Source organism: Erinaceus europaeus, chromosome 7, assembly GCF_950295315.1.
Source record: "Erinaceus europaeus chromosome 7, mEriEur2.1, whole genome shotgun sequence".
Lineage (NCBI taxonomy): Eukaryota > Metazoa > Chordata > Mammalia > Eulipotyphla > Erinaceidae > Erinaceus > Erinaceus europaeus.
The window spans coordinates 132,794,776-132,916,671 of record NC_080168.1 but is presented as its reverse complement, the minus strand read 5'-3'; the positions used below and the strand labels follow the sequence as shown (position 1 = coordinate 132,916,671).

Here is a 121,896-nt window from a genome sequence, read left to right as displayed (position 1 = left end):
CAGTCAACAGTAAAATACAACAGTTCGTACATGGGTAACATTTCCCAGTTTTCCACATAACAGTACAACCCCCTCTAGGGTTGCCATCCTGTTCCAGGAGTCCTGTACTTTGGTGCAGTGCACCTCCTTAGTCCACTTTCTAGACGAGCAAACAGGCTAAACGTGAGGAAGTCATTTTCTCCAATTAACAGAGCTAGAAAAGTCTAGAGCTAGGAACTGAATGTAGGCCTCATGTTCCCCAGAAACCGGACTCTATAAAGACAGGCCGTCCACTTTTCCTTCTCTTAGGATTGGAATGATCCAAGGAAATATTTCATTACAGCATTCAATCGGGGTGGGGAAGCAGAGTATTTCAGCAAAGGACAACAAACGGAGGCAAGAAAATGAAGGAAGCTGAGTAGGCAGAATGAGCGGAGCAAGCGCAGACATTGGTGGAGCAAATTCCGAGGAAAATTAAAAAAAAAAACCAAAAAAACAGATGCTGGTTTGGGAAGGAAGTTTCGGTGATGGAGGTAGGAAAAAGCCCTGGGTCGCCATAGGGGCAGCCTCACAGAGGAAGCACAAGCGGCGGACCGGACAGCCCCTGAACAAGCCCCGCCCCACAATCCCGCCCCACAAACCCCGCCCCAAAGCCCCGCCCCAAAACCACGCCCCAATCGGTGCAAGGTCTTCTCTTTCGCCCCGCCCCTTGCCCGTGTAGCCCCGCCTCCAAGAGACCCAGACCCAATCGGTGCCTGGCTTTCTTTATCGCCCCGCCCCCTGACTTCCTCGCCCCTCCCCCCAAGGCCACGCGCCAATCGGAGCCGGGCCTTCCCTTCTGCCCCGCCCCGCCCCTTCGCAGCCCTTCCTCAGTCGGTGCCCGGTCGTCTCTTCCGCCCCGCCCTTTGAGGCCCCGCCCCCGCCTGCCTCACCCCGCCCCTCGCGGCCGCTCCCCAATCGGTGCGGGACCTCCTCTCTGCCCCGCCCCCTGGCCGCCTCGCCCCGCCCCCGAGCGCGTGCCGCCTCCGCCTTCCTCAGGTCTCAGGTGATGCTGCAGCCAAGATGGCGCCGGCGGCGGGGGCGGCGGCCTGAGCGCGATGCTCCGGCTCATCCGCGGCTGCGGTGGCAGCGGCGGCCTCGGGCCCATCACGGACAGGAGCGCCCAAGCGCCTGTGGTCGGGCTGGGTGAGCGCGCACTGAGAGCCGGCCGCGGGGAGAGGAGGCGGGCGAGCTGAGCGAGCGGCCGGCGCCATGGCGGGTCTCATTAAGAAGCAGGTCCTCAAGCACCTGTCCAGGTAGCGCGCCCGTAGCATCCGCGCTCCCGGCTCTCGGGACTGTCCCTGCTCACGGGCCCCCTGAGGTCCCTGGGGTGCTGTGAGGGGCCTGGGGTGCTGTGAGGGGCCTGGGGTGCTGTGAGGGTCCTGAGGTGCTCTGAGGGGCCTGGGGTGCTGTGAGGGTCCTGGGGTGCTGTGAGGGGCCTGGGTGCTGTGGGGCCTGGGGTGCTGTGAGGGGCCTGGGTGCTGTGGGGCCTGGGGTGCTGTGAGGGGCCTGGGGTGCTCTGTGGGTCCTGAGGTGCTGTGAGGGGGCCTGGGGTGATCTGTGGGTCCCTGGGGTGCTCTGAGGGTCCTGAGGTGCTCTGAGGTGCCTGGGGTGCTCTGAGGGTCCTGAGGTGCTGTGAGGGGGCCTGGGGTGCTCTGTGGGTCCCTGTGGTGCTCTGAGGGTCCTGAGGTGCTCTGAGGGGGCTGGGGTGCTCTGAGGGTCCTGGGGTGCTGTGAGGGGCCTGGGGTGATGTGAGGGGGCCTGGGGTGCTCTGAGGTCCCTGGGGTGCTGTGAGGGGGCCTGGGGTGCTGTGAGGGTCCTGAGGTGCTCTGAGGGCCCTCGGGGTGCTCTGAGGTCCCTGGGGTGCTGTGAGGGGCCTGGGGTGCTCTGTGGGTCCCTGTGGTGCTCTGAGGGTCCTGAGGTGCTCTGAGGGGGCTGGGGTGCTCTGTGGGGCCTGGGGTGCTGTGAGGGTCCTGGGGTGCTGTGAGGGGCCTGGGGTGATGTGAGGGGGCCTGGGGTGCTCTGAGGTCCCTGGGGTGCTGTGAGGGGCCTAGGGTGCTGTGAGGTGCCTGGGGTGCTCTGAGGGTCCTGAGGTGCTGTGAGAGGCCTGGGGTGCTCTGTGGGTCCCTGTGGTGCTCTGAGGGTCCTGAGGTGCTCTGATGGGCCTGGGGTGCTCTGATGGGCCTGGGGTGCTCTGTGGGTCCTGAGGTGCTCTGATGGGCCTGGGGTGCTCTGTGGGTCCCTGTGGTGCTCTGAGGGTCCTGAGGTGCTCTGAGGTGCCTGGGGTGCTCTGAGGGTCCTGAGGTGCTGTGAGGGGGCCTGGGGTGCTCTGTGGGTCCCTGTGGTGCTCTGAGGGTCCTGAGGTGCTCTGAGGGGGCTGGGGTGCTCTGTGGGGCCTGGGGTGCTGTGAGGGTCCTGGGGTGCTGTGAGGGGCCTGGGGTGATGTGAGGGGGCCTGGGGTGCTCTGTGGGTCCCTGGGGTGCTGTGAGGGGCCTAGGGTGCTGTGAGGTGCCTGGGGTGCTCTGAGGGTCCTGAGGTGCTGTGAGAGGCCTGGGGTGCTCTGTGGGTCCCTGTGGTGCTCTGAGGGTCCTGAGGTGCTCTGATGGGCCTGGGGTGCTCTGATGGGCCTGGGGTGCTCTGTGGGTCCTGAGGTGCTGTGAGGGGGCCTGGGGTGCTCTGTGGGTCCCTGTGGTGCTCTGAGGGTCCTGAGGTGCTCTGAGGTGCCTGGGGTGCTCTGAGGGTCCTGAGGTGCTGTGAGGGGGCCTGGGGTGCTGTGAGGGGCCTGGGGTGCTCTGTGGGTCCCTGGGGTGCTCTGAGGGTCCTGGGGTGCTGTGAGGGGCCTGGGGTGCTGTGAGGGTCCCTGGGGTGCTGTGAGGGGGCCTGGGGTGCTCTTAGGGGCCTGGGGTGTTCTGAGGGCTCTGGGGTGCTGTGAGGGGCCTGGGGTGCTCTGTGGGTCCCTGGGGTGCTGTGAGGGTCCTGGGGTGCTGTGAGGGGCCTGGGGTGCTGTGAGGGTCCCTGGGGTGCTGTGAGGGGCCTGGGGTGCTCTGAGGGGCCTGGGTTGTTCTGAGGGCTCTGGGGTGCTGTGAGGGGCCTGGGGTGCTGTGAGGGGCTGGTGTGCTCTGTGGGTCCCTGGGGTGCTCTGAGGGTCCTGAGGTGCTGTGAGGGGCCTGAGGTGCTGTGAGGGGCCTGGGTTGCTGTGAGGGGCCTGGGGTGCTGTGAGGGGCCTGGGGTGTTCTGAGGGCTCTGGGGTGCTGTGAGGGGCCTGGGGTGCTGTGAGGAGGCCTGGGGTGCTCTGTGGATCCCTGTGGTGCTCTGAGGGTCCTGAGGTGCTGTGAGGGGCCTGGAGTGCTCTGAGGGTCCTGGGGTGCTGTGAGGGGCCTGGGGTGCTCTGAGGGTCCTGGGCTGCTCTGAGGGTTCTGGGGTGCTCTGTGGGGTCTGGGGTGCTCTGAGGGGCCTGGAGTACTCTGAGGGTTCTGGGGTGCTCTGTGGGTCCCTGAGGTGCCTGGGGTGCTCTGAAGGTCCCTGGGGTGCTCTGAGGTGCCTGGGGTGTTCTGAGGGGCCTGGGGTGCTCTGAGGTCCCTGCGGTGCTGTGAGGGGGCCTGGGGTGCTTTGAGGGGTCCTGGTTGCTCTGAGGGGCCTGGAGTGCTCTGTGGGGTCTGGGGTGCTCTGAGGCTCCTGGGGTGCTCTGAAGGGCCCTGGGGTGCTCTGAGGGGCCTGGGGTGCTCTGAGGGCTTTGGTGTTGTGAGGGGCCTGGGGTGCTCTGTGGGTCCCTGGTGTGCTCTGTGGGTCCCTGGGGTGCTCTGAGAGTCTGGGGTGCTCTGAGAGCCTGGGGTGCTGTGAGGGGCCTGGGGTGCTCTGTGTGTCCCTGGGGTACTCTGAGGGGCCTGGGGTGCTCTGAGGGCCTGGGGTGCTCTGTGGGTCCCTGGGGTGCTCTGAGGGTCCTGGGTGCCTTGTGGGGTCTGGGGTGCTCTGAGGCCCTGGGGTACTTCTGAGGTTCCCTGAGGATCCTGGGGTGCTCTGAGGGGCTCTGGGGTGCCCTTAGGGTCCTGGGGTGTTCTGAGGGTCCTGGGTGCTCTGAGGGTCCCTGGGGTGCTCTGAGGGTCCCTGGGGTGCTCTGAGGCCCTGGGGTGTTCTGAGGGGCCTGGGGTGCTCTGAGGGGCCTGGCTTGCTCTGAGGGGCCCTGGGGTGCTCTGAGGGGCCTTTGGTGCTCTGAGGGGCCTGGGGTGCTCTGAGGGGTCCTGGGTTGCTCTGAGGTGCCCTGGGTTGCTCTGAGGGTCCCTGGGGTGCTCTGAGGCCCTGGGGTGTTCTGAGGGGCCTGGGGTGCTCTGAGGGGCCTGGGTTGCTTTGAGGGGCCCTGGGTTGCTCTGAGGGGCCCTGGGGTTCTCTGAGGGGCCTGGGGTGTTCTGAGGGGCCTGGGGTGTTCTGAGGGCTCTGGGGTGCTCTGAGGGGCCTGGGGTGCTCTGAGGGTCCTGGGGTGCTCTGAGGGTCCCTGGGGTTCTCTGAGGGGCCTGGGGTGGTCTGAGGGTCATGGGGTGCACGGGGACCGTGGGGTGCTCTGAGGGGCGTGGGGTGCTCTGCAGGTCCCTGTGGTGCTCTGAAGGTCCTGGAGTGCTCTGTGGGGTCTGGGGTGCTCTGAGGGCCCTGGGGTGCTCTGAGGCCCTGGGGTGCTTCTGAGGGTCCCTGAGGATCCTGGGTTGCTCTGAGTGGCTCTGGGGTACCCTGAGGGTCCTGGGGTGTTCTGAGGGTCCTGGGCGCTCTGTGGGTCCCTGGGGTGCTCTGAGGCCCTGGGGTGTTCTGAGGGGCCTGGGGTGCTCTGAGGGGCCTGGGTTGCTCTGAGGGCCCCTGGTGTGCTCTGAGGGGCCTGGGGTACTCTGAGGGGCCTGGGGTGCTCTGAGGACCTGGGGTTCTCTGAGGGTCCCTGGGGTGCTCTGAGGCCCTGGGGTGCTCTGAGGGGCCTGGAGTGCTCTGTGGGGTCTGGGTTGCTTTGAGGGGCCTGGGGTGCTCTGAGGGGTCCAGGGGTGCTCTGTGGGCCCTGGGGTGCTCTGTGGGTCCCTGGGGTGCTCTGAGGGCCCTTGGGTGCTCTGAGGGTCTCTGGGCTCCTGTGATGGGCCTGGGGTGCTCTGAGGTGCCTGGGGGTGCTCTGTGGGGTCTGGGAGTGCTCTGAGGGTTCTGGATTGCTCTGAGGGGTCCTGGGGTACGCAGGGGACCCTGGTGTACTCTGAGGGGCCTGGGGTCCTCTGAGGGCCTGGGGTATTTGTAGGTCCCTGGGGTTCTCTGAGGGTCCCGGCGGTGCTCTGAGGGTTCTGGGGTGCTCTGTGGGGTCTCGGGTGCTCTGAGGGGTTTGGGTTGCTCTGAGTGCCCTGGGGTGCTCTGAGGGTCTTGGGTTTCTCTGAGGGTCCTAGGGTGCTCTGAGGGCCCTGGGGTGCTCTGAGGGGCCCTGGGGTGCTATAAGGGGCCCTGGGGTGCTCTGAGGGGCCTGGGGTACTCTTGAGGGGCTCTGAGGGGCCCTGGGGTGCTCTGAGGGTCCAAGGGTGCTCTGAGGGCTCTGGGGTGCTGTGAGGTTCCTGGGGTGCTCTGAGGGTCCTGGGGTGCTCTGAGCGTCCTGGGGTGCTCTGATGGGTCCTGGCGTGCTCTGAGGGCCCTGTGGTGCTCTGTGGGGTCCTGGGGGTGCTCTGAGCATCCTGGGGTGCTCTGGTGGTCTGTGGTGCTCTGAGGAATCCTGGGGTGTTTTGAGGGCCCTGGGGTGCTCTGAAGGGTCCTGGGGTGCTCTGAGGGGCCTGGAGTGCTCTGAGGGCCCTGGGGTGCTCTGAGGGGTCCTGGGGTGCTCTGAGGTGTCCTGGGGTGCTCTGATGGGTGCTGATTTCCCTGTGGTGCTCTGTGGGGTCCTGGGGTTCTCTGAGGGTCCTGGGGTACTCTGAGGGTCCCTGGGGTGCTCTGATGGGCCTGGGGTGCTCTGAAGGTCCTCGGTCCTCTGAGGGCCCTGGGGTGCTCTGAGAGGCCTGGGGTGCTCTGAGGGTCCCTGGGGTGCCCTGAGGGTCCTGGGATGCTCTGATGGTCCTGGGGTGCTCTGAGGGTCCTGGGGTGCTCTGAGGGGCCTGGGGTGCTCTGAGGGGCCTGGGGTGCTCTGAGGGACCTTTGGTACTCGGAGGATCCTGGGGTGCTCTGAGGAGCCCTGGGGTGCTCTGAGGGGCCTTGGGGGTGCTCTGAGGGGTTTGTGGTGCTCTGAGGGGCCTGGGGTGCTCTAAGGGGCCCTGGGGTACTCCAAGGGGCCTGGGGTGCTCTGAGGGTTTGGGTTGCTCTGAGGGTTTGGGTTGCTCTGAGGGGCCCTGGGGTGCTCTGAGGGTTTGGGGTGCTCTGAGGGTCCTGGGGTGCTCAGAGCATCCTGGGTTGCTTTGATGGGTCCTGGTTGCTCTAAGGGCCCTGTGGTGCTCTGTGGGGTGCTTGGGTGCTCTGAGCATCCTGGGGTGCCCTGATGGTTCTGTGGTGCTCTGAGGGCCCTGGGGTGCTCTGAATAGTCCTGGGGGTGCTCTGAGGGGCCTGGGGTTTCTAAGGGTCCAGGGGTGCTTTGAGGGCCCTATGGTGCTCTGTGGGGTCCTGGGGTGCTCTGAGCATCCTGGGGTGCTCTGATGGTCCTGTGGTGCTCTGAGGGCCCTGGGGTACTCTGTGGGGTTCTGGGTTGCTCTGAGCATCCTGGGGTTTTCTGAGGGGCCTGGGGTGCTCTGAGGGCCCTGTGGTACTCTGTGGGGTTCTGGGTTGCTCTGAGCATCTGGGGTGCTCTGAGGGCCCTGCAGTGCTCTGAGTGGGTCCTGGGTTGCTCCTGAGGGGCCTGGGTTGCTCTGAGGGGCCTGGGGTGCTCTGAGGGATTGGGGTGCTCTGAGGGGTCCTGGGTGCTCTGATGGCTCTGAGGTCTCTGGGTTGCTCTGAGGGGCCTGGGCTTCTCTGTGGGGCCCTGGGGTGCTTTGCGGGGCCTGTGGTGCTCTGAAGGGCCCTGGGGTGCTCTGGGGTGCTCTGAGGGGCCTTTGTGCGGGGGCCTGGGGGCTTGTCCCTGGGGGCCCTGAGCATCGTGGTGTGATTGTGGTGTGATTGTGGCGCCGTTGTGGTGTCTGAGGAAGGTCCCCCCCCTCCCCACCCCTAGGAGATGAACTCTGAACCTGTGCCCCTAGGCCAAGCAGCCATGTGTCTGTCTGTCTGTCTTTCCAGGGCTGTTGGGGTGACTGCCAGTCACTTCGTGACTACAGAAGAGGCTTTGGACGCTGTTTGCACGGTTTCAAGTGTTTATCTTCTTATTTTTAATAGTTCTGTGCTTCGGTAGAGACCGATAAATGGAGAGAAGGTGGGAGGAGAGACAGACACCTGCAGCCCTAGGGGCCCTGAGAGCCTCAAACCTGGGTCCTTGAGTGCTGAGGTGTGCCCACAGATTCTCCCCACCCCTTCTCCCTCCGCCCTGAGTATGACTGAGAGCTGGCTGTGCCTCAGCACCCAGGCTGCAGCAGACCCCAAGCGAGCTTGGACCCTTTTCTCCCCTGGAGTCACTGCAGGGCAACACTTGCTGCAATGATATATTTACACAGTAGAGGCGGTTCTTCTTTTTTCTTAGACTTTTTTATTATCTGTACTTATTGGATAGAGACATCCAGAAATGGAGTGGGAAAGGGAAGGAAGAGAGGGAGAGACACCTGCAGCCCTGCTTCAACACTCACCAAGCTTTCCCCCTGCTGGTGGGGGCTGGGGGCTCGAACCCGGGTCCTTGCCTTGCAACGTGTGTGCGCGTGCCGCCACCCAGCGGTAAAGGCAATTCTTGATTCTCTAGATAGCCATGTACTGCAAGGCGTCTGTTGGGAAGCGAGATCAGTAGCTATGTGATTCTGCAAATATCCTCACTGATAACACTAAGATACAACATAGTTAAAATAAAAACGACCAACAAATCATACCAGTGTTATGAATATATATTTCTTAGTATTATCACTAGTGGGAAAGTTTCTCTTAAAACTATACATATGGTGCAGTACTGGGTTCCATATATTTGGTGGTGCCAGGGACTGAACCTGGATCCTCTGAGCCTCAGATGTGAAAGTCTGATGTGCAACCATTGTGCTAGCTCCTCAGGGTTACATATATTTGGAAGAAAGTTCCACCTCTTAATTTTTTTAAACAATCATTAATTTAATTTATTATTCATTAAATTATTTAATGATACATTGTTTTAAAATAAATTATTATTTATTTTTGTTGTCTTTATGTTTTTATTTGATAGAGACAGCCAGAAATCAAGAGGGAAATGGGAGATAGAGAAGGAGAGAGACAGAGAGATGCCCTCTTTCCCTTCTATACATAGGGACTGGAGGCTTGTAACTTGTGCACTCAACCAAGTGAGCAGCCACCTAAGCCTCCTTTATTGGAATGTAGCAGTTGTTTTGTTTTGTTTTGTTTTTACCAGAGCACTGCTCAGCTCTGGTTTATGGTGGTGAGAGGGATTGAACCTGGGACTTTGGAGCCTCAGGCATGAACTTTTCATTGCATAATTGTTATGCTGTCTCCCCCACTCACTCTTTATTTTTTTATGATTTAGGTGAAGTCTGAGATTTCAGATAGTGTCTACAGCCTTTCTCATATCTGAGAAAGAAAGTTTGGCCAGAAAATTAAGGCTTACAGAAAATAATTTGACAGTCTCTTACTCTTTTAAGATAATGCTACATAGCTAGTTCCATTATATATGTCTAGGAGAAAAACCACTTCAATCAGTGACTGCCTTAATATACTCAAACTGAAAAGAAAAAAAAAAGATATTCAAACTGGATGATTCAAAAGGAATCATGAAAATAGCAATGGTAGTGACTTACTTCATAAAGTAGACAACACCTATATATCAATCAGATTTGAGTCTTATTTAATTTTATTTTAATTTTTTACCTTGGAGCTTCTGGCATTCTCGATTTCATCACTTCCCCCAGTGCTGTAGCACTTCCCTTTGGTATGCTGGGGTCTTGGACCAGGGTGGATTGTACTTAAGGCAGGTGAGCTATCTCACAGGATCTCAGATTGAGTTTTATCTGATTTCCTTTTTTTTTAAAAAAAAAATTTTTTTTCCTTATCTTTTATTTGTTTATTGGATAGAGACAGTCAGGAATCAAGAGGGAAGGCGGAGGGAGAGAGACACAGAGAGACACCTGTAGTCCTGCTTTTTAATCTGATTTCTAATAGTACCTTGTATATGCAATCATGTGGCTGTTTCTTATTTTTTTGTGATGAATTTTTGTTGGATAGTATGCCAGCTCCCCCTGGCTTCTGCTTAACCATATGCCTATATAGGGATAGATTAAATCCCATTCAAAGCTTTGGTCTATTTACATAAATCACTTTTACATTTACATAAAGCACTCCAGGGCATTGGTGGTTCAGTGATAGGATTCTCACCTGCTCTGCCCCCTCCTTGTCACACTCTGATTTTCACCAGTCACTTTTCTCTCCACCCTCTCTATGTCACATTCTGTTTCCACCCTACTTGGCAAGTATATATAAAGACAGCATTGTGAGTTTTAGGGTACTTGAGTTTAGCTTAGCTCATCTTAGATTGTGCTGCGTCCTGCATGAATAAAGAGATACTGCCTACAGCTCAACCATGAGTCCCTGGTCGTCTGTTACCCGCCTGTGAAGCCAACCCGGCGAAAACAACATAACCCGTCGAAAACAACATATGGCGCTACGACGTGGGACTGGACCTGTGTAACTCCCAGATAAGTGAAGACTTTGCCTACCTATGCACTATGGTCTTCTCTTCTACTTATGAAGAGGTTTGCCAAAGCCTCTACTGTTTCATTATGAGACAGTTTCTCTGTCTCTGGAACATTTTACTCTGGGCCACACTTCGGTTCCCTGACCGGGAACTTTGGTTTCTTATGACCGGGATCATAGAGCTTGGGAGATGCACGGAGATTTCTCCTTGGACTTTCTGGATTCCCTCTCTCATGTTTCTTGAGGAAAAGGACTACATTTTGCTCCGGGCCACAGTTTGGTTCTTTATGACTGTGATCGTAGACCTTGGGATATGCATGGGGATTTCCCCTGGGACTTTCTGGACTTCTCGAATGTTTCCCATGGAGAAGGACTACTCTAGTTTGAGGAGCATGCTCCAATACCGTGGCAGTTCCCAAGTATGGAGACACGTGGTTAGTTCTACTCTCCTGATTGGATTCTTTCTTCGATGGGAAGACACTTTTAAAAAATGGGTGCCTGAAGCAATCCAGCAGGAACAGTCAGAAGCACCCTAAATGGAATTTCGAGGAGGAGCTTTTTTGGACTAGGTCGCCCTCTGGGGACTCTTAATCCTACATGTTGAGATCTTGATAATCTGGTTCAAGTTGCGTTTCATAAGAGAATGATTTGAATGACTGAATTTTTGTTTGACATTGACTTAAAAAAAAATGCTGGACGCAGCCATGATTTCTAGAGACATCCAGAAAACAATCCAAAAAAATTGTTTTTTCCCTCCTTTGATTTCTCTTTTACGTCTTGACATGAATCTGAAACGTTTAATCCTGAAAACTGTATGAGTTATGGGTGGGGCAGATAGTGCAATGATTATGTTAATTATTCTCATGCCTGAGGCTTTTAACTGTGGTTATTCTGTTTACCTTTCCACATTTTATTGAGTTTAAACTGTTTAAACAACCTTAAAATCATACTAGAAAGGACTTCCAATTATAATGGAGTTATCAATTATAGTAAACTTCTAATCTGCTACAAGTTTTGTTTGACAAGTAAGTGAATTTCAGCTGTCAAAGTCTTCACATGAAAAAGCATCTACTCAAATGGAATTCCTGGAAATCCATTTGGATCCTGTTCTCTGACATCACCCACAAGATGGAATGACTACAACACACCCCCGGAAACCAATGAGGTGACCTGGCACGACCTGAAGAAACAGATTCACAGACTCCAAAGCTGACTCTCTACAGAAAAGCAGAATTCTAGTGGCCGACATTCCCCATCGAGACAGACGTGCAGTGTTTCATCCTCTGGCATTTTCTTCTGTGGTCAGCTACTTTGGACTGACACCTCTATCGGACTTACTGGTACACGCTGCTGTGTTTCTCAAAGACTAACTTCATCCAATTGCCTTGAGACTTTATAGACCTTGTGCTGTCGCCTGCAGGCTCTGCCCCAGAGGCAGAAAACTCCCCCTCCTTATTAGGTTATGCCCACAGAGGCATGAAGCGCCCCAAGAGGCAAGAGATACCCACAGAGGCAGGAAACGCCCTTTGAGGCAAGAGATGCCCCCAGAGGCATGAAGCGTTCCCAGAGGCAAGAAATGCCCTTTTGCCTGCTAGGCCTTACCCTTTGAGGCAAGAAACGTTCCCCTTGGCATCACACTGGTTATTGCTGCTCGCCTATTTTGTTTTCCATGTCTTATGCCAGTTCTTTTGAAAATGCCTGTACGATATAGGTTTCTGTTTACCCCACAATCCTGATACTATGGCAAATAGTTAAAAAGAAAGGGGGAGATGTTGGATAGTATGTCAGCTCCCCCTGACTTCTGCTTAACCATATGCCTATATAGGGATAGATTTAATCCCATTCAAAGCTTGGTCTATTTACATAAATCACTTTTACATTTACATAGAGCACTCCAGGGCATTGGTGGTTCAGTGATAGGATTCTCGCCTGCTCTGCCCCCTCCTTGTCACACTCTGATTTTCACCAGTCACTTTTCTCTCCACCCTCTCTATGTCACATTCTGTTTCTACCCTACTTGGGAAGTATATATAAAGACAGCATTGTGAGTTTTAGGGTACTTGAGTTTAGCTTAGCTCGTCTTAGATTGTGCTGCGTCCTGCATGAATAAAGAGATACTGCCTACAGCTCAACCATGAGTCCCTGGTTGTCTGTTACCCGCCCATGAAGCCAGCCCGGCGAAAACAACCTAGCCCGGTAAAAACAACAAATTTTTGAAAACTGAGCTTTCAGTTATAGCATTTTTCTTTTTTCCTTTCTCTTTCTCTCTCTTTTTTTTTTTTTTTTGTCTTTTTAAATTGCCACCAGGTTTATCACTGGGGCTCATTGCCTGCACAACAAATCCATTGGTCCCAGCAGCTATTTCCACCCCCCTTGTTTGTTTTTGATAGAAGCAGAGAGAAATTGAGAGGGAAGTGGGAGAGGAAGAGGGAAAGTAAACACCTGCCTTATTTTGTGCCGGACTCTGGGTTGGGTTCCCTCCAACATTTGGAAAGCACTGTGGTCAGCACCTAAGGAGCCTCCCAGGATGGTGGAACAGTACTTTGGCAGCTCTCTTTTTGCTTTGCTCTCCTCTCTTTCTAGATAATAGAATTAAAAATTTCACCTTGGTGGGGCCCAGGTGGTGGTGCACATGGGTAAGTGCACACATTGCAGTGCACCAAGGACTCATTTCAAGTCCCTGGTCCTTGCCTGCAAGGGGGAAGCTTCACGGGTGGTAAAGCAGGGCTGCAGGGCTGTGTGTGTCTCCTTTCTTTCTTTCTTTCTTTCTTTCTTTCTTTCTTTTTTTTAATTAATTAATTAATTAATTATTTTTAAAGTACAGTCACCTCCTCAGTGTTTTATTTTATTTTATTTATTTATTCCCTTTTGTTGCCCTTGCTTTATTGTGGTAGTTATAATTGTTGTTGTTGTTGTTGTTGGATAGGACAGAGAGAAATTGAGAGAGGAGGGGAAGACAGAGGGGGAGAAAAAGATAGACACCTGCAGACCTGCTTCACCGCTTGTGAAGCGACTCCCCTGCAGGTGGGCAGTCGGGGCTCGAACCGGGATCCTTATGCCGGTGCTTGTGCTTTGCGCCACCTGCGCTTAACCTGCTGCGCTACAGCCCGACTCCCTGTGTGTCTTCTTTCTATCTCCCCCTCTCCTTTCAATTTCTCTATCCAATCATAAATAAATAATATTTAAAAAAATTCACCTTGGGTGGCCTCTGTATCCTGTATGGTGGTAACAAGATACTCACCAGTGATACTTTTTTGTTTGTTTTATTTTTAAAAAATTAAAACCTCTGTAAACCAGATGTAGGAACATGAGAAAGTGTTCTATTGGAAAAGTCTGAAATAGGAATTGTTCTTAAGAGATTAACAAATATTTTATGTAAAAGCTGACCTTTTTGAGAACTGTAACTCAGTATGTACTTGCTTCCGGTCTAATTGTTTAGTTTGTATTGCAGGCATTACTTATTAATAAAAACACGTGTGTGCTTAGAAATGATCTGAAACTGAATAGAGGTGTGTGTGAGGAGGTGGGTGCTAACCAGTGATTTTTTAAAAAGTATTTTATTTATTTATGAGAAAGATAGGAGGAGAGAGAAAGAACCAGCTATCACTCTGGCACATGTGCTGCCGGGATGTCCAAAGCTTTGAGAGTCCAAAGCTTTATCACTGTGCCACCTCCCGGATCACTAACCAGTGATATTTTAAGGTCAGTCACACAGAAACAACTTTTTTTTTTTTGCCTCCAGGGTTATTGCTGGGGCTCAGTGCTCCTAGAAGCTATTTTTTCCCTTTTGTTGCCCTGGTTATTTGTCATTGTTATTATTATTGATGCTGTCATCTTTGTTGGATGTGACAGAGAGAAATGGAGAGTGGAGGGGGAGACAGAGAGAAGGAGAGAAAGATAGACACCTGAAGACATGCTTCACCGTTTGTGATGCGACTCCCATGCAGATGGGGAGCCGGGGCTTGAACCGGGATCCTTACGCCACACTGTTGTTGTGCTTTGTGCCATGTGCACTTAACCCACTGTGCTACCACCTGGCCCCCAGGAACAACTTTTAAAAGAGAAATTACTAGGATTTTTGTTTGTTTAAACAATCAAAATTCAGCTGAGTGAGTTTGGAAGACCATAGTGGTTTCATTCTATACAAAATGAGAATAATAGGCAGAAAGGAGTTATAGCAACAAAAACCAGACTGGTTTTGTAAAGCTTACCTTCCTTTCTGAGATAGTTTCTTTCTGAGGCACATTGCCTCACTGGTATTGACCGGGTACTCTTTATTGATAGAATTATAATTCCATTTCCTCCTTTTTAAAGGCTGAATTAGTTTTTTTAAATTTTATTTATTTGATAGGACAGAGAGAAATTGGGATGGAGGAAGCGAAGGAGAGAGAGAGAGAGAGACTGAGACCTGCAGTCCTGCTTCACCACTAGTGAAGCTTTTCCCCTGTAGGTGGGGACCAGAAGCTTGAACCCAGATCTGTGTGCTCAACTAGATATACTACCACCTGGTCCCTAGATTCCATATTTTTTCTTTTCTTTGTTTCATTTTTAATTAGTAATTTAATAATGATTAACAAGGTTGTAGGATAAGAGGGGTACAATTAAATATAATTCCCACCCCCAGAGCTCCCTATTCCATCTCTTCCATTGGAAGCTTCCCTATGCTTTTTCCCTCTGGAATCATGAACCAAAGATCTTTCTGGGGAGCAGAAGGTGTGAGTTCTGGCTTCTGTAATTGCTTTTCCACTGGGCATGGGTGTTGGCAGGTGGATCCACACCGCCAGCCTGTCTCTGTCTTTCCCTAGTAGGGCAGGGCTCTGGGGAGGTGGGGTTCCAGGACACATTGGTGAGGTTGTTTGCCCAGGGAGGTCAGGATTGTGTCATGTTAGTGTCTCGTGGCTTAAAAGTGGTAAGATATAAAGCAGGACAAAATGTTTAATAGGGAGTTGGGCAGTGGCGCAGCGGGTTAAGCGCACATGGCGCAAAGCGCAAGGACCGGCTTAAGGATCCAGGTTCTAGCCTCCAGCTCCCCACCTGCAGGGGAGTCGCTTCACAGGCTGTGAAGCAGTTCTGCAGGTGTCTGTCTTTCTCTCCCCCTCTGTCTTCCCCTCCTCTCTCCATTTCTCTCTGTCCTATCCAACAATGACGACATCAATAACAATAATACCCACAACAATGTTAAACAACAAGAGCAACAAAAAGGAAAAATAAATAAATATAATTTTTTTTTTTTTAAATGGGAAGATTAGAGCAGAATGAACTAAGGGTCTTTGTATGGAAAAAAGCTAGTTGTTCTATTTTAGTTATATTCCAAGGGACCCATGACTTTAGTAGTTTTTTTCTAAGCCCGATAGCTAACATGCAGGCAGGCTAAAAGTATGATCTGGGAAGATGGTGTCAGAGTTAAAATAGAACTAGAAAGCTGGACCAGGGCAGAGGGTAGCTCCCAAATATGAGAAAAGTATATTAATGTCACTAACTCTAGACCCCATAGACCTGACCCAGAGCCCATGTCTGTTCATATTTAGCACAGGAGCCTGTGTGACCTGAGTCCCTTGTCTGTCTGAGCTCACAGTCCCTGGTCACAGCTGGGAACATTCTAGGCTGCACTCACTTCAGGATCTGTCTTCCTTGAGGGGCAGAACCAGGCTGACCAGCCTCCCTTCAGAGAGTGGGGAGTCCATATCATTGCTGCTCTATAGTGAGGGCAAGGTCCTGGAGAGGCCCACAAGAGGGCTTGTGATGACGTTCCTGATGGAAGAGACCAGTGAGACTCCATTTTCTTAATGGCATAAGATGTCATTAAGCCTCTTTTGGAGGGCCTGGGTGGTGGTGCACTTGGTTAAGTGCACATAGTACTAAGCACAAGGACCCACACAAAGATCTGGGTTCGAGCCCCTGGCTCCTCACCTGCAGAGGGATGCTTCACAAGTGGTGAAGCAGGTCTACAAGTGTCTCTCTCGCCCCCTCTCCCCCCCATCCCCCAATTTCTCTCTGTTCTATCCAATAAAATTGAAAAAATGCCTACCAGGAGCAGTGGATCCATAGTGCTGACACCAGGCCCCTGTGATAACCCTGGAGGCAAAACAACAACAACAAAGTCATGTGGGACTCCATTTAGGGCCCGCTTTCCTGTATTTAATGCCTTCATAGAATATACTTTTGTAGGCTTTTCTTTTTCTTTTTTTTTAATTTGCTTTTTCCCCCCCTTTTGTTGCCCTTGTTCTATTGTTATTGTAGTTATTACTATTGTTCTTATTGATGTTGTTGTCATTGTTGGATAGGACAGAGAGAAATGAAGAAAGGAGCAGAAGACAGGAGGAGAGAAAGACAGACACCTGCAGACCTGCTTCACTGCTTGTGAAGCGACCCCTCTGCAGGTGGGGAGCCAGGGGCCCAAACTGGGATCCTTATGCCAGTCCTTGTGCTTTGTGCCATATGTGCTTAACCCGCTGCGCTACCACCCAGCCCCTTGGAGACTTTTCTTTTAAAAAATATTTATTTATTTATAAGATAAACCAGAATATCACTCTGACATGTGGTACCAGGACTCAAACTCAGGGCTTTATGCTCACAAATCCAATGCTTAATCCACTATGGCACTACCAGTTCTGGAGCTCCTTCAAGGAGAATTTTTTTTCTTTCACAAGGAAAGTTATAAAGACAAGTTATAACTAAAGGAAGTTAGAGCACTGCCCAGCTGTGGCTAATGATGATAGGGTTGAAACTGTAACTTCTCACCCAAGTCCTCTGAACAAACACCACACCTCTCCTGGAGGATCTGCAGTATTTCACCTCACCTTCTCATCTGTTACTGGGTGTATGTTTGTGTGCATGGTCAGGGATAAAAGGGGGGGGGGCATGCACGTGAACATGGGCTATGAGGTTGGGAAGGTAGCATAAGAGAGAGGTTTTGGGTTCAATCCCCAGCACTACCGTAAGTCAGAGCTAAGCATGCTCTGATTTAAAAAGAAACACACACCCACATACACACTCACACATACTCACACACAATCTCTCTCTCTCTCTCTCTCTCTCTCTCACACACACACACACACACACACACACACACACACACACACACACACACACACACAGACCTTTGAATCAGGATCTGAGAAATGGAATAGAGAAGCTGTAACTACAGGTGCTCCGTGCACCTTGCTAGGGCATACTGTGCTGGCTGTGAGATTACTGGGGAGTAGGAATTGGCAGACTGCACTGCTCCTGGGTGGGATATTAGTATATTTAGAGCAGTGGTTTTCAACGTAGGGTGAGTTGTGTCCACGGAAGGAACTTGTAGCTGTGTCTGGAGACGGTTCTTGCAGAGGGGAGAGGCTGTGCTGCGGTAAGTAGAGCTCCAGAAGACTGGAAAACATCCTGCAATACAGATTCTGTTTAGTCACCCCTATCCCCAGACAAACAGTTGTTTGGCCCAAATGCTCAGAGTTCCAAGGTTGAGAAACTGGTTTAAAGTATACAGAGATGTCAGATGATTCAACTAGGTAGGAGACTGTGTTCGTTAAGGTTTTTGCCTGCAAACACCAGAAACCTGCTCTGTTTTACCTGGGTAAAAGTGGAAATACTACAGAAAGCTATAAGGATAGGATAGAATCAGAGGGAGGTTTGGCCAGCCAAACACCTGGCAGGGCTGAAGTAGCTTGTTCCTTCAATATCATTGGAGATGGTCTTTGAACCTTCTAGGATGAAGGTTTCTCTGCCTCCACACTTGTAGGGGCACTTTGGACAAGATCATTCTTTATTGTATTGGGCCGCCCCACACACTGTAGTGTTGAGCATCTCTGGTCTCTGCCCACTAGATGCTGGCACGCCTGTCATCCTGACAGTAAAAATGTGTCCACACATTGCCCTCAGTGCCAAGTGCTGCAGCATTACTCTTGATTGAAGATCAGTGCTTTTCCTTGTCCAACAACTTCTAATCACTGATATTTTTCTGGTATAGAGAACCATTTGGCCCAATTCTATCTACTCAATCAATTAACTATGACACAACATTATACACCAATGATATGGTCATCACAAGAGCTATTTTGGGTCAGAATTGCTGCCCTAGTGGTGACTGTAATATACAAGGAACTAAATTAGATTCACAGGGCTCATTAGCTAAGAAAATTGAGCTCCTGTCCTCGGGGTGGGGGGGTGGGGGGTGACTGCTAATAAAGAATTCCAGACAAAAAAAGGGGCATAGTTGTTAAAGGTGCCTGGATATCACTTTGGTTCCTCAGTCCACAATTCAGGAGGACTTCTTTGGAGCAGCGGGGGTATGTGAAGCCTGCACACGGGCTCTGATGAACTAAAGTGAATGAATAATGTTTTGGCTGGCTATCAGTAGCACACAGAATTTGTGTGCTTAGTGGACTAACCAACTTTGCTCCTTAAATGAAGGAGAAGGGACAAAAAGAAAGAAAATATATCTGAAGATTGTTTAGTGTTTGCATATGTATTTAAGACATTAGGAAGGGTGAGCACTAGGAGGATCTTGCAACTGGATGATGGTCTGAAAGCCTCACAATGCATGGATGGGATGGCTTAGGCTGTCTAGAGGAGTTGCTGACTGGGCAGTATGTGATAGATAGTCCGGGGAGAGAAGGAAAGAACTCTTAAAAGACTGGAGATTTTTATCTGAGTGGAAGAATACTTGAGAAAAGTGGAGAGAACTGGAAGATTGGAGTGTTGACCCCCCCCCCCCCAATGATATTGAACTGTAGGATGGGGGTGGGGGGCAGAGTGAGGAGGGACACCAGAGCATCACTCTGGTTCATGTGATGCTGGAGGTTGAACTTGGGATCACATGCTTGAGAGTCCCTTCTTCCAGATAGAGAGAGAGATGAAAGAGACCACAGCACCGTACCTTTCTTTAATATGGGTCACATATATGTTAAAGCAGCACACTGCCGTGGACTGTTTCACCAGAGCAGCTGTAGTCTTCAGTTTCTGGTAGTGCTGGGGTTGCACCTAGGACACTGGAGCCGCAGGTACTGAAGTCTTTCTGAATAACTATTAATGCATTCTCCTCAGCTCTTTTTTGTTCTCCACTGCTCAGTTCTGGCTTATGGTGGTGCTGGAGATTGAACCTGGAAGCTCAGAGCCTAAGTGTGAAAGCCACTTATATAATCATTATGCTGTCTCTCTAACCCTAATGTTGATTTTTGACAGTAGATTGCTTTTTTAAAAAAAAAAAATTTACTGAGTGAGATTTTTTAAAAAATTAAAAAAATTTTTAATTTAATTTTATATTTATTTATTTATTCCCTTTTGTTGCCATTGTTTTTTATTGTTGTAGTTATTGATGTCGTCGTTATTGGATAGGACAGAGAAAAATGGAGAGAGGAGGGGAAGACAGAGGGGGGAGAGAAAGATAGACACCTGCAGACCTGCTTCACCGCCTGTGAAGCGACTCCTCTGCAGGTGGGGAGCCAGGGCTCGAACCGGGATCCTTATGCCAGTCCTTGTGCTTTCTGAGTGAGATTTTGTACCAAGTACTGGCTTATAGTATTGTGAATATGACCTTGAACAAAACACACAAGGATTCCTTCCCTTTATGGAGTTTACATTTTAATCAGAGGAATGTGAAAGTCAACAAGTAAGGGAGATACACTATTGCAGTTGTGGTAAGTCTTTTGGCAACAATAGCACAAGGAAAGGATAAAGGTGGAGTTTGCAGCTTTCATCTGGCAGTTGAGAAGGCTGGCTGGAAGAAGTGACATTTGAGAAGAGGTGTGAAAGAAGTGGCAGGAGGGAGTCCGTTGGTAGTGCAGCGGGTTAAGCGCATGTGGTGCAAAGCACAAGGACCAGCATAAGGATCCTGGTTTGAGCCCCCGGCTCCCCACCTGCAGGAGCGTCGCTTCACAGGCGGTGAAGCAGGTCTGCAGTGTTGTTTTCGACGGGTTATGTTGTTTTCGATGGGCTAGGTTGTTTTCGCCGGGCTAGGTTGTTTTTGCCGGGCTGGCTTCATGGGCGGGTAACAGACGACCAGGGACTCATGGCTGGGTTGTACGCAGTATCTCTTTATTCATGCAGGACGCAGCACAATCTAAGACGAGCTAAGCTAAATTCAAGGTACAGTACTGTAAAACTCACAATGCTGTCTTTATATATACTTCCCAAGTAGGGTGGAAACAGGATGTGACATAGAGAGGGTGGAGAGAAAAGTGACTGGTGAAAATCAGAGTGTGACAAAGAGGGGGCAGATTAGGCAAGAATCCTATCACTGAACCACAAATGCCCTGGAGGGAGGGTGGAACTTGTTAACAGTGGTTATGTAAATAGAATGAAGTGGTTATGTAAATAGAATAGTGTTAAGCAGGGGGGATTTAAACCAAATGAAACAGAAGGGGTCTCATGCATACCAACACTGCAGGTGTCTGTCTTTCTCTCCCCATCTCTGGCTTCCCCTCCTCTCTCCATTTCTCTCTGTCCTGTCCAACATGACAACATCAATAACAACAACAACAGTAACTACAACAATAAAACAACAAGGATATCAAAAGGGAATGAATAAATAAATATTTAAAAAAGTAAAAATACTTATATAAAAAAAGAAGTGGGAAGAATGTAGGAAGATGTAGAAGCTTGCAGTTGTTTTTGAGACACTACCACGTGACAGTATAAGATGGATTGAGGATTGAAATGACAACTGCCAGACCTCTCCTGAGTGAGGTTGGAAGCCACTGGAATGCTTTGAGTAAAGTTCATTAAGCCCTGAGGGAAGTAAGTAATAGGGCAAAGGTAGAAACAGGAGCCCAGTTACAAATGTTGAATATCCAGGGCAGAAAGGTACTGACTTGGATCAGCTACTAAAATATAAAGACTTATGATTAACCCAAGGTCACAAAGATAGTATTAAACAGCTAAGTCCTTGGTTCAGTGTTGTTTTCATCTAACTGTTCTGTGCTTGTTGAAGTGGGTGTTTCCACCTAACAGCTTGCTTTCCTGTAACTACATTTTCAGTGTTTTCCTTACTGCTCTTAACAGTGTTTCATCATCTCTTGCTGCAGTGTCCCTAAGAGGCTTTTTTATGACTTGGGGACACGTTGACTAGAATCCTTTGAAGCTTGGGGAACAGTGTTTTGACTCAGCAGTTCTTTGAAGTTGGAGAAACAGATTTCTCCATTTCTTTTTACTTGCATAATTTTTTTTTTTTTTTGCAATGTTACACTTTGCCTTAGTACTGCGCTTTCCAGTCTAAACATTTCCTTAGTAAGTTGATCTCTTGGGGGCACCTAGGAGATGAGATAGCTCATTGTTAGAGCACATACCTTCCATGTTACAGCCCTCGCTCACGCCCCATGGGAGCACCATGGGCAACATCAAGGACAACAGTTGGGGCTCCAGGTAGGGGAGACAGCACAATGGTTCTATAGAGAGACTCTTATGTTCAAGACTCTGAAGCTCTGGGTTCAGTTCCCCATACCACTTTCAGCCTGAGCTAAGCAGGGTCCTGATTAACAAACAGAAGCAAAACAGTGGGTGTTCCGTGGATGCTAGAGTAGTACTTAGTTCTTTGTGTGCCTAAAATCAGGATCCAGTGCTGGATGGGGGAGGTGTCTTAGCAGCATCTATGTGCTTAAGACCCTGGGTTTATTCCCTGGCACTGTATAGAAAAGTCAGTCTCTTTATGAATTAAGTATTTCAAACTCTGCACATGACATTATGTTGGGTGGGCTATTGATATTTGACTAGTTGGAGCATAGGTGGAATGTATGTTGCAAATGCAACATGAGGGGGTCAGGCGGTGTGGCACACCTTGTTACTCACACATCAAACCAAGCAAGGACGCAGGTTCAAGCCCCTGGTCCCTACCTACAGGGGGAAAGTTTCACAAGTGATGAAGCAGGGCTGAAGTGTCTATCTCTCTCCATCTTTATCTCCCCCTTCCCTCTCAATTTCTCTCTGTATCCAGTAATAAATAAATAAATAAAATATTAAAAAAAAAGATAAGTGCAACATGCCTAGTCATTTCCATGGGTGAAATCTGAGCAGTTATATCAAGACCAAACTATTGACATTGAGAGCCAAAGCAAATATGACTAAGGATCTAGTGACTTACTGTTCCAGTCATTGGATTGTGGATGGTTTGTCTGATGACTCACTGACTTATTTTGAGATGTCCTCCAGCCACAGTGAATGCCATGTATAAATTTTGAATCTCTACATTGACCTACTTATAAGACATAATTTCATACCCAAAACTATCATTAAGGGGGACTCCAGCTTCTTTTTTGTCACTACTAGTATTGTATCAAATGTTACTTTACTCTGCTGTCTGTGCGTAAATCTTGTCTAAGTAATTTTATTTTTAAGAACAAATGTTTTGGGATAGCTTAGCAATGGCCAGAATAGTGAGTTATAAATTCAGTAGATCTGATTTAGATGTTAAAATAGCTTCCTCTTATAAATTTTGTTTCTGCTTTTGATGACTATATAATTGAGCAGTATTATAAAAAGAGGCTTCCAAAAACTGAGAGAATGAGAGTTATCTTTAAGAAAGCTTTTTTAAAAAAATATTTATTCCCTTTTGTTACCCTTTGTTGTTTTATTGTTGTAGTTATTATTGTTATCATTGTTGGATAGGACAGAGAGAAATGGAGAGAGAAGGGGGAGACAGAGAGGGGGAGAGAAAGACACCTGTAGACCTGCTTCACAGCCTGTGAAGCGACTCCCCTACAGGTGGGGAGACGGGGGCTCAAACCAGGATCCTTACTCCAGTCCTTGCACTTTGCACCACATGCACTTAACCCGCTGCACTACTGCCCGACTCCCCGCCCCTTTAAAAAAATTTATTTATTTCTTTTTGTTGTTCTTGTTTTATTGTTGTAGTTATTGTTGTTGTTATTGATGTTGTCGTCGTTAGGACAGAGAGAAATTGACAGAGGAGGGGAAGACAGAAAGGGGGAGAGAAAAATAGACACCTGCAGACCTGCTTCACCGTCTGTGAAGCGACTCCCCTACAGGTGGGGAGCCGGGGGCTTAAACTGGGATCCTTATGCCCCTTGCGCTTTGCTCCACATGTGCTTAAACCGCTGCGCTACCGCCCTACTCCCAAGAAAGCTTTTAATATATATCTGTTATGGGGAGGTGAGAAATTGTATCGTGTGGCAACAACTATAAACCATTAACCCCCCACTCTAATCAAGTGATTAAAAAAATAAACAAATCCTTCAAAAGCCTTGGATATCTGAGGCTCTGAGATCCCAGGTTCAATCCAGAGCAACACCATAAGCCAGAACTGAACAGTGCTCAGGTGTTACTGTCTCTCTGTATTTCTCTCTCAAAAGATTAAAAATTTGAGGGGGTTGGGTGGTAGTGCAGTGGGTTAAGCGCACATGGTGCAAAGTGCAAGGACCCACGTAAGGATCCCAGTTCGAGCCCCTGGTTCCCCACCTGCAGAGGAGTTGCTTCACAGGCGGTGGAGTAGGTCTGCAGGTGTCTTTCTCTCCCTCTCTCTGTCTTTCCTTTCTCTCTCCATTTCTCTGTGTCCTATCCAACAACGAAAGACATCAACAAAAACAATAATAACCACAACAAGGGCAACAAAAGGGGAGAAAAATGGCCTCTAGGAGCAGTGGATTGGTGGATTCATGGTGCAGGCACTGAGCCCCAGCAATAGCCCTGGAAGCAAAAAAAAAAAAAAAAAAAGGAAAAGAAAAGAGGTTTACAGTGTGAACTGGGCCATGTGACAGTTACTTTGACGATCTTTGTGGACTGTGTGTCTTCCTGGTCTCATTAAGCCCACAGTTCAGCCTCTGTATAGTTTTTGCCCAACATAGCTATCTCATCTTTGCGAACAGTTTTCCTTTAAAAATACGCAAGGACATACGTGTAGTAGAGCTGTACTGACTGATGCCAGTGTTAACGAGAGCAAAGCAAATCCTAAGTGGTTCACTTATCTTAGGATTTCTTCAGTATTTGTCTTTAATTAGACACTGTGAAACTCATCTGTTTTCTTGAGTGTATCACAGTTAAATGTTTTTATCATCTCCTTTCCTTCCCTTGCACTTGTCTCTGCTGTGTCCCCATCCCCTGCAGCGACCCCTGCTGGCTGTGGTGGAGATTGGTGTGTTGTGGATTTCATAACTACCCAAATGAGTCCCAGCGGAGCCCCAGACACTGGCAGCTGACTGCTTGCTTTCACCAGGACTAGGGGTCTTTTGTCTGAATGTCCCACCCACAGGTAATTCCTCTGTTCCCCATCACTTCTTTTTCTTTTGATAAATGAAGCACTTGTTATACCCCACATAGATGCTTTGAGAATATTTTCTAATTCCTACATTTTAGTCAGAGACTGATTTCATTTTCCTTATTATGCAACCACAAGAAACACCTCTTTTAGAATGTTTTCCACCCTAATATACAAGGTTTGAGAATAAATTTAAAGTTAGAACCAGCTCTTTCTAATGTTGCTAGAGAGAGTTTTATAACTTAACCGTCAGCTATTTGTAAATTATACTTAACACTTGGTCTGCTCTTCAGTGGGCAGTGCTTCAGAGTCTAATGTAGTTAATGAGGTTTGAAGCTTCTTTAGATAAAAAGAATGTTTTGATCAATTCTCTGAAGGAGTGAGAGCTTATTTTGTATACGTAGTGTTAATTGTGATCTTTTCAGAGTAATTGAAATAACTCAGGAAAAGTTGTAAAATAGGATTCATTTTTGAAGAATGTCAGTGTCCCCAGAGTTCCCACTCTTTGCTCTTTTTCCCTGTCTTCTTTCGTTATCAGGATTGACGTGGGAGGTGGTGCAGTGTTAAGTGTTGGACTCTCAAGCTTAAGGTTCAGAGTTCAACCCTTGGCATTGCACAGTGCTAAATGATATTCTTGTTCACACCCTCCCCCACTTTTCTCTCTTTTCCTCCCACTGTTTTTACATATATAAAATAAAATTTCAACAACAGAACCACTCAGTAATATCATGTATTTGCAAGACCCTTGGTACATTCCCTGTACTCCATTTAAAAAAGAAAGAAGTTAAAATATAAATAGACAAAAATTGAGGCCCCCCCAATTGAGTCAGTAACTAGGACAGCCAGCTCTCACATCCTTTCCCGCTGTATTCTTTCTCACACCTGGTTTGAATCTTGAGCAGTCTTATTGAGGGCTCTCTGGGAACAGTCCTGCTGTTTGAAGTGAAGCCTGCATTCTTGGCATGTGATAGGTTTCTTCTCTTTCATGACACACTAGTGTTTCCTAGCTTAGTTTTTAATCGTGCTCCTATATGTAATGCCATCTCACCTTGAACACAGTGTAGCTTTGCTTGAAATGTCTTCTGCTCATGTCACCAGACAAACATTGACTTTTTTCTTTTTAATTGCCACCAGGGTTATTGCAGGCTGCATGTACATCATATCCTCTGTTCTTGCTGGCCCTTTCCTTTCCTCCCTCCCTATTTCTTCTTTTTTAGTCACCAGCAGGGTTATCTGCTGGTGCTCAGTACTGGCCCTCTTAATCTATTGCTTCCGGTGGCCACTTTTTCAATTTTCTTTTCCTTTCTACTGTACTTGATAGGACAGTGAAATTGAGAGGGGAGAGGGAGAGAGGGAGAGAGAAAGATAGACACCTGCAGACCTTCTCCACTACTTGTGAAGTTTCCGTCCTACAGGTGGGGAGTGGAGGCTGAAACTTGGGCCCTTGCCCATGATACTATTTGCTCTTAACCAGGGATGCTACTGTCTGACCCCCTTCCTTTCTTCTTTTTCCTTTCTTTTTCATCTTTTTTCTGTTCTGTTCTGTTCTGTTCTTTCTTTCTTTTCTTCCTCCTCCTCCTTCTTAGCAGGTACTAGGCCCTGGATTTGTTTCCTGGCAGAGTGTATGCCAGAGTGATGCTCTAGGTTTCTCTCTGTGTCTCTTGGTCATAAACAAATACATCTTTTTTCTTTATTATTATTATTGTGTGACACTGGTACCTTATGCATGGTGGTTTTACTGCTCATGGACTGACTTTTCTTTTTCAGGGAGATGACTTACTATCGTACACGTAAGAGGTGTTGGGTGCATTCCCCAGCACTGAAAAAAAGAAAGAAAGAAAGAAAGAAAAATCTGTCCACACAGTGGAATAATAATGATTCTAACATATCTTTCCAGGTGACTAGAAGATAGTGCAGCTAGTAGAGACACACTTTATCCTGCAGAAAACTGAGCACCATGTCAGATCACTGTGCATGAGATCAAGAAAAACTTCACAGATTTCTGGGTGGTGCTTCCCCCAAAACTCCAGTGTCTGTCTTTAATTCCGTATGTGTTAAAATTTAATAAAGGAGGCCACTTTTTTAAATATTTTATTTACTTATTAGACAGAGATGGAGAAAAATTGAGAGAGAAGGGGAGACGAGAAGGAGCAAGAGAGACACCTGCAGCCTTGCTTCACCACTTGTAAAGCTTCCCCCTGCAGGTGGGACTAGGGGCTTGAGCCAGGGTCCTTGTGCTTTGCAACATATGTGCTCTACTGACCCCAAAAGCATTTATTTATCTTTTAAGAATTGAGGCATGAATGCAACTTATTTTTAAAAATATTTTATTTGGGAGTTGGGCGGTAGCGCAGCAGGTTAAGCGCACATGGCACAAAGTGCAAGGGCCGGCATAAGGATCCCAGTTAGAGCCCCTGGCTCCTCACCTGCAGGGGAGTTGCTTTACAAGTGGTGAAGCAGGTCTGCATGTGTCTTTCTCTCCCCCTCTCTGTCTTCCCCTTCTCTCTCCATTTCTCTCTGTCCTAACCAACAATGATGACAACAATAATAACTACAACAATAAAACAACAAGGGCAACAAAAGGGAATAAATAAATACTAAAAAAAAATTTTATTTATTTACCAAAGTAAAAGACTCTGGGGTGGGTGGTGGGGAGAATATCAGTCCTGGAAACGGTTGACAGAGGACCTAGTGGGGGTTGTATTGTTATGTGGAAAACTGAGCAATGTTATGCATGTACAAACTATTATATTTACTGTTGAATGTAAAACGTTAATCCCCCAATAAAGAAAATAAATTTAAAAATATTTATAATTAGATGGAGAGAGGAGACACCCACAGCACTGTTTTACTGCTAGTGGGGACAAGGGATTTGAACCCAGGTCCTTGCACATTGTAACATGTTCACTCAACCAAGTATGCCATCACCTGACTCTAATAACTTTTTAAAAACTATTTATTTATTGCCTCCAGGGTTACTGCTGGGGCTCGGTGCCTGCATCACGAATCCACTGCTCCTGGAGGCCATTTTTCCCCTTTTGTTACACTGGTTGTTTTACCATTGTTGTGGTTATTGTTATCATTGTCATTTATGTCGTTGTTGTTAGATAGGACAGACAGAAATGGAGAGAGGAGGGGAAGACAGAGAGGGGGTGAGAAAGACAGACACATGCAGACCTGCTTCACCACTTGTGAAGCAACTCCCTTAGCAGGTGGGGAGCCGGGGGCTCGAACCAGGATCCTTCCGCCAGTCCCCGCACTTTGTGCCACAGGTGCTTAATCCACTGTCTGCTGCCTGACAACCTTTAATAACTTTTAAGTTAAAATAGTGCTCCACTATGGTGTTATCTTGAGCAGTTGACTTAATCACACAGAGCATCACAGTTCGTACTGTAAAACAAGAACTTTAGAGGAACCATTCAGATGCTAAAGATTTGGAATTATTTGATATAATTTATTTTTTTTTAATTTTTTTTTAAATATTTATTTTCCCTTTTGCTGCCCTTGTTGTTTTTTATTGTTGTTGTAGCTACTATGGTTGTTGTTATTGATGTCACTATTGTATAGGACAGAGAGAAATGGAGAGAGGAGGGGAAGACAGAGGGGGAGAGAAAGACAGACACCTGCAGACCTGCTTTACCGCCTGTGAAGTGACTCCACTGCAGGTAGGGAGCCGGGGGCTCAAACCAGGATCCTTACTCTGGTTCTTGTGCTTCGCACCACATGTGCTGAACCCACTGAGCTACCGCCCGACTCCCCACAGTGCCCTTCTAACCTTAATTCTTTTTTTTTTAAATAATTTATTTCTTTATTGGGGAATTAATGTTTTACATTCAACAGTAAATACAATAGTTTGTACATGCATAACATTCCCCAGATTCCCATTTAACAATACAACCCCCACTATGTCATTCATCATCCTTCATGGACCTGTATTCTCCCCACCCACCCACCCCAGAGTCTTTTACTTTGGTGTAATACTCCAATTCCATTTCAGGTTCGACTTGTGTTTTCTTTTCTAATCTTGTTTTTCAACTTCGGCCTCAGAGTGAGATCATCCCATATTCATCCTTCAGTTTCTGACTTATTTCACTCAACATGATTTTTTCAAGGTCCATCCAAGATCGGCTGAAAACGGTGAAGTCACCATTTTTTACAGCTGAGTAGTATTCCATTGTGTATATATACCACAACTTGCTCAGCCACTCATCTGTTGTTGGACACCTGGGTTGCTTCCAGGTTTTGGCTATTACAAATTGTGCTGCCAAGAACATATGTGTACACAGATCTTTTTGGATGGATGTGTTGGGTTCCTTAGGATCTATCCCCAGGAGGGGAATTGCAGGGTCATAGGGGAGGTCCATTTCTAGCCTTCTGAGAGTTCTCCAGACTGTTCTCCACAGAGGTTGGACCAATTTACATTCCCACCAGCAGTGCAGGAGGGTTCCTTTGACCCCACACCCTCTCCAGCATTTGCTGCTGTTACCTTTTCTGATGTATGACATTCTCACAGGAGTGAAGTGATATCTCATTGTTGTCTTTATTTGCATTTCTCTGACCATCAGAGACTTGGAACATTTTTTCATGTGTTTCTCGGCCTTTTGGATCTCTTCTGTGGTGAATATCCTGTCCAAGTCCTCCGCCCATTTTTGGATGGGGTTATTTGTTGTCTTGTTGTTGAGTCTGGCAAGCTCTTTATATATGTTGGTTATTAAACTCTTATCTGATGTATGGCATGTAAAGATCTTCTCCCATTCTGTGAGGGGTCTCTTGGTTTGGGTAGTGGTTTCTTTTGCTATGAAGAAGCTTTTTAATTTGATGTAGTCCCATAGGTTTATACTTGCCTTAGTCTTCCTTGTAATTGGATTCTTTTCATTGAAAATGTCTTTAAAATTTATGCGGAAAAAAGTTCTGCCAATATTTTCCTCCAAGTATCTGATAGTTTGTGGTCTAACATCCAAGTCCTTGATCCACTTGGAATTTACTTTTGTATTTGGTGAAATACAGTGATTCAGTTTCATTCTTCTGCATGTTTCAACCCATTGTTTCCAACACCATTTGTTGAAGAGACTCTGCTTTCCCCATGTAATAGTCTGGGCCCCTTTGTCAAAGATTAGATATCCATACGTGTGGGGCCTCATTTCTGGGCTCTCAATTCTATTCCACTGGTCAGTGTGTCTGTTCATGTTCCAGTACCAAGCAGTTTTGATGACAATGGCCCTATAATACAGTTTGAGATCTGGGAGTGTGATGCCTCCAGTTCTGTTCTTTTTTCTCAAGATTGTTTTGGCAATTCTAGGTCTTTTCTTGTTCCAGATAAACATTTGTAGCATTTGTTCTATTCTCCTAAAAAATGTGCTTGGGATCTTGATGGGGATAGCATTAAATTTGTATATGGCTCTGGGTAATATATTCATTTTGATGATGTTAATTCTTCCAACCCATGAACATGGAATATCTTTCACTTCTTTGTGTCTTTTTCAATTTCTTTGAGTAGTGATTCATAATTTTCAGTATACAAGTCTTTCACTTCTTTGGTTAGGTTTACTCCTAGATATTTTATTGTTTTTGTTGCTATAGAAAAAGGAACTGATTTCTGGATTTCAATTTCTTCTTACTGTTTGCATAGAGGAATGCCACTGACTTTTGAATGTTAATTTTATAGCCTGACACATTACTGTATTGCCTGATGATTTTCAAAAGCTTCATGCTGGATTCCTTAGGTTTTCCATGTATACTATCATGTCACCTGCAAATAAGGAGAGTTTGACTTCTTCTCTTCCAATCTGTATGCCTTTAATTCCTTGCTCCTGCCTGATTGCTATGGCAAGAACTTCCAACACTATGTTGAATAGTAATGGTGATAGTGGGCAGCCCTGTCTAGTACCTGATCTGAGGGGAAATGCTTCCAGTTTTTCACCATTGAGTATGATGTTGGCTGTAGGTTTGCTATATATAGACTCCACTATCTTCAGGAATTTTCCATCTATTCCCATTTTTTGTAGTGTTTTGATCATAAAGGGATGTTGTATTTTGTCAAAGGCTTTCTCTGCATCTATTGATATGACCATGTGGTTTTTGGTCTTGCTTTTGTTGATGTGGTGGATCACATTGATTGATTTACGTATATTAAACCAACCTTGCATGCCTGGGATAAACCACACTTGGTCATGATGAACAATCTTTTTGATATACTGCTGTATCCGGTTGGCTAGAATTTTGTTCAGTATTTTCGCATCTATGTTCATCAGAGATATTGGTCTGTAGTTTTCTTTTTTGGTTGTGTCCTTGTGTGCTTTTGGTATCAGGGTGATGTTGGCTTCATAGAAGCTGGCAGGGAGTATTCCAGTGTCTTCAATCTTCTGGAAGACTTTTAAAAGTAGAGGTATTAGTTCTTCTTTGAAAGTTTTGTAGAATTCATTTGTAAAACCATCTGGTCCAGGACTTTTATTTTTGGGAAGATTTTTGATAACTGTTTCAATTTCATTAGCTGTGATGGGCCTGTTCATGTTATCCACTTCTTCTTTACTTAGTTTTGGAAGTTGGTAGGTATCTAGGAAATCATTCATTTCTTCCAGGTTCTCTAGCTTGGTGGCATATAGTTGTTCATAGAAGCCTCACATGATATGTTGAATTTCTGCAATGTCTGTTGTGATATCTCCTCTTTCATTTAGTATCTGATTTATTTGGGTCTTCTCCCTTTTTTGTTTTGTGAGTCTGGCTAAAGGCTTGTCGATTTTGTTTACTCTTTCGAAGAACCAACATTTACTTTCATTGATCTTTTGTATGGTTTTCCTATTCTCAATGTTATTCATTTCTGCCCTAACTTTAGTGATTTCTGTCCTTCTGGTTGCTTTAGGATTCCTTTGTTGTTCTTCTTTTAGGTCTTTAAGATGTACAATCAGGCTGTTTATTTGTGCCTTTTCTTGTTTCCTAATGTGTGCTTGTATAGCTATGAACTTCCCTCTTAGGACTGCTTTAGCTGTGTCCCAAATATTTTGATAGCTTGTGTCTTCATTTTCATTGAACTCTCGAAACGTTTTGATTTCTTCCTTGATTTCCTCTTTGACCCAGAAGTTGTTAAGAAGTGTACTGTTGAGCTTCCACATTTTGGGACTGTTACTAATCTTTTGTTGATTGTTAAGTGTTAGTTTAATTCCACTGTGGTCTGAGAAGATGCTTGGGATGATTTCAGTGCTCTTGAATAGGCTGATGTTGTCTTTGTGACCTAACATATGGTCTATCCTTGAGAATGATCCATGTGGATTTGAGTAAAATGTGTATTCCAGTTTCTTGGGATGAATGACTCTGAAAATGTCCAATAGTTCTAGTTTATCTATCTCTTCATTTAACTCCCCTATGTCTTTATTGATTTTCTTCCTAGATGATCTGTCAAGTTGAAATAGTGGGGTGTTGAAGTCCCCTACTATGATTGTGTTACTGTTAATCTATTGCTGTAGCTCTTTCAGTAGAAGTTTGATGTATTTAGATGGCTTCTCATTGGGTGCATAGATATTAATAATTGTTAAGTCCTCTTGATTGACTGATCCTCTGAGCATTAAGTAGTGTCCATTCCTATCTTTTTTAATCTTATCTATTTTAAAGTCTATCATGTCAGATATGAGAATAGCTGTTCCTGCCCTTTTTTGTGGGCCATTGGCTTGTATGATAGTTTTCCATCCTTTCACTTTAAGTCTGTGTTTGTCTTGTTGCGTTAGGTGAGTTTCCTGTAGACAACATATTGTTGGGTTGTGTTTTCTGATCCATCTTCCTACTCTGTGTCTTTTAATAGGTGAATTCAGGCCATTGACATTTATTGACATCAAAGATTGAAGATATTTTAACGCCATTCTTGTAGAGTTTTAGAGTGTTTTGATATATGTCCTATTTGTGGTGGTCTGGTTGTTTATAGGAGACCTTTCAGAACTTCTTTCAGGGCAGGCTTGGTGATGGTTGCTTCCTTCAACTGTTGCTTGTCTGAGAAGGTTTTGATGCTTCCATCTAGTCTGAATGACAGTCTAGCAGGATATCGTATTCTTGGCTGAAAGACTTTCTCATTGAGCACTCGATAGATATCTTGCCATTCTCTTCTGGCCTGTAGTGTTTGTATGGAGAAGTCTGCTGCTAATCTTATGCGTTTTCCTTTGTAGGTGACTCTTTGTTTTTCTCTTGCAGCCTTGAGGATCCTTTCTTTATCCTTATTCCTTTCCAATCTAAGTATGACATGTCTTGGTGTCTTTAGGTCTGGGTTAATTCTGTTTGGGACCCTCTGGGCTTCTTGAATCTTTATGTCTTTGGTGTTGTCTAGACTAGAGAAATTTTCAGCTATTATGGCCTGGAGAATGCTTTCTTCCTCTCCTTCTCTTTCTTCCTCTGGTAAGCCAATAATGCGTATATTGTTTCTTTTGAAGTCATCCCATAGGACTCTGTTGTTGTTTTCAGCATCTCTTAATCTCTTTTTGAGATCTCTTACTTCTTTATTAGTTGTCTCTAATTCATCCTCAATCTTGCTAATTCTGTCTTCAGCCTCATAGATTCTATTCTCTCTGCCCTCTACTGCTTTCTGGAGTTCATCTATTTTGTTGCCCTGCTCTGATAGTGTTTTAGCTTGTTCAGCTAGTTGCCTTCTTAGCTCAGCGATTTCAGCTTTCAGCTCTCTAATAACCATGAGATTATTAGAATTTTCTTCTATATTCTCATTTGTTGTTCCTGAATTTCTGATTACAATTTTTTCAAATTCTTTACTCACTCCTGTTATTATTTCCTTCGCTAATATTTGGATGTTGAACTCATTGTTTTGTGCTTCACCCTCTGGAGGACTTTTAGCTGGACTCTTGTCCTGGTTCGAGTCTCCAATATTTTTTCTTGTTGTTTTAACCATTTTATATATTATGTTATGAGTTCCCTTTATCAGTACTTTTCAAATTATTGATCACTATTGCCTGGATTCACTTGTGTCTAAGTAACTTAATTAAAGGTTTTACCATGGTGGAAGTTAACAGTTTTTTCAATCCCTGAGTTGGAGCTCAGTGATGTAAAAGCCTCTTTTTTTTTCTTCCCTGTAGGCTATGGGAGCCTGACGGCTTTTAAACTATCAATAGGCTTCTTAGCTTAATCACTGACTCCTGACCAAGAGATAAAGCAGGGTGTGGCAGAGATAATCCAGTGGTTATGCAAAGAGACTTTCACAGCCCCTCAGCTATGCCACCGAGGTATAGGTCTTTTCCTGAGTTTCCTGGTTAGATCTCTGTCCCCTGGTGTCCCTCCCTGTTGCTGCTCCAGATTCTGAGGGTAGTAGCAATGGAGACTCAGAGTTGCACTTGGTGAGTCTCTGGGGAGTCCTTTCCTCCCTTCAGCTGTCCCCTTGTTGGTGGAGCAGACTGGAGGTGGTGTCTCAACTGATAAACTGTTGAACTGTTAGCAGTCACTTAATCTCTCCTTAGGCCCCTCTCTCCTCTCTGTCACCAGCCACGCGTGTTTGTACTCACTGGTGATTTACTGGGTTCCTGTGGTCATTCTAGTCCTGTCTTGTTTCGGTCTGGGTGGTCTCCTTTGGTATTCCTAGTTGATCCGGGAGAGGAGAGGAGAGGAGAGTTTATGTGATATAATTTATTTTATAGTGCTGCATATTTCTCTTGTCATGAAGTTACTTCAGTATACTTAGATGTCAAATGCAGTGGTTTGGTTCCCCCATTCCATATATATATATACATATACATATATACATATATATATATATGTATATATATATATATATATATATATATATATATATATATATATATGCTCTTTAAAACTTATTTTAATGAGAGAGAGATACAGAGAGACAAGAACACTAACTAGCTCTGGCTTATGGTGGTGCAGGAAATTGAACCTGGGACTTCCAGAGCCTCAGACATGAAAGTGTTTTCACATAACCATTATGCTGTCTCAGCAATCTGAGGTTTGATTTTCCAAAAGCAACTAGCCTGCGATGAGCACAGGGTCACTGTGAAAGGAAAAACGCTCAGAACTAAAGTTCTGTGGTTTATCCTGGCTGCAGCACTGGGCCTCCCAAGGCTGACACTTGGCAGCAAGATCCTGTTGTCATCACAGGCGCTAAATCCACCGAGTGATACGCGCTGCAATCTCCCTTCTCCACCTGTGACATATAAACAACATAGCCACAGTGCCACCTGTTGCTGAACAGAAACCTTGCTGAATGTGTGGGCTTAGAAGCAACCAGTGAATGGGGAAAAAGTAAAAAGGCTCAAACACACAAAGATCTAGAAAAAAATGTTAGAGATACGACATAGAAAACTCACTATGACGGAAATTGCACCAAAGTAAAGGACTGTGGGGCAGGAGGCTTTCTGGTTCTGTGCACAGTGGTGGAGGAGGACCTAGGCTTGGGGGAGGTGGAGAGTATTCAACAGAAAACTGAGAAATGTTACACATGCATCAACTGTATTTACTGTAAACCATTAATCACTGCTCCCCCCCAAAAAAATAAACAAAAAAACCAGTGAGGTGGCTGGTTGGTGGCACAGCTGGTTAAGTGCACATTTTACCAAGCACAAGGATCCAGGTTAGCGTCCCTGCTCCCCACCTGCAGAGGGGACACATCATGAGCAGTCTATCTTTCTCTCTCCCTCTTTATTTCCCCTTCCTCTCTCAATTTCTCTCTGTTATATTCAGTAAAATAGAAAGGAAAAATGGCCACCAGGAGCAGTGGATACATAGTGCTGACACTGAGTCCTAGCCATAAACAAGGTGGCAATGAAAAATAAAAATAAAAAAACTCCAAAACAGAGCTACAGGATATGAAGAACACTTCCACTAGATTAAGGTTTACAGGGGCCCCAGTATGTAGATAGCATAATGGTTATGCAAAGAAACCCTCATGCCTGAGGCTCCAAAATCTCAGGTTCAATCTCCCGCACCACTATAAACCAGAGCTGAGCAGTCCTCTGATTTTTATATATATATACAAAATTTTATATATATATAAACAAAATTATATATATATATATATATATATATATATATATATATACACATATATATATGCTCATATACCAGACCTAGCAAGTAGACTAAATTAAGCTGATGAGAGAATGTCAAGGCTTGAAGACACAACCACCACACTTTGCACTATTGGAGAAGAAAGTTTTAGGGAAAATGGAACAATTCTCCATGACATAGCAGACTCCATCAGAAGAGCAACTGTGAGACTTATTGGGATCTCTGAGGACAATGAGAGGGAGAGAGGAGTCAAGACCTTATTCCAAGATGTCTTAGAGAAAGTTCTGTACACCTGGGCAACATTCATGCTTGAAAGTTCAATGCCTTATCCATTGCACAACCTCCCAGCTGCTATTCTTCCTTTAAACTTACAAACTGGTCCTACTTTCTGATATCTTCTCAATCAGAGATAGTCATTTTTTAAAAAAAGATTTTATTTATTTATGAGAAAGACTGGAGGAGAGAGAAAGAACCAAACATCACTCTGGCACATGTGCTGCTGGGGATTGAACTCAGGACCTCATGCTTGAGAGTCCAAAGCTTTATCACTGTGCCACCTCCCAGACTATGAGATAGTCATTCTTATTCCACATTTTATGCTATAGCATAAAAAACTGAGTTTTACAGGGAATTTAAAAACTACAGTTGCTTAGTAAAAAGATTTTTAGTAGGCCCTTAAAAAATATTTACCATACTTTCCCCACCTGCAAGGGGGAACGCTTAATGAGCAGTGAATCAGAGCTGAAAGTTTCTCCTCTTTCTATCCCCTCTCTCTCTCAATTTCTTGCTGTCCTATCACATTAGAAAAAGTAAATAAAGGGAGTCGGGCAGTAGCGCAGTGAGTTAAGTGCATGTGGCGCGAAGCACAAGGACTTGCGTAAGGATCCCGGTTCAAGCCCTGGCTCCCCGCAGGCAGTGAAGCAGGTCTTCAGGTGTCTTTCTCTCCCCTTCTGTCTTCCCTTCCTCTTTCCATTTCTCTCTGTCCTATCTAAAGACGACATCAGTAGCAACAATAATAATAACTACAACAACAATAAAAAAACAACAAGGGCAACAAAAGGGAAAATAAATATAAAAAAAGAAACACTAAATAAAAATAAAGAGAGACAATCCTTATATCATGGAAAATAATTACCCTCTTGATTTTTGTATAACACGATATACAATCCTTATATCATGGAAAATAAAAATGAAGAGAGAGGGCAAAGGAAGATAGAGAGGTAGACGGAACCTGTAGCACTGTATTACTGCCTGTGAAGTGCTCTCCACCCTAATGTTTGAGGGCCAGGGTCTTGAACTCTGGTCCTTGTTCATGGTAATGTGTGCTTAAGCAGGTGCATCACCACCTGACCCATTCATTTTTGTTTTTGTTTTTTTTTGCCTCCAGGGTTATTGCTGGGGCTCAGTGCCTGCACCATGAATCCACCAATCCACCGCTCCAGGAGACCATTTCCCCCTGTTTTGTTGCCCTTGTTGTTGTAGCCTTGGAGTGGTCATTGTTGTTGATGTCATTCATTGTTGGATAGGACAGAGAGAAATGGAGAGAGGAGAGGAAGACAGAGAGGGGGAGAGAAAGACAGACACCTGCAGACCTGCTTCACCGCCTGTGAAGCGACTCCCCTGCAGTGGGGAGGTGGGGGCTCGAACCTGGACCCTTATGCTGGTCCTTCTGCTTTGGGCCATGTGCGCTTAACCCGCTGCGCTACTGCCCGACCCCCGACCTCTTCATTTTTTTATTTTCTCATCTTATGGGGCTAGTGGTTAACAGTACCGCTGTTGACACAGGCACACCAAGACTCCAAGGCCCTTTTCATCCCCTCTTAGCCCCTCACTCCAGTGTCTTGTGCTTGGGTGCAGAGGAGTTTCATTTTTGTAAAAATGCTTGGTATATAAAGTCACAGTTTTTCTTTTTGGGGGGTTTGAAGGATAAAAAAGTATATGTGACTTCATTGCTATTATTGCTGCTCTCCTCACCTTGGATGAGGAAGCTTCCCCTTGTCTTTGTGCTCTAACATGGGCAAATAGAGTCCAGGGTTATCATGAGGTCAAGCACTGTGCGTATACCCAGCCTGAATGTGACTGCACTTGGAAGTGCTCACCATTACACTCTCTGCTGTCGTTCCCTTTGTAGTTATCTTTGAGGGGAAGAGAGAGAAGTGGAGCATCCCTCTGGCACATGCAAGGCTGGGACTCAGACTCAGTCTCATGCCGAAGAGCCTGATGCTTCACCCACTATGCCACCTCCCAGGTTGCCCAATACAGTTCAAACTGAGGAGATGTTTAAAGGACAGTTGTGGAAGGGGTACGGAGCCCCTTTATTTTTCTTTCTCTTTCTCTTTCTCTTTTTCTTTTCTTTTCTTTTTTTATTTATAAAAAGCAAACATTGACTAAACCATAGGATAAGAGGGATACAACTTCACACAATTCCCACCACCAGAACTCCGTATCCCATCCTCTCCCGATAGCTTTTCTATTCTTTATTCCTCTGGGAGTATGCACCCAGGGTCATAATGGGGTGCAGAAGGTGGACGGTCTGGCTTCTGTAATTGCTTCCCCACTGCACATGGCGTTGACAGGTCAATAGATACTCCCAGCTTGCCTCTCTTTTTCTCTAGTGGGGCGGGGGTCTGGGGAAGCAGAGCTCCAGGACATATTGGTGGAGTTGTCTGTCCAGGGAAGTCTGGTTGGCATCATGTTAGCATCTGGAAACTGATGGTTGAAAAGAGAGTTAACATACAAAGCCAAACAAATTGTTGACCAGTCGTGGACCTAAGGGTTAGAATAGTGCAGATGAAGAGTTGGGGGGGGGGTCCTCCATTTTGTAGATAGCTAATAGGCATATTTTAGTTATATTGCAAAGGGCCTGTGGCTATACTACTAGTGTTGTTTTTTTTTTTTTTTTTTTGCCTGAGCCTGAAATCTGATATGCAGGTGGATTCTAATTGTCTGGGGGAGGTGATGTCATGGATGGAAAAAGGACCAGAAAGCTGGATCTCAGGGAAGAGAGTAGCTCCCTAATGTGGGAAAGAGGTATTAATATTGTTGACTGTAAACCCCATCAATTTGATGTCATCTGGGGCCCATAATTAGCTTAGGAGCCTGTGTGACCTCTACATCCCTCTAGATCTGAGCTCACATTCTGTGGTCATGAGTAGGAACATTCCAAGCTGCCCCAATATCAGGACCTATCTTCCTCAGGTGTAGCATAGAGTATGTTGTCTAGTCTCCCTTCAGAGGATGGAACATTCTCTACCATTGTCGATCCAAGTTGAGGGAAAGGTCCTGTGGGGGCCCACAAAGGGGTCTGTTTTGTTGTTCCGGATAGGAATGACCGGTAACAATGCAGAGAGGGATTTATTTGAGTTATAGGCCCATCATGTCTGTTTGGGAATCTCAGGCCTCCCTGACTAGGGGCCCAGCTGGTGGATTGGCCTGGTAGTGACTAAAGAGTCATCATTAAAGTATGCCAGTCTCTTGCCCTTATTCAGCTTTTGCAGTCCTTGCTTTGATGAGGTTAGCTTTGGGGTGAGTGAGAGAACTGTAATAGGAAGTAGGTGAGGAGTTTATCTAAGTCTAAGTAGACACTATTTTATTATGAACTTTATACTGACTCACTACAGACTATTGTGTATTTTTGCTTTCAGGTATATATTTTGCTCTAATTTTATGGATACATGTGAACATATGCTCTGATCTATATCTAGGACCTGATCTATATCTAGGTTTTGGGGTTTTGTTAGGAAGTGAACCACCTGTAATGGAATTAAGAGAATCCTATGAAAGGAAAGGAAAGGTCTCACCAGAGTAATGAGGCTGAAGGGTTTACATTCCATGCCTGACATTTGTCTCTGAACACAGTCTGAAGTGAAGCATGCTGAGGTACTCGTTGTGTTGACAGAGAGAAATTGGGGGCGGAGGGAGAAATAGAGAGGGAGAGAGACATAGAGACACCTGCAGCCCTGCTTCACTGCCTGTGAATCTTCCCCCCTGCAGGTGGGGACCTGGATCCTGTGCAGGTCCTGTGCTTGATCCTATGTGTGCTTAACTGGGTGCACCACTGCCTGGCCCCCAATTCCTCCTTTTGCTTTCCTTTTTTTCTGATTCTCTATAGTTTGTTTTTTCCATTATCCCTTTGCTGAGGAAATTCTGGCTCTTATAAGCCTTTTGTTGTCACTAGGATGCAGTTCACATTTCCCTAGCTGGTGTTTTAAGCATTTAATGAAACAACACTCTCCAGAGGCCTGCTGTATTGTGATGCATTCCTGCGCAGTTGGAGTCAGTTTCTAAAGCTGGCCACTGCCTGGGGACTCAGAAAGAACCAGTCCTGTGCTATTGTCCTCGGGATGATGGACAGCTTCACTGCTCTGCCTCCCTTGTAGTCTATAGTAAAATGAACAGTGATGGGGGTGCTTCAACCCTGGGCTTGCCTTGTGCTTGAAAAGTTGTGGATACTCATAAATGTCAATGGCATTTAGGAGACAGTAGGAACTGGAGCTTGATTGTATGTGTGTATGTCTCTAGTACTGTAGGCTAAGTACAAGGGAGCTATGGGAAGGAGAGAACAAGACAAGCAAAATCACAGAAAAGGGAGCAAGCAGGGACTAACGCAGGCCTGTATGGCCAGAGAGATAGCTCACTAGGTAGGGATCCTGCCTTACTAGCTTCCCGGCCTGGGCTCAAGCCCTGGCACCGCGTGGGAAAAGTTCTGTGGTGTTGCGGTGTCTCTCTTCCTGTCTTTGTCTCCGTGTCTATCTGAGAAGAAGAAGGTGGCCTGGGCATGGTAAAAATCACACATGCAGGAGGCTATACCCCCCCTCCCCCATAGTAGAACCTGTCACCCGTTGCCAAGATTTGGGTTCTCAGTGCTGCTGTTAAATTGCAAGTAAGACTCTGGAATACAATAACTGATGCCATGATAGTATGCATATTCTCTTTCAGATTTACCAAAAATCTATCCCCTGACAAGATCAATCTAAGTACCCTTAAAGGAGAAGGTGAACTGAAAAATCTGGAGTTGGATGAAGAGGTCCTGCAGAATATGCTGGATCTGCCAACATGGCTTGCCATCAACAGGGTGTTTTGTAACAAAGCCTCTATCAGGGTGAGACTGCCATACCTGTACAAAGCACCTAAGCGTCTTCATTTTTTTAATTGTATCTTTTCTTTTTAAAATATGTTTATTTATTTAGGGGCCGGGTGGTAGCACAACGGGTTAAGTGCATATGGTGCGAAGCGCAAGGACCAACGAAAGGATCCTGATTCAAGCCCTCGGCTCCCCACCTGCAGGGAGGTTGCTTCACAGGCGGTGAAGCAGGTCTGCAGATGTTTGTCTTTCTCTTCCCCTCTCTGTCTTCCTCTACTTGCTCTATTTCTCTCTGTCCTATCCAACTACAACAACAGCAATACCAATGTCAACAACAAAGTCACAGCAATGGCAACAAAAATGGGAAAAATGGTCTCTAGGAACAGTGATTCCTAGTGCAGGTAGTAAGCCCCAGCGATAACCCCGGAGGCAAATATATATATATAATTGGATAGAGACAGAGAGAAATTGAGAAAGGAGAGGGAGATAGGGAGAGAGACAGAGAGACACCTACAGCCCTGCTTCACCACTCATGAAGCTTTCTCCCTGCAGGTGGGGACTGGGGGCTTGAACCCGGGTCTTTGCACACTGAAACGTGTGTACTTAACCAGGTACGCCACTTCCTGGCCCCCTTTTCTTTTAAGTCAGTTTGTTTTAGATGATTCTATAAAGAAGTATTGATATAATAGAAATGATTTTTGTTCAAATAATTGTCTATATGTATGCCATGTGAATTTTAATTTATGAGATACCATTAGTTTATAATTTTTTTCTTTCTTTTTTTTATTTATTTAAAAAAGGAGACATTAACAAAACCATAGGATAGGAGGGTACAACTCCACACAATTCCCACCACCAGATCTCTATATCCCATCCCCTCCCCTGATAGCTTTACCATTCTTTATGCTTCTGGGAGTATGGACCCAAGGTCATTGTGGCTTGTAGAAGGTGGAAGGTCTGGCTTCTGTAATTGCTTCCCCGCTGAACATGGGCGTTGACTGGTCGGTCCATACTCCCAGTCTGCCTCTCTCTTTACCTAGTAGGGTGGGTCTCTGGGGAAGCAGAGCTCCAGGACACATTGGTGGGGTCTTCTTTCCAAAAGAAGTCTGGGTTGGCATCATGTTAGCATCTGGAACCTGGTGGCTGACAAGAGAGCTAACATACAAAGCCAAACAAATTGTTGAATAATTATAGTTTATAAATTTTAATTTTTGCTAAAATTTTAAGTTTATTGACATGTAAATCAAAGCATTAATAGCTTCTGATTATCAGAATATTAAATTTGGCATGTATTCAGAGAGATTAAAAAAATATTTAATGAGAGAAGGAGAGAGGGTCTATAATATCACCGTGTGATGTGGGGACTGAATCAGGAGTAAATACCCAGTGCATCTCCATTGGCCGCCTCCCACATAGCATTTAGTATCAGATGAGCTGCTTTAACTTTATAACAAGTAAATGTGTCTTTCAGATAACCATATAAGGAATCTTATTCTGTACATTACACTCCTTATTTGGAATTGTGTCCTTTTCATTTTTTCTTTTTTTTTTTAAACTTTTAAATTTTTTTTCCTTTTTGTTGCCCGTCATTGTCATTATTACTGTTGTTACTGCTGTCATTATTATTAGATAGGACAGAGATAAATCGAGAGAGGAGGGGAAGACAGAGGGGGATTGAAAGACAGACACCTGCAGACCTACTTCACTGCCTGTGAAGTGACCTCCCCTGCAGGTGGGGAGCCGGGGCTCCAACTGGGATTCTTATGCTGGTCCTTGTGCTTTGAGCCACGTGTGCTTAACCTGCTGTGCCACCTCCTGGCTCCCTTTTCTTTTTTCTTTTCTTTTTTAAAAATTATTATTATTTATCTTCCCTTTTGTTGCCCTGGCTGTTTTTTTATTGTTGTAGTTATTGTTATTGTTGATGTCGTCATTGTTGGATAGGACAGAGAGAAATGGAGAGAGGAGGGGAAGACGGGGAGAGAAAGACAGACACCTGCAGACCTGCTTCACCGCCTGTGAAGCGACTCCCCTGCAGGTGGGGAGCCGGGGGCTCGAACTGGGACCCTTATGCCGGTCCTTGCGCTTTGCGCCACATGTGCTTAACCCGCTGCGCTACCACCTGCCCCCTCCTTTTTATTGGGGGTGGTGGTGGTTAATGGTTTACAGTGCGGGGTTATTGACATGTGGGCACAATCTTTCATCTCCCTGTGTAAGTTCTCTCACCCACAGCCTAGGGCTTTTCACATCATCCTGCACTGGGACTCCAAGCTTCTCTTCAGTCCCTTCCTTCCCCAGAGTCCTTCCTTTGTTTGATGCAAAACACCAGGCCCAGTCCACCTTTCACTTGTATTCTCCTTCCCTGTCTCTAAGTCCCGCTCTAAGTGAGCTCATATGGTATTTGCCTTCTTCTTTTTTTTTAATTATCTCACTTTACATGATGCCTTCAGGTCCATCCAAGATGACACAAAGAAGGTGTTCATCACTTTTAACAGCTAATTTTGATGATTTTAAAGTTTGCTATGTATTTTATTTCTACTTATTTAAACTGTTATTTTTACTTACTCTAGTCTTGTCTATCATTTCCAGCTCTGAAAAAGTAGACTTAGTTTGAGAATCTACACAGTCAAAATTTTGCATACTAATTTGTCACATGAAACTTGGGTTCCAAGGAAAAGATTGTGGGAAAGTTCCTATAATCCTTAGATGGTCGTCTTTAATTTATGTTCTACCCTCTAGAAACCCGAATACTGCAAAGACATGACATTTCTAGTGTTATGTCTATTAGAATAATATTTCCTTGATGTTATCTATGATCTCTAAGTGGCTTAGCTATGCTTTTGCTTTGTCTTAAATAGCTATAGAAAATTAATCAGCCCCACCTGCGGGGGAAAGCTTCATGAGTGAAGTAAGGCTACAGGTGTCTCTCTGTCTTTTTCCCTCTCTATCTCCCATTCCCATCTCAATTTCTCTCTGTCTCTATCCAGTAATAAATAATAAAGTAAATAAAAAAAATAATCAACATTCTATACTCAGACAAACTTAAATGAACAGATCACTGATTATCTTTTATTTGGAGACCTTGGTTTAAATTATAAAATTAAAATGTATTTAAGGACTAGAAAAAGGAACTTACGAATCTGAACCTGTTATTCAAAATGATGTCTAAGAAAATACAGTTGGTTGCATTTCCTTATATAAAGTGGGTTTGTGTGATTCTAAAAGATGGATTACTTGGTTTATTAGTTTTTTTTAATATTTATTTTATTTATTCCCTTTTGTTGCCCTTTTTTTATTGTTGTAGTTATTATTGTTGTTGGACAGGACAGAGAGAAATGGAGAGAGGAGGGGAAGACAGAGAGGAGGAGAGAAAGACAGACACCTGCAGACCTGCTTCACCGCCTGTGAAGTGACTCCCCTGCAGGTGGGGAGCCGGGTTCGAACCGGGATCCTTATGCCGGTTCTTGTGCTTTGCGCCACCTGCGCTTAACCCGCTGCGCTACAGCCCGGTTCCCGGTTTATTAGTTTTAATTTAAAAAGTTATCTGATATAGTTTTCTGTTACCATGTTAAGAGAGCATCTTCATTGATTACTGTTTTGCATTTTTTTTGAAGTGAATCTTTTTAAAGAAAAACATTCTTGTTTGTAGATTCCCTGGACAAAGCTGAAAACACATCCCATATGTTTGGTAAGTTCTGGATTTCCTCAGAAATAAACACATATTTCCCATGTGCTGTTAATATTAATCTTTTGTTTTACAGAAACATAACCATCTGGATTTTCCACTAGTTAGCTTTCACTTTATTTTGTAAGATACTTTGTTTTCAGGAGTTGGGCGGTAGCGCAGCAGGTTAAGTGCATGTGGCACAAAGTGCAAGGACCAGCGTAAGGATTCCGGTTCGAGCCCCTGGCTCCTCACCTGCAGAGGAGTCGCTTCACAAGCGGTGAAGCAGGTCTGCAGGTGTCTTTCTTTCTCTTCCCCTTTCTGTCTTCCCCTCCTATCTCCATTTCTCTTTGGTTTATCTAACAACGATGACAACAAAAATAACTACAACAATAAAAAAACAACTAGGGGGGTCGGGCGGTGGCGCAGTGGGTTAAGCGCATGTGGCGCAAAGCGCAGGGACCGGCTTAAGGATCCCGGTTCGAGCCCCCGGCTCCCCACCTGCAGGGGAGTCGCTTCACGGGCGGTGAAGCAGGTCTGCAGGTGTCTTTCTCTCCCCCCCTCTCTCTGTCTTCCCCGCCTCTCTCCATTTCTCTCTGTCCTATCCAACAACAAAGCAACGTCAACAATGGCAATAATAACCGCAACGAGGCTGCAACAACTAGGGCAACAAAAAGGGGGAAAAATGGCCTCCAGGAGCGGTGGATTCATGGTGCAGGCACCGAGCCCAGCTATAACCCTGGAGGGAAAAAAAACAAAACAAAAAAAACAACTAGGACAACAAAAGGGAATAAATAATTTTTTTTTAAAGGGCCTTTGATGTTTATCAGGTCTAGAATGTTGTGTTGGTGGCATCATTTAACTCTTTATTGGCATACTGTGAGATTCACATCTACTACCATTGGCTTTCTCTTTTTGTGCTCTTGCTGACGTAGTAAATTGAGCAATGTGTTCTCTAGTGCACTTTGCTGTATAAGGAAAATGGAAGAAAATTGATCTCTTGGTCAGTTATTGATTGATTCACTTCATAGACATTTGTCCATATGCTTTGTGCCTTGAGGAAATTTACATTAAAATATTTTTATTTATTTTTAATATTTTATTTATTGGTTTTAATGAGAGAGAGAGAGAGAGACACCAAAGTACTGCTCTGCTCTGGAGCATAGTGGTGCTAGGGACTGAATATGGGACATCAGAGCCTCAGGCAGGAAAGTCTTTTGCCGAATCTTTTTGCTGTCTCCTCTCCCTGTAAAGCTACTTTTTTTTAAACATTTCTTTTTTTTAAATTTTAGTTTTTATAGTTATTTATTTTCCCTTTTGTTGTCCTTGTTGTTTTTCATTGTTGTTGTTGTTATTGATGTTGTTATTGATGTTGTTGTTGTTGGATAGGACAGAGAGAAATGTAGAGAGGAGGGGAACATGGGGAGAGAAAGGTAGACACCTGCAGACCTGCTTCACCGCCTGTAAAGCTACTTGCCTACAGGTGGGGAGCCGGGGACTCGAACCAGGATCCTTATGCTGGTCCTTGCACTTTGTGCCACATGCGCTTAATCCACTGCACTACTGCCCAACTCCTTTAAAGTTACATTTTTATAGAGTACTGTCAGTGAGCAAGTGAACAAACAGTACAGTTTCCGATAACAAATGCTACATTAAAATAGGGATTAAAGAATTATTGGAGTGGGGCTAGGTGGTGGTGTGTGGGTACACCTGGTTACGCACACATGTTACATTATGCAAGGAGGGAAGCTCAGTGCTGTGGTACCTGTCTGTCTACCCAAAAATGTTGCCTTGGAGTGGTGACACCCCAGTGACCTTAGTAAATAAATAAAATGACTCTACTTGCATATTGTTTAATTTGAATCCAAAGGGGGAAAAAGACATATACACACACCCCTCAGTTCTAGAACTTCAGTGCTCCAGGCTGACTTTTTCAGATAGAAAGAAGACAGAATTTCCTTTATTGCAGTAGGGGCCAGCTTCAAATTTGGGTTGTACACATGTTAAAGCAGTACACCAAGGGACTTAAACATATCTTTATAAAATAACTAGCTGTATACATTCTGAATGTATCCTTACTAGTCCTTGGATAAAGTCATAATGGAAATGAGAACATGTGAAGAACCACGAGCACCCAATGGCCCTTCACCAATCGCAACTGTTTCTGGACAAAGGTAAGCAGTTTCTAGTGATCTAGATGACTAGCAAGGGATTCTTTCCTTCCTGTGGTCAGCTCTGTTACCTGTGGTAAGGGGACTTCAGAGCCTCTGTGTCAGTCATCTCTCCCATTAAACAGTCTACAGTTTTAGTATATAGGTTGTAAAAGTAGTAGAATTTTAGCCTCTTTTACCCATATTTCTTTGCTTAATATTAAATAATAATGATCACCCGTAGGCATAGTAGTAGTAGGAACTGGAAGTATAAGAAACTTAGCCTTTTTTTTTTTTTGCCCCCATTTCCTGTGCAGCAGTTTCTTGAGTGCCTGGGGAACATGTATTCTGGCATGGTGCAGCAGTATCTGTGTTCCCTCAGGTACTTCCTGTCATTTCTGACCTCAACAATTCTCCCTCTAGAACTATGGACCCCCCCAATTGTTTTTTTCAGATTTTATTAATGAGAAAAATAGGAATTGAGAGAGAGAAAGAGACAAACATCACTCTGGTACATGTGCTGCCAGGGGTTGAACTGGGGACCTCTTGCTTGAGAGCCCAATGCTTTATCCACTGCTCTCCTCCTAGACCACGGACACAGAATTCTTTTTTGGGTTGCTGAAGGACTCAGTTTCGTGCTTCGTAACTTCTTTCTGCTGAGACATGGACTGTAGCCTGGTCTATCCATACTCCCAGACAGACCTGTCCTGTTCATACTCTTTCCCTAGTACCTACTATGTTAGGGCTCTGGAGAGATGAGGTTTTTGGACATTTCAACATGTGGTCATCTGCAGGGAAGCCAGGGTGGGGTCATGTCAGCATCTGGGACTTCATGGCTGAAAGGTCGTATGGTATACAAATATTCAGTAAATGAAGGGCCAAAGTATAGGATCAGAGCCAGTGAGAGATAAGAAACTCAGGATGAGAGGAAGATAGGAAGATAGGATGCCTGTTTAGGTATAAACATTCCTAGGAGACCAGGACTCCAACAATCTTTGATTGAGCTATTACTATAAAGGCAAGCTTGAGAAATATTTGGGAGGATGGCATTAGAGTAGAGTGTAGGACTTGAGAACTGGATTAAGGCAGAAAGTGGCTCCTGTATTGAAATTATTTATGTGTGTGGGCTTTTTTTTTTTTTTTTTTTTTTTTGCCTCCGGGGTTATTGCTGGAGCTCAGTGCCTGCACTATGAATCCACTGCTCCTGGAGGCCTTTTTTCCCCCCATTTATGTTGCCCTTGTTGTTATTATTGTTATTGTTGTTATTGCTGTTGTTGGATAGGACAGAGAGAAATTGAGAGAGGAGGGGAAGACAGAGAGGGAGAGAGAAAGACAGACACCTGCAGACCTGCTTCACCACTTGTAAATTGAACCCTGCAGGTGGGGAGCCAGGGGGCTTGAACCGGGATCCATATGCTGGTCCTTGCACTTCATGCCATGTGCGCTTAACCCTCTGTGCTACTGCCTGGCCTATATATATATATATATATATATATATATATATATATATATATATATATATATGTAGTTAACAGTACCACATCAATCTGACCTGGGGCCCATGTCTGTTGATATTTAACAAGGAGCCTGTATGACCTCCAGGTCTCTGTCAGTTTAAGCTCACACTGTGGTCACAGCTGGGGCCATGTCCACATGTGGCGTGAGCATCTTTCCTCAAGAGGCAGAGAAGAGTGACCCAGCCTCCCTTTGGAGAGTGGGGCTCTCTTTACCAATGTTACTTTTCAGTGAGGACAAAGTTCTGAGAGGCCCATGATAGGGCAGAGAAACAACCCCCAATGGAAGTGGCCAGTGATGGCAAGACAGAAAGATCTCCTGCAGGTCTCGGCCCATAATATATATGAGGGGGCTGGAAAATTCTATGACTATGACTGCAGGTGATGAGGTGGCCTGTCACTGGCCAAAATAGCCAAACTAGGGAAGCCTCTCTCATCCAGTTTCTGTAGTCTATCCTCTATCTAATAAGCTTAAACTTTCTCCCAGTTGCTAAGGCCTTGAAGGCCATTTGTTACATAGTAACTGAATAACTATCACATATTCTGCTGGACTTGAGTCTAAGCTAGTGTATCTGTGGAGTTCAGACTTAAATTAAGAAAGAATTACATAAGTTTTCATGAGTCTATGTTAACCTCAAGGTTTTTATTGTTAGCTTGTTTGATAGTTACAATAAAGGGTATCTTAGGGACAACAACTGCCTTTTGCCTGCTGTACATTTGTGAGAATGCTTTCCATCAGTTGTCAAGGTATATACCAAAGGTTGCAGGTGGTAATCATGTTAAGATTCTGTGAGATTAAAATTGGAATAGTAAACTTTATTTACTACTTGGTATGCAGCTAGTTTAATAACTAGAGAATAGGCTGAAAGAAGTAAGGGTAGATAGTTTTATAGAGGTCCACTAAGCCCACATGACATTATATAACACCTACAACCAGGCTGCATTTTTATATTAACAAAATGTGCCTTTTAAAATAAGAATACTAATACTGCAGCCTGTGAGGTGATGCAGTGGATGTTGGGCTGTTAGGCACACGGTCCCATGATTATGGTTTGGTTCTCTCTCCCCACCTCATAAACAAACAGGTAAATAATCTTTAAAAAAAAAAGAATAAATAATTTGGTAGTTTTTGTTTTTCTGTGAGAAAATCAATACCTGCCAACACCCATGTTCAGCAGGGAAGCAATTATAAAAGCCAGACCTTCCACCTTCTGCAGCCCATAATGACCCTGGGTCCATACTCCCACAGGGATAAAGAATAGGAAAGCTATCAGGGAAGGGAATGGGATACAGAGTTTTGGTGGTGGGAATTGTGTGGAATTCTACCCCTCTTACCCTATGGTCTTGTCAGTGTTTTCCATTTTATAAATAAAAATTATAAGAAAAAATAATAAAAAAGTTTCCCCCTTGCGATTTTGTTTTGTTTTTACTCTCAATAAATGACATTTTGTTTTGCTTCATCTACTCAGTGAGTATGGCTTTGCTGAAAAAGTAGTAGAAGGGATTACCGTCTCTGTAAATTCCATTGTGATCCGAATTGGAGCAAAAGCCTTCAATGCTTCCTTTGAGCTTTCCCAGCTCCGGATCTATAGTGTGAATGAAAACTGGGAGCATGGAGATTTAAAGTCTACTCGTATTCAAGATCCACAGAGGGGAGAGGTAAAAGATTTCTTCCTTTTTGTCTAAAAAATGCTTTAGTCTCTCTGATTCTTAAGATGTTTGATATAATTGTGTTATATATGTATCTAGAGTCATAACACGACTAGATTTTTCTCTTTAATATACCTCAGATACATTGAAAATATACATGTATACTTTAAAAAATATTCCCTTTCGTTACCCTTTTTTATTGTTGTAGTTATTATTGTTACTGATGTTGGATAGGGCAGAGAGAAATGGAGAGAGGAGGGGGAGACAGGGGAGAGAAAGACAGACACCTGCAGACCTGCTTCACCACTCACAAAGCTTTCCCCCTGCAGCTGGGGACAGGGGACTTGAACCCGGATCCTTGAATATTTTTTTGTATTTATTTATTTTCCCTTTTGTTGCCCTTGTTGTTTAACATTGATGTCGTTGTTGTTGGACAGGACAGAGAGAAACGGAGAGAGGAGGGGAAGACAGAGAGGGGGAGAGAAAGATAGGCACCTGCAGACCTGCTTCACTGCTTGTGAAGTGACTCCCCTGCAGGTGGGGAGCCGGGGGCTCGAACCGGGATCCTTATGCCAGGTCCTTGCACTTTGTGCCATGTGTGCTTAGCCCGCTGCGCTACCGCCCAACTCCCGCATATTGAAAATTTACAGTAGTTTTTAATTCAAGAGGTAATGAATCCTTTTTTAAAAAATAAAAGCATGATGAATATGTCTAGAATGTATATGAAAATTAGTGGAGAAGGACTTTTATTTATCCTTTAATAAATCCTAATTTTTCCTTATTCTATTTTGCATGAACTAATACAATGAGTATCTGTGTTCTCCTTAGGTTTTGACATTTAAAGAAATAAATTGGCAAATGATTCGAATAGAAGCAGATGCTACTCAAAGTTCACATCTGGAAATTATGTGTGCTCCTGTTCGGTTGATAACAAACCAGTCAAAAATCAGAGTCACTCTTAAAAGAAGGGTAAGTTACAGGGTTCCCTTTTGATTTATGTGATAACTGTGAGAATTGGCATGAAATTTTAAGTAAATTTTAGGTGAAGTCTGTGTATCTTAAGACAAGATGGAAAATGGGCTCATGAGATAACTCCCTTGGAAGGCGCCTGCTTTGCCATGCAGGCGACACAGTCTCAAGCCCCCGGCATTCCAAGCTGCCCCAGTATCGACCCATCTTCCTCAGGTGTAGCAGAGAGTATGTTGTCCATCCTCCTCTTGGAGGATGGAACATTCTCTACCATTGTTGATCCATGTTTAAGGCAAGGTCCTATGGGGAGCCCACAAAGGGTTCTATTTTGTTGTTCATCATTAAGGTATTCCAGTCTCTTGCCCTTATTAAGCTTTTGAAGTCCTTGCTTTGCTGAGGTTTGCTTTGGAGTGAGTGAGAACTGTAATAGGAAGTAGGTGAGGAGGGTATCTAAGTCTAATTAGATACTATTTCATTAGAAACTTTTTTATTTTTTTAAAGTAAATATAAAATTGTGTTTTGTATCATTTGACATAAGTAACTGTACTTAATCAAGTTGAAAAATAATTTCCAGCATATAATTCCTTATTGTAAATTTTCTGAAGTGTGAAATGTGTTTAAATTATATAGTGTATATACATTTATTATAGTATTTGGTGATTAAAGGATCTTCACTTAGTTCTGTTAATAATTTAAAAATATTTTAAAGTACAAATACATTTTGTATTTGATTCTTGACTTAATTTTATAATTTTTTTTTTTTCCTAATAGTTAAAGGATTGCAATGTCATAGCAACAAAGTTAGTTCTGATACTGGATGATTTATTGTGGGTTTTGACGGATTCCCAGTTGAAGGCAATGGTACAATATGCAAAATCTCTCAGTGAAGCTATAGAAAAATCCACAGAACAAAGAAAGAGTATGGCTCCTGAACCCTCACAGGTATGCTGTTAAGTGAATAGGAGGAAGTTTGCTTTGTTTCTGAATGGTTTAAAAATCAGAATGGCTCATTCAGAAAGTCATTTATTGGGCACTACTAGACAGTAGCTCATGGCTGCAGAGATAGCATGCTGTTGATGCATAGAGCCTTTCTTTTTTTTTATTTTATGTTTTTATTATTTTTTATTTATTTAAGAAAGGAGACATTAACAAAATCATAGGATGGGGGGTACAACTCCACACAATTCCCCGCACCCAATCTCCATATCCCATCCCCTCCACAATAGCTTTCCCATTCTCTATCCCTCTGGGAGCATGGACCCAGGGTCATTGTGGGTAGCAGAAGGTGGAAGGTTTGGCTTCTGTACTTGGCTTCTGTACATGTCCCTGCTGAACATGGGCGTTGACTGGTTGATCCATACGCCAAGTCTGCCTCTCTCTTTCCCTAGAAGGGTGGGTCTCTGGGGAAGCTGAGCTCCAGGACGCATTGGTGGGGTCTTCAGTCCAGGGAAGCCTGGCCAGCATCCTGCTGGCATCTGGAACCTGAGTGATGAAGCTGAAGGGTTGTCTTTCCACACCTGAAGTCTCTGGACACAGTCTGAAGTGAATCATTCTGGGGTGGCACTCGTTGCATTGATTAGGTTGCAATCAGTGGATGCAGTCCAACGCTTGACGTCTCGTCACCCAATCTGGTCCCCTATGCCTACACTGAACTTCTCTGTTCCAGACTCTCAAAGCAAAAGTGTGCAATAGTACACAGTGACTCAATAAGTGCAGCAAGAAGAAAGTAGAAAGACCTAAAAATGACAACATAAAACACTTAGTATTTTCTACTTAGACCTAGATACTCTCCTCGCCTACTTCCTTTTTTTTTTTTTTTTTAAATTTTTTATTTAAGAAAGGATTAATGAACAAAAACATAAGGTAGGAGGGGTACAACTCCACACAATTCCCACCACCCAATCCCCATAACCCACCCCCTCCCATGATAGCTTTCCCATTCTCTAGCCCTCTGGGAGCATGGACCCAGGGTCGTTGAGGGTTGCAGAAGGTAGAAGGTCTGGCTTCTGTAATTGCTTCCCCGCTGAACATGGGCGTTGACTGGTTGGTCCATACTCCCAGTCTGCCTCTCTCTTTCCCTAGTAAGGTGTGTCTCTGGGGAAGCTGAGCTCCAGGACACATTGGTGGGGTCTTCAATCCAGGGAAGCCTAGCCAGCGTCCTGGTGGCATCTGGAACCTGGTGATTGAAAAGAGAGTTAACATATGAAGCCAAACAATTTGTTGAGCAATCATGGAAACCAAGCTTGGAATAGTGGAGAGGAAGTGTTAGGGAGGTACTCACTGCAAACTCTAGTGTACTTCTACTTTCAGGTATATATTTTGCAGTAGTTTATGGATACGTGTGCACATAAGCTCTCTCTCACAGAAACTGGTGTATATCTAGGTTATGGGACTTTGTTAGAAAGTGAACTACCTGAAATGAAATTAGAGTGTACTATAAAAGGAAAGGTCTCACCTGAGTAATGAAGCTGAAGGGTTGTCATTCCGCACGTGAAGTCTCTGGACACAGTCTGAGGTGAAGCATGTTGAGGTGGCAGTCGTTGCTTTGGTTAGGTTGTGATCGGCGGATGCAATATTATTTGGTTTGGATTGGGAGATGCATACAGGAAAGTGGGCCCTATCCAAGGGTTCCAGGGAAGTAGGGGCTCTATAGTGAAGATGTGAGGTTCCTGCTGTCTTAGGGTTCAAAAAGACAATCGATAGTTAATATTATCATCACATTATTTGTTAATTGGGTTAACTTTGAAAAGTCCCTTTGTTATGGTTTGCTGTACAGTATCCAGTATCTTGTATATAGCTGTGCTATTGGATGCTTCTAATCTACTTGGTCTAGGCTTTTGAGAGAGTCCGCATATCAAATACATAGCCTATATATTAAAAAGATTCAGTTTGTCTTTTGAGAAACTTTGAGACATACAATTGATTTCCCCCTCTCATATTAATTAGCTACTGATTTATATGTCTACATTTTTCTAGGAGTGTACATACACACCATTCCCACCACCAAAAGACTGTGACCCATCCCTCCCACCCACTCCCACCCCCCACTGGCCCAGGAAGCTACATGTCTACCCCTCACCACTGGGTTTTTACTTTGGTGCCCTACTTATAATTTGATCAGGTCCTGCTTTTAGTTTCCCTTTCAGATCTTCTTAGTCAGCTTCTGTTGATGAGTGGGATCATCCCATACTCATCTTTATCTTTCTGACTTAGTTCACTTAACATAATTCCTTCTAGTTCTGTCCAAGATGGGTCAGAGAAGGTGGGTTCATTGTTTTTGATAGCTGCATAGTATTCCATTGTGTATATATACCACAGCTTTCTCAGCCACTCATCTGTTGTTGGGCACCTGGGTTGCTTCCAGGTTTTAGCTATTATGAATTGTGCTGCTATGAACATAGGAGTACACACCTCTTTTTGGTTGGGTGTTATGGAGTCCTTGGGGTATAACCCCAGGAGAGGAATTACTGGGTCATATGGAAGGTCCATGTCTAGCCTTCTGAGAGTTTTCCAGACTGCTCTCCACAGAGGCTGTACCAATTTACATTCCCACCAGCAATGTAAAAGGGTTCCTCTGTCCCCACATCCTCTCCAACATTTGTTGCTGCTGTCCTTTTTGATGTATGCCATTCTTACAGGAGTGAGGTGGTATCATAGTGTTGTCTTAATTTGCATTTCTCTGACAATCAGTGACCGAGCAGTTTTTCATGTGTTTGTTAGCCTTTTGGATCTCCTCTGTGGTGAATGTTTTGTTCATTTCCTCTGCCCATTTTTGGATGGGGTCATTTGCTTTTTTGTTGCTAAGTTTGCTGAGCTCTTTATATATTTTGGTGATTAATTTCTTGTCTGATGTCTGGCATGTGAAGATCTTCTCCCATTCTGTGAGGGGTCTCTCTGTTTAATAGTTTCTTTGGATGTGCAGAAGTGTTTCAATTTGATGTAGTCCCATTGGTTTGTTTCTGCTTTAGTCTTCCTTGCAATTGGGTTTGATTCATCAAAGATGTTCTTGAGGTGTATGTGGGAAAGTGTTTTACCAATGTTTTCCTCTAAGTATTTGATTGTTTCTGGTCTGACATCTAGGTCTTTGATCCATTTGGAGTTGATTTTTGTTTCTGGTGAAATAAAGTGGTTCAGTTTCATTCTTCTGCATGTTTCAACCCAGTTTTCCCAGCACCATTTATTGAAGAGAGCCTCCTTTTTCCATTTAATCCTTTGGGCCCCCTTATCAAAGATTAGATGCCCATAGGTGTTGGGATTTACTTCTGGGCTTTCAATTCTGTTCCACTGGTCTGTGTGCCTATTTTTGTTCCAGTACCATGCTGTTTTGATGATGATGGCTTTATAATATTGTTTAAGGTCTGGGAGTGTGATGCCTCCATTTCTGTTTCTTTTCCTCAAGATGCTTTTGGCAATTCTAGGTGTTTTCAGCTTCCAGATATATGATTGTAATGTTTGTTCTATTCTCTTAAAGAAGCTTGGTGGAACTTTGATGGGTATTGCATTAAATTTGTATATGGCTCTGGGGAGAATATTCATTTTGATGATATTTATCCTTCCAATCCATGAGCATGGGATATCTTTCCATTTCTTGGTATCAGTTTCTATCTCCTTGAGTAGCGACTCATAGTTTTCAGTATACAAGTCTTTCACTTCTTTGGTCAACTTTATTCCTAGGTATTTGATTGATTTTGCTGAAACAGTAAATGGGAGTGATTTCTGGATGTCTTCTTCTTCAGATTTAGTGTTTGCATAAAGAAATGCCACTGATTTTTGTACATTGATTTTGTAGCCTGATACCTTGCTATATTGCCTAATAACTTCCAGTAATTTTCTACTGGATTCTTTAGGTCTTTCTATGTATACTATCATATCATCTGCAAATAGTGAGAGCTTGACTTCTTCCCTTCCAATCTGTATCCCTTTGATTTCTTTCTCTTGCCTGATTGCTATGGCAAGAACTTCCAATACTATGTTGAAGAGTAACGGTGACAGTGGACAGCCCTGTCTAGTCCCCGATCTGAGGGGGAATGCTTTCAGCTTCTGTCCCTTGAGTATGATGTTGGCTGTAGGTTTGCAATATATAGACTCCACTATCTTGAGGAATTTCCCATCTTTTCCCATTTTTTGTAGAGTTTTGAGCATGAATGGGTGTTGGATTTTGTCAAAGGCTTTCTCTGCATCTATTGAGATAATCATGTGGTTTTTGGCTTTGCTTTTATTGATGTGGTGAATGACATTGATTGACTTACGGATGTTGAACCAGCCTTGCATTCCTGGGATGAATCCCACTTGGTCATGATGAACAATCTTTTTGATGTGTTGTTGTATCCGGTTGGCCAAGATCTTGTTTAATATTTTGGCATCTATGTTCATCAGAGATATTGGTCTGTAGTTTTCCTTTTTTGTCTGTCCCTATCAACTTTTGGTATCAGGGTGATGTTGGCTTCATAAAAGGTGGAAGGGAGTATTCCTGTTTCTTCAATCTTATGGAATAGCTTAAGAAGTATGGGTATTAACTGTTTCCTGAAAGTTTTGTAGAATTCATTTGTGAAGCCATCTGGTCCAGGACTTTTGTTGTTGGGGAGATTCTTAATAATGGTTTCAATTTCTTTATCTGTGATTGGTGCATTTAGATTTTGTAGTTCTTCTTGGTTCAGTTTTGGAAGTGCATAGGTTTCTAGGAATTGTTCCATTTCTTCCAGATTCTCTAGCTTGGTGGTATATAGTTCTTTATAGAAGTTTCGCAGGATTCTCTGGATTTCTGTGGTGTCAGTTGTGATATCTCCTGCATCCTTTACAATTCTATTAATTTGAGTCTTCTCTCTTTTTTGTTTGGTGAGTCTGGCTAGGAGTTTGTCAATTTTGTTTAATCTTTCAAAGAGCCAACATTTGGCTTCATTGATCTTTTGTATGGTTCTTTTATTTTCGATGTTGTTTATTTCTGCTCTAACTTTAGTGATTTCTGTCCTTCTGGTTGCTTTAGGGTTCCTTTGTTCCTCTTCCTCTAAGTCCTTGAGGTGTGCAGTAAGGTCGTTCATTTGGGCTTCGTCTTGGTATTTAATATGTGATTGTATGGCTATAAGTTTCCCTCTCAGTACTGCTTTAGCTGTGTCCCAAATATTTTGATAGGTTGTGTCTTCATTTTCATTAGTTTCCAGGAACATTTGAATTTCCTGTTTGAGTGAGTCTCTGACCCAGTGGTTCTTAAGGAGCATGTTGTTTAGTTTCCAAATTCTATGTCTTTTAATAATTTTCTATTTGTTGTTAAATGTTAGTTTTACTCTACTGTGGTCTGAGAAGATACTTGGGATGATTTCAATGCTCTTGAATTTATTGATGCTGTCTTTGTGGCCTATCATGTGGTCTATCCTTGAGTATGTGTTATGTGGATTTGAAAAGAAGGTGTATTCCAGTTTTTTGGGGTGGAGGAGTCTGAAAATGTCCAAGAGGTCTAGTCTGTCAATCTCTTCTTTCAATTCTCTTGTATCTTTATTGGTTCTCTGCTTTGTTGATCTGTCTAAGTGTGAGAGTGGGGTATTGAAGTCTCCCACTATTATTGTATTACTATTAATGTATTTTTGAAATTCTTTCAGTAGATGGTTAATGTATTTAGATGGTCCCTCGTTGGGTGCATAGATGTTAATAATTGTTAAGTCTTCTTGGCTGATTGATCCTCTAATCATTATGTAATGTCCTTGCCTATCTTTTATTACTTTATTTAATTTAAAATCTATCGTATCTGAGATGAGAATGGCTGTTCCTGCCCCTTTTTGTGGACCGTTAGCCTGTATGATAGTTTTCCATCCTTTCACTTTAAGTCTGTGTTTATCTTGTTGTGACAGATGGGTTTCTTACAAGCAGCATATGGTTGGGTTATGTTTTCTGATCCATCCTCCCACCCTGTGCCTTTTGATGGGTGAGTTTAAGCCATTGACATTTATTGATATTATGGATTTAATGTATTGTAGTGCCATTGTTCTAAAAAACAATTTGTTTACTCTGATATATTGCAAGTATTATAGTGATGTTCTTGTTTATAAGAGGTCTTTTAGTACCTCTTTCAGGGCCGGCTTGGTGATGGTTGCCTCCTTTAACTGTTGTTTGTCTAAGAAGGTTTTGATCCCTCCATCTAGCTTGAATGAAAGTCTAGCAGGATATATTATCCTTGGTTGAAACCCTTTTTCATTCAGGGCTCGATAGATATCTTGCCACTCCCTTCTGGCTTTTAGAGTTTGAGTGGAGAGATCTGCAGATAATCTTATGGGTTTTCCCTTGTATGTGACTTTTTGTTTCTCTCTTGTAGCCTTTAGGATCCTTTTTTTATCCTTACTTCTTCTCATTGTGACTATGATGTGTCTTAGTGTCTTCAGGTCTGGGTTGATTCTGCTTGGTACTCTCTGGGCCTCTTGAACCTTGATATCCTTTGTGTTATTCAGGTCTGGGAAGTTTTCTTGTATTATTTCCTCTAGAATGTTTGCTTCCCCTTCCTCTCTTTCTTCCTCTGGCAGGCCAATTATACGAATGTTACTTCTTTTGATATCATCCCATATGTCTCTGTTGTTGTTTTCAGTGTCTCTCAATCTCTTTTTAAGCTCTTTCACCTCTTTCTTAGTTTTCTCTAACTCATCCCCTGTCTGACTAATTCTGTTTTCTGCTTCTGTTAGTCTGCTTTCCCTTGCCTCAGCTTCTTTCTTCATTACAGCTATTTCAGCTTTCAGTTCTCTAATTGCCTCAAGATAATCAGTACTTTCCTAGGGGGTCTCAACTGTTGTTTCCCTAATACTGACATTCCTTTCCTCCAATGTTGTTTTCATTTCTGTGATTAATAAGTTTATTATTGCTTGCATACTTTTCTTATCTATGGTTACTTCTGACTGATTTGTAGTTTCTTCTGGGCTCTTGTCTTCATTCATTGGGGTAACAGTTTTATTTGTTTTTAATCTACCTATTTTTTTTTATGTGTTTCTCTCTTTTTTTTTTATGCTCTGTTGTTCCTCAGTTGTTGTGTCTTGAGTACAAGTAACACTGTACTAAATACCTTTATGACAATTGCACTCACCAACCTCCGGAATATCAGTAGCAACTGAAGTAAGTATTGAAGTAGTTTAATCGTTACCAGTTAGCCAAACAAATTTTCCAGTCCGTGAAAAAATAGTAACCAAATCCCAGTGAAGAAAGAGAAAAGAAAGAGAGGATAGCAAGATTAGACAGTTATGCAAATCTACTATCCAGTGTATATTCTAGGGGTAACAAGAGGGGAAAGGGAAGTAGAGCAGAGATACACACATAGAGAGTCCACTCTGAGTCAGATTTCTTCCCCAAAGTAATTCACAAATTCAGAAAGGCCAGGAAGAAAGAAGAAGTGTATGACAAGATTAAAAAAAAAAAAGAGAGAGAGAGAGATAAGAGAGAGAAAAGGGAGAAGATAAGAAGAAGAGTTGTAATCAAAGAGCAGTGCAAGGAACTTCCCAAATGTGTATGAGTGAATTAAAAAAAAAAAAAAACACCCTGTTTGGTGGTATGGGGTATCCTTCTAGGAGCTGGTCCCAGGGACTGCTTATGGGGCGGGGGGGGGGGGCAGCGGGAAGGATGTATGCTTGAAAATTAAAAGGAAGGAAAAAAAAGAATTTTTTTCCCTACTCTAATTCTTAACCCAAATTAAGTTATAGTCACCTCCTTGGTGTCTAAGGACACCTTATTGGCTGGCCTGCTAAAGGCAGAAAATCCTATTGTCTCCAGGGGAGTGTGTTTGGAGCTCAGAGGCTAGCAGCTTCTCTGTCCGCCATCTTCCAGGAAACTCCCCCCTCCAGACTTTTTTAAAGGATTTCTCGAAAATGAAAACTAGCTCCAAGTCCTTTGATCCAATGAGAGCTATACTCAAGAAGTCTTTGGATCCGCCCTCAGGGTCGCGGTCGTCCCTGGAGACTCCCAAGAGAAAGCCCCTGAGCTAAAGTGCTCTCTCCGGGTCCTCTGCCCGCCGTGCTCTGCAACCGGCGGAGGAGCCGCCTTCCTGGGCGGAGGACAATGCCTGGCGCACTCGCCTTGCCTGGCGCCGCCTGGGAAGTCTGGAGCCCCGCTCGTCCGTGTCACCTTTACTCTAATTCTTAACCCAAATTAAATTATAATCACCTCTTTGGTGTCACCCCTTATTGACAGGCCTGCGAAAGGCAGAAAATCCTACCATTTCAAGAAGATGTGATTAGAGAACACGCTGTTAGCAGTTTCTCAGTCCGCCATCTTCCGCATAGAGCCTTTCATGCCTGAGGCACCAAAGGTGCCAGGCCCAACCCTTAGCAAAATCGTAAGTTTGAACTGAGCAGTGGTTTGGTGAAAACCAACCCATCAAACACACAGCAGCTCCCCCAGTAGAGTGCACACTACCGTGTATGAGGACTATGGTTCTAATACCTGGCTATCTCATGGCAACACCATGCAGAGAGGGGGCTTTGCCGATGTGGAGTGGTATCTTTCCTTTTCTGAGTCTCTCTTTTCATTCTCCAACCTTTTACCTAGGGGAAAAAAAAGAAGTGTCCACTGGGAGTGGTGGACCCACATCGGTGAGAAGTCCCAGTAAAGTTCTAGCAGCAAAATAGAATAATTTCTTTCTGAGAGAGACCAGAGTGCCACGCTGGCATAGAGGTGACAGGGCTTGGGACCTGGGTCCCCCATGCATGCGAGTCCTGTGTTCCACCCACTGTGCCAATTCCCAAGCCAAATTCTCCCATTACAATGTGTATTTTTCCTTCAGGAATGTGTATTATTCCTTCAGGAATTTTCCATCTATTACCATTTTTTGTAGTGTTTTGATCATAAAGGGATGTTGTATTTTGTCAAAGGCTTTCTCTGCATCTATTGATAATGACCATGTGGTTTTTGGTCTTGCTTTTGTTGATGTGGTGGATCACATTGATTTATTTACATATATTAAACCAACCTTGCATGCCTGGGATAAACCCCACTTGGTCATGATGAACAATCTTTTTAATATACTGCGGTATCCAGTTGGCTAGAATTTTGTTGAGTATTTTAGCATCTATGTTCATCAGAGATACTGGTCTGTAGTTTTCTTTTTTGGTTGTGTCCCTGTCTGCTTTTGGTATCAGTGATATTGGCTTCATAGAAGCTGGCAGGGAGTATTCCAGTGTCTTCAATCTTCTGGAAGACTTTAAAAAGTAGAGGTATTAGTTCTTCTTTGAAGGTTTTGTAGAATTCATTTGTAAAACCATCTGGTCCAGGACTTTTATTTTTGGGAAGATTTTTGATAACTGATTTCAATTTCATTAGCTGTGATGGGCCTGTTCATGTTATCTAGTTCCTCTTTACTTAGTTTTGGAAGTTGGTAGGTATCTAGGAAATCATTCATTTCTTCCAGGTTCTCTAGCTTGGTGGCATATAGTTGTTCATAGAAGCCTTGCATGATATGTTGAATTTCTGCGGTGTCTGTTGTGATATCTCCTCTTTCATTTATGATCAGATTTATTTGAGTCTTCTCCCTTTTTTGTTTTGTGAGTCTGGCTAAAGGTTTGTCGATTTTGTACACTTTCGAAGAACCAACATTTACTTTTGTTGATCTTTTGTATGGTTTTCTTATTCTCAGTTGTTGTTTTTGACGAGCTATGTTGTTTTCGCCGGGCTGGCTTCACGGGCGGGTAACAGACGACCAGGGACTCATGGTTGAGCTGTAGGCAGTATCTCTTTATTCATGCAGGACGCAGCACAATTTAAGCCGAGCTAAGCTAAACTCAAGTACCCTAAAACTCACAATGCTGTCTTTATATATACTTGCCAAGTAGGGTAGAAACAGGATGTGACATAGAGAGGGTGGAGAGAAAAGTGACTGGTGAAAATCAGAGTGTGACAAGGAGTTGGCAGAGCAGGCGACAATCCTATCACTGAACCACCAATGCCCTGGAGTGCTTTATGTAAATGTAAAAGTGATTTATGTAAATAGACCAAAGCTTTGAATGGGATTAAATCTATCCCTATATAGGCATATGGTTAAGCAGAAGCCAGGGGGAGCTGGCATACTATCCAACACTCTGTGTTATTTATTTCTGCCCTAACTTTAGTGATTTCTGTCCTTCTGGTTGCTTTAGGTTTCCTTTGTTCTTCTTCTAGGTCTTGAAGATGTGCAATCAGGCTGTTTATTTGTGCTTTTCCTTGTTTCCTAATGTGTGCTTGGATAGCTATGAACTTCCCTCTCAGTACTGCCTTAGCTATGTCCCAAATATTTTGATAGCTTGTGTCTTCATTTTCATTGAACTCTTGAAACACTTTGATTTCTTCCTTTATTTCCTCTTTGACCCAGAGGTTGTTAAGAAGTGTACTGTTGAGCTTCCACATTTTGGGACTCTTACTAATCTTTTGTTGATTGTTAAGTGTTAGTTTAATTCCACTGTGGTCTGAGAAGATGCTTGGGATGATTTCAATGCTCTTGAATTTGCTGATGCTGTCTTTGTGGCCTAACATATGGTCTGTCCTTGAGAATGATCCATGTGGATTTGAGTAAAATGTGTATTCCAATTTCTTGGGATGAATGACTCTGAAAATGTCCAATAGTTCTAGTTTATCTCTTCATTTAGCTCCATTATGTCTTTATTGATTTTCTGCCTGGATGATCTGTCGAGTTTAGAGAGTGGGGTGTTGAAGTCCCCTACTATGACTGGGAATGGATGGAAAGTTCCTGAAGATAGTGGAGTCTATATATAGCAAACCTACAGCCAACATCATACTCAATGGTGAAAAACTGGAAGCATTTCCACTCAGATCAGGTACTAGACAGGGATGCCCACTATCACCATTACTATTCAACATAGTGTTGGAAGTTCTTGTCATAGCTATCAGGCAAGAGCAAGGAATTAAAGGCATACAGATTGGAAGAGAAGAAGTCAAACTCTCCCTATTTGCAGATTACATGATAGTATACACAGAAAAACCTAAGAAATCCAGCAAGAAGCTTTTGGAAATCATCAGGCAATACAGTAAGGTGTCAGGCCACAAAATTAACATTCCAAAGTCAGTGGCATTCCTCTATGCAAACAATAAGAAGAAGATGAAATCCAGAAATCAATTCCTTTTACTATAGCAACTAAAACAATAAAATATCTAGGAGTAAACCTAACCAAAGAAGTGAAAGACTTGTATACTGAAAATTATGAGTCACATACTCAAGGAAATAGAAAAAGAAACAAAGAAGTGGAAAGATATTCCATGTTTATGGGTTGGTAGAATTAACATCATCAAAATGAATATACTACCCAGAGCCATCTACAAATTTAATGCTATCCCCATCAAGATCCCAAGCACATTTTTTTAGGAGAATAGAAAAAATGCTACAAATGTTTATCTGAAACCAGAAAAGACCTAGAATTGCCAAAACAATCTTGAGAAAAAAAGAACAGAACTGGAGGCATCACACTCCCAGATCTCAAACTGTATTATAGGGCCATTGTCATCAAAACTGCTTGGTACTGGAATTTGAATAGACACTGACCAATGGAATAGAATTGAGAGCCCAGAAATGAGGCCCCACACCTATGGACATCTAATCTTTGACAAAGGTGCCCAGACTATTCAGTGGGGAAAGCAGAGTCTCTTCAACAAATGGTGTTGGAAACAATGGGTGGAAACATGCAGAAGAATGAAACTGAACCACTGTATTTCACCAAATACAAAAGTAAATTCAGAGTGGATCAAGGACTTGGATGTTAGGCCACAAACTATCAGATACTTACAGGAAAATATTGGCAGAACTCTTTTCTGCATACATTTTAAAGACATCTTCAATGAAACAAATCTAATTATAAAGAAGACTAAGGCAAGTATAAATGTATGGGACTACATCAAATTAAAAAGCTTCTTCACAGCAGAAGAAACCACTACCCAAACCAAGAGACCCCTCACAGAATGGGAGAAGATCTTTACATGCCACATCAGACAAGAGTTTAATAACCAATATATATAAAGGGCTTGCCAGACTCAACAACAAGACAACAAATAACCCCATCCAAAAATGGGGGGAGGACATGTACAGAATATTTACCACAGAAGAGATCCAAAAGGCCGAGAAACACATGAAAAAATGCTCCCAGTCTCTGATTGTCAGAGAAATGCAAATAAAGACAACAATGAGATACCACTTCACTCCTGTGAAAATGTCACACATCAGAAAAGGTAACAGCAGCAAATGCTGGAGAGGGTGTGGTGTCAAAGGAACCCTCCTGTACTGCTGGTGGGAATGTCAGTTGGTCCAATCTCTGTGAACAGTCTGGAGAACTCTCAGAAGGCTAGAAATGTACCTGCCGTACGATCCTGCATTCCTCTCCTGGGGATAGATCCTAAGGAACCCAACACACCCATCCAAAAAGATCTGTGTACACATATGTTCTTAGCAGCACAATGTGTAATAGCCAAAACCTGGAAGTAACCCAGGTGTCCAACAACAGATGAGTGACTGAGCAAGTTGTGGTATATATACACAATGGAATACTACTCAGCTGTAAAAAATGATGACTTCACCGTTTTCAGCCGATCTTGGATGGTCTTTGAAAAAATCTTGTTGAGAGAAATAAGTCAGAAACAGAAGGATGCATATGGGATGATCTCACTCTCAGGCAGAAGTTGAAAAACAAGATCTGAAAAAAAAAAACACAAGTAGAACCTGAAATGGAATTGGCATATTGCACCAAAGTAGAAGACTCTGGGGTGGGTGGGTGGGGAGAATATAGGTCCAAGAAGGATTCAGAGGACCTTATGGGGGTTGTATTGTTATATGGGAAACTGGGGAATGTTATGCATGTACAAACTATTGTACTTACTGTTGAATGTAAAACATTAATTCCCCAATAAAAAAAGAAAAGAAAGGAAAAAAATTGCATACCAAAAAAAAAAAAAGTCTGGACTTAGGGAGTTGGGCAGTAGTGCAGTGGGTTAAGCGCAGGTGGCACAAAGCTCAGGGACCAGAGTAAGGATCCTAGTTCAAGCCGCCGGATCCCCACCTGCAGGGGAGTCGCTTCATAAGGGATGAGGCAGGTCTGCAGATATCTGTCTTTCTCTCCCCCTCTCTGTCTTCCCCTCCTCTCTCCATTTCTCTCTGTCCTATCCAACAGCAACGACATCATTGACAACAACAATAACTACAACAATAGAAAATGGGCCACAAAAGGGAATGAATAAATAAAGAAAAAGAAAAAAAAAAGAAAGTCTGACTTATAGTTCTCCCTTACCACTTCCATGTATGTGACTCTGAGTTACTTTCCTGAGCCAGTTTCTAAAGTAAAGTTCTCTACTTTGTCAAAAATGAAATAAATCCATATTAGGTACTTATTTTCTTCCTTTTTTAAATCTTTATTTTTCTTAGAATGATTGTTTTTTTTTATGGGAAAATAGATTATAAGTGTCTGAGTCCAAGCATGTTTTCATCTAGATATCTTTGTATAAAATTGTAGAATATATGGAAACACATTAAATGTATTTCCATACAGTGCTGACTTTGAAGTTCTTTTAATATAGTTAATGATACCATAAAGGTATTTTCTTTTACGTTTTTAGGGGATTAGTGGTTTATATAATAACAGTTGGTGACATAATATTAATAGTCCTACTGTTATGAATATCTCTTCTTTTTTTTATATGTGGTGCTGGAAATTAAACCCAGAAGCTCATTGGTGAACTCTACCATTCAGCCACCATCTAGCCTAGTGTTTAACCTTTAAAAAAATTTTTTAAAAATATTTATTCCCTTTTGTTGCCCTTGTTTTTTTTTTCTTTTATTGTTGCAGTTATTATTGTTGTTGTTGTTGTTGGATAGGACAGAGAGAAATGGAGAGAGGAGGGGAAGACAGAGGGGAGAGAGAAAGATAGACACCCGCAGACCTGCTTCACCGCTTGTGAAGCGACTCCCCTGCAGGTGGGGAGTCGGGGGGGCTTGAACCAGGATCCTTCCGCTGGTCCTTGCGCTTTGTGCCACGTGCACTTAACCTGCTGTGCTACCGCCTGACTACCTTTTTTTTTAATTTTTAAAATTTATTTATCGCAGCCAGGTAGTGTCGTACCTGGTTTGGTGCTCACTTATAGTGCACAAGGACTCATGTTCAAGCCTCTGGCCCCCACCTGCAGGGAAAAAGCTTCGCTAGAGGTGAAGCAGTGCTGCAAGTGGCTGTCTCTTACCCTTTCCATATCCCCCCTCTCTTCTCAATATGTCTCTCTGTCTCTATCCAATAATAAATAAAGATTTAAAGTCGGGCAGTGGTGCAGTGGTTAAGCACACATGGCGCAAAGTGCAAGGACCGGTGTAAGGATCCCTGTTCTAGCCCCCGGCTCCCCACCTTCAGGGGAGTGACTTCACAAGTGGTGAAGCAGGTCTGCAGGTGTCTGTCTTTCTCTCCCCCTCTCTGTCTCTGCTCCTCTCTTCATTTCTCTCTGTCCTATCCAACAACAACAACATTAATAGCCACAGCAATGTTAAACAACAAGGGCAACAAAAGGGAAAATAAATAAATATAAAAAATTAAAAACAATTTACTTAATGTTTTCGATAGGGATAGAAATCAAGGGAGGAAAAGAGAGAAAGATGCATAACATTGCTTCACCACTCATACAGTTTCCCCCTGGGGCGGGGAGGGTGGGGACTGGAGTTCATAATGTAGAAAACTAAGGCTATGGGGAATTGCTGAACACAACTGGAGGAAAGCAAGAGAAAAATATCAAGAGTTTTTTAGTTAACATTTTCTATTATCAGAAGTTTATTTAAGAGAGGTAAGACTAAGGAAAAATATCAACTCCAGTTTAGGGTTATATAAACATAAATGATGGTGAAGGTGCATTAGTGGTAGGATGTAGGGTTTGTATGTGTGAGGTCTCAAGTGCAGTCCTTGGAACTACACATGCCAGAGTGCTGCTCTGGTGCCTCTCTCTCCCCCCCTTCTTCCGTCTCCCTCTCCCTCCCTCCATCTCTCTCCTCCTCCCTCCCTCCATCTCTCTCCTTCTCCTTCCCTCTCTCTTCTTCTCTCTTCCTCCATCTCTCTCTCTCTCTCTCTCTCTTTTGCCTCCAGTATTATTGCTGGGGCTTGGTGCCTGCACTACATATCCACCATTCCTGGTGGCCATTTTTCCCATTTTGTTGCCCTTGTTGTTAACCCTTGTTGTTTTTGTTAATGTTATTGTTACCATTGCTGTTGTTGGATAGGACAGAGAGAAATGGAGAGAGGAGGGGAAGACAAAGAGGGGGAGAGAAAGACAGACACCTGCAGACCTGCGTCACCTCTTGTGAAGTGACTCCCCTGCAGGTGGGGAGCTGGGGCTCAAACCGGGGTTCTTACTCCTATCCTTGCGATTGATTCTGCCATGTGCACTTAGCTCAAAGCGCTACCACCTGGACCCTGTCTCTTACTCTCTTTCACTAAATAACTTTAAAGAAGAAAAACAAAGAAATACAGAGGCTAGTATTTCACAATTTTATCATCATAAATATAACACTATTCTGTTAAAGCTTGCAATGAGAATTTCCTAAGACCCAGTCCCCTCTTAATTTCTCTCTGTCTTTATCCAATAATAAATAAATAAAAATAGGGGGTCGGGCGGTGGCGCAGTGGGTTAAGCGCACGTGGCGCAAAGCGCAGGGACCGGCGTAAGGATCCCGGTTCGAGCCTCCGGCTCCCCACCTGCAGGGGAGTCGCTTCACAGGTGGTGAAGCAGGTCTGCAGGTGTCTTATCTTTCTCTTCCCCTCTCTCTGTCTTCCCCTCCTCTCTCCATTTCTCTCTGTCCTATCCAACAACGAATAGCGTCAACAAGGGCAATAATAATAACTACAACGAGGCTACAACAACAAGGGCAACAAAAGGGGGAAAAAATAAATAAATAAATAAATAAAAATAAATAAACTAATATATTAAAAGAAACAAAAATTGAGAGAGAAGGGGAGATAGAGGGGGAGAGAGAGATACCTGCAGTCTTGTTTCACCACTTGTAAAGCTTTCCCCCTGTAGGTGGGGACCGGAGGCTTGATCCAATACAAAATACAATACAAAATTATAGTCATTGATTTTGTGTAAGTAACAGTGTTCTTTTTACTAAACTGTTCTCAGTCAGAACATTTTAAATATTTCCCAGGATTTATTTGCTAGAGAGAGGGGGTGCCTGGCAGGGGCACACACGTCAGAGCACTGCTTTGACATGTGCAGTAGAAACTCAGCTTTATGTCTGCAAGATTTTTGTTTCCACTGTACTACTCCCCAGACCACTTACATATTTTTTGATGAAATGTGTTGTCTTTGTTTTGCTGATTCTGAGGATTATATATTAGATCATATAATACATTTATATGTACATAATCATGTAGGCTATTAGTTTTATAGTCAAATTACCTGTGGTCATCTGGGGTTTGTTTGTTTGTTTTTATTTATAGCTGGGGCTTGGCCCCTAAATGGCTCCATTTTTCAAAGCCACTATATTTTTCCTGTCTTTGTTTGTTAGAGTGAAAAATAAGGAGAGACAGAGAGGCAGAGACAGAAGAAAAACACCTGCAACACTACTCCACAGCTCCTGAAGCTTCTCTCCCTACTGATGAGCACCAGGGTCTTCTTGAACCTGGGTCCTTGTGCACAGTCAGATGTGTGCTGTGTCAGGTGTGCCACTCCCCAGCCCTGCCATCTCAGTTTTTTTTCACCTGAGTTTTATATGTCAATTTTATTCTTAAAAAAATCAGAAAATATCTCAAGGGAATGGAGGTTTGATACAAGAGTAAATGTGTCTTGTTAATTTATTTTTCTTAATTTTATTGCTAAGATGTTGATGCTGTCTTGTGTGTGAAATTTCAAGTTTGTAATTTGCACTGATCAGGCAGTTTTGAATCTCTTAGAGCTGTATGGTAACCCCATCTACCCAACAAGTGAAGACACCACAGAGTTCAAATGCTCCTGATGTGAATGATGCAATTGTGAAAGTGTTCAATGACTATGATGTTAAAGAAACCTCCCATCACTTAGTAATTTCTCACCTAGATCTACACATATGTGATGATATTCATACTAAAGAAAAAGGTAATCAAAACTGCTTATTTAAAACTACTTGATTTTTTAAGATATTCTAATACTGGATTATTCTCTATCTGTGATGTGACTTACGAAACTCATCATAAGAGAAACAGATAGGCAAAGGTTCAGGCATTGTATTTGTGTGAGATCTTTGCTCTAGGTGTAGTATTTGGTAAGACAGTGAACTGTTAACTATCAGTGCAGCCAACAGAATGAGAGTTTTACAGATATCAAAGCTGACACAAGTGACATCCTTGCACATTATATTTGCTTTTGAATTAACTTTTTTCGTAATTGTAAAATTAGTTGTAAATAAAAATTTAGCCTGTACTTAATTCAGTAATAATTCAATGATGTTCTCACTCAACATGGTTCTGTGGTTTTTTAATTTTTATTTGCCCTACTTGGAGTTGTGTATGAAAATTAACTCTTCCTGATACTTGTTCACTGTTTCTGTCTTCTTTATCTGATTCCAACTTGGTGGTTTCCCAGAGTCAAGTAGACGCATTACTGGAGGGGCTATGCAACTGTCCTTTACCCAGCTCACTGTCGACTATTATCCTTATCACAAAGCAGGTATGTGTAAATCTTTTCCAGGGGTAAAAATCTTGCTCTAAAATTATATAGATAACTTTATTGTTTTCTTTAATTAATTTTCATTATTGATTTAATATTGATTTACAAATGGGAAAAGATCTTTACATGCTTCAGACAAAAGGCTAATAAGCAAAAATATATGAAGAGCTTGCCAAACTCAACAACAACCAAATAATCCCACCCCAAAATGGGGAGAGGACATGGACAGGATATTCACCACAGAAGAGATCCAAAAGGCAAGAAACACATGAAAAAATACTCCAAGTCTTTGATTGTCAGAGAAATGCAAATAAAGACAACAATGAGATACCACTTTACTCCTGTGAAAATGTCATATATCAGAGAAAGTAACAGCAGCAAATGCTGTAGAGGGTGTGGGGTCAAAGGAACCCTCCTGCACTGCTGGTGGGAATGTCAATGGGTCCAACCTCTGTGGAGAACAGTCTGGAGAACTCTGAGACGGCTAGAAATGGACCTACCCTATGATCCTACAATTCCTCTCCTGGGGATAGATCCTAAGGAACTCAACACACCCATCCAAAAAGATCTGTGTACACATATGTTCTTAGCAGCACAATTTGTAATAGCCAAAACCTGGAAGTAACCCAGGTGTCCAATAACAGATGAGTGACTGAGCAAGTTGTGGTATATATACATAGTGGAATACTACTCATCTATTAAAAATGGTGACTTCACCATTTTCAGCCGATCCTGGATGGGCCTTGAAAAATTCATGTTAAGTGAAATAAGTCAGAAACAGTAGGATTGATATGGGATGATCTCCCTCTCAGGCAGAGGTTGAAAAACAAGATCAGAAGAGAAAACACAAGTAGAACCTGAACTGGAGTTGGCATGTTGCACCAAAGTAAAAGACTCGGGGGGGGGGGGGTTGTGGGGGGAGAATACAGTCCAAGAAGGATGACAGAGGACCTAGTAGGGGTTGTATTGTTATATGGAAAACTAGGAAATGTCATGCATGTAAAGAGAATTGTATTTACTGTCGAATGTAAGGCATTAATTCCCCAATAAAGAAATTAAAAAAGAAAGAAAGAAGGAAAGAAAAAAAGAAAAAGAAAGTAACTATCAAATACTTAAAGGAAAATACTGGCAGAATTTCTTTGCATCCAAATGTTACTTAATTTTTTTTATTTTAAGGAGATATCACAACTATTGTGATTTTTCTCCTGACACTGTCTCATAAAAAATATAACTTTCATAAAATTATTTTCCTCAAGGTAGGGGAGTGGTGGACCTGGTTAGTTTAAGTGCTCATTACCTCCCCCAAGGATCTAGGTACAACCTCCCGCCTCACCTTCCCGCCCTGCAGAAAGGAAGCTTTACAAATGGTGAAGCAGTGTTGTAGGTCTCCCTCTTTCTCCCTCTCTTTTCCCCCTCTCCCATCTCTCTCTCTCCTCTCCTCTCCCCTGCTCTCTCTCTCTCTGTCTGTCTGTCTACTGCCCAACCCCCAGTTTTTGTTGTTTTTACAACAAAATGATGAAGTGACCTTTTCTGTAATGGTATTTTTTGGGAATTAGGTATACTAGGCATTTGAGCATACAGTGAGGTTAACTAGCAATACTGCTGCTGTTCTTTTAATAATTATTTATTATTATTATTATTTTATTTTGTATTGTTTCCCAGAGCATTCCTCAGCTCTGGCTTATGTTGGTGCGGTGGCTTGAACCTGAGACTCTCTAGCCTCAGGTATGAGAGTCTCTTTGTATTACATTATGCTGTCTACCCTGCCTTAGTATTTATTTTATTTTATTATGTTTTACAATTTTTACTTTATTTTGGATAGAGGCAGCGAAAAGTTGAAAGAGAAGGAAGAGTTAGAGGGAAAGTGAGAAGGAGACCTGTAGCACTGGTTAACCACTCATGAAACTTCCTCTCTGTAGGGGGGGAGCAGGGGCTTGAACCTGCATCCTTGTGCACTGCAGTGTGTGCACTCTACCAGGTGTGCCATCACCCCACTCCCTTCCCTCCACTTTTTTTTTTATTTCCAGGAGGGTTATCCCTGGGGCTTGGTGCTTGCATGGTGAATCCACTGCTCGTATCCACCCCCCCCACCTTTTTTTCTTTTATTTGATAAAACAGACAGAAATTGAGAGGGGAGGATAACTAGAGAGGGAGAGATACAGTGAGACACCTGCAGTACTTGTTTCCCAGCTCTTAAAGTGTACTCCCGGCAGGTGGGGAGCAGGAACTTGAACTTCTAACAGGTGAAGACTATGCAGCCACTAGAAGCTTAACCCCTGTGAAAAGTGGACAAGTCTCTCCCTAGAAGCAGTGCTATAATAAAATAAAGGAAAATTGTCCTCCTCCAGTAAAATGTCTGTTATTTCTTTTCTAGGAGATAGTTGTAATCATTGGATGTATTTTAGTGATGCAACCAAAACAAAGAATGGATGGGCCAGTGAGTTGTTACATGAATTTGAATGCAACGTTGAGATGCTGAAGCAGGCGGTAAAGGACCATAATGTAGGCTCGCCTCCTAAGTCCCCAGCTCACGCTTCTCCCCAGCACACACAAACAGGTATTTGACTCATGCAGCATTGTGGCATTCCCTCACATGGACTGTGTATGCAATTCATGCAGGTGTGCTTGTATGTGATCACATGGTATCGTTAACGAATGTCTATGCATGTGGACATCAGCTTCTCTTATATTAATGTGACCAGGAGAGTACTATCCAGGTAGAATACTTAAGGCTCTGCAATGCCTACAAGATCTCTGTTTAACAAGAAGTAACTCATCAGTCTGTGCATATCAAGTGTTTTACATCTTGCTTAAGAAATTAAAGTCTGTCTATATTTCTAGTAGTTGTCTTCATGGGGGAACAAAGTCTGTTAAATATAATTTTGCAGTGGATTAAAAGGTTTTTGTTTCCCATAGAGAAGGATTCAGTTCTGAAAGGGACTTCTAGGACACCTTCAGTATTATCTCAACAATCAAAGGCCAAGTTAATGTCCAGTTCTGTTGTGGTCAGACTCGCAGATTTCAATATATATCAGGTATGTTTCACTTTTTTTAAATTAAATCCTCTGTGAACACCTTTGGTATCTTCTGCAAACATCTCTTATAAAGTCATCCATTAAGTTTAAAACATCTTCACCATTTTTGTGAAATGGCTAAATTAGACAAGCTGTCATTTCCTCAGTTTTTGTTAATATTGTTACTCAGAATTAGCTAAACTGAGGATAAAAGCATAAGGAAGAGAGATTCACTGACTCACTGCTTGTGAAGCTTCCCCTGGGGATTGAACCCAGGTCCTTGCCACCACCCAGTCCCTACTTACTTATTTTTTAATGAAAGAGAGGGGAAGGCTACAGAAGAAAAAAAGGCTAAAGCACTGCCCAGCTGTTCTTGAGTATGGCCTTTTAGTTCCAGCAATCATTCCCTCAGCCCCTTTCTGCCCACGAGCCACACGTGTTTTTACTCACTTGTGGCTTGGTGAGTTTTTGAGGAGATCCTGGTCCTATTTTGCTTTCAGGTGATTTTCATTGCCATTTCCGACCTGAGGGGCAGAGCAAAACGCGGCTGCTGCTACTCCATAGCCAGCCTCCGCAAGTCCCCCTAAAAACCACTGAGTGTACAATTCACTGGCTTTGGGTGTATGCACATTGTTGAGCATTCATCACCTCTATTGAGTACAACACATATTTCCCCCAAAAAATGAAGCTTTGGATATAGCTGTATTATTTTTCACACTGACAAGGAAATACGGTAGAGAATTATTATAAAATACTGGGAAAGCATTCTGGTCTTGAGTACTTTGATCAGTGCTCTGGCTATGCTATATATTTGTTTTATAGAAATATTCAGTTTGTTAATTTAAAAGTCAGAGCAGTAGGTTTGTGAGGGATGGAGAGATAGCATACTGGTTATGCAAAATGACTTTCATGCCTGAAGCTCCATGGTCCCAGGTTCAATCCCCAGCACCACCAGAAACCAGAGCTGAGCAGGGCTCTAGTTTAAAAAGGAAAAAAAAATTAAGCTTGTCAAGGGTACTTTATAAAGTTTATTTTATAATTGGTAAGAATGCGAATATACTATTAATTCTAAATAGTTGACATTTTAAAATGACTGTGAAATTAAATATCTAAATTTGAATTGTAAGTTAACTATTGACAAGCTATTATCAGTAGTTTAACAGTTTGAAGTGATATTCTGTTGTATAAGTTCCTTAGAAAGGGCCTTTTATTTATTTATTTTTATTCAGTGTTACTGAAATTATTCTTCTAGGTTTCTACAGCAGAGCAATGTCGTTCTTCCCCCCAAAGCATGATTTGTTGCAATAAAAAATCACTATATCTTCCACAAGAAATGTCAGCCATCTATATAGAGTTCACAGAATATTATTATCCAGACGGAAAAGATTTTCCAAGTAAGGATTTATAGCTTATTTTGTATTACATGGGAAGTTGTATTTTCTTGCTTAGATTTTGAATTTTATAAGTACAAAAAACGTTCATGGGTCTTTACTCATGCAGTCACTGTGCTTATTAGTGTGTAACTCTATGACACTTTCTCAGACTGTTTGTTCACATGTTCTTTTTCTTCAGTAGGATTTGTAACATTGAGAGTTATGCAACACTCATACTTTTTTTCATTCCTGAGTTCTAACTCCATTTTGTACTGAGTACCTGTATGTTAGATGGAAAAGTGAATGAAAGACTATTTGTAATGCCATATCATTATTTTCCTTTAGTAAAACTATTGTACATTTCATTTAAATATGAATAGTCATGTTATCCTTTAGCTATTCTTTTAAAAAAAATTTGTTTTTTATTGTTGTTGGATAGGACAGAGAGAAATGGAGAGAGGAGGGGAAGACAGAGAAGGGGAGAGAAAGATAGACACCTGCAGACCTGCTTCACTGCCTGTGAAGTGACACCCCTGCAGGTGGGGAGCCGGGGGCTCGAACCGGGATCCTTTTGCAGGTCCTTGCAATTGCGCCACCTGCGCTTAACCCACTGCACTACCGCCCGACTCCCATCTTTTAGCTATTCTAAGTAATCTTTTTTAATGTTCAGGTATATATTTTGGATAGCTGTTGGTATGTGCTTTTAATTAGAAATGTTGAATTATTTAAATTTGTTATTTGTGATGTGAGCGCTTAATCAGGTGTGCCACCACCGGGCCCCCTAAATTTGTTATTTGTAAGTGACTATAGCTCCTTAAAGTTGAAATGATGCCTTTGTGGCTTTTTTTTTGCCTCCAGGGTTATTGCTGGGAGTCAGTGCCTGAACCAGGAATCCACTGCTCCTGGAGGCCTTTTTTTCCCCCTCTTGTTGCCCTTGTTATAGTCTTGTTGTGGTCATTATTATTGTTGTTGATGTTATTTGTTGTTGGATAGGACAGAGAGAAATGGAGAGAGGAGGGGAAGACAAAGAGGCGGAGAGAAAGCTAGACACCTGCAGACCTGCTTCACCACCTGTGAAGCAACTCCCCTGCAGGTGAGGAGCCAGGGGCTTGGCCTTTGTGACTTTTGAATCTTAGAAAACTCATGTTAATGTTTTAGTTCATCTAGGATCTATTCAGCTTACATTTTTTTTTATATTTAAATTGATTTTTTCCCTTTTGTTGCCCTTGTTTATTGTAGTAGTTATTATTGTTGTTGTTGGATAGGACAGAGAGAAATAGAGAGAGAGAGGGGAAGACAGAGAGGAGGAGAGAAAGATAGACACCTGCAGACCTGCTTCACCGCCTGTGAAGCGACTCCCCTGCAGGTGGGGAGTCGGGGTTTGAACCGGGATCCTTATGCCGGTCCTTGTGCTTTGTGCCACCTGCGCTTAGCCCGCTGCACTACAGCCCGACTCCCTCAACTTACATTTTATCTTTGTTTATATGGTACTTTTTCACTTCTTTAGTTGAAAATGTAGTTAAGAAAAAATATTTGGGGGAGTCAGGCGGTAGCACAGTGGGTTAAGCGCACTTGGCGCAAAGTGCAAGGACCTGCATAAGGATCCCGGTTCGAGCCCCCTGCTCCCCACCTGCAGGGGAGTCACTTCACAGGCGGTGAAGCAGGTCTGCAGGTGTCTGTCTTTCTCTCCCCCTCTCTGTCTTCCCCTTCTCTCTTCATTTCTCTCTGTCCTATCTAACAGACTACATCAGTGACAACAATAATAACTACAACAACAATAAAAAGCAACAAGGGCAACAAAAGGGGAAATAAGTAAATAAATATAAAAATATTTTTTTAAAAAGTATTTGGGGCTGGGTGGTGGTGTACCTGGTTGAGTGCACATGTTATAATGTGAAAGGACCTGAGTTTGAGCCCCTGCTCCTCACCTGCAGTGGGAAAGCTTTGTGAGTGATGAAGCAGTGTTGTAGATGTCTATCACCCCCTTCCCTCTCTGGATGTCTCTGTCCAATAAATAAATAAAGATAATACAAAGCATTAAAAAGAATAAAGTAAATATTATTGGAAGAAAAATCAGATGTTAAAAAGCTGTACTCCATAATATGTTAGCACATTTTGCCTTTTTTTTTAAAGATCTTGTTTATTTTATTTTATTTATTTATTGGATAGAGACAGCCAGAAATCAAGAGGGAAGGGGTAGAGAGACACCTGCAGCCCTGCTTCACCACTTGCAAAGCTTTTCCTTTTTGGTGGGGACTGGGGGCTTGAACCCCGGCCCTTGTACACTGTAACATGTGCACTCAACCAAGTGCACCACTACCCGGCTCCGCCTATTTGTTTAATATTGCCTTAAGAAAGGTTTTAGTTTCAATGGGAATTTTTTATGATTATGCCTCTATTTAAGAAAAAAAAGTATCCTGGCAGTTAGCTGGAAACACAAGTTCAAACTACTTTATTGCTTTATTGTTCTTTTGGGTCAGATATTGGGGATTTCATCTGCACCATCTTCATGGTTTCCAGTGGTCTTTAAAAAATTTTTTTTTAATTTATTTTTTATTTATTTTCCCTTTTGTTACTCTTGTCTTTTTATTGTTGTTGTTGTTGTTGATGTCGTCATTGTTGGATAGGACAGAGAGAAATGGAGAGAGGAGAGGAAGACAGTCACCTGCAGACCTGCTTCACCGCCTGTGGTGGGGAGCCAGAGGCACGAACCGGGATCCTCACACTGGTTCTTGCACTTTGTGCCACGTGTGCTTAACCCGCTGCGCTACCGCCTGACCCCCTCTAGTCGTCTTTTATGTATTTCTCATTTCCTCTGCATTCCTGACTACAATGATGAAAGATCTAAGGCAGGTTGCTTGACACCTTCCAGAGAGTCAGATGGCAGAGCTGAAATTCTCCCGCGTGGGCTTCTAAATGCTCTCCACTAGCCCCTCCAGACCTGTCCTATGAGCCTCCCCAGGAGTCCTAGGCGTTTACCCAGGACTGGATAATACCACTTTTTCTAGCGCTTCCCTTACCCATAACTGCTTTTCTTTTTCTCTTGTTTTTAACAAATTATTTTATTTTAAAACTTTTTTAAAATTTGTTTATCTGATTTGATAGGCGGAGAAAAATTGTGAGAAGGGGAGACAGAGAGAGAGAGAAAGAAACACAGACACCTGCAACACTGCTCATGAAGTGCCACAGAGGCTTGAACCTGGGTCCTTGCACATGGCAACAAGTTGTGTGCTCAACTGGGTATGCCTCTGCCTGCCCCCCATAATTGTTTTCCTTAGTAATTAATGCATTATTCAAATAACTACTTTTCTTCAGAATGAAAGTGAACTTCCCAAACTTCTGAGTTTTTAAAGATTGCTGATTTTCATTGTTTTTAGGTTTTTTTTTTTTTAAAGATTAATTTTTAGAGAACAGCATTGTTTCCAATCTCTCTCTGCCCCTCCTCCGCACAAAGCCTGAGAGAGAAGGAAAAAGACACAGCACCAAAGCTTCCTCGGTGTGCTGGGGCTGGGCCTGAACTGGTCGCGCACGTGGTGGAGCGGCTCACGCGCAGTCCAGCGAGCTCCTGTCGCCTCAACAGCGCTGCATTTCCAAGCCTCGGGCTCTGACTAGTGATATTCTGCTTATCTACTGCTCTCGCATAACTAAATAAATTTGAAATGATCTATCTGTATTTGCTACATATGAGAGAGTTTCACATAAGGCAGAGAGAGAGACAAACCTGAGACTCGGGTGAGTCCCAGTGTCCTCGGTAGCTGATTCCCTAGTGGCAAGATTTCTGACTTTACTTTTTCTTTCTTTCCTTCCTTCTTTCTTTCTCTTTCTTTATTTCTTTTAATTTTTATTTATGGAATGGAATATTGACAAGGCCATATGACAAGAGGGATACAGTTCCACACAATTCCCACTACCAGACCTCCGTATCCCATCCCCTCCCCAATAGCTTTCCTATTTATGCTTCTGGGAGCATAGACCCAGTGTTCTGGGATGCAGAAAGTGGGAAGTCTGGCTTCTGTAAGTGCTTCTCCGCTGGACGTGGGTGTTGGCAGGTGGATCCACAACCCCAGCCTGTGTCTGTCTGTCCCTAGTGGGGCAGGGATCTGGGGAGGGAAGGGGGGGTTCCAGGACACATGGGTGAGGGCGTCTGCCCAGGGAAGTCAGGTTGGTGTCATAGCAGCATCTGCAACTTGGTGTCTGTGAAAGAGTTAGTATATAAAGCAGAACAAATTGTTGACTAATCATGAACCTAAAGGCCAGAATATTCTCTCAGTTCTGTTAACATTTTCCAAAGGAATTACAATCCCTGTTACTTGCTTGGCAGGGGATTATGAACTTAAAAAAAAACAACTTATTTCAAGGTGCAGTAGTGGTCCTGGACATTTATGCTTATAACCATTTGCCCCTTTCTCCATTTTCCTATCATTTTCTGCAGTTGTCTTTGCTGTCTAAATCTTGTGAGGCACCTAAAACTCCAGGTGATGTTTGTGTCTCTTTGCCTTTGAGATCTTTACAGCTCTCTGGCAGCGTCTGCGTGTACATCTAAACTAAGCATATGCTGGGGCTTGGGTAGAGTGCACTGTTTGCCACATGAGAGAACACAGCAAAGAACCCATGCTCTATTCATTTATTTTTGTTTGTTTGTTTGATGAGCTTTTCTAATGTTTGTTTGCTTATTAATGAGGGGCAGAGGAAACACCAAAGGATTACTCTGGCATACACAGTACCGGGGATTGAGCTCAGGACCCCATGCTCACAGGTCCTGTACTCTAGCCACTGTGCCATCTCTCCAACCTACTTATTTATTTATATTTATATTTTCTATTTTTTATGAGGGGCCTAAGGCTTTACAGTTTTAATCATTGACACATGAGTACTGTTTCATTATGCACCAGCCCCCACAGTTCTCTTCATCTCTCCCCCTCCCCCTCCTTCCCCAGAGTCCTTTGCTTTGAGGCCCTTGTTATGCCCATTCCAGGTTTCACTGTGCGTTCTCCCACTCTGTCCCTACTACTACATACTCATCTACTTATTTGTTTTTATATTTAGTGAAAATGAAAACTTCAAAACGAAGCTGGCCTTAAATGAATCTTTGCTGAAATAAAGTAAAGGAATCATTGAAAGCTAGGACTAAAAATAGAAACCATTCAAACCATCATTATAATTCTTTCTGCTAGCATCCTACTCTGTATTTTTTCCCTTTTAATGTAGTCTGAATGTTCTGCATAGTGTGTTCACTTGGTTATTCAAGAAATGCTTGTGTTTTACTTTCACCAACCATTTTTATTGGCTTATGTTTAAGGGGTGCGTGATCCCTCTCTTAAGGAGATGTTCTTAGCTTGCCATTTTTGTAAAAACTTGGTCATTTAAGTTGTTTTTCTCATTTTAATGAGTTTAGATTCATGTAGTAAAAATCCTTAAAAATATATTGTTTAGAACTATAACTTCAACTTTCCGACCGAGGTGTTTATTTTTTAGTTAGTGAAACAAAGGGAATTTTTGCACCCCAGAGCACTGCCCAGCTCTGGTTTATGGTGGTGCAGGGGATGAACCTGGGATTTTTGGATTGCAGGCATGAGAGTCTCTTTGCATAACCCTTATGCTGTCTACACCTGCCTGAGATTTTTTTTTTGGCCTATTTAAATGTCTTTTCTTTCTTTTATACTCTGGTTTCTCTTCAGATCATACAAATCTTTCGCCTTTTAAATGTCTTTTCTTTCATCCATACTTTAATTGTATCTCAAAAAATAGTAAATAGTATCTCAAACCTTTTTTTTTCTTTGTGGGGGGAGGTTAATGGTTTACAGTCAGCAGTAAAATGCAGTAGTTGGCACATGTGTAACATTTCCCAGTTTTGCACATATCACTCTAATTCCCCACTGAGGTCCTCCTCTGCTATCCTGTTCCAGGACCCAAACCCTTCCCCCAACCCAGAATCTTTTACTTTGGTGCTATACACCAATCTCAAACCTTTTTTTCTTAATAAAGAATAAGACTTGTTTAAAATGACCTTTCTGTTTTTAGGTCAGATTTTAAAATGGTTTTATATTGTTTTCTTCACAGTTCCATCTCCCAACCTTTATAGCCAGCTGAATGCACTACAGTTTACTGTGGATGAGAGAAGTATTCTGTGGTTAAATCAATTTCTGTTGGACCTAAAACAGAGTCTTAATCAGTTTATGGCTGTATACAAGTTGAATGACAGTTCAAAATCTGATGAACATGTTGATATTCGAGTAGACGGCCTAATGCTAAAGGTACCCTATAAACAGGTGGCTGTGAAAGCCAACAAACCCATTCTAAAGAGGGACACTTAGTTATTGTAATTTCTGGTTTCTAAGAGGAATGCTCAAATACAGATCAAGCCTTGTCGCAATATTGAATTTTATTTTAAATCTTCAATTTTAATTTTGATTTTCAATAGGAGTGTTAAGAGACTGTTTTTGGTGGGCCAGGCAGTGGTGCACCAGGTTAAGCGCACATAGTTCAAAGCGCAAGGACCTGGGTGCTCAAGGATCCTGGTTGGAGCCCCCAGCTTCCCACCTGCAGGGGGTCACTTTACAAGCGGTGAAGCAGGGCTGCAGGTGTCTCTCTTTCTGTCTCTCTCTCTATCTCCCCCTTCTCTCTGTTTCTCTCTGTCCTATCCAAAAAATTAATTAATTAATTAATTAATTAAAAGGCTTCAGGAGCAGTGGGTTCATAGTGCAGGCACTGAGCCCCAGCTGTAACCCTGGAGGCAAATGGAAAAAGAGACAGTTTTTGTCCTTGTCCTCTCTACCTTTTTGTTGTTGTTACTGTTGCTAGGTCCTCGTGCTGTATGCATTCCCAGCATGGATTATACATCTTGTTAATTGAGAAACGGGATGGTACCACAGCACTGCTCCACCAGTGACCATCCTCACAGTACCAGTGTTTGAAGCTGGGGCATCACACATGATAAGGCATGTGCTGTACTGAGAGAGCAATCTGACCATTTGCCTTCTTTTTATTTTGCTTTTTTTCCTGCTTATTTGTTGCAAGGAAAAAGCCTCCTCTAGTGAGTTGGGGGCTGGGGTCAAACCTGGGTCACGCACTAGGCAAAACAGTGCATTATCCAGGTGATCTATGTAGTTGGCCCTCATCCAGTCAGTTATATCTCACATGGCCTATCACAAATACTCCCTTTTCCAAACGTGGCACTTTCTTATGTATTCAGGGCCCAAGTCAAGAATTATTAATATTGATTTAATCCAGTTTTGTGATATATTATAAACAAATATATACCACCACTATATATGTAATCCATTGCGTTTGTTTAGAAAGTTTATTTCTTGTGGTTAGTCATTTAGGTCTTTAGCTGGATAGAATGAAAAGATTTGTGAGGAGGACAGGATTATGTCTGAATAGTAGTAGTAGTACTTTGGGTAGGGGTTGCCAAAAAGAATCCCTGATCCTGGATCATATGCTTGGTATTTTATCTTCAACACATATAGATTTTTAAATTAATCTTAGTGCTTCTTTCTCTTCTAGTTTGTCATTCCTTCTGAAATGAAGTCTGAGTGTCATAAAGATCAACCACATGCAGTTTCTATTCAGAGTTCTGAGATGATTGCCACAAACACGAGGCACTGTCCGAACTGTCGGCATTCTGATCTAGAAGCTCTGTTTCAAGACTTTAAAGACTGTGATTTTTTCAGTAAAACATACACCAGGTTCCCCAAATCTTGTAATAGTTTTGATCTCTTGCATCCTATCTTCCAGAGACATGCTCATGAACAGGATACCAAAATGCATGACGTTTATAAAGGGAATATTGCTCCCAAATTGAATAAACACACCCTTAAAACTTCTGCTGCCACTGATGTCTGGGCTGTGCACTTTTCTCAGTTTTGGGTAGATTATGAAGGTACGAAAAGTGGGAAAGGACGACCAGTAAGTTTTGTGGACTCTTTCCCTCTTTCCATCTGGATTTGTCAACCAGCAAGGTACGCAGTGTCACAAAAAGAGCTGCACACCTGCAACCAAGTGTCTCTAAATACGTCACAAAGTGACTCCAGTGATCTGACTGGCCGACTGAAGCGGAAAAAGCTCTTAAAGGAGTATTACAGTACGGAGTCGGAACCCTTGACAAATGGTAGTCAGAAACCTTCTGGCAATCGTTTAAGGCAGTCCTCTTCCGCCCCAGATGCAGACATTCATGTCCTGGTTCATGTTCATAAACATGTCAGTATGCAAGTCAACCACTACCAGTATCTGCTACTGCTGTTTCTCCATGATTCACTTATTCTGCTTTCAGAAAACTTAAGGAAAGATGTAGAAGCTGTGACTGGTAGCCCTGCTAGCCAGATGTCAATCTGCATTGGGATTTTACTTAAAAGTGCAGAAGTGGCTCTTTTGCTACACCCAGTGGACCAAGCAAATGGGCTCAGGTCTTCTTTTTGTCAAAGTACGAGTCCGGCTGTTCATGACTGTTTGCCTACAGAAAATGGAGAACTTTTGTCTTCAAAAAGGAAGCAAGTCAGTGGTGTGCCTCAGAGTAGGCATGTAACTGTCAGTCATATGTCAGACAACAGGTCTATGAGTGTTGACCTAAGCCATGCCTCTTTGAAGGATCCTTTGCTTTTTAAATCAGCTAGTGATACAAATCTGCAGAAAGGTGTTTCTTTTCTGGATTATCTATCAGATAAACATTTAGGAAAAATAAGTGAAGATGAAAGTGGTGGAGTGGTTTGCAAAAGTAGTTCCGGGGAAGTTGGATCAGAAACAAGTACCAGACGGGACTCATCTTATGCAGATTCAAATGATGTCTTAAGGCACAGGCAAGATTCGAGTATACAGGCATCTGGTAATGGTAACCAAAGTGTACATCCAAATAAGCTAACTAGAACAGGAAGTGAAAACACAGAGTCAATCTTCAAGGCTGAAGATTTGCTTTCAGACACAGCTTCACTTTCTGAGAACCTGGATATCAATAAAGAAGCACCCACAGTTAAAACACTTAAGTCACAGTCATCTTTAAGGTAACAACATACTGTTGTTGGAGTTTGGGTTCTTTTTGTTGTTGTTTGTTGTGCTGTGTGGGCATGTTTTTTCTTGGGGCAAAGCTGCTTACAAAATATGCATTATTACAATTAACACCTGCAAGAGTAGGTTTTTTAATATGAGAACACCTTCAACTTGCAACATGTAGTTAAAAGACTTGTAGATGTTAAAACATATTTATTTTGCTATAAGCAATTTCAGAAAGATTTCCCCCCATATGTAATGATTTTCTAATAATTTTTTGTTAGCAGTGGAAAGCCTAAGGAAGGCTGCCCACCCAACCTGCCTCCACTCTCTGTTTCCTTTAGAAGCATGAAAAGGAGCTCTTCACAAATCTCACTGGACACCGTTTCACTTGACAGCATGGTACTGGAAGAGCAGTTGTTGGAAAGTGACGGAAGTGATAGTCACATGTCTTTGGAAAGAGGTAAACCAATTCAGTTAAGAATTGATATTCTACCTCTATAAATCTTAGAAGTGTCATTTAGGTATCTAGATTACATTTAATAATTACAGTCCTAGGGGGCTGGGTGGTAGTGCAGCGGGTTAAGTGCAGGTGGCACAAAGCACAAGGACCGGCATAGGGATCCGGTTCAAGCCCCCAGTTCCCCCCACCTGCAGGGGGGTCGCTTTACAAGTGGTGAAGCAGGTCTGCAGGTGTCTATCTCCCCCCCCCATCTCCCCTTTCTCTCTCCATTTCTCTCTGTCCTATCCAACAACGACAATAACAACAACAACAATAATAACCACAACAGTGATAGACAACAAGGGCAACAAAAGGAGAAAAATGGCCTCCAGGAGCAGTGGATTCATCGTGCAGGCACTGAGCCCCAGTAATAACCCTGGAGGCGCAAAAACAAAAACAAAAAAAAATCACAGTCCTCCCCCAAAAGGCCTATTCTCTTTGTACTGTAGGCACACACAATTGTAAGAGTGTTGCCTAAATATCTAATGGTTGTACCATAGTTTCTGTAGCCAAATATACCTTTCTTTCTTTTTCACTACTTTTTCTCTTTATTTATTTATTTCCTTTTGTTGCCCTTGTTGTTTTATTGTTATAGCTATTGATGTTGTCGTTGTTGGATAGGACAGAGAGAAATGGAGAGAGATGGGGAAGACAGAGGGGGAGAGAAAGACAGACACCTGCAGACCTGCTTCACCACTTGTGAAGCGACTCCCCTGCAGGTGGGGAGCCAGGGGCTTGAACCGGGATCCTTAAGCCAGTCCTTAGGCTTTGCACCGCCTGCGCTTAATTGCTGCGCTACCGCCCAACTCCCCCACACCTTTCTTTTTATGGCTGACACCCAACACACATGACTTTATTTCACCAATCCAGGGCTGCGTTTTCATTTAGATAGATGAGGCAAATGGGGGAGGGGATAGGAATACTATGGCACAAAATCCTTTTTTTTTCTTCCTTTTATTTTGATAGAGAGAATTTTAGAGGCAAGAGGGTGAGAAAAAAAAAAGAGAGAGACACTTGTAGCCCTGCTCCACTGCTTGTGAAATCCCCCCCTTGCAGGTGGAGAGCAGGGTTTGAATCCTGGTCCTCACTCATAGTAGTGTGTGGGCTCAACTAGGTGCACCACTGCCTAGTCTCCCAGCACTGAATCTCCTGTTGCTGCCACACCTCCATGTGGGACCAGGGCTTAAGTCTTGGTCACAGTAGTCATTGAACTGTCTTACGATGTACATATCTTCACCATCAGTTACTTTCTTGATATTGGATTATCATTTTGTTATAAAAATGCTGTAGTCCGTGTCATTGTTCACCAATTTCTCTTTGTATTTCTAATTACTGTCATAGAGAAGATTCAGCAGTAAACCATTTTCAGAACTTTGAAAAATAAAACAAAATTGATTTTTATAGCAAATAAATGAAGTGCAGCTATTCATTCCTAATTTTCCTAAATTGTAATGTTTATATCAGATGAATTGATTTTCATTAGAAAAGCACTTTTTATTGTTTTAATATTCAAGACATATATGAATACTCTCTTTTTAAAATCATTTTTTATATTTACTTATTTACTTTTGGATAGAGATAGAAGGAAGTTGAGAGGGGAAGGGAGATTAAGAGGGAGAGAGACAGAGAGACACCTACAGCCCTGCTGCACCACTTGTGAAGGTTCTCCCCTGCAGCTGGGCACCAGGGGCTTGAACCTAGGTTCTTGAGCACTAGAATGTGTGCGCTCAACCAGGTGCGCCACCACCTGGCCCTCTATGAAAACTCTCTTGCTGTTAAAAATAAAGTATGAAAATATCCAGGGTAAAAACTGAAAGTATCACTTTCACACCGATTTGCTTTCTCTCTCTGATGCCATTCTACACTCTAGAAGTAACTACCTTCAACTTTTGCTGCTATGCTTTTCTTTTGGTTATTTTATTAAGGCATTAATGTTTTTTTGTTTTAGTTTCGTTATTGGGGAATTAATGTTTTACATAAACAGCATTAGTGGTTTAGTACCGCTGTCGACACATAATTGCAGTCTCCATTTCCCTGTGACAGGTGGGTGTTTGCAAACCACTCTCACGCCCAGCCTAGGTCTCATCCACCATTGTGCACCAGGGCCCCAAAGCCCCACCAGCCCCTTCCTTCTCCAGTGTCCTTTGGTATAATACCCCAAACCCAGTTCAAGTTTAATTTTCTGTTTTCTCTTTCTGTTCTTATTTCCTAAGTTCTGCTATAAGTGAGTTTCCAGTTTTCATCCTTCTCTTTTTTGACTTATCTCAACACAATTCCTTCAAGCTCCATCCAAATTGAGGTGAAGGAGATGACTTTGTTATTTATTTATTTTTCACTTTGTTATTTTTAACAGATGTTTTAGCAACAGATGACACTATTCCATTTTTGGCAGTACTAGAGTTATTTATACCCATGTTATTGCTGTGTCATTTGACAGATGACAATTCTAGCTTCATTGAAAAATAAATAAAATTGAGCAATTTGGTTGAGTTTTGGAGATTTTACAAGTTGAAGGTGGAAGACCAAACTGCAATTTCGCCTTATTTTACTGTTTTACTTCTGTAAATGGAAGAACATGTGTGAAGTTTGTGAAAAGTTGCTTAGAGTTTGACGTGGCAGTGCTCTACAGGAACGCCAGTGCTAGTGATTGATGGCTCATGAAATTCTGTGCTGGTGACTTTGATCTATGACACTCCTCAATCAGGGAGGCCGCCGAGGTTGATGACAACAAAGTCATTGATGGAGTTAGGCCCAGGTTACATGACATGAACAGTTGTCACTCAAGCCTCCAACCACCTGAAGAGGCTGGGAGACATAACAAGCTTGATACTTCGGTTCCTCAGGAACTCAAGTTCATTAATGGCATGTATAAAACATCTGTGATATGCTCGTCAATTGTGAGGAAAACGATCCTTTTTTGACTGATGCCTGGTGATGAGAAGTGATTGTTCACAGCAGTGTGGCATGCAATCGGGCTTAGTCCCTATGTGATGATTCACCTCAGACAGCATGGAAAGCAGACATTCACCAGAGGGAGGCTGTGCTCAGTGTGTGGAATTTTAAAGGTGCTGTGATTTTAGACCTCCTGCCATGGAACCAGAAAGTCAGTTTTCATGTGTACAGTCGGCAGCTGGACGGCTCAAACAAATCCACCAGAAACATTCAGAACTCGTTTGTCTGGACTCGTGTTCCATCATGACAGCACAAGACCACATGTGTCTAATCACCTGTCAGAAACTACCGGATGGGCCATATTGCCACACCCAGTGTACTCACCAGACCTTGAGCAGTCAGACTTCCACTTGTTTCACTCTCCTCAAAACTCCTGTGTGGAGTAGTTCAGCTCGGCGAGGCTGTAAATCAGCACCTTGCTCAGTTTTTCCACCTGTAGAGACAGGACCTTCTATGAGCGAGGAATTATGAGGCTCACTTTGGCAAAAGGTTATCAAACAAAATGGGCAATGTATCAGTGATCTTTGTTCTTTATAAAAATAAATAACCTCTGTGCGAAAGGACCCACATAAGGACTCAGGTTCAAGCTCCCCTCCCCACCTGTAGGGGGAAAGCTTCAGGAGTGGTGAAGCAGGTCTGTAGGCGTCTCTCTTTCTCCCTCTCTGTCCCCCCATCCCCTCAGTTTCTCTCTGTTATATTGAATGTAATGGAAAAAAATAATAAAAGACGTTTATAAAACAGAAAAAAGTCACAACTTTTTAAAAATATTTATTTTATTCCCTTTTGTTGCCTTCGTTGTTTTATTGTTGTAGTTATTACAACAATTAGTTATTGTTGTTATTGATGTCGTCATTGTTGAATAGGACAGAGAGAAATGGAGAGAGGAGGGGAAGACAGAGGGGGAGAGACAGACACGTGCAGGTGGGGAGCCTGGAGGCTCGAACACTGGTCCTTGAGCTTTGCGCCACCTGCGCTTAACCCACTGTGTTACCGCCCGACTCCCATGTCACAACTTTTTTGACAAACCAATTATACATATAGGGCTTTAGAATTCCTAACTTTTTATTGTAGGAAATTACTTCTGATTGTTTAGTAACCAGCCACAATTTAAAAAAATTATTTATGTGTGTGAGAGAGTGTATGACAGAGAGAGTGTGTGTGTGTGTGTTTGCCTCCTGTTTTATCATTGGGACTTGATGCCTGTAGAGCTCCACCATTCCCAGTAGCCATTTTTTTCTTTTTCTTTTTTATGCTCCATTTCTTGTGAAGCTTCTTCCCTTCTTCAGGTGGGGAATGGGCCTTCACCTGGGTTCTTACACTTGGTCACATGTGAACTCTACCTATAAGCCACCACCTGGCCCTTGTATTTAATATCTTTAAATAAGGCTAGGTTTGAGAGTTGAAGGACTACCACACTGTTGAATCATGGAGAAAATTGCTTTTTATTTGTTTGCTTTTTTATTGCTTGATTAATTTATATTAGTTTACTTTCGTATTCTTTCAGGTGTTAAAAAAAACTCAACAATCAGTTATCAGAGCCCAGCAGAGAATGCAAACACCGGTGCAAACCTACAGAATTATGGGGAAACTTCCCCAGATGCCATCAGTACAACTTCAGAGGCTACTCAAGAAAATCATGAAGAGATGGTAATGATCTGTCCAGAGAAATGCCACTAACACTTACTCATATTCAGTGTGTACATAATTCAAGCCATTAATATTTGAAGTTAACTGACAGAGATGATGCTTCATTCTCCCTTATTTTATTTTATTTTATTTTATTTGACATTACTGTTATCTCTGGGGCTCAGTGCCTGCAGGATGAATCCACCACTCCTGGAAGCCATTTTCTTTTTCCTTTTGCTGATGAGCTCAGAGAAATTGAGGGAAGGGGGAAGACCCTCCAGCACTATTTCATTACTTGTGTAGATTTCCCCCTGCAAGTGGGGACAAAGGACTTGAACCTGAGTCCTTGCACATGGTAACATGTGAGCTCAATCAAGTGTGCCACTGCTTGGTATTTAACTTTTTTTTTTTTTAATGCGATGCTAAAGGTCAATCCAGGGTCATATATATGCACATTCACACTGAGTCTACTCCTGGACTAACTCTTTTTAGAATGAGAGAGAGACAGAGTACGCTCAAAGTGCCACTGTATCATTTATGGAGTTCTTTCTGCATTCCTCATGTTGTACCAGGGCTCAAACCCAGAATCTCCCAAAGGAAAGGCGGGCGTGTTGCCGATGATTTTTCTACTCTTGAAAATTGTTCCATCCTTCTTCCTGAATTGATTTTTTCTAAATTTTACTTTTGCAAATGTGTTTTATTCATTTTGAAGAGAGGAAGTTACTTTTTCAATCTTTTATGTTTTCACCCTTTGGATTCATTTAAATGCATCTTCTATAAATTTGATGGTAAGAATGGCAGTCTGCAGAAGAATCATGTCATTATGTTAAGCCGACTAAGTGACATATTCTTATGAACTACTTAAAAATACATTCAGCTTCCAGTGAAAGTCATTTTATATGGAATTTCATATAATCTGTGTGACAATAAATAGTTTTTTTGGTTGAAGTTGAAGTATTTGAATGATATGATATACTAATATTATTTATGTGCTTATTGCCAGATGTCTGTGGTGGTATTTAAAATCACTGGTATCAGTGGGGAAATCGACCTTCGAGGGGAAGATACAGAAATCTGCCTTCAGGTGGACCAAGTGACGCCTGACCAGCTAGGCAATGTCAGCCTCCGGCATTATCTTTCTAACCGTCCAGTAGGTGAGCCTGTAATATGTAATATGATTTCTGTTTTTAAAACATTTTTATTATCTTTGTTTATTGGGTAGAGACAGTCAGAAATCAAGAAGGAAGAGGAAGATAGAGAGGGAGAAAGACTGAGAGACACCTGCAGCTCTGCTTCACCACTTACAAAGCTTTCCCCCTGCAGGTGGGGACTGGGTCCTTGTGCATTGTAATATGTGCACTCAACCAGGTGTGCCACTGCCTGGCCCCATAATCTGATTTTAATCGGTTTCATTCTCTGTGCATATGACCCAGAACTCCTTTTCTTGACATAGTTCACTTCAAGGAAATTCCACTTATTTGTAGTTAATGCAAGCTAGTTGTTCTTTCTGGTGACCTGATTTCCATAAAGGAATTTGATTAGGTTATTAGAAATATAATCTATTGAAGATATACTCTCTCAATTCCTTTTTAAAAATTATTTGGGAGTCGGGCGGTAGCTCAGCAGGTTAAGCGCATGTGGCGCAAAGCACAAGGACCAGCGCAAGGATCCCAATTCGAGCCTCCTGGCTCCCCACCAGCAGGAGAGTTGCTTCACAGGCGGTGAAGCAGGTCAGCAGGTGTCTGTCTTTCTCTTCCCCTCTCTGTCTTCCCCTCCTCTCTCCATTTCTCTCTGTCCTATCCACAACGATGACATCAGTAACAGCAACAATAATGGCTACAACAATATAAAACAAGGGCAACAAAAGGGAATAAATAAATAAATATTAAATATATATATTTATGAGAAGGAGTGGGGGGAGTAAGCAAGCTGGAGCATCTCTCTGGCTCATGCCATATTGGGACTTGAACTCGAGGCCTCATACTTAACAGTTTAGTACTTTATCAATGATACTAACTCCCAGGTTGCTATCAGTTCTTTTTGCTTCTGCTCTTGTTAAGTTTCATCTTGAGTGAATCCAAGAAGGGTATATTTAATTCCATGCTAGAATAAATGTCAGTTTCTTAATTCTGCTATCTTGCCTATAAACAAGCATTTCCTGAGTCTTGTATGGTATCTTTTTATTATTATTATTTATTTATTATTGGATAGAGGCAGAGAGAAATTGAGAGGGGAGGGAGAGATAGAGAGGGAGAGAGAGAGAGAGACACCTGCAGACCTGCTTCACCACTCATGAAGCTTTCCCCTTGCAGGTGGGGACCAGGGTTTTGAACCCAGGTCCTTGCGCACTGTAATGTGTGTGCTTAGCTAGGTGCACCACCACCTGGCCCCAGTTTAGTATCTTATACTTGGACAAATCATGTATTCCATGCTCTTGGTTCTCCATTCTAAGATCAGCACTTTGATTTGAACATAAAGGGTTGTTATACATATTTCAAAACACATACTATGTATAAAGAGGAATCCACAGGGGGCTGGAAAATGGCGCAGCAGGTTGAGCACAGGTGGTGCAAAGTGCAAGTATCAGCGTAAGGATCTGGGTTCAAGCCCCCGGCTCCCCACCTGTAGGGGGGTCGCTTCACAGGTGGTGAAGCAGGCTTGCAGGTGTCTGTCTTTCTCCCTCCCTCTCTGTCTTCCCCATCTCTCTCAATTTCTCTCTGTCCTATCCAACAACAACGACATCAATAACAACAACAAAAACAAGGGCAACAAAAGGGGAAAATGGCCTCCAGGAGCAGTAAATTCATAGAGCAGGCACAAAGCCCCAGCAATAACCCTTGAGGCAAAAAAAGGAAACCACATTAAACCATAATCTTTTTTCAAATGTATAGGAAGTTAACAGGCATGGTTTTCTTTTGAATAAATGATTTTATCGGAGTTGTTATTCTAAGGATTTAAAATGGCAGAGTTCAGGGGCCAGGAGGTGGCTCATTCAGTAAAGTCTACACTTTACCATCTCAAGGACCCACATCTGAGACCCCTTCCTCCTTCTCTTCCCTCTCTTTCTCCATCCCTCCCTCCTGTCTTCCCTTCTTCCCTTTCTCCCTCCTCCCTTACCCCTCAAGAGTCTTCACCAATCAGGGATGACATTTTCAGATAGAACGAGAAACGTGAAGAGAAAGAAAGACACCAGAGTACTGAATCTCCCTCAGGTGGAGGGGGTCCTGCTTGAACCTGGGTGGCGTGGCGTGCACCTTCCTAAGTGAACTGTCTTGCCTGGCTACAACTTTCTGTTGTTTTATTCTCTGGTCTGAGTTCCAACAATTGAGCCTTGGGACCTCTAGAACCTGTTGCATAAGTCCTTAGACTATCTTCCCAGATCCCTCCCCCTTTTGAGTAAACATTAGGAATTCTAGAAGTTTCAATTCCCTTCCTCCCCCTTTTGAGTAAACATTAGGTATTCTAGAAGTTTCAATTCTCTTCCTTCCTTCCTCCCTTCCTTCCTTCCTTCCTTCCTTCTTCCCTCCCTCTCTCTTTTCTTTTCCTTTCTTTCTTTCTTTCTTTCTTTCTTTCTTTCTTTCTTTCTTTCTTTCTTTCTTTCTTTCTTTCTTTCTTATTTTAATTTATTAACCAGAGCACTGCTTAGCTCTGCCTTATGGTGATACTGGGGATTGAACTTGGGACTTTGCAGCCTCAGGCATGAGAGTCTGCACAATTATGCTATCTCCCCTCTCAGGAATGACATTTTAAATAGTGCTACAAAGTTAATAATTTGTATCTTTTTCCATAGGTTCGGTTCATAAAGCTGTAATCCATTCCAAATCCTCTCCTGAGATCACACTGAGATTTGAAAGTGGGCCTGGTGCTGTAATACACTCTCTGCTTGCAGAAAAAAATGGATTTCTGCAATGCCACATAGAAAACTTTAGCACTGAGTTTTTTACATCTTCTCTTATGAATATTCAACATTTTTTGGAAGATGAAACAGTTGCAGCAGTGATGCCAATGAAAATACAAGTTTCTAACACAAAAATAAATTTAAGAGTATGTTAAATATTTTTTCTTTTAGTGTTATAAATGTTTTTGCTTTCCTGAACTTAGATTCATGCCTACAAATGTACCTTGTGTGATATACACTCTATCAGAATTAAAAGAAAGGTGCTGGGCTTTACGGTAACAATGAAGAGCATTCTCAGAAATGGGAAGATATCAGAATGGGCAGCCTTTTCACTTATCAGTTAAAGCAGGTGAAGATATATTTCTCATTCTTTGAAAATATTACTGACTGGGGCCAGGCAGTAGCATACCTGGCTAAGCACTCATATTACAGTGCGCAAGGACCCGGGTTCACGCCCCTGCTCTCCACTTGCAGGGAGGAAGCCTCATGTGTGGTTAAGCAGAGCTGCATTTGTGTGTCTGTCTCTTTCCCTCTCCACCTCGCCCTCCCCTCTCAATTTTTCTCTGTCTCTATCCAATAATAAAGAAAAAAATTTTTTTAGAAAGAATATATATATATATATATATATATATATATATATATATATATAAAAATATATATATATATATATATCTGACTGGGACTGGGAAATAGCTGACCCAGTAGAGGGCATACTAGACCCAGGTTTGAGCTCCTGGTCACCACATGGGAGAACCATGGAAAAGAGAGTTTCATAAGCTGTAGTGTGGTGCTGTGCTGTCTCCCCTGCCTGTGTTTTATCTCTGCCTCTCTCTTACCTTGTGTCTGAGGAGAAAACAAAAAAAGAGTTCAGAGGGAGCTGTCACCCAGCAAAGGCCTGGTAGCAAACACTTACACACTAGTGACCAGAAACAGTTCTTATTAAATATATGGTTATTTAAAGCTTGCCATTTACTTTAGTAACAAAATGCTGACGTGCTTCTCTTTCCTGTAGGATGACAGTCCTCGCGGAAGTACGGTATCTCTTGAGCCAGCTCCAGTAACAGTTCATATTGACCACCTTGTGGTAGAGAGAAGTGATGACGGCTCATTTCATATCAGAGGTAGATATAAAAGGCGATTTTAAATGAGCATGTACTGGAGATAAGTGAAAGGACATCTGGGCTGCTTCTAGGTTCTGGCAACTCCGAGTTGTGCTGCTATGAGTATAGGTGCCCACAGATCTCTTCCTGTTTCCTCTGGGTGAATCCCCAGGAGGGAAATTGCTGGGTCGTGGGTAGGTCCATCTCTAGTGACCTGAGAAGTCTCCTTTTCTTGTAGCCCTGTTGCATCCTTGCTACCTGCAAGGACTGAGCACACTCCTTGGCTTTTCCTCTGGCCTAAAGGTGCCAGGTGTGGGGATAGGTAGCTTAGCAGGTGCGGTGCCTGCGTGACCCTCACAAGTACCCTAGTCTGAGCCTTCCTGTTTCTGCTTCAGCCCCCGACCCTCAGCCCCAGGCAGGGCTCATGCCAGGCCCTGCGAAGTGAGGCATGTGGCAGGCCTGCTCAGAGCCAAGGCCACCCTCCTTGGAGCTAAGGACTGAGCCAGGGTAGGTGGGTTGCGGGTGACCGTGAGGCCAGGCAGAGGCTCTCTCTGGGGTGACCTGGTGCCACCTCTCACTGGCCACTTAGGCTTTAGACTTCACTCCTTGCACAGCGGAAACTGTTCTTCCTTGTTTCTCTGCTTGATAATAATGTCTCCATGTTAACAGTTCTATTTGTTTTATAAAGTAGTTTTTCACAGTTGCGCTTAAGTATTATCTCAGCATCTCATTTTTTGAGCAGATTCTCAGGTGCTTAACACTGGACATGATCTGAAAGAGAGTGTCCAGACTGACTCGGTACTGCTCACCAGTGGAAAGTGTCATCTGAAGGACCCACCCAGTGTCACTCAGGCCACCCAGACGAGTCCAGAGGCTCCTTGGCCTTCTCAGACAGTTAACGTCCCTGAATGCTCCTTTGGCTTCACCAGGGAACAGGTAATGACAAGTCTGGTTCATTCTCATTCAGTGTCAACACTTAAAGTAAACACTTGGGGGCCGGGCTGTGGCGTACCTGGTCGAGTGCACATGTCACCATGTGCAAGGACCTGGGTTCAAGCCGCTGGTCTCCAGCTGCAGTGGGGAAGCTTCTCGAGTGGTGAGGCAGGATTTCAGGCATCTCTCTGTCTCTTTCCCTCTCTCTCTCCCTCTTCACTCTTGATTTTTTTCCCCGTCTCTGTGCAATAAATAAAGATAATCAAAAATAAAGTAAACGAAACAACATTTTTCTCTCGGCACTCAGACGGCTCGCCTGGTGGGTGTGTGCTTTGGCATACACAGCACAGGGCCCAGTCACCGTATCACAGGAGAGGAGTCACTGCACGGGGAGGCTCAGGTATCCTGGTCTCTCATCTTTCTGTCTGTTCCTGACTAGATGGATATACCAGACTGAAGTGGGAAAGCCACACATGGCCAAGGCCCCAACTTGGCAAAGAATTTTTCCCTTGGGGCTCTTAGAATTGTCTAAACAATTCTTCTTCTAGTACATTTTCTTCTTTTGGCCACCAGGGTTATCTCTGGGACTTTAAGCTTGCACAACTCCATTGCTACCTTTAGTCATTTTTTCCCTTTTAGCTAGAGAGACACAAGGAGACGGAGATATACTGTGTACAGCATCACTCCATCATTTCTGTAGTGCCCCACTTCCATAGCAGTACATACACTGCATGTTGGTTTATTTGTCCTGTGGAGCCAAGGCACACTTCCAACATGGTGTGTCACTCCATGCTACCTTTACATTTAGTTACAGTGACAGAGACAAACGAAGAAAGAGTGGGAAAGACAGCACAGCAATAGTCTGCTGCTCTGTCAGCTCACATGCCGCCATGGCAGAATTCAAAACGGGGCCCGATACATGGCAAGACATGTGTCCTGTCTATTGAGCTGTCTTTCTGGCTGCTCACGTTTCACGGTAAAGTTATAGGGAAATGGGCACAGTGTTGTTTATCACTTTCTTCTTAACGTTTGAGTTGCTTCTTGGCTTTTTATTATTATAAATAAACAGGTTAAGCAGAGGGGTCGGACGGTAGCCCAGCAGGTTTAAGCGCATGTGGTACAAAGCACAAGGACCAGCTTAAGGATCCCGGTTTCAGCCCCCGGCTCCCCACCTGCAGGGAGGTCGCTTCACAGGTGGTGAAGCAGGTCTGCAGGTGTTTAACTTTCTCTCCCCCTCTCTGTCTTCCCCTCCTCTCCGGATTTCTCTCTGTTCTATCCAACAACAACAGCTATAACAACCATAATAACAACAACAACAAAAAGGGCAACAAAGGGGAAAATAAAAGCCTCCAGGAGCAGTGGATTCGTAGTGCAGGCACTGAGCCCCAGCAGTAATCCTGGAGGCAAAAAAACAAAAACAAACAAGCAAACAGGTTTAGCAGAATTTTATTTGATTATGATAGAATCACAGAATTCTTTGTGACACACAGAAAATCAGAGAATTTGGAAGCATAAGGTACCTAGTTCAGTCCCCAACTCTGCCTGTATCGGAGTGATGGTGTTATTCTCTCTGTCACTGATAGATAAGCAAAATCTAAATAGATAAGCAAAATCTAAAATAAAACTTGGGCACTCATAGCAGCAGATGATATGACCCTTAGGTGAAGGGGAGGGACGTCAAAGAGTTGTGGCATGAAAGTCAAAAAAGGAGGGAGACTCAGAAGGTAGGATAAGGCCTGTGGTGGTTCTAACTACAGAGGTGTGTGGAAGTGGAAATGAAACAAGACCATTATCCCACTGAGAGTTTAGTGTTTGAATTTTTGGCCAAAACTTAGAGACATGTTTAAGTGTTTGGTTTGTACTTCCAAATGCCTTCTGAAAGGATTTTCCATCTAAGAGTTTATTTATTAATGAGAAAGATAGGCAGAGAGAGAACCAGACATTACTCTGAGACATGTACATTCAGGGATGGAACTTGGGACCTCATGCTTGAAAGTCCAGTGCTTAATCCACTGTGCCACTTCCTGGACCACTCCACTTTTTTGTACTGAGTATTTTTATTACCCAGGTGTTGCACCATGGGCTACTATGTAAATAGCCTGTGTTTCCTGAAAATGATTAAATTCCCTTATTCCCCAAACTTGTTTTTTCAGCTCATGGAAGAGAACGAATCTCTTAAACAGGAACTGGCTAAAGCTAAAATGGCTCTTGCAGAAGCTCAGCTGGAAAAAGATGCTCTTCTCCATCAGATAAAGAGGAAGACAGCTGAATAGCAGAAGTGGCAGTAAACACTCAGGTTAGCTCTGAAGTCATGAGGTCATAGCAATAGTGTGATGTTACCAACTAGTAGGAGACTCTCCTCTTTGTCAAAAGAGAATTCGAATGGGGTAGGGTGAAGTGATGACTATTCCAAAGCCGGTTTGTAAAGTTACACACATTACAATCTTCTGGTGGTTTTGTGTTTGGGAGTTTAACCTTCTTTTAAACTGATATGATACAGGAAAGTCAACACATACTTAAGATAATTCATGCCTGATGAAAAGAAGATGGCATTTCCTAATTTTGATATCACATTATCGACATTTATTTAAAAAAAAGATAGACAAAACACTGTTGAGTCCCCACAGATGGCTAAATTTATGTATCATTATTTGTTAATAATTTACTATTATTTACAAAGATTCAAATGATTTTATGGTTATTGTAATATAAAAGGATGCTTGCATTTTAAATGTTATTAAAATTATGTACTTAAATCTATACTGAATTATTATAAAAAGTCCACTCAGCTAATAAATTGCATAATTGCTGGGTTTGAAATTTCTGGAAAATCATTGCTATACTGAACTTTATGAAGTTATTTGAAAATGTGAAAAATATTTTATGTGATGGGTAAGTTGTATAAATTGAAACTATAATTGTCAATGAAAATGGTACACATGTAAAAAAATAAAAAGCACAAATTGTAAAAAAGCACATTACAGTATGTGACCAACTGATTTCAGAAGCACTATTTGTATGTTCTTTCTACGCATTTTATGTTAGCAGTCAAAGATTGATTTAACTATCCTATATTTGGATTTGTAACTATCAGAATTTTAACTACTACTATTTATATTATTTCTTTATCTTCATCTTTTCTCTCTTTAAGGAGGAGGATGTTTTCAGAGAACTCCCTTTTCACACACATAAAACAATTTCATACCACCCTTGTAGTATATCATAAGTGAATGTCTTCACATACTGAGTTTATAAAGCTAGTTTTAAGTAAAGCTATCAGTGACATATACATAGTCTATATTAAGAATGGTTGGTAGATTTTTAATTCTATTTTCTAAGGATTAAGGTTGAAATCAACGTGAAAGAGAATCTCGGTATCATGCTTTATGAAATAAAAGTATATGATTGTTTACGAAATGGATTTTTAAAGATTTAAAATATATTTCTGATAGAATTTAACTAAGTGTTGTCTATTTTAAAACTCACATTCTTAAACATAAGTATATCCAAGATAGAACATGAAACAGCTGTACTACTCTTTCTTTAGGATACTTGAACTTTTTAAAACCATATTGAAACACTTTATGGTGCTTTGCTTGTTTGACTTAGCCATTCTGCATCTGAGTACTGGCAAGAAACATGTTCCCTTTACAGTAAGTGTTGGAGTGGTTGGATTTTATTGACAAGAGTACTGACCTTTTTTCTTCTATGATTTCCATTGATACTGTGTGGGAATACCGGCCCTGTTTTGGGAGATTATGATGCATCAGTGAACAAATTAAATTATTTATATTTCACGTCAGGATATTTTAAAAGTCACATTAAACCATGTTACTCTTAAAATTGTATAATCGCCTGAGATTCAGAACAAAAGTTGGGGAGCTGGGCGGTAGCGTAGTGGGTTAAGCACACATGTATGCAAAGCGCAGGAACGGGTGTAAGGATCCCGGTTCAATACCCCAGCTCCCCACCTGCCAGGGGGTCGCTTTGCAAGCAGTGAAGCAGGTCTGCAGATGTCTACCTTTCTCTCCCCTCTCTCTTTCCCTCCTCTCTCGATTTCTCTCTGTCCTATCCAACAACAACAACAGCTATGACAATAACAACTACAACAAGGGCAACAAAATGGGAAGAATGGCTTCCAGGAGCGGTGGATTCGTGGTGCAGGCACCGAACCCCAGTGATAACCCTGGAGGCAAAAAAAAAAAAAAAAAAACTACACCAAAAGTCTGACAAAAGAGTTAAAATAGATAAGCTGTTTAAATAAGTCCTCATGTAGAATGCTTTTGATTTGTAGGCATGTAGTCAATTCAAGTTGTAGCTTCCACTATACAAAAGCAGGATTAATGGGACATGAACTTCTTCAGAGCTGACATTGTTTCTCAGGACTAAGCTCTTTGCTCTATGTAAGTTTTAATATTATGGCATATATAATTGTCCAGTGGTATGGAGAATGAACATTGTCCTTATTCTTCTCCAGTTTATTTGAACCTTTGAAGGAAATCATAGTAATAGTACAAATGAAACTTGATATAGATCTGAACCATCTGTGTGGTTTGTTAGATTCATAAATATTTATAAGTGATTTTTTTTTTTTAAGTATAAAAACAAAGACTATTCAGAGCTTGCTAGAGCAAGGGCCTCAGCTGTTGGCATTTTGGCAGGCCCTGTGGGAGGCTTTCTTATGGAAAGGGAGGTCTTCACATGTGCTTGGACTGGAGCTTAGTGGCCTGCGGAAGCTACAGACAGGCTGACAAGTGGGGCACCCCTAGGGCTGAGCTAGAGATGCAGGTCTAGCTTTTCTGGTTGGTCCTGAGTTGAAAAGGGGGTAGAAACGAGGGGCACTGGAAGTTATTAAGTCCTAGTCATTGTGGACTGACTGTTAGAGAAATTTTCTAGATTCCTGGATAATCACTAGAGGTAGCAGTTGGGATTCCTGCAAGAGGGACTTCTAGTGGGCTGTTGATTGCAGCTAAGGAGATAGTTCTGTTTCTCTTTTTTTCCAAACGATTTTGTTGGAATAATGGTTACAGTGCCATACACATAGGGGCTCAGACCTGGGTCCTCAACATGGTGACGTGGCTGAGCAATTTCCAGCCTGGGGTTTTCTTTTCTGAAGTGTAGGGTTTTTAAATATATTTTATTATCTTTACTTATTAATTGGATAGAGACAGCCAGAAATCAAGAGGAAGGGGGAGATAGAGAGGGAGAAAGACAGAGACACTTGCAGCGCTGCTTCACCACTCATGAAGCTTCCCCCTGCCGGTGGGGGCTGGGAGCTTGAACCTGGGGCCTTGTTCGCTGTAACGTGCACTCAACCAGGTGTGCCACCACCCAGCACCTGCAGTGTTTTTTTTTTTTCATTGCTCTTATGAAGAAAACAAAAATGTTTGATCTGGGAAGGTAACATAATGGTTTTGGAAAAGACTTTCATGCCTGAGGCTCTGAAATCCCAGGTTCTATCAAACCTCACCACTAACATATACCAGAGCTGTGCAATGCTCTGGTTTAAAAAAAAAATTTTTTTTTATTTGGGCTTGGGGAGATAGCATAATGCTATCATGTCTGAGGCTCTGACAGCCCATATTTAGTCAGTCCCCAGTACCACCATAAGCCAGAGCTGAACAGTGCTCTTGTCTGTCTCTCTGCCACTGTCTGTCTGTCTCTCTCTCTTAAAATAAAATTTTGTTTAAAAAGTTTACTCGACTGCAAGGTCACATATACTAAGCCCACTGTCTACTATCAAGTAGAGGAGAATTCTGGGCATCAAGTGAACTATTGTCTTAAAACTGCAACTGGCATCCCGCCTTAGCAAGCTTTCAGTACAGTTTGGCTCTTCTGTTAGTGCCCAGGTTACTGTGCAGTGAATTTCAGTTACTTTATGTGGCACCTTCACTGCCCTGTAAGTTTCTGGACGAGTGAAGGTGCTTCTTCCACCACAGGAACCTTTGTTCCTGCTGTTCCTTCAGCTAAAAACGCCTTCCTTAGTTCCCTGCCTCGTTCATTCCTATTTGATTTTCATATTTCAATTCCTTCACCACTTCCTCAGGGAAGCAGCCCCTAATTTCTGCCACAGGATAAAGATTTGTTGCACAGTTTATCACATGACCACACACCTCCCTTGGCACTGACCCTTTGTCATTGTATATGTACTTGATTAATGTAGACCATCACGATTGTAAACTTCATGAGGACGGGAATTGTCTTGTTGTCGTAAGTGTTCAACTCTGTATTATGCCTTCTAGGCTGCCTGGATCTTAGGTACTCAATAAATTTGTTGAAAGAATAAAATATATTAATGAGTTACCAAGAATGTTTTTCACATGTTGAATTCTTCCTCTCCTTTGGATTGAGGACAGAAAAATAGGAGGGAGTTACGAAAAGGGATGGTTTCCCTAAGCCCGTAAGGAAGGACTGGAGACTCTCTTGTCCGTGTGCTCTCCTTGTTCTAACCTCTGCACTTGCTGTGGGTTTCTCCATCAGCGGCTCCCACAAAGCACAACAAGCACATCCCTTCAAAAGGCCCCCTTGATGCCAGAGTGTCATCTGGTCTGATCAGAGCATATGGTGTTGTGGCTGTCAGGCTCTGTCATTCCTCTCAGCCACACAGGATGTAAATAAGGCCGAGAGAGTAGTGGCCAGAAGAGTTTCAGTTCTGACAAGATGATCCGTAGAATCAGTTGTGCCTAATTCCCTGTAGGGCACACTTTCGTTGGAGCACCCAGAGATGCTCAGGAAAATAAATGTTAGGCTTTGCTTCAATTTCTGTTTACTTTTTTAAAAAATTTATTTATTCCCTTTTGTTGCCCTTGTTGTCTGTTTACTTTTTTTTATAAAAATCTCTCTTTGAGATGGGAGGGGGGGAATAGGGGGAGAGATACCTGCAGCCCTGCTTCACCACTTGTGAAGCTTTCCCCCTGCAGGTGGGGACCAGGGGCTTGAACTTGGGTACTTTTGCACTGTAATGTGTGTGTTTAACCAGGTGTACCACCACCTGCCCCCCCTTATTTTAATGAGGGAGAGACCAGAGCTTTGCTCCCCCATTTATGATGTTCTGTTACTGCCTTTCTGTACTACCGAGAGTCAAACTGTACACATGGGAAGCAGGAAGTCTTAACACTCTTAACAGCGCCCCCCCTCTGCAGTTGTCTTACAGAAGACATAAAATACCAAAATTTGGAAATTTAGAGGTTCACTATAGACAAAAATACTAACTTCATTTTTATTTTTTGTTGTCCTTTTTAGAAGGTGCAAAAATCAAGACAAACACAAATGATTTTTTGCGAAACACTCAATGTTATCAAATGAGCCATCAGATAGGAAGTGAGAGTCCTTCTTCTTCTAGCGTTTGCCCTTCTTCCGTAGCCAGTCAACAGCATCAGATTGGGCCTGATGTAAAGTTTCGAGACCTCCTTTGAATCTGGAGAGGTGGTAGTCGTTGACTATGTGGGTCATAGTCTGTCTGGAGCCGCAGGGGCAGTTCGGGTCGTCTCTGGCTCCCCAGCGATGGAACATAGCGGCGCACCGGCCATGGCCTGTTCGATATAGCGATTGAGGAGGGCCCAATCATAACGTGCTAGGTCAAAGCCGGGTTGACGCTTGCAGGGGTCTGTGATGAGGTGTTTGTTCTTGACCTCAGCTGACTGCCAACTCTGTTTCCAAGAGTCTGGAACAGAGAAGTTCAGTGTAGGCGTAGGGGACCAGATTGGGTGACGAGATGTCAAGCGTTGGACAGGGTGGGCGAAGATACCCGCGTATATTGGCAGGTCCGGTGGAGCGTAGACGTGGGAAATGAACTTAGAGGATGCCGCATATCTGGCAGGGCGATGTTGCTAAGAACTGGCAGCCATGGAACCGGGGTGGAACGGACGGTTCCAGAAATTATCCTCATGGAGGAATATAATTTGGAATCGACCAAGTGGACATGGGGGCTACGGAACCATACTGGGGCACAGTATTCTGCAGTGGAATAGCATAATGCCAGAGATGATGATCGTAGTGTGGAAGCGCTCGCGCCCCATGAGGAGCTGGCCAGTCTTGCAATGATGTTATTTCTCGTGCCCACCTTTGCTGCAGTTTTTATGAGATGTTTGTGAAATGACAGAGTGCGATCGAGAGTAACGCCAAGATAGACTGGCTGGGCTTCATGCCGGATTCTCGTATCGCCAAGCTGCACATTAAGCTCACGCGAGGCCGAGGCATGGTGTAGATGGAAAACAGATGATACCGTTTTTGCAGTGCTAGGGATTAGTCGCCATTTTTTACAGTAATCAGATATCAGAGACATGTGTTTCGTGAGTGTTTCCCCGAGGATGTCGAACTTGGATGCCTGAGTTGCACAGCAGATGTCATCGGCGTAGATGAACTTCCTTGAAGAAGTTTCTGGGAGGTCATTGATGTAAATATTAAATAGCGTAGGAGCCAGAACAGAGCCCTGGGGGAGGCTACTTGAGACAAGTCTCCATCTGCTAGACTTGTCACCCAGATGTACCCAGAATCTTCTGGTTTGGAGAAGAAACGATATAGTGTTGGCCACCCATGGAGGCTGGCATCTTGAGATCTTCACCAGGAGACCACAGTGCCAGACCGTGTCATAGGCTGCTGTGAGAGTCCTGATACTGAATCTCAGCAGTTTTATTATTGACCAGTACTGTGTTGTTTGGGCATCCCTGGGAACTGAATGGTTTTGTGTGCTTTCATTATGCTTTTTCAAAAGATGTGTTTTATTTGGTACAAATGAAGGAGAGTTTCACACAAGACAGAAAACTTGGAGTGTCACTTTGATACGTATGGCATGGTGCTGGGAACTAAACTGGGAGCCGCAGGTATGTAAACATCCTCCAGCTGAGCCATTTTCCCCGCTGCTACAGGAGCGCGTGTGTGTGTGTGTGTGTGTGTGTGTGTGTGTGTGTGTGTGTGTGTGTCTCACAGAGAGACAAAGGGGGAGGAACCAGAGTGCCACTCCACCACCTGGCACAGTGCTGAGGGCTGCACCCAGATCCTCAGGCAGGCGGGGCACATCCTGTATCCTGCAGGTACAAACTTTAAGGTCACAATACTTAAAACTTCATAATAAGTAGCTCAGGTGCTTCAAGCCTCGCTTTCAAGCATGAACAAACTGTTTCAGGTCAGGAGGGGTCAGTCAGGGAAGTCCGGGGCCTGGAGCCCTGACCACAGCCCCACACCTTGGCGGGTGGCCCTCTGCAGTACAGTTGTCTTCCTCTGCCGGTACTCAGGCATCAAATCTATGCCGGGTCTTCTGGGCTCTTCCAGAATGAGGCAAGCTTCTTGTAAGCTATGACCACCCTGGGTCCCCAACCCTGGGAGAACAGACCTTCTGCAAGCCTCCTGTGCCATCAGCTCCCAGCCACCAAACAGCATCTCATTTGGGATATTCTCCCCATAATTTGGGGGAAGACATGACACTTGAACAGCTATCTCAACTCCAGTCAGAAGGTCGTAGAGTGTGTTTGAAATGAAGCCTTCTCATTGGTTCAGGTGATAAAGGGATCACAGGGACACTTGAGGCTGCCATAGTACCCTCCTGCTCACAGGAGGGCTCTGCTCGGGGAAGCTGCTGGGCTGACTGCAGAGGCCTACAGGCAGCAAGAAAAAGCAAACGGGCCAGACGGTGGCATACCCCATTGAGCGCACATAGTTCAAGGATCCGGGTTTGAGCTCCCGGCTCCTCACCTGTGGGGGCAGTGGGGGGGACGACATGACTTCACAGGCAGTGAAGCTGGTCTGCAGGTCTCTCTCCCCCTCCCTCCTTCCCTGCTTCTATCTCCCCTCCCCTCTCAATTTCTCTTTGTCCTATCCAGTAAAACTGGAAAAAATGGCCTCCAGGAACAGTAGATTCGTAGTATATGCACTGAGCTCCAGTGATAACCCTGGAGGCAAAAAAAAAAAAAAAAAAAATCAAACAGCCAGTTTACTGTGATGATGCCCATACCAGGGACACCCCTACTGTCTTTGGCCTGTGAGCCAAAAGGGAGCCCAGTGTACACAGTGTACACAGCCTAGGAGCTACAGGCACTTTCTCTAGAAAGAAGTCTTCACACAGCTCGATTCTTGTGCCATTTTCACAGACACAACATCTGAGCATAGTACAGAAGGAGAAGTCAGTGGCATATAAAGTTCCTCCTTTCCCATATCCCTAGGTCTCTCGTTTTATCCCTGCTGGAGGAATTACATCTTCCTGTGCTTACAGCCCACCTGCACAAACTTTGTCTAACAGAGGAATCCACCACTGCCCCTCCAGGAGTAGACCCTCAGTTCTGGCAGAAAAATGTCACTAGTTGTCTATTTAAGTTGTTTGGCAGCAGTGACTGGTTTTGGTCAACAACTGATAACCATAGGCTTCGTATGCTGGCTGGAAATATTCATGGAGTTTCTGATAGCTTTCACCTTTCTAGTGGTTTCTCTTTTAGATGTTGTGTAAAATGAATGAATTGCGGGGCTGGGTGGTGGTGCAGCTGGCTAAATGCACATGTTACAGTGTGCAGGGACCCAGGTTCCAGCCCCCAGTCACCACATGCAGGAACAAGCTTCATAAGAGGTGAAGCAATGCTGTAGGTGTCTCTCTCCTCTCTCTCCCTCCTTTCCTATTAGTTTCTCCATGCTTTGTCCAATCAGCATATAAAAAAATAAGTGTTAAAAAAGAAAGAAAGAAATGCTTTTCATGAACTTCTGATTTTTTAAATATTTATTTTATTTATTCCCTTTTGTTGCCCTTGTTGTTTTATTGTTGTAGTTATTATTGTTGTTGTCGTTGGATAGGACAGAGAGAAATGGAGAGAGGAGGGGAAGACAGAGAGGAGGAGAGAAAGACAGACACCTGCAGACCTGCTTCACCGCCTGTGAAGCGACTCCCCTGCAGGTGGGGAGCCGGGGGCTCGAACCAGGATCCTTACGCCGGTCCCTGCACTTTGCGCCACCTGCGCTTAACCCGCTGCGCTACAGCCCGACTCCCTGCTTTTCATGAACTTATTTTTGGCAACAACAACAATAACAACAAAAACTTTTGACTCCTAATGTTTGCCTGTGAGTATCAGATCCTGAGAGCTCTTGAAAAGGTTACTGGTGGATTTGAACATCTGTTTCTCAGCATTTGTTCTGGCTAATGTGCTTTTATTGCTACTCTTCCAATGTGGCCTAGGTGAAAATCACTGATATTTCTCACAGCTCACAGGCTGCTATTCTGGTCTCCAAGTGTTATTCTGACTTGTCTCCCCCTTAGTCTTGCTGAACCACATGTTCTGTCTTCCCCATCCTGTCGGCATCATATAGCTCCAAAAAGATCTTTTATCCAAAAGATAAAAAATACAGGATCTCTGGAATCCTAATAATCCAATTAGAATGAGCTCAAAGAATGGGAGTTTAACTGGATGGATAAGAAGACATATACTAACTAGGTCCATCAGTGTGAATTCGTCATGAAATCTCATTTGAAAACTGATTGACTACAAGGAGGAGGGAAGTCTTGGAGAAAATCTGCCAAGTTTGGCAAAGAGAAGCTGAATTTGCAGTGTTTGGGTTGGCCATGGGTTAATGCCATATCACTGTCCTTTGTGGAGAGCTCTGCCATGTCCTGCCCATGTACCTTCCAGCCCTTGGGATCTAGAAGCCCATAAATATGGGAGACAGAATCAAAGACCTGTAGGTATTTCCACAAAAGTTATCTTTAAAAAAACTTTTTTTCCTGTTGGGATTCTGCTGGGACTTAATGCCTGTGTGATGATTCCACCAGTCCCAGTGTTGTTTCTCCGCCTTCTTCCTCCTGTTCTTTCTCCTCCTCTTCTTCCTCTTCTCCCTCCTCCTCCTCCCTATCCTCCCTCTCTTGGTCCTCCTCCTCCCTCTCCCCCCTCCCCTCCCTCTCCCTGTCCTACTCTCTCTTTCTGTTTTCCAGGTGAAAGGTACAGGCAGAAATGGAGAAATAGAAAGAGAAGGAAAGACACCGCAGCACTGTTCCACCACTTGAGTCTCCCCAAAAGTGTCCTAAGGTGAGCCTTTTGCTGTCAGTCTGCATTTGCTTATACCTACCATCTGCCAGAATACTGTATCTTGGGGTGGTAGCACAGCGGGTCGAGCGTACATGGCAAGGCCTGGTGTAAGGATCCTGGTTCGAGCCCCGGCTCCCCACCTGCAGCAAGGATGCTTCACAGGCAGTGAAGCAGGTCTGCAGGTGTCTGTCTTTCTCTCCCCTTCTCTATCTTCCCCTCCTGTCTCCATTTCTCTCTGTCCTATCCAACAACAATGACAACAACAAGGGCAACAAAATGGAAAAAAATGGCCTTCAGGGGCAGTGGATTTGTAGTGTAGGCACCGAACCCCAGCAATAACACTAGAGGCAAAAAACTATCTGGAGTACAATGTGTATTAGCCTGCTTGGATGTTAGAAAATTACTCTTTAAGACAAATTCTTTGTCACTTTATTATTCTTTTCTCAATGGAAACTAGTTGTCTGCTGCAACAGTATCCAAACTGGACAGGGTCTGGTGGGGTGCAGCAGGGTGGCTGTGCCGTCAACGTGCACTGAGAGTAGAGGGCTTCCTCTGCACCCCAACTGAACCTTAGGAATAAAGCCCTTCCTGTCCGCAGACAGAGGACATGACTTTATTTCAGCACGCTGAGTCACAAGGATGAGCACTCTGGGTTTTGAGATATTTTGGAAACATCTAGACAAAAAGCCAATACTAAATACTAAGTTGGTTGAGGAGTGCGTTCCTCTTCTCTCCTCTTCCTCTTCCAGTGCCAGGAATCAAACCCAGGGCTTCATAAATCTTTCTCAGATTGAATGCTACGACTCAGACCGCCGGTCACCCGCATATTGAACCTTCAAGTCTGAAGCTTTCTTTCACATTTTCATAAGAGAGGGGCAGACACCACAACATTCCACCATTCATGGAGGTTCATTTGTTTCTGCCCTTGGTGCTCCCCTGTGGGGCTGGGGCTTAAACCAAGGCCCCCATGCTTAGAAGCAAATGATCTATGACTGAGAGACCAAACCACCCCCTCCCCTGAAATCCAAAACTCCCCACCTGCAGGGGAAAATCTCAGGAGCTGGTCTGCCTCTCCCTCTCTATCTCCCCTTCCCCTCGCCTCTCAAATGTTCTGATTTGTCTAATTGGGAGGAGGGAAAGGAAAAATAAATATAATGAACAAATCAAGTGTTAGAAAATACGTTGAATAAAATTCTAGTAAGCACTTGAAAAAGAACTCCCTTAGTGTAGCATATGAACTGAAACCTGGGGGGGGGATGGGATACGGAGGTCTGGTGGTGGGAATTGTGTGGAGTTGTAGCCCCTTCATCCTATGGTTTTGTCAGTGTTTCCTTTTTATAAATATAATTTTTTTTAATAAAAAATGATATATACAGAAATTCTTCATTGCACAGTGAATCCACTGCTTCAGCAAATGTTTTTTTCATTTTGAATACAGACAGAGAAATTAAGAGGGAAGAGGGAGACAGAGAGAGAGAGAAAGACACTTGCAGCCCTGCTTCACTATTCAAGAAGCTTACCTCCCCTGTTCCTCCTGCAGCTGGGGACCTGTGGCCTGAACCGTGGCCAGGTGCACCACCATCTAGGCCCCAGAAATTGTTTTTTTCCCCTCTTGTAAACAGACACCACAGTACCAAAGCTACCTTCAGTGTGGTATGGGCTGGGCTTGAACCTAGGTTTTACACATAGCAAAGCAGTGCACTTACCCAGGTGAGATATTTTGCTGGCTCTGTAGAAATTCAGTTTACCAGGTGGGGGAGATAACATAATGGTTATGCAAACAGACTCTCATGCCTGAGGCTCCAAAGTCTCAGGTTCAATCCCCCACACCACCATAAGCCTGAGCTGAGCAGTGCTCTGGTGTTTCTCTCTGTGTCTCTCTGTCTGCATCTCTTTCAAAATTAAAATTAATAAAATATTAAAAAACAAACAAAAAAAGAAATTAAGTTTACCAGTAAATGACTGAATCCCTAGCAGGGCAGGAAGAACTACGTCACACCCCTCCTGAGCTTCTCAGAGCCCAGACATGTAGGGGCAGAGTGATAACAGGGAAAGGACAGAAAAAGCTACTAATATGTAGATGTCTGGTTCAGGAGACCCTAACGCAGCCACTCATCACATGGTAGTAGACACCATCTATATTTGATTTTACTTGTTAAATTTTACTTTTTACACACACACACACACACACACACAATGAGAGACCGTAAGACCACAGCACTGAAGCTGCAGAGTTCAGCAGTGCTCTGGTAAAAATAAACAAACAAACAAACAAACTGGTTTTAATAAAGAGAGGGGCTAGGTGGTGGTACACCTGGTTAAGCATCCACATAATGCACAAGGACCCAGGTTCAAGCTCCTGGTCTCCAACCCCAGGGAGGAACTCTCACGGGTGGTGAAGCGGGGCTATAGGTGTCTCTCTGTCCCTCACCTACTCTTATCTCCCTCTCCCCTCTCAACTTCTCTCTGTCTCTATCCAATAATTAATAAAATAATTTAAAAGAGAGAGAGAGAGGCAGAGAGATACCTGCAGTGCAGCCCTGCTTCACCACTCACAAAGCTTCCTCCCCTGCAGGTGGGGACGGGAGGTCTTGAACACCATCCTTGTGCCTTTTAACACGTGTGTTCAACCAGATGCACCATTACCTGGCCCCCAATACTCCACAATTTTTACATGTATTATTAAATTAGCTCCCTCCTCTTGTGTCTTAGAAACATTTGGTTGCTTGTGAATGTATTCTACTGAGTAGAACAGCTTTGATTTTGTTTTGATCCACTTTTGCATAATTCCATTAACATGGCCAATGACTATTCATGTGTGACCAATTTTAGAAATTTAAGCATCAAAAGTATAAAAGCATACACATATTTTCTCCCTGCGTGCACTGTCAAGATACATTGCATATCATGAAAGTAAACAGTAAAATGACTGCTTCCTAAGAGTCAGAAGGAAACTTAGAATACCTCTTGTGATCATAAAAACAGAATGCTTTTAGTTGGGAGTCACCAAGTTAAAGGTGAAGTTCTTAACACTAAAAACACACTGCACCATAAACCTTTCTAAGGAGTTCTAATTGTTTGATATTTCCCCTATTATTGAATTAAAATATCTTCCTAATACCACATGCCAGCCCTAGATTTCTATTCACATTAGAAAACATTTTTATGGGAGTCGGGCGGTAGCATAGTGCCTTAAGTGCACAGGCGGTGAAGCAGGTCTGCAGGTGTCTGTCTTTCTCTCCCCCTCTCTGTCTTCCCCTCCTCTCTCCATTTCTCTCTGTCCTAACAACAACAACATCAATAACAATAATAACCACAACATTGAAAAACAACAAGGGCAACAGAAGAGAAAATAAATAAATGTAAACAAAAAATCTTTAAACAAAAAAAGAAAACATTTTTATCTCCTGCCAAGTCTTCTATTTTCTAGTCTTGTAGTCTCTAGTTCTTTATTCCTCAATTTTCAGTATTTTAGCTTTTTTTACTTTAATTATTTCACTTAATAGGACAGAGAGAAAATTGAGAGGGAAGTGGGAGAAAATTGAGAGAAGAAGAATAGGAGGAGGAGAGAGGAGAAGAAGAAGAAACCACCACTCAACCCCTTAAAGCTTTTTTTTCTTTTTTTTACCAGAGCACTACTCAGCTCTGGCTTATGGTGGTGTGCAGGGGATTGAACCTGGGATGTAGAGCCTCAGCATGACAGGCTCTTTGCATAACCACTGTGTTGTCTCTCTTGCCCGTATTCCTCAGATTCCCTGAGCTCAGCCTTCACCATTTCACTTGGCTTCTGTGCTTGTTGTTGTCATTTCTGATCACAGAGTGTTTGGCAGGGTTATCCTGTCTTCCTTTGAAACACTTGCTGCACTTAACTTTCAGGACCTCACCGCCTTGTGTGTCTTTCTCCCTACATCATCGTCTCTGTCTCACTTAATAAAGCTTCCCGTGATTCCTCCATGTCCCAGGACTCTGTGCTTGCTCTTCCATGTGTGTAGTCACTTCCTGGGTGACCTTTTCAGTCTCACAGATTTAAATACCACCACTTCCCATTTCTGGCCCTGCCTGCTTCCCTGGGCTCCAGATGTATTTCATCTTCTACTTGGATACTTTCCAGCTCATATTTGGTTCCAGGCACAGAGAAACAAGCTTCAATTTTGATAATCTGATGAGTCCCATGTTATTAAGATGTTGTATTTTTTTTTGGTAGAATTATATATATTAAAAAAAATTTTTTTAAATCTTTATTTATTTGTTAGAGACAGCCAGAAATCGAGAGGAAAGGGGGTGATAAAGAGGGAGAGACAGAGAGACACCTGCAGCCCTGCTTCACCACTTGCAAAGCTTTCCCCCTGCAGGTGGAGACAAGGGGCTTGAACCCGGGTCTTTGCTCACTGTAACATGTGCGCTCAACCAGGTGCGCCACCGCCCGACCTCAAATTATATTTTTGTTTAGACTTCATTGATTTCTAAAATTTAATTTCCTTTTATTCCTTCCATTATATGATTTCTAGAAACAGATTTGAGGTTTCTTTTTTTTTAAGTGTGCTGACATTTAACAATTCAGGATCTATGTTAGTGCTTTTCAAGAGCTGTTTAGCCTTCTAATGATCACTTGGGAAAAAATGTAAGTTATATGTCTCATCTGTGACTTTGCCAGCTTTCAATATCATGCTTACTGGCACTTTCTGGAATTTTTTATACTTTGAAAGTGAAGCCTCTGCGTCTCCTCAGTCTTTTGGAAAAATCTTGTTTTCCTTTTGCATTTCTTTTAAAACAGTGAGTCCACTTAGTTTTATGTAATTCATCTGACTTAAGACTTGAAGCAGTTTAAAGGAACTAGGGAACATAAACAGACTGGAAACCCAGATGAGCGAGCTTCCCGGACAAGAGATGAAAGCACACGGACGAAAGTAGCCAGTTGTCGAGGCAACAGAAAAATGCCCTCGTCAAAAAATGGCATTGCACTTGAGGACCGCAATTTGTGATCAGGGCACGAGAAGTCTCTAAGGTGTGAGACTTCAGGGAATGGTGGGACAGTCTGTGCCCAAACCCTGGCACCTCAATCCTGTTAGGTTCTCACTGGCAACAGCAGGACAGGAAGCAAAGTCTATAGGCTGTACTTTGGGTGGACTTCTCCAGTAAGCTCGGGTGATGTGCTTTCCAACCTTGCTGGTGGATGCCATATTGGCAATCAGTCTCTTTTGTGACTGGCCCTAAAAACAACATGCCTGGGAGAGCCCTAGCCACTAGAACGTAGCTGTGCTAGCTGGGGGTTAAGAGACAATTAGCAAGAGTACTTACTCCTGATATGTTGGTATGCTTCTAAAAACCCCTTCTGGGGGGGAGGGAAAAAATAAAAATAAAAAAAAAAAAAAAAACCCCTTCTGTTTCATTAGTTTAATCCCCCTGCATTCTAGTTACATAACACTCTATTCTATTTACATAACCTCTGTTAACAAGCACCACCCTCCCTCCAGGGCATTGGTGGTTCAGTGGTAGAATTCTTGCCTGCTCCGCCCCCTCTCCTTGTCATTCCCTGATTTTCACCAGTCACTTTTCTCTCCACCCTCTCTGCGTCGCATCCTGTTCCCACCCTACTGGGCTAGTATATTTATAAGGACAAGATTGTTTGTAGTTTTTAGTTTAGCTTAGCTTGGTATAGATTGCACTGCGTCCTGCATGAATAAAGAGATACTGCGTACAGCTCAACCATGAGTCCCTGGTCGTCTGTTACCTGCCCGTGAAGCCAGCCCGGTAAAAACAACACTGATAAGTACTGGTCTGGCTGCTATCCATTTCACCTGACTGCTTATTAAGAAGGCCACACCCTCCTAGACTACAAGCACTCCTGCTGTGTTGGGTTCTTCCCGACAGGTAGTCACGAGGAGGGGGCTCTGGACCAGCCAGACACCCCTTCTGGGGCTGAGTGGGAGGGAGAGTGTCGGCGACTTGAGAAAACAAAAGACATCAAGTCGGGAGTTCTGTCAAGGCAGTGACTCGCTTTATTGAGGAAAAGGCCATTCTTTATAGGCAGGGGGTAGAGGCAGGGATGGAAAGGTAGGGTGGGATGACGTTAGAGGTGGTGTGAGGTGATGTCACTGTCGGTGGGGCCTATGCTCTTTACACATCATCAGCTGGAGGGCAGAGGTGAATTCAGGCACAGCCTACAGGAAATGCTGTGTCACTCTGAGGAAGTTAGTGAAACTAACTTAGCGAAACTCGAGCCAGGCTAATAGAGTGTCTGCTGGGCCTAGATCGGGGCCAAGCAGGTCCCAACACTGCTGCCTCACACAACACACTGAGCTGGCATGGGTATTCTGCTGCCAGCCAGACTGTACTCCCCGCCAGCCATCAAGTGTAGGCCCTGTGATCATCTAGGACTCAACACCCAGCCTCCTATCAGGCCCAAGTCTGTACACATGGCAGCCTTGTGACTGCCAGGCACTTGTGATCCGGAAGTCAGGTCTTTCTCAGGCCTGTCTGATTTCAGGACTAAAGGCACTGCAGGCACTGGTGACTGCAAACTTCTGGTCACTTCTCAGGCCTGCATACACACAAATCCATGACTCAGGCCTTTGAAGACTACCTGACTGACATACTGCCTCTGTTGACCTCAACTAAACCGGTGCTATTGACACCAGGCTGCGTTCTGCTGCTACTGACTTGTTACTGTGGATTGTCACCAGAGTCTCCAAGCCTGAGATGTCAACCCCCCAACTCCTCTAATCTGCTGAGATCTTTCCTAACACATGGGACTACACAGTCCCATTTCAGATGGCACGTTATCTAGCAACATTACAGACAGCAGATACGGGCTAGGGCCTAGGGTACTGGGCACATGTGCACATGTACCTGTAAGCAAAAGGCAATATATGCCTTAGAGTAAAAGTGTTTCTTAGCCTTCTGTGGTTAGAGTTGGACCGAATTAGCCAGGGGTCCTAGCAGAATGGCCTGAAGAAGGTATCATAAACTCTCTAACAGTTAAGCTTGGCAATCTAGTAGGAAGGCCCAAAGAAGGCAGACCTCATACACCTAATTCTGGTTTGGATACAACAAAAGACACTCAGCACTTTAACAACTGGGAGAAAGTCTAAGCTCATCAGATAAAAAAAGGACTACGAAAGCTGGACCAGAGACTGTCTTACTTAATGACGGCCTTTTTGGTCACTACCAGCCACTCCATCATTGGGGCCCTAGTCAGAGAATCCTTGGATTCCCACACAGATATGATGGCCTAGACCTCTAACAGATCCCTCTCTCCACCGTCACTGGTCACCTCCATCAGGAACATCATCACAAGTCCTCCTGTGGCCTCTCCAGGACCTGCCCTCACTGCAGAGCAGCCCTGGTGGGGACTCCCCACTCTCTGAAGGGAGGCTGGTCAGCCTGCTCTGCCCCTCGAGGAAGACGGGTCCTGACATGAGAGCGGCCTAGAATGTTCCAGCTGTGACCATGGACTGTGAGCTCAGATGACAGGGACTCAGAGGGCACACAGCCTCCTGTGCTGAATATAATTATATATGGGTCCTGAGTTAGGTTGATGGGGTAAATAATTAATTTTACTCGTAGATTTTGCTTCAAGTTTGTGAGCCCTAATCCAACTTTCAAGTTTTATTCTCAACTCTGACATCATCTTTCCATATTTTTGCCCACCTGCATGTCAGCTATCAAACTAAAGCAAAAACTACAAAAGTCATGGGCCTCTAGGAACAAACCTAAAACAGACTTCCTGGCTAAAGAGTGGTGTCATAGCAGAAAGACAGAAGAGGAAGATCAAGATCAAGTCAGTGGGTTCAATGGCAGGACATAAAAGCACATTGAAAAAGAACTGCAAAAAAAAAAAAAAAAAGCATAAGATAGGGGACAACATCAAGAGAAACAATATTCATTTAATAGAATTTTCAAAAGGGGAAAAATAGAAAAAGACAATTTATTTTGTCATTCTTTTTTATTCCAGAGCATTGCTTAACTCTGGTTTATGGTGGTTTGGGGGACTGAACCTTGAACTTTGCATAACTATATACTCTCTCCCATGTTCCAGATATTTTTTTCTTTTTTTTGTGCCACCAGTGTTATTGCTGGGGCTCGGTATCAGAACTAGGAATCCGTGGTTCCTGGAGGCCATTTATTTATTTACTTATTTTTCTTTTGCATTTTTATTTGACAGGACAGAGAGAAATTGATAGGGAAGGGTAAATGGAGAGGGAGAGAGAAAGATAGATACCTGCAGCCTTGCTGTACCACTTGTGAAGCGTTCTTCTTCCAGGTGGGGGTTGGGGGCTCGAACCCTCATCCTTGCACATGGTAATATGTGCATTTAAACAAGTATGGCACGGCCACCTCCCAGATTTTTTATTTGAATAAATAATAGCCAAGAACTTCTCAGAGCTGAGGAAGAGACAGATACCAAGACCCAGAAGGCTCAATGCACACCAAGACACCTCAATTAAATGGTAAAGTTCAAAAGCAAAGAATCCTAAAAACAAGTATAGAAAAAGCTGGGGAGTCATGTGGTAGCGCAGCGGGTTAAGTGCAGGTGGTGCAAAGCGCAAAGACCAGCCTAAGAATCCCAGTTCGAATTCCCGGCTCCCCACCTGCAGGGGAGTCGCTTCACAGGTGGTGAAGCAGGTCTGCAGGTGTCTGTCTTTCCCCCTCTCTGTCTTCCCCTTCTCCATTTTTCTCTGTCCTGTCTAACAATGACAATATCAATAATAACGATAACTACAACAACAATGAAAAACAACAAGGGCAACAAAAGGGAAAATAAATAAATATAAAAAAAAAGAAAAAGGCCACATATACAATTCCCATATTATATATTAACAATATTATTATTATTAGCAGATGTCTCAGAAGAATCAACATGACAAATTCAATGTGCTAACTGAGAAAGACCCCCACTGAGGAATACTTTATTCCACTAGGCTATCTCACATTCGAAGGAGTGATAAACATCTCTTCAGACAGATAGCAGTTAAAGGAGTGATTAACACCTGTCGGGCTGAGCTTCACTGACGGGAGACAGACGACCAGGGACTCATGGCTGAGCTGTACGTAGTATCTCTTTATTCATGCAGGACGCAGCGCAATCTATACCAAGCTAGACTAAACTAAAAACTAACTAAAACGAACAATGTTGTCTTTATATATACTTCCCAAGTAGGGTGTGAACAGGATGTGATGCAGAGAGGGTGGAGAGAAAAGTGAGTGGTAAAAATCAGGGTGTGATAAGGAGAGGATCAGGGTGTGACAAGGAGAGGGGGTGGAGCAGGTGAGAAATCTACCACTAAACCACCAATGCCCTGGAGGGAAGGTGGTGCTTTATGTAAATGTAAAAGTGATTTATGTAAATAGACGGCAGTGGTTATGTAAATAGGATACAGTGGTTATGTAAATAGAAGGCAGTGTTAAGCAGGGGGGATTTAAACCAAATGAAACAGAAGGTGTTTTTAAAAGCAGAATTAGAAGATACCAACAAACACCAACCTGGCCCTACAAGAAACATAGAAGGTATTTCCACCTTAGAAGACTACCTAGTTATCGCATGTGTGGAAGGGTGGAAGGGTCCAGTGGCGATAGTGGAGGGACATTATGCTTCTAAAACAAATATAATCTATAAACCTGTGTCAGTTCAGCTAGCAAAATTCAAACAGGACAAAACCATGTGCAGGTGCTGGGCTAGCTTTGTGGGCGGGAGAGAGACGACCAGGGACTCATGGCTGAGTGGGACGCAGTTCAGTCTTTATTGATGATGAATGCAGTGCAAGCTAGCTCTCTCTAATCACAATCCTGTCCTTATATCTCTCCTGAGGTGGAAGTGTCAGGTCGGAAGAGGATGTGCATAGGATGGGGGTGGGGAGAAGGAAAAAGCTCATGAACCAGTGGGGATTAAATGGCGGAAAACAGGATGTGACTAGGAGAGGGGGCAGAGTGGAAAAGAGTGCAAACCAGCGGGGATTAAACCAGTGCGAACAAAACAATGATGATGTAAATAGACCACAGCATCAAGCAGTGCAACAGAAGGGGTCTTAGAAGCAGAATTTAGAAGCAGACCAACATGCAGGTGTGTAACACAAATGCTCAGTTTCCACATCATTGTCATCGTTTAGTTGTTAATGAGGCGGTGTTGCGTTGAAATTGTGTTCCAGGTGAGCGTCATTATGAATCAGAACCCACTCCTACTACTCTAAAAATAGACTTCTCTGCTGCCCCCTGCAGCGGTGCCCTTTAACCTTTACTAGTTACCTGTCTAGATTCAACTAGCATTGCTGAACCTCTGCTCAGGATGCCTTCCCTACTCTTTTTTATTAAACAAAGCTCTGTTCAGCTCTGGCTTGCAGTGGTGCTGGGGATTGAACCTGGGGCCTCAGAGTCTCAGACATGAGTCTTTTCCATGACTGCTGTGTGATCTTCCCAGCAGTGACTTTATTGCTTTAATCTTACTGAATCTGACCTTGTTTTGTTTATAGTTCAAGACACTGAATTATGTCCTCCCCCAATTCTTTGATAGAAATCCTAACCTGTTGGTATGCTTTTAAAAACCCCTTCTGTTTCATTTGGTTTAAATCCCCCCTGCTTAACACTATTCTATTTACATAACCACTTCATTCTATTTACATAACCGCTGTTAACAAGCACCTCCCTCCAGGGCATTGGTTCAATCCCCACTGTTTCATGATATGTTTTTGCTCCACCCCCCCTCCTTGTCACACCCTGATCCCTTCTTTGTCACACCCTGATTTTCACCAGTCACTTTTCTCTCCACCCTCTCTATGTCACATCCTGTTTCCACCCTACTTGGGAAGTATATATAAAGACAGCATTATGAGTTTTAGAGTACTTTACCTTTAGTTTAGCTCAGCTCGGCTTAGATTGCACTGCGTCCTGCATGAATAAAGAGATACTGCCTACAGCTCAACCATGAGTCCCTGGTCGTCTGTTACCCGCCCATGAAGCCAGCCCGGCGAAAACAACATAACCCATCGAAAACAACACTATTCTATTTACATAACCACTTCATTCTATTTACATAACCACTGTTAACAAGCACCACCCTCCCTCCAGGGCATTGGTGGTTTAGTGGTAGAATTCTCACCTGCTCCACCCCCTCTCCTTGTCACACCCTGATTTTCACCAGTCACTTTTCTCTCCACCCTCTCTGCGTAGCATCCTGTTCCCACCCTACTGGGCTAGTATATTTAAAAGGACAAGATTGTTTGTAGTTTTGAGTTTAGCTTAGCTCGGCTTAGATTGTGCTGCATCCTGCATGAATAAAGAGATACTGCGTACAACCCAGCCATGAGTCCCTGGTTGTCTGTTACCCGCCCGTGAAGCCAGCCCGTCAAAAACAACATAAAAAACAACACTAACCCCTGTTTCCATGGTTGTGACTGGATTTGAAGACAGGCTTTTAAAGAGATAGTTAAATGAGGTCCTTAGAATTGGCCTTAATGTAGTGACTGGTGCCCTTGTAAGAAGTGAATTATACATGTTATAATGTGAAGACAGGTGGAGGAGGTCATCTGCAAACCAAGAAAAGACCCCTCAAAAGGAACTGACCTTGGGGGCTGGGTGGAGGTGCACCTGGTTGAACACACTTGTTATAATTTGTAAGGACCCAGGTTTGAGCCCCCGGTCCCCACCTGCAGGGGGAAAACTTTGCGTGTGGTGAAGCAAGGTTGCAGGTGTCTCTCTCCCTTTCCACTTGATTTCTGGCTGTCTCTATCCCATAAATAAATAAAGATAATAAAAAAAATTTAAAACTGACGTTGAGGGAGCCAGGTGGTGGCACCACAGTCTGGAAGCTCTGCCTCTCACTCTCTCAAGGACAGTTGAGAATTAGACTCTCAGGCCTCAAGTCTCGTGACACTCCTACTTGGTTTTTTTCTTTTTGTCTTTTTTATTAGTGATTTATAGGATTATAAGATAATAGGGTGTAAGGTCCACACTACACCCACCACCAGAGTTCTGTGCTCCCCTCCTCAGGCCCCAGTGATAACCACCACAGTTCTCCCGAGGTTCTTAAAATGTTATTGGAAGGAGAAACTAAACTTCAATATAATCATGAGCTCCTGCTTCTGTGGGTTATCAGCCTGGGCTGTGCTTAGCAAAGAGGTTCTCATGCCCTTTCCTGGGCTTCATCACGCAGTTACGGTTAGTTGGTGGCTGGGTGGAGCCTCAATGATCTGGGATGGATTCCTGTGTCTGCATTCGCCTAATTGTTGGCCTTAGTTCTCTTACAGCCTGTCAGGATTCTCAACAGGAGCGGCCAAGCTCCAATCTGCCAATAAGTTAAAAATGCCTGTATGACTTTTGCCAACAGTCCACTTGATAAATTAAACCACATGGTCATGACGATATTAAAAGTGTGGAGAAATGAGACTTGAGGGGCCAGGTGGTGGCACGCCTGGTTAAGCACACACATTACAGTGTGCAAGGACCTGGGTTCAAGCCCCTGGTCTTCAATGCAGGGACTTCATGAGAAGTGCAAGTGTCTCTCTCTCCCTCTGTAGCTCCCTCTCCCCTCTGAATTTCTTTTTGTCTCTATCCAGTAATAAGTAAAGGTTAAGAAAAAAAAAGAGAGCGAAATGAGAGGTGAAAAAAGTCAGGAATGGGATTAATTTATGTTCATAGGACCATATATCACACTCAGTTGAAAGAATAAATTGCTTTTGTATATATACTAAATATAGTTATAAACAAAAGTTCAGTATACATGTTTATATATACACACATACATATGAATAGCACAGAATTAAATATATGGAACTGTAAAACAGAATGGGGTGTGAAATTCTAGCAGTTTCACATCACGAAGTCTGGATACCTTGACCTTCTACTACCTGTTCTATAAAGTAAACAAAGCCTGACACTTGTTTAATACGTGAGCTCTCACTGAAGACCTTTGACTAACACTAGACTCCCAATGTGCTGTGTCTACAGCCTCGTGTGAACAGACACAACAAACTCTGCATGCATTACAGGAAAGGTCAACAGGATTTTGATTTTACCACCAAGGTTAGTGCTGGGGCTCCTGGTGGCCATTTTGTTTTCCTTTCTTTTCTCTAGATAAAAGAAGAGAGAGAGGGAGAGAGAGCACTGCACTGCTACACTACTCATGAAGCTTCCCCGCTGGAGCTGTTCTCATGTGGCAGCCCAGGGCCAAACCCTAGAGGAGTCTCCTGCTGCTCTCCAGAATATTTCTGTGTACCCTGGTTGTCCTCTAGAGGATGCTACACTGATGCCAAGAATGGGGAGTTGTATACATGCCAGCAAGAACCCTGATAAAATGGACACATCTAGAAAAATACAACTTCAAACCGGAGCCATGATAGATGAACGGTTTGGAGGTCATCAATTACCCTTACATCATCAACAAAAAGGAACTAAAAATCAATGATGTTTCCTGGCCTCATCTAAAATTCAAGTGACAGGTGACCGTGGAGAACTAGAGCCAAGATCAGCATGCCTACAGTGGGGGCTGCTGGAGCCTTGTACCGGAAGGAATAGTTCAGGCAATGTTGATCCATGGCTGAAGCTGAATCAGGAGTCCCTCCACACACCCCAGCACTGGGGAGACGGACCCTGTTTTGAATGTGTGACAGCACCAAGCCACTTCCAGAGCCCAAAATGGCTGACACATATTTACTTCTCCGACATGGAATCCTTTTCCTTTTGCTGTTCACTTTCTTTGCAGGGGTTCTGACACATTTCATAATGGAATGGTACGATCGTTGACCCAGAATGTGTGGGAGGAGTTAAGGGATTAAGTGTTGCCTTAAAAAACGAAGCCAGACACAGAGGAGTGACAAAAGCTGTGAGTTTCTGCTGCACTGGTCAGTCTGCACTGGTCTTCCCACTGTCATGGTGCCACTTGACCTCTGCCTTCCAAGTAACACACACATTTATTTTGTGAAACTTACAGCCGAATCTAACATGATATCATACAGGAAACTTTGGAAAACTCAGCTTTACTTTTTGTGATAATATAACAGTCCAAAAGTACCACACCTCCACCCTAAACTCCCTATTCCCATTTGCTCTATTCCTTTATAGTTCCTGTTCATTAAACAATTTGTATCTGATTTATATCTTACTGTATTTCAGCCACCAAGTTGCGGATGCTGCCATGATGCCATCCTGACCTCCCTGGGCAGACGCCCTCACCCATGTGTCCTGGAGCCTCCCCTCCCCAGAGCCCTGCCCCACTAGGGACAGACAGACACAGGCTGGGGGTGTGGATCCACCTGCCAACACCCATGCCCAGTGGAGAAGCAATGACAGAAGCCAGACCTTCCACCTTCTGCTCCCCATAAAGATCTTTGGTCCAGACTCTCAGAGGGGTAAATGTTAGGGTTGATGACCAGAGGGGTCTGAACCCCAATTCCATCAGGACACAGAGAGAAAAAGAGGAGCAAAAAAAGTAGAAGGACAGGAGTTGGGCGGTAGTCAATGAGTTAAGCTGCAGGTGGCGCAAAGCACAAGGACCGGCATAAGGATCTCAGTTCGAGCCCCCGGCTCCCCACCTGCAGGGGAGTCGCTTCACAGGCGGTGAAGCAGGTCAGCAGGTGTCTGTCTTTCTCTCCCCCCCTCTGTCTTCCCCTCCTCTTTCCATTTCTCTCTGTCCTATCCAACAACGACGACATCAACAACAATAATAACTATAACAATAAAAACAAGGGCAACAAAAAGGGAATAAATAAATATTAATTTTTTTTTAAAAAGTAGTACACTCAGAAGTAGTAGGTGTGACTTAGGAAGAGAAGGCAGGACAGTAGAAAAAATGGGCAAATATATATAAATATAGACAGATAGTTATAGAAATAATAGCCCATTGTCTGTGATCTTGGGACAACCATTGCAGTTTCCAGTCGAGGGGCTGGGGACACAGAAATGGAGACAGGAAAGACAGTTCACAGGGCTGGGCTACTCCATTGCCTGTGTGCAGCCCAGGTTCCAACCCCAGTACCAGAGAGGCAGTTCTGGCGCTGTGATCTCTCTGTCTCTGAACAGAAAAGCAGCCTGGAGCAATGAAATCACACTTCTGTGAGTCCCTGGCTTCACAAGAAATGAAGAGACTATTGTGAAACATAAAAATTCGTGTACAAAACCCAAATCCAGTCTTCATGAACGTTTCCTTGACTCATAGCCATGCTCATTCTTTTAAATATTGCCTGAGCTACAGCCACAGAGCTGAGTCACGCAAGAGACTCTGGCCTCATACAGAAAAAGCCGGAGGTCCGGGTGGCGGTGCACCCACCGGTTAAGCACACATAGTATGAAGGGCAAGGATAAGCTCAAGGACCCAGGTGTGGGCACCTGGTCCCCATTTGCAGGGGGAAAGCTTCACAAGCGGTGAAGCAGGTCTGCAGGTGTCTCTCTTTCTCTCTCCCTCTCTGTCGTCCCCTCCTCTCTCAATTTCTCTCTGTCCTACCTAATAAAATGGAAAAAAATTGGCTGCCAGAAGCAGTGAATTCGTAGTGCCTGCACCAAGCTCCAGTGATAACCCTGGAGGCAAAGAAGAAAAAAAAGTCTGGCAATCTCTTCTCTAGACAAGATGGAAGTAAAGAGCAGAACAAGGAAGAGGGTGAGTCAAGGAGCCATAGGCAGGGGCTAAATGCACGAGTGGCTGTGCCAAGGGCCTGGCTCTGAGGACCCTCTGAGCACTATGTCCTGCAGGTGTCTCTTCCCCCATCCTTTCTCCCTGTCTCTATCATAATAACAAAAACAAAAGGCAAAGGTGATGTAGTCTGTGACACAGTGGGTAACGTGTTGGGCTCTCAGGCATGAGGTTCTGACTTCAGTTCTTGGCATTGCACACAGCACAGTGAAACTCTGGTTCTCTCTCTCTCTCTCTCTCTCTCTCTTTTTCATCAATAACTTTTTTTTTTAAAGAAGCCAAAAGTGTTCTTGTGCCCTTTTTAGTCACTTCACTCAGAGCTTGTGTAATAGACTCGCCAGAACGCTAGCTATTTTCTTCAGTGGGAACACAAGAGATAGTCTATTATTATTGTTGTTGTTATTACTATTTTGGAATTTCAGAGGGCTTCTCTTTGGGAGAAAAGATGACATTTATCCGTGGGCTGTGTCTCGGGCCACCTGGGGTGCACAGGGACTCTCACAGGGGCTGGATGAAGACAGGAGGCTCTGAAAGAGAAGGGGACAGTGGTGGAGGCAGCAGCATGTGAGGCAATACTGTGTGCTGTGCTGGTCTTGGCGGGCACCTTGTCCTTACTCGTCATCTTTCCCAGGAGGGAAATAAACGTCTGTTCCTCCTTCCATGAGGGAGCTTGGGTACAGGAAATGCTTTTAGTTTCTTTCCCTTCCTTCCTTCCTTTCCTTCTCTCTGTCTCTCTCTGTCTCTGTCTCTGTCTCTCTCTCTCTTTTTCTTTCTCTTTTTCTCCCTCCCTTTTATTTATTTATTTTTTGTCTCCAGGGTTATCACTGGGGCTTCGTACCTGGACTATGAATCCACTGCTCCTGTGGCCATTTTGTTTCATTGAATAACACAGAGAGAGACTGAGCGAGGAGGGGAAGACAGAGAAGGGAAGAGAAAGACACCTGCAGACCTGCTTCACTGCCTGTGAAGTGACCCCCCTGCAGGTGGGGAGCTGGGGTTTGAACCGTTATGGTATCTCTTCAGCCCCAATTTCTTTCTCTGCTTGTCTCCGTTGGATCTGCTTTAGTAGTAGGTAGGGTTACCTTGCTTTTAAAACACGAAACAAGCTAATTGTAGCCCACCCTTTCTTCCTTCCATTCTTCCTTCCTTCCTTCCTTCCTTCCTTCCTTCCTTCCTTCCTTCCTTCCTTCCTTCCTTCTTCCTTGTCTTACGTATCTCCTGGATCTTGAAGGGCATTAACCTTCCTTCCACCCATATGGTGGCCATTTTTTCATCAGCATGCTATTTATTACTTTGATTGCCACCAAG

The 121,896-nt window shown here is 43.5% G+C and overlaps 1 protein-coding gene across 3 annotated transcripts; it reads left to right on the top strand.

The window, feature by feature from the left end:
• Window positions 1–988: 988 nt before the first annotated feature.
• BLTP3B (bridge-like lipid transfer protein family member 3B) lies at window positions 989–99,283 on the top strand. Of its 3 annotated transcripts, none has more exons than XM_060195596.1 (21): window positions 989–1,164; window positions 39,896–40,058; window positions 43,687–43,725; window positions 45,784–45,875; window positions 48,835–49,024; window positions 49,844–49,984; window positions 50,756–50,926; window positions 67,843–68,023; window positions 68,510–68,593; window positions 70,968–71,150; window positions 71,510–71,628; window positions 72,860–73,001; window positions 79,041–79,234; window positions 80,487–81,976; window positions 82,307–82,425; window positions 86,921–87,063; window positions 88,046–88,196; window positions 90,833–91,086; window positions 91,953–92,061; window positions 92,783–92,976; window positions 95,127–99,283. In XM_060195596.1, exons 1-21 carry the CDS (start codon window positions 1,028–1,030, stop codon window positions 95,244–95,246), a joined length of 4,416 nt encoding a protein of 1,471 aa, XP_060051579.1. In that variant the 5' UTR covers window positions 989–1,027; the 3' UTR covers window positions 95,247–99,283. The 3 variants fall into 3 exon arrangements, with proteins under 3 accessions (XP_060051579.1, XP_060051580.1, XP_060051581.1); XM_060195597.1 differs by having other exon boundaries at window positions 1,026–1,274; XM_060195598.1 differs by having other exon boundaries at window positions 1,026–1,274; window positions 39,877–40,058.
• Window positions 99,284–121,896: the final 22,613 nt, after the last annotated feature.

Coding starts and splice junctions, on each gene's coding strand:
- BLTP3B (XM_060195596.1), top strand. CDS start 1,028: ATGCTGCAGCCAAGATGGCGCCGGCGGCGGGGGCGGCGGCCTGAGCGC. Junction 40,059..43,686: donor GTAACAAAGCCTCTATCAGG/GTGAGACTGCCA, acceptor TCTTGTTTGTAG/ATTCCCTGGACAAAGCTGAA. Junction 79,235..80,486: donor TAGACGGCCTAATGCTAAAG/GTACCCTATAAA, acceptor TTTCTCTTCTAG/TTTGTCATTCCTTCTGAAAT.